The sequence below is a fragment of the Balaenoptera musculus genome, chromosome X (genome assembly GCF_009873245.2).
Source record: "Balaenoptera musculus isolate JJ_BM4_2016_0621 chromosome X, mBalMus1.pri.v3, whole genome shotgun sequence".
NCBI lineage: Eukaryota > Metazoa > Chordata > Mammalia > Artiodactyla > Balaenopteridae > Balaenoptera > Balaenoptera musculus.
Window position 1 is genome coordinate 78,054,283 of NC_045806.1, and position 144,179 is coordinate 78,198,461.

At 36.8% G+C, this 144,179-nt stretch overlaps 3 protein-coding genes across 4 annotated transcripts; 1 reads left to right on the forward strand and 2 right to left on the reverse strand.

Moving 5' to 3' along the window:
- Nucleotides 1-36,455: 36,455 nt before the first annotated feature.
- Nucleotides 36,456-39,127, reverse strand: NAP1L3 (nucleosome assembly protein 1 like 3). The gene has a single exon (XM_036841145.1). The coding sequence runs from the start codon at nt 38,770-38,772 to the stop codon at nt 37,330-37,332; it is 1,443 nt and encodes a 480-aa protein (XP_036697040.1). The 5' UTR covers nt 38,773-39,127; the 3' UTR covers nt 36,456-37,329.
- Nucleotides 39,128-39,233: 106 nt separating this feature from the next.
- FAM133A (family with sequence similarity 133 member A) lies at nt 39,234-90,122 on the forward strand. 2 transcript variants are annotated; one of them, XM_036840058.1, is made up of 4 exons: nt 39,234-39,346; nt 40,136-40,205; nt 63,114-63,200; nt 89,246-90,122. In XM_036840058.1, the coding sequence occupies exon 4, from the start codon at nt 89,349-89,351 to the stop codon at nt 90,096-90,098; it is 750 nt and encodes a 249-aa protein (XP_036695953.1). In that variant the 5' UTR covers nt 39,234-39,346; nt 40,136-40,205; nt 63,114-63,200; nt 89,246-89,348; the 3' UTR covers nt 90,099-90,122. The 2 variants fall into 2 exon arrangements, with proteins under 2 accessions (XP_036695953.1, XP_036695954.1); XM_036840059.1 differs by lacking the exon at nt 39,234-39,346 and adding an exon at nt 39,916-40,051.
- LOC118888699 (transmembrane protein 256-like) lies at nt 55,147-55,488 on the reverse strand. The gene has a single exon (XM_036840060.1). It carries the CDS (start codon nt 55,486-55,488, stop codon nt 55,147-55,149), a length of 342 nt encoding a protein of 113 aa, XP_036695955.1.
- Nucleotides 90,123-144,179: the final 54,057 nt, after the last annotated feature.

Consider the following 144,179-nt stretch of genomic DNA (forward strand, 5'->3'; position numbering starts at 1 on the left):
CCTTGATTTTGGACTTCTGGTCTCCAGAACTGAGAGAATACATTTCTGTTTTGAAGCCACCCAGTTTGTGGGAATATGTTACAGTAACCACATGAAACTAATAAACCCTTCCAAAGATAAAAACATAATAAAGGTATTAGTAATTAAGGTACTATGATTCTGGCACAAAATAGACAAAAATAGTTCAATAGAAAATAGATCCATTTTTATATAGGAATTGAGTGGTTGATAAAAGTGGTTTATTCATATAAGCAGGGAAATTAGGGTATATTTGATAAACTGTTTCGGGACAGTTGGACAACTATTTTTTAAAAATCAACCCTGAACTTAAACCAAACACAAAATAATTTCCTGATGGGGTTAAAGGCTTAAACATAAAAAACAAAAAGTATTAGAAGAAAATGAAGGTATGTTTATAAACTTGATATAGGAAAGGACTTCTTATGAAGAAGTTGTAAAGGAAGAGAATGAGAGATTTTGTGGCACTTGACATGCTAAATCCAGAAAATATGTGGAAAAGCAAAGAATTAGGAAGAGTCAAGACAGTTCAGAAGAAGAATAAGTTGGAATGATGTACCCTACCAGATATCAACACTTATTTGAAAAAGCACAATTAGGCATTACATAGTAAGTTGGATCTATGCATACCTTATAACTCAGCATTTTCTCTTGGAGGTATACCTTAAAAAATCTTTTACATATACATCAAGAGGCATGTAAAAAATGTCTATAGCTTTGCTCAAATAGTAAATACATAAGACAACCTAAATGTTCATCAACAGTGAAATTTATAAATTGTGACATATTCAAAAAATTGAATTCAATAGGAAAATAAACTACCTCTACATGTGTTAATGTGGATGCATTGCAAATATATAATATTAGACAAAAAAGCAAGCCACATAGGAATAAATAGATGTGACAGTTAATTTTATGTGTCAATTTGGCTGGGCCAAAGGGTGGCAAAATATGTGGCAGTAGTAAAAAAATGTGAGGTACATCTGTTTATTTGTATTAACATGGAAAAAATTGTTAAACTGAAAAACTAAGTTGCAGAACACTTATGCATACAACGTTCCCATTTGTGGAAGAGACACACATACATACAGATATTTGTATGTGTTCATATGTGTGCGTGTGAGAGAGAAAGGGATAGAGGGTAGGTAGGTGGGTGAGTGGGTGGGTAGACAGACAGATGTTTGATTTGCACATATATGTTTATGTATGTATATAGGGAACGATTTGGAAGGATACACACCAAACTTAACAATGGCTACCTCTTAGAAGAAAGAGGTATTTGGGAAAGGGGGTCAGGTAGAGAAAGCAGTAAGGAAAGACCTTCCTACATTACTCTACAGACTTCTGAATATTTCACACTGAGGATAAGTTACATGAATAACTTGGTAATTTAGAAAAATTGCTCCAAAAATTATGTTTATGAAGATGTATTAAACTATGATATAATAGTAAAAGAAAGAAGCAAGACAGTAGTGTAACAAGTTGGAGGCTTTTTTTTTCCACAATATACAATTTATTATATTATTTGTGTTCACATTGTCATGAATATTCTTCACGTTTGACATATTTTACATGTTATATTATCATTTTTTAAACATTTCTTTACTACAAACTTTTGCTATGCTAATATGTGTTGTGAATGATCATAAGATACATTTAACACATAGCGTTTCCCATACTTAGTACTTTTCTAACAAATACTTAAATGAAAATAATAAAGAGGACATGGCTTTTTTAGAATTTGACATGGAATCAAAGTGCAACAAATGCCATGGGGCTTTAATAGTGTGAAATGGCTGTCAATGAAAGCACTTTAGATGTGATTTAAAATTAAATCCGCATGATCAATCATGCCTTCTCCTATAAGCAATGAAAGCAACAAGATTACATTTTTAAAAGTGAGTTCTACTTTCCTGTCATGATTCTCTAATTTGACAGTCATCTCCTTTTCAGCCAACACCATCATTAATGACCAGACCAATACTCTTATCAATGAAACCAATTCATCTTATCTCACACAGCATGACTGCCCTTAAAATATTCATCCTGCATTTGGAACAAAGATTCACTGCTTTCTTTGTCTCTTCAACATGAAATCAGCCTCTTATTAATTTCTTGTCTCAGCATCCAATTCAGTTTAATAACAGACAGATGAAGTCACATAAGATTAATTTTATTACCCCCAATTTTTATGTGAACCATAAATTCATAGCAAACCTTACTTAAGCAAATCTCAAAAGTAAATAAGTTTCTCTTCCTTTTTGATTTTCTGTTCCTACTCTCTGCCAGGACCTGAGTGAGTTGCTGCTAGAGGTACAAAGATGAGTAAGATATGGTCCTTAAATATTCTGCTGGGTGAGGGATATAAGGCTTTTTAAAATATATTTTCCCTATTAAAAAAGTAAAACATGATGATTGTCTAAATTTTGGAAATGGGTAAAAAATTATAAAGAAAAATAAAATTACTTAATATCAAAATTACTCAAAATTATTGAACTATCCAGACATAATCTCCTGTAACATTCTGATGTATTTTGGCTGGTCTTCTTTATACAGTTAGGATATTATTGATACAATTCTGTATACAGCTTTTGTTGTAGTTATTTAGCATTATAGTATAAGCAATTCTCATGTTATTATAATACTTAACAATCATAACTTTTAATAATTGCATAGTGTTCCACTATAAATATGGCAAGCAACCAGCAATAGGGGAAGGCTTTCTGGGGATGCTAGTATTTCTCCTGAATCCTAATGGAATATGTTCATGGGGTGGGACGGGTGATAGGATTCAAGAAAAGGGAAAGGCATCTGAAAAGTATTCCAGAACTATTGGAGGCAAGAGAAACACAGCAGTTTCTCAGAAATCCAAAGTAGTTCAGAATTACTGGAATACAGAGTTCAGGTGGGAGTGACAGAAAATAATACCAGAGTAATGGACAGGGGCCAGGTCATGAAGGGGAAAGGTAACCTGTACTATGCAACTATGTGCTAAGCACTACGCATAATTTTGTATTATGTTGAGAAGGGCTTTATACTCTATGCTGAAAGTTTGAAATTTACCATTGAGGCTATGAGAGGTGGGGATGGAGTGGAAATGAGAGATTTTAAGCTGAGAAGTTACATGAACAACTTTGTAATTTAGAAAAATTGCTCCAAAAATTGTTTATAAAAATGTATTGAACTATGATATAATAGTAAAAGAAAGAAGGATGACAGTATTGTAACAAGTTGGAGGGTTTTTTTTCACAATATACAATTTATTATATTATTTGTGTTTACATTATCATAAATATTCTTCATGTTTGACATATTTTACATGTTACATTATTACCATTTTTTCAAACATTTCTTTACTACAAACGTTTACTATGCTAATATGTGTTGAGAATGATCATAAGATACATTTAACATACAGCGTTTCCCATACTTAGTTTTCCCCAGGGCTCTTCCTTTGGGAAGCATCTCCTGGAAGTATGGTTGCTCACAACACACTTTTGGAAAAGCAAAATTAATCTCGCTGTCAGGGCAGGTGTTTCAATTGACTGTTTTTACCCAATAAAGGCTGTAGATTTTCCCCTCAGGAGGCTATTTGGTTAGCCTTTACCAGCCTGCCATAATGATTTTTTTTTATAAGTATATATGCCAAACCCAATCTCCCCATTCATCCCACCACAACCACCTGCCCCCACTTTCCCCCTTGGTGTCCATATGTTTGTTCTCTACATCTGTGTCTCTATTTCTGCCCTGCAAACCGGCTCATCTGTACCATTTTTCTAGATTCCACATATATGCATTAATGTATTTGTTTTTCTCCTTCTGACTTACTTCACTCTGTATGACATTTTCTAGGTCCATCAACATCTCTACAAATGACCCAATCTCGTTCCTTGTTATGGCTGAGTAACATTCCATTGTATATATGTACCACATCTTCTTTATCCATTCATCTGTCGATGGGCATTTAGGTTGCTTCCATAACCTGGCTATTGTAAATGGTGCTGCAATAAACATTGGGGTGCATGTGTCTTTTTGAATTATGGTTCTCTCTGGGTATATGCCCAGGAGTGGGACTGCTGCATATAGGGTAATTCTATTTTTAGTTCTTTAATGAACCTCTATACTGTTCTCCATAGTGGCTGTATCAATTTACATTCCCACCAACAGTGCAAGAGGGTTCCCTTTTCTCCACACCCTCTCCAGCATTTATTGTTTGTAGATTTTTTGATGATGGCCATTCTGACTGGTGTGAGATGATATCTCATTGTAGTTTTGATTTGCATTTCTCTAATGATTAATGATGTTGAGCACTCTGTCATGTGTTTGTTGGCAATCTGTATATCTTCTTTGGAGAAATGTCTATTTAGGTCTTCTGCCCATTTTTGGATTGGGTTGTTTGTTTTTTTGATATTGAGCTGCATGAGCTGCTTGTATGTTTTTGAGATTAATCCTTTGTCAGTTGCTTCATTTGCAAACATTTTCTCCCATTCTGAGGGTTGTATTTTCGTCTTGTTCATGTTTTCCTTTGCTGTGCAAAAGCTTTTACGTTTCATTAGGTCCCATTAGTTTATTTTTGTTTTTATTTCCATTTCTCTAGGAGGTGGGTCAAAAAGGATCTTGCTGTGATTTATGTCATAGAGTGTTCTGCCTATGTTTTCCTCTAAGAGTATTATAGTGCCTGGCCTCACATTTAGGTCTTTAATCCATTTTGAGTTTATTTTTGTGTATGGTGTTAGGGAGTGTTCTAATTTCATTCTTTTACATGTAGCTGTCCAGTTTTCCCAGCACCACTTATTGAAGAGGCTGTCTTTTCTCCATTGTATATCCTTGCCTCCTTTGTCATAGACTAGTTAACCATAGGTGCGTGGGTTTATCTCTGGGCTTTCTATCCTATTCCATTGATCTATATTTCTGTTTTTGTGCCAGTACCATATTGTCTTGATTACTGTAGCTTTGTAGTATAGTCTGAAGTCAGGGAGTCTGATTCCTCCAGCTCTGTTTTTTTTTTTTTTCCCTCAAGATTGCTTTGGTTATTCGGAGTCTTTTGTGTCTCCATACAAATTTTAAGAGTTTTTGTTCTACTTCTGTAAAAAATGCCATTGGTTATTTGATACGGATTGCATTGAATCTGTAGATTGCTTTGGATAGTATAGTCATTTTCACAATATTGATTCTTCCAATCCAAGAACATGGTATATCTCTCCATCTGTTTGTGTCATCTTTGATTTCTTTCATCAGTGTCTTATACTTTTCTGAGTACAGGTCTTTTACCTCCTTAGGTAGGTTTATTCCTAGATATTTTATTCTTTTTTTTGCAATGGTGAATGGGATTGTTTCCTTAATTTCTCTTTCTCATCTTTCTTTGTTAGTGTATAGGAGTGCAATAGGTTTCTATGCATTAATTTTGTATCCTGCAACTTTACCAAATTCATTCATTAGCTCTAGTAGTTTTCTGGTGGCATCTTTAGGATTTTCTATATATAGTATCATGTCATCTGCAAACAGTGACAGTTTTACTTCTTCTTTTACAATTTGTATTCCTTTTGTTTCTTTTTCTTCTCTGATTGCCGTGGCTAGGACTTCCAAAACTATGTTGAATAATAGTGGCGAGAGTGGACATCATTCTCTTGTTCCTGATCTTAGAGGAAATACTTTCAGTTTTTCACCACTGAGAATGATGTTTGCTGTGGATTTGTCGTATATGACCTTTATCATGTTGAGGTAGGTTCCCCCTATGCCCACGTTATGGGAACTTTTTATCATAAATGGTGTTGAATTTTGTCCAAAGCTTTTGCTGCATCTATTGAGATGATCACATGGTTTTTATTCTTCAATTTGTTAATATGGTGTATCACATTGATTGATTTGCGTATATTGAAGAATCCCTGCATCCCTGGGATAAATCCCATTTGATCATGGTGTATGACCCTTTTAACGTGTTGTTAGATTCTGTTTGCTAGTATTTTATTGAGGATTTTTGCATCTATATTCATCAGTGATATTGGTCTTTAATTTTCTTTTTTTGTAGTATCTTTGTCTGGTTTTGGTATCAGGGTGATGGTGGCCTCGTAGAATGTGTTTGGAGTGTTCCTTCCTCTGCAATTCTTTGGAAGAGTTTGAGAAGGATGGGTGTTAGCTCTTCTCTAAATGTTTGATAGAATTCACCTGTGAAGCCATGTGGTCCTGGACTTTTCTTTGTTGGAAGATTTTTAATCACAGTTTCAATTTCATTACTTGTGATTGGTCTGTTCATATTTTCTGTTTCTTCCTGGTTCAGTCTTGGAAGGTTATACCTTTCTAAGAATTTGTCCATTTCTTCCTGGTTGCCCATTTTATTGGCATAGAATTGGTTGTAGCAGTCTCTTAGGATGCTTTGTATTTCTGTGGTGTCCATTGTGACTTCTCCTTTTTCATTTCTAATTTTACGCATTTGAGTCCTCTCCCTCTTTTTCTTGATGAGTCTGGCTAAGGGTTATCAATTTTGTTTATCTTCTCAAAGTACCAACTTTTAGTTTTATTGATCTTTGATATTGTTTTCTTTGTTTCTATTTCATTTATTTTTGCTCTGATCTTTATGAGTTCTTTCCTTCTCCTAACTTTGGGGTTTTTTTTTCTTCTTTCTCTAGTTCCCTTAGGTGTAAGTTTAGATTGTTTTTCGAGATTTTTTTTGTTTCTTGAGGTAGGATTGTGTTGCTATATACTTCCCTCTTAGAACTGCTTTTGCTGCATCCCATAGGTTTTGGATTGCCATGTTTTCTCTGTCATTTGTCTCTAGGTATTTTTTGATTTCCTCTTTGATTTCTTCAGTGATCTCTTGGTTATTTAGTAACGTATTGTTTAGCCTCTATGTGTTTGGGTTTTTTTACATTTTTTTCCCTATAATTTATTTCTAATCTCATAGCATTGTTCTCAGAAAAAAATGCTTGATATGTTTTTCAATCTTCTTAAATTTACCAAGGCTTGACTTGTGACCCAAGATGTGATCTATCCTAGCGAATATTCTGTGTGCACTTGAGAAGAAAGTGCATTTTGCTGCTGTCAGATGGAATGTCCTATAAATATCAATTAAGTACATCTGGTCTAATGTGTCATTTAAAGCTTGTGTTTCCTTATTTATTTTCATTTTGGATGATCTCTCCATCGGTGAAAGTGGGGTGTTAAAGTACCCTACTATGACTGTGTTACTGTCGATTTCCCCTTATATGGCTGTTAGTATTTGCCTTATGTGTTGAGGTGCTCCTATGTTGGGTGCATAAATATTTACAATTGTTATATCTTCTTCTTGGATTGATCCCTTGATCACTATGTAGTGTCCTTTTTTGTCTCTTGTATGAGTCTTTATTTTAAAGTCTATTTTGTCTGATATGAGAATTGCTACTCCAGCTTTCTTTTGATTTCCATTTGCATGGAATACCTTTTTCCATTCCTTCACTTTCAGTCTGTATGTGCCCCTAGGTCTGAAGTGAGTCTCTTGTAGACAGCTTATGTATGGGTCTTGTTTTTGTATCCATTCAGTGAGCCTGTGTCTTTTGGTTGGAGCATTTAATCCATTCACATTCAAGGTGATTATCCATATGTATGATCCTATTACCATTTTCTTAATTGTTTTGGATTTGATTTTGTAGGTTCTTTTCTTTTCTTGTGTTTCCTGCCTAGAGAAGTTCCTTTAGCATTTGCTGTAAAGGTGGTTTGGTGGTGCTGAATTCTCTTAGCTTTTGCTTGGCTGTAAAGCTTTTGATTTCTCCATCTTATCTGAATGAGATCCTTGCTGGGTAGAGTAATCTTAGTTGTAGGTTCTTCCTTTTCATCATTTTAAATATATCGTGCCACTCCCTTCTGGCTTGTAGAGTTTCTGCTGAGAAATCAGCTGTTAATTTTATGAGAGTTTCCTTGTATGTTATTTGTCGTTTTTCCCTTGTTGCTTTTCATAATTTTTCTTTGTCTTTAATTTTTGTCAATTTGATTACTATGTGTCTCTGCTATGTTTCTCCTTGGGTTTATCCTGGCTGGGACTCTCTGTGCTTCCTGGACTTGGATGGTTATTTCCTTTCCCATGTTAGGGAAGTTTTCGACTGTATCTCTTCAAATATTTTCTAGGGTCCTTTGTCTCTTTCTTCTCCTTCTGGGACCCCTATAATGTGAATGTTGTTGCGTTTAATGTTGTCCCAGAAGTCTCTTAAGCTGTCTTCATTTCTTTTCATTCTTTTTTCTTTATTCTGTTCTGTGGTAGTGAATTCTACCACTCTGTCTTCCAGGTCACTTATCCGTTCTTCTACCTCAGTTATTCTGCTATTGATTCCTTCTAGTGTATTTTTGATTTCAGTTATCATATTGTTCATCTCTGTTTGTTTGTTCTTTAATTCTTCTAAATGCTTGTTCTTTAATTCTTCTAGGTCTTTGTTAAACATTTCTTGCATCTTCTCAATCTTTGCCTCCATTAATTTCCCAAGGTCCTGGATCCTCTTCACTATCATTATTATGAATTGCTTTTCTGGAAGGTTGCCTATCTCCACTTCGTTTAATTGTTTTTCTGGGGTTTTATCTTGTTCTTTCATCTGGTACATAGTCCTCTGCCTTTTCATTTTGTCTGTCTTTCTGTGAATGTGGTTTTTGTTCCACAGGCTGCAGAATTGTAGTTCTTCTTGCTTTTGCCGTCCTCCCTCTAGTGCATGAGGCTATCTAAAGGCTTGTGGAAGCTTCTTGATGGGAGGGACTGGTGGTGGGTAGAGCTAGGTGTTGCTCTGGTGAGCAGAGCTCAGTAAAACTTTAATCCCCTTGTCTGCTGATGGGTGGGGCTGGGTTCCCTCCCTGTTGGTTGTTTGGCTTGAGGCAACTCAGCACTGGAGCCTACCTGGCTCTTTGGTGGGGCTAATGATGGACTCTGGGAGGGCTCAAGCCAAGGAGTACTTCCCAGAACTTCTACTGCCACTGTCCTTGTCCCCACGGTGAGCCACAGCCACCCCCCACCTCTGCAGGATACCCTCTAACACTAGCAGCTAGGTCTGGTTCAGTCTCCTATGGGGTCACTGCTCCTTCCCCTGGTACCGATGCACACAGTACTTTGTGTGTGCTCTCCACAAATGGAGTCTCTGTTTCCCCCAGTCCTGTTGAAGTCCTGCAATCAAATCCCGCTAGCCTTCAAATTCTGATTCTCTGGGAATTCCTCCTCCCATTGCCAGACACCCAGGTTGGGAAGCCTGATGGGCAGCTCAGAACCTTCATTCCAGTGGGTGGCCTTCTGTGGTATAATTGTTCTCCAGTTTGTGAGTCACCCACCCAGTGGTTAGGTTATGGGATTTGATTCTATTGTGATTGCGCCCCTCCTACCATCTCATTGTGGCTTCTCCTTTGTCTTTGGATGTGGAGTATCTTTTTTGGTGAGTTCTAGTGTCTCCCTGTCAATGATTGCTCAGCAGGCAGTTGTGATTCCGGTGCTCTCACAAGAGGGAGTGAGCATACGTCCTTCTACTCCGCTATCTTGAACCAATCTCAAGTTGGAGGCTTTTATTTCCAAAACTTGGGTGGCATGGTGAGAGAATTACTTATTTCTCAAAAAACAGAAAAGCAGTTCAGGAGGGAATACTGTTTTGAGAGCCTTTGGACAAAGGACCATTTGTGAGCTGCTTGGTTCCAAAGAGGAAGAAGGGAAGGGAGAGCAGTGGAGGGCACTGAGAAGAGCTCTAAAGAGGAATTTCAGAAGTTGTGCTGTGGATTGGACTGTAACACTCTTGTGACACTCCTTGAAGAAAACCTACAAATAACTAATTTTAGAGTTGGATTATGTTCATGAATGTAACCCTGTACCAGAACTTCAAGGCAAACGCAAGCTAGCCAGCTTTATACTGATTAAAAAAATATGTAAACAGTATGATTTAAAACTATGTAAAAACATAATGACAAATAATTTTAAAAATAAAACACCAAAAAGTAACAGTGGTTATCTCTGATTGATGGGAGTTTTCTAATTTTTCTCCTTTCTCTATTTCTGTATTTTCCAGATTTTTACAATGAACAAATATTTTTATAACCCTCATGAATATATAAATCTTTGAAGAAGGGTCTAGACTTGGAGTCCTTAGCATTTAAGTTGCAGATTAAGGTAGATATATAGATGAGCTAGCCCAGAGAGTATATTAGATGCAAAGTGGCCTAATAACAATCTTGGGAAATAGTAATATTTAGGAGCAAAGGTGGAGAGAAAGCAAACCACAAAAAAATTCTGATAAAAAGCAGCCAGAGAGGTAGAATAAGTAGGAGTAATTCCTTTCATCTAAACAAGGGAAGACATTTCAAGAAAGGAAGGATTAAGGGTTTCAATTTCCACAGACCAGCAGTCAACTAAAATAAACACAGGAAATTGCCTAGGGGATTTGGTGCTTCTAGGGTTCTTGGGGACATTTCCAAGAGTAGCTTTAGTAGACTAATGTTGGAAAAGGCCAGGCTGTCATGGACTGAAGAATTAATAGGAAGTAAGGTTAAAATAGTAGAAGGTCCCTTTTTCAGGAAATGCGGCTGTGTTTCCACTAGAGAGAAGTTGTCACTTAACAGCTACCTCCATGGAAAACTATCAGTATAAATTTCCTTCCTTCTACTTGAAATATACAATTAATTTTTAGAATGAAATAAATTTTTGTTCAGCATGGAGATTATTAAAAGGATTACAACAATGAATCAAATAAAATATGAAAGGGCCTCACACAGGGCCTGGTACATAGGAGAGACCTAACCAGTATTAGTTTTCAGAAAGAACTAAATAAAAAAAATAAGTGGTCATGGTAGAGAAATGATAGGAAGGTGTGATTCTTTTCTGTAGCATCTAATTTTTCTAAAATATAATTTGTTAATTTTATATTTTCATGTTTCCATTCCTAAGAAGCATTGCCATGAAAAATCACCACAGTGTGAAATCTCAGTTTCCAGTGTGAAATCAGTGTCTGTGAAATCCAAACACAATATAACTCAGTAAGCATTGGAAACAGATAACCTATATTCAAGGTACAGACACTAATACAACAGATTTCTGCATTGGAATAAATACAAAAATAAATCTAGTATATAATACCATGCCAGATACATAAAAAGTGATTAATACCTAAATGAACAAGTGAAGGGACTTCCCTGGTGGCGCAGTGGTTAAGAATCTGCCTGCCAATGCAGGGGACACAGGTTCGAGTCCTGGTCCAGGAAGATCCCACATGCCACGGAGCAGCTAAGCCCACGGACCACAACTACTGAAGCCCATGCAACTAGAGCCCATGCTCCACAACAACAGAAGCCACCCCAATGAGAAGCCTGCAAACCGCAACGAAGAGCAGCCCCCACTCACCACAACTAGAGAAAGCCCATGTGCAGCAACGAAGACCCAATGCAGCCAAAATAAATAAACAAATAAATAAATAAATTTATTTTTTTTTAAAAGTGAAAATCTGTGGTGAATGAGTGAGTGAGACAGTGGGACACTGAAGGAATGACATAATTCATGAATTTGCATAAAAATATTACCCAGGATTCTGTTCCAACCCTGCCACTCAAAACATCATTCAATCTCTTTCACCTTCCAATAACTCATTTGTGAAATGGAAAAAATAATAAATATCTTACATACCTCTCAGAGTGGTTTTAAGAATAAACTATTTAAGAAGCACCGACTCCATGCCTGGGGTAGACCCTGTGACTTGAACCCTGCCACTGATCTGGAGTGGAGGAGTCCACAATTAAGTCAAGACCCATCAGAAAGAGCTGGAAAGTAACCCTTATTCCCAATGCCTCGTGGGTCCATAGGTGGCAGGAGGGAAACATATAGAAAGCAAACTCTTCACTCCCTTACTAACTCAGCCCAGAAGATGTGCAGCAACTCCCCTGATTGGTGAGTTAAAGATAAGGAACTGAGCATGCTTGGTGGTTTCCTGTGAAGGTGAGTATTGGTAAACATTGTGAATACCCTCAACTGTCCCTCTGTGCTAGTGCATGGGTCAGTAAGTTTATCTTCCTCAAGAGTAAAATATTAAGAATTCCATTATGACTGCATATTTAAGCCATGGCTTGTCTTTCAGTGTTTGTCCTTAATAGACACTTAGCTCTCCATCTCTCTCACTTGTTCCTGAACTCAGGTGCGGAAGACAGGAAGACATTTCTTCCCTCTAAAATCCCCAAAAGATTCATTCCCAGTCATCCCACACAAAGACAGTCATTTGGGGAAATGTAGCAGTGTAATAGGAACTTCTTTCACTTTTTTACCTATCAGAGAATGCACTCAAACCACCTCGCAAGACTCAGAGGAATAAAAGGGAGCCAGGCTCAACTACATAAGAGAGCTAGTCTTTTATTTTTTTAAATTTCTCCACTTGTAGCTCATCTCCTGTGCTCATTAAGTTCTGGTCACCAAATGTCCTACCTCAGTTTAATATTAACTTCATTTTTCCTTATTACCATCTCATGGATAACTAGTAGGGTCTCCAAGATATGGTGGGTCAAGTGTTGGTAATAAATCTTCTTAAAACATTCAGTTGAACCCTCTTTTATTGGATATTACTATCTATGTCTACTATTGATAGATCTATTTATTCTAGGTTTACCCCCAGTTCCCTGTATCCTCCCTTCACTACTTATACATTTTGCAGGTAGACATAAATACTTATTTTTACTTTATAGTTAGATATACACTTAATAGAATAATAGAATACCAGGCCAGTACTAAGTGATTTATTTAATTAGATCCTTGATCTCATTATCATTATTTTATAAATAAGGAAGTGGAGGTTCAAGGAAATCAACTCACTTCCTCAGTCATTCAGCTTGAAAGTGACAGACCAAGAATTGAATTCAGGTCTGGCTGACTCTTGAGCTCATGTATTTAACCACTGCTTATGGTTTTCAGTTGTGAAATGGCTTTGGAGAATTTTATTTTGTTTTTAAGTTCTATGTTAGAAGCATTTTTCTTCGATGTTTTAACAGAAATTATCAAACATAAAGAAAAGTTTAATTTTCTAGTGAATACCAACACAGCCATCACCTAGGTTCTACAATTAACATTTTACCATACTTAATTTAACTTATATCTGTCCACCAACCTATCCTTCTATCCATCCATCATTCCATCTTATTGTTACGTATTTTTTTTATAAATTTATTTATTTATTTTTGGCTGTGTTGGGTCTTCGTTTCTGTGCAAGGGCTTTCTCTGGTTGTGGCGAGCAGGGGCCACCCTTCATCGTGGTGCGCGGGCCTCTCACTGTCGCGGCCTCTCTTGTTGTGGAGCACAGGCTCCAGACGCGCAGACCCAGTAGTTGTGGCTCACGGGCCCAGTTGCTCCGCGGCATGTGGGATCTTCCCAGACCAGGGCTCGAACCCATGTCCCCTGCATTGGCAGGCAGATTCTCAACCACTGTGCCACGAGGGAAGCCCATTGTTATGTATTTTAAAGTTGCAGATATCAGTACACTTTCCCCAAATACTCCAACATGTAGATCATTAACTAGAGTTCAATATTTGTTTATAGTTTTTTTCTTTTGAGTTAAAATTTACATACAGTGAAATGCACAAATCCTACGTGTACTATTCCATAATTCCCTCTGCTAAAAAATACACAAGAGAGAGAAAAAATCCTTGAGGGGTAAGAAAGCTGGGACAGTGGTCTTCAAACCCAGGTTAAGCTGTCATATGAAGAAAAGCGAATCAGGTTGATGTGCTGATTCAGTGCTCAGTCTCTGCTGTCCTACAATCTAATTATAAGAACTTACCGTCTCTAAATCTCAATTTTCTCATCTGTCAAATTGAGGTAATATTACTTTCCTTCCAGGATTGTTGTGAGCATCAAATGAGATAATGCATGTAATGTGCTTCACCATTATTGTTATCATTTTCATTAAATTAGTCATTTTTACTTTAAAGGATACAGGAGAGGGACTTCCATAATGCTATGTTAGTGAACTAGCTTGATCTGGGATTGGTTATAAACTCCAAATTCCAGAGAACTTATATACAGTTATTAAGGAACTGCTTCGTGATTAACCTCTGAGCTTTCTTAGTTTATCTAAAGTTCACTTTCATTTGTGACCACCACCTATATTCCAGGCTCTATTGTAGGATCTGGGAATGTTACAATGAGTAAGAAAAGACACCACCTCAGCCCTTATGAACTTATAGGAATGATAGGGAACAAATACTTATAAATGGGCGGAGGTAATAAAAGTTGTACAGAGGGTACTTTAGAAAGCATGTATCTGGGTGACCTAATGCTCAAGTCTCTCATAAGCATATTTTTGTTTAGAATAGCACCCCAAGGAGAACAAAAGGCTTTAATTATCTATAAAATATATTTATCATTTCTTCCCATCTTCATTCCATCCCTCTTCTCTTAGCCATCCTTTCCCCATAATAATCTATTAGAGAAGTGTTAATATTTTGAATGGTTAGTAAAAGCATCTGAAAGCATGTGAATGACAAAGGATAGGACTCCTCATCATCTAACAATGCATTTATTAACAGCAGTTTACTCTTCTTTCTCTCTCTTCTCTCAGTTTCAACAGCCAAAACTCAAGATATATGTTAGAATGGGAAATAATAATAAATATGATTATATCTCAATTCACCTCGATGTTTAACAGTTCTTTGTCAAAGTAAATTGACTTTAACAACTAACAGCAACTTTTTTTTTTTACCATTTAAGCCATCAATCAGCACATTAACATACTTAACATTAGTGTTTCTAATGACAAGATTACTATCTTTGAAATAAACTGCCAACAAGGTACTTAGTAGTAACTGACCTCACCACTCTGGTATTCTCTTCATATGGGAATATTGCTTTAGTGAGATTTGGTTTAGATTTAGAAGGTGCAGGTGAGCTAACATGTCTTACTGACATGCCTCTAAGCATATGGCTTCTTTGAATATGCATTAAGAAACATGTATATTCAAAGAAGGGATGAAACATAATCTTACATATAACTCTCAGAAAAGAAAATAATCCCTGGCCTGTTTTTTTGTTTTCAGTACTCAGAGAGGCAAGCGCCACCCCTGCCTCCACCCCATCTCTAACCCCTTAGCCTTTTTACACAATTGCACAAGTACATCTTTCTTTAATGATTTAATATTTATAGCCTCTTTCTAGCCTTTGTAAAAACATACCAGAAAGATGTACATTATATCCATTCCCCTCTTATTGATTTTATTACAGATATTCATAATCTAGTCATATTACCCTGTTAACAAGCACATATTTTGTTTCAAGCATGTTAATGGAGGATAATTTCTAGCAACCTGGTCAATCTATTAGAATTCTTCTTAAAGACCAGAGGAGTTTTGGAGACTTCCCTGGTGGTCCAGTGGTTAAGACTTCGCCTTCCAATGCAGGGGGTGTGGGTTCGATCCCTGGTCGGGGAGCTAAGATCCCACATGCCTCACAGGCAAAAAACCAGAACATAAAACAGAAGCAATATTGTAACAAATTCAATAAAGACTTTAAAAATGGTCCATATCAAAAACAAAAAAAGGCCAGAGGAGTTTCAAACTTGAAAATTTTATCATCAACCACGTGGGCCTGGATCAATCAGAAGGCAAATCAAACACTGAGGTAAGAAGATCAAGTAATTTGTACCATCTTAAAAGCACTAATTTAAAGTAGTGTAAAAAAGGATCAGGGCTTTTAACTTATTTTCAATAGTACTTCCAGCTTGTTAGAGTCCTTCAAAGTCTTTGGTAAAATTAGACATGGTCTATTTTGTGGTCTCCAATCTTTTGAGGTGAGGTTACTTTATATTTCTTGGAATAGCTACCATTCCCTGAATACCACCTTTAACAGGCCTTTCATGTGTGTGCATTATCTCATATCCTTACAACATCCCTATGAGAGAGGCATTTTTTAAAAATACAATTTAAAGATGAGGATTCAGAGAGGTAAGATAACTTGCCCCAAGTCATACATCCAGTAAATGGTGGAGATGGGAATTTGAACTTGAACCTTATCTGATTCTGGGGCCTGAGCATCTGGCTACTATATTGTACTGAACAAATGAGATTCCTGGGTTCCTCTGAAGTTTGGCCATATACACACAAACCTAGGGGGAAAAAACCTCAGTGTCTGGAGGAGGAGAGAGAAAGATGCCTGAGGTACCCTGAGTTCTGCTTCCTATCAGCACTGTCAAAGAGGTAACACATCCTAGAGAGGAATGGTAACAAGTCCTGGAGAGGAATGGCTGTGGGGTGTGTGAGACCCTTGGCACAGAAAAATCAAACTTCAGCAAAGATTCTTGTCTCCAAACAAAATCAGCTGTTTGCCTCCATACCTGACAGTCACTCTGGCTAGGATAATGGGCATCTCAGTGGTATCTGTATGATCAAATATCTGAAGACCAGAGTCTCTCAGCTAAAATACTGGTACAGTTTAAGACTCTAAAAGCATGACATAAACTCTACAGGATACAGAACCTTAAACATAAGAGTTTATATTTCCACTATCTCTATGGAATGGGGACTAAGAAGCAGAGATCATGTTATCATAGAAAATGAAGTCATACTTCTGGCACCGAGTCCATCCATGCCTTGTATACTTATTTCCGCCTGTAGTGTCACAATATATCCCATTTAACTAACACAGCATGTGAAGTACTAAGCGGTGAAGTGCTAAGCACTTAGCACAGAACTTGGCACATAGGAAGTGCTCCATTATTGTTGGATGAGCACATATTAGATAATAATAAATACCTTTTGAGTAGAACCAAATGTATGGGTCATACTAGGTATTCATTACATCTCTCATATAATTCAGTTGAGTTATTTCAGTATAATATTAAAATCTTATATACATTTTTTAAGACAAAACTTTAAAGCAATGAATCTTTAAATCTGATTTCAAAGTAGGTTTTTCTTTCTAAATTCACAAACTGATGTCACATCTAGTCTAAATATATTACTTCCTATTATAAATAAGTTTATTAATATCTTACTCTCTTAGCAGTGGAATTTGGGCATGTGCGTGTGTAGTTTAAACATGCTAAATTCAACTTGGTCAACCTAAAATGCATATATATCTCAGGAAAATGTAAAGAAATCAAACAGTTTAATGTCATATAGTATTTATCAGACGTGTTCTAGCAATATAAAAAGAATTATGGGCAACGATGTTTGTGTGTGCTGTTAAGATGAGTCCAAATTATTTCAGCCCCATTCATGGTATTGGAGAAGTGCTCTGCAAATGTTTTCCATATAAATAGCGAATGAAGCTCACTCCCTCCTTGGAAATGTACTTATACTCTGTGCTAAAAATGGAATTTAACTATAAACTATATTTTATATGCCATATTTTAGTACTAAATTTGATGATTTTTACATGAATTTCATTAAATATCAATAATAACAAACAGTACAGAAACAGTAATAACAATGTACGACAAAGCGTATCAACAGTAAACTCCTCCTTTCCTCACCTAAGTAATTACCACTAACAGTTTCTTGTGTATCCTTCAGACATTTTTGTATTGCTATTTAACTTTTCATGCATATAGGATTTGTTTCCTGCCTCCCTAATTAGAGGCTGAGCTCATTAAGTACAGGGACTGCAGCATACATTTCTTCCATATTTTCCACATAATGTCTAACTGTACTGGATACCTTGTAAGTATGCAATAAAAATAACTGCAGCTGTGATGGTTCTGTTGACTCTGTTAAAAAAGGGAAAAAATGCAAGCCACGTAGAATATTATACCAAATCAGGGTAACATTTAAGGCCAAGTAGTAAAAACTCCTTGTTCAGTAATCCCCGGGTCACGGTACTAAATTAAGATGGTTCATTTTTTAAAATTTGGATAGAGAGGCACTCATTCATTGAATAAATTTGTGCAGAGTCAACACCTATACAGAAGCACGAGCATCTCATGAAGCAAGCATCATTATTAACTCCATTTTATAGACAAAGAAACTGAGATATAGAAAGGTTAATTATTTACCCAAGGTTATGCAATTAGTAAATGCCCAAGCTGGAATTCAAATTCAGGCAGTCAGCTTCTAAAGTCTATGTGCCTTGAAGGAAAGGAATAGACTTGAGAGTTGGTATAAAGGAAATATTAGAACATGTTTAGCAATTCATTCATTGGTTTGGGGGGGGTGGTTGTGAAAGAGAAGCAGGCAAAATGATTGTGAGGTTTCAAGCCTGGATTTCTCAGGAAATAATTTGAGACAACTTCCAGATGAGTATTCAGAAACACACATCAGTATTATATGTCCTCCCATGCAAATATGAAATCAAGTGTTGTTAGTGATGACTTAAAGTTATAAAATATAATTATCACTCACTAAATAATATCACTTTATTTTCCCTGTATCATTCTACTACTCATACAAATATACTGGGATTTTCACATCAATAATAATGTAGATAACTAGGATATTCTAGACTAAATTTCACCTTCTTAGCAGACTCATGTGAAGCAGATTAATAAAGGATGATTCTCTGTGCTCAGAGGTTAAAATCTTGCCAAGCTAACATAATCATGGCAGGATCAAGTGTCTGCCAGTCAAGTATTCTTTCCTGTAGATTCTAGGCATTCAATTCCATGTTAACTGCTAGAGTAGATAAAAACAGCAGAAAACCTCAGCAGGAGTATGGAGAACAATTTTCTTGTACCAATATACATTCTGGATCAGAATAGGTACTCTCTATTTCCTCTTGATACTTAGGAAACCTTTATGTCTTATTAAACATTATCCAGTGGTTCTTAAAAAAATTGCATATGCATATACAAGGGTCAACAAGATTGAAAGAAATGTTACAACAGAGAAATTATAAGAATACTATGACTTCCAGAGACATTGACAGATATGGAACACCATGCCAGAATGAATGTGTATGTTCTCATAAATATACTTGGTGACCCCTGCCATGTGAAAGAAGCCAGAACTCACTCAACTGGATAATAATTACTGCCTTGAAAACCCTTTCCCTCCACACTAGGTATCTCCATGAATGTTTCTCTCTAAATATCAAACTTTTCCCTTTACAAAATGCTTGTCACTTGCAGAGAGCTGGTTAAAGGGGGAAAAAAAGGCAGTGATATTTGATGGGACTTGTTTTTCTGACATGCTTCTAACCTGGAAATCTGCAAATTGAACACAAATTTCTGTGCAGATTTGTACTTCAGAGACTTTGAAAAAGATCCTAAGTCCCAGCTTCTAGGAAAAGATTCGTTTCCTGCCAGTATATTCCATAAAATGGAATGCTTCCGTGAAATATACTCATCATGGAAGTATTAAAGGATTTAGAGAAGACATGTTGTTGTTAATATTATTAAGCTACATCTGCACAGTGATGCACACTGGATAGTAAGACAGTAATAATATATTCAGCTATCTTGATTTGCAATGGTAGAGCCCAAACCTGAGGATGGCAAGAATCCACAGATAAAAACCACAGTGCCACCACCCTACCCGGTCATCTTAGTGAGTCACAGAAAATAAGACCTGCTGGCCACATTCTTTAGTCAGAGTTGATAGTAGATGGTAGAAAATATATTTTGACACAGAACATATCACTCATGAAATATTCATGAAAATGTTTTGTTCAACAGGTATGTTACTTGCCTGCAGAAGACCTCCTATAACAACATTTCCGTATTTTCACGTAGGTGGCCAAAATCATTGTTTGGGGCAGTTGTGGTCAAGCTGATTTTTTTTCAAATAACCATTGGAAATACATTTGAACCCAAAAGTCTAGAAATATTTGAGCTACTAATTCCTCATGAATACTCTAGTCTTTTTGCCAAAATGTAAATTCTCTGCCTCCAAACAAGTGCCCCACAATAGTTTCAATTTAATGATCTAAATTATTTTCCTCTATGTATACATGTACAGTTTCACTGCAAAAGTGAATAAATAGTATAAAGAATATGGACAGAGACATGATCCATAATTCTATATATCCCCTAATTTTAAAAGTGATTCCCTTGCCCAAGGTAAAATAACTAATAACTGGAGAAGGAGTACATAATTGAATCCCAGGTCTGGGTCACTCTGGAGTGAAGAATGTCAAAAAGGTATTAACATTTTGCAAAGAGTATACATCTGTGTATGCAAAGAAAAAAATTTAAAGTTTATCCATCATGAATTTTGACTTTTGTAAAAATACAAGCAATGATCTACTTGAGCAACTGGAATGTAAATATCATTAATAAGTTTCTCTTTGCTTAGAAACTCCTCAAGGACAGGGGGCTGTTTTATGACAGGTAATGATAAAGCTGTCTACTTTGGAAAAGTGCATTCACAATTCCCTCATTATTTGATCAGAATGTTCATGTAGAAAGTCTTTTAGGCATTTACGTTGGAATAATCAATATCATTGCTTCTTCTAACACCATAAATAATTCCTTTTTTTTTAACCTAGATTCACCACAGGTTTTAAAAGATTAACTTCATTTACTGAAACCATCCCAAACCTTGCCAATCTGTGTGTGTATTCTCTGTAGAGGGAAACAAAATGAGCTAGATTTTCCGAAGAATCACTTCATATACAGGACTAAGAAAATATATCTTAGAGACTAGGCAGCAGCTGGAAAGAATAGGGGTAGAGTTTCATTGATCTCCTTATCCTACTGGATAGTAATACCATTAGTACTAATTATAGTTACAATTATAGTTACAATCCCCACACACATTGCCTCACACATCTTGGCCTTGAATTTAGGTCTATCGAACTCCAAAACCAGTCTTCTCACATATATGTGTAGCAGAGGCACTACCAGAGAAGAAAACATGGCAATGATGAAACTTGTGGTTTATTTATCCTTTTTCAGCAAGAAAAACTGCCAGCTAAATTAGAGTTGACTTTCATCTATGGTGCCAGGAGATACAAGAGGGGGCCAGATATTGTTAAAGAGATTGGAATTGTCTGGAAAATACAAAATAAACAGTAAGTGGAGGGCTACTCCCTATGTGGTGGTACAAAGACTGGAGCCTTAACATATATATATATATATTTAGTAAAGCCTTCCTTAGAAGGGTGTGGAATGTGGGACCTCCAAGACTCACTGAGATTAGCCTCTATCAGAAGGGTGGTTAAAAGTTGCATAAGAGTTATAAGAGAGGGGGAAAAAAGTCTTCCCAAGGTGGAGGTAAGGAGAGTTACTGTGACGAAAAGTGAGGATACACTACTTGTACTGGTCAGGGTTCTCCAGAGAAACAGAACCAATAGGAAGTTGTGTGTGTGTATGTGTGTGTGTGTTTACAGTTGACCCTTGAACAATGTGGGGGTTCAGGGTGCCAACCCCCCACGCCGTCAAAAATCTGCATATAACTTGTAGTTGGCCCTCTGTATCGGCGATTTTGCATCTGCAGATTCAGCCAACATCGGATCATGTAGTACTGTAGTATTTACTACTGAAAAAAATCCACATATAAGTAGACTCACACACAGTTCAAACCTGTATTGTTCAAGGTCAACTATATATATATATACACACACACAAACAGAGAGAGAGAGAGAGAGATTGAGTATAAGAAATTGACTTAATTTAGAGGCTGACAAGTCTCAAGATCTGTAGTCAGCAAGCTAGAGACCCAGAAAAGCCAGTGGTGTAGTTTCCGTCCAAGTCCAAAGGCCTGAGAACTGGAGAGCTGATGGTGCATTTCCAGCCCAAAGGCTAGCAGGCTTGAGATCCAGGTAGAGCCAATGTTTTAGTTCTAGTTCAAAGGCAGGTAAAAACTGATGTCCCAGCTCTAAGGCAGTGAGGCAGGAGTTCCCGCTTACTTGCAGGATGGTCAGCCTTTTTGTTCTATTCAGGCCTTCAACTGATTGGATGAGGCCCACACACATTAGAGAGGATAGTCTACTCTACTCAGTCTACAGATTCAAATGTGAATCTCATCCCCAAACATCTTTACTGACACAGCCAGAATAATCTTTGACCAAATATCTGGGCATCTCTTGACCCAGTCAAGTTGACATACAAAATTAATTAAGTTACCCCAGTCAACCCAGTCAAGTTGACATACAAAATTAATTTTGTATGTCAACTTGACTGGGTTGACTGGGGTAACTTAATGGTTATAAGTCATTAGAGTAGTGATTGCTAGAACTAATCCTCCTAACACAACACTTCTAGGGCAGTCAGGAAATGGTTGCCTAGAAAACTTGAGGGACTTCCCTGGCGGTCCAGTGGTTAAGACTCCACGCTTCCACTGCAGGGGGCACAGGTTCGATCCCTGGTTGGGGAGCTAAGATCCCATGTGCCATGCAGTGCAGCCAAAAAATAAAATTTTTTTTTTAAAAATAGAAAAATTGAAACAGTGGACTGATAGAACAGTAACATAATGGCTCAGGTCTGCCAGGACATTAAGGCCCTGACATTAAATATTTACCCACAAAGAATTGCTGCAACAGAGCTCCTTATAATAATCACCTGAGCAGCAGACCCAGTAGCATTGCATGGGTAAATACTCCTTAAATATTGCTTCCAAGAATGAGTCTTCCCAATCCCACTCCTGGGCACATACCCAGAGAAAAACATGGTCCGAAAAAATACATGCACCGCAATGTTCATTGCAGTGCTGTTTACAATAGCCAAGACATGGAAGTAATCTATATGTCCAATGACAGAAGAATGGATAAAGAAGATGCGGTACATATATACAATGGAATATTACTCAGCCATTAAAAAGAATGAAATAATGCCATTTGCAGCAACAGGGATGGCCCTAGAGATTGTCACACTGACTGAAGTAACTCAGACAGAGAAAGAGAAATATCGTATGCGGAATCTATAAAAAAAAATGATACAAATGAACTTATTTACAAAACAGAAACAGACTCATAGACTTAGAGAACGAACTTATGGTTACCAGGATGGGTGGGGTAGAGGGACAGTTAGGGAGTTTGGGACTGACATGTACACACTGCTATATTTAAAATGGATAACCAACAAGGACCTACTGTATAGCACAGGGAGGGAACTCTGCTCAATATTCTGTAACAACCTAATTGGGGAAAGAATTTGAAAAAGAATGGAAATGATTCTCCCCTAGAGCCTCTAGAAAGGAACCCAGCACTACTGACACGCTGATTTTAGCCTAATGCAACCCATATTGGACTTCTGACCTACAGAACTATAAGATAATAATTTTGTGTTATTTTAAGCTGCTATATTTGTAGTAATTTGTTATGGCAGCAAGAAAAATCTGATGCACACAATTGGAGTATAGAAAGTAGAGGAAAAAAGGATGGACATGTCATTCAGCTCCCTTCTGTCTAAGGAGATTTCCAAGCAGTAGATCCTTCAACTTAAGGAAAAATGCAAATGGTGTTCAGGAAAAGAAAATGAACGTTATTTGATTTGTCCTGAGTGAAGACTCTTATTTATGCCCAACTTTTAATTAGCTACATAAATAGTACTGAGGCAGGGTTTTTAAAAATGCAGTGCAGATATATACAAGCCATCTAGATTTGGCTTTGGAATCGATGTTTATTATTATTAAAAGGAAGCAGATCTTTTACTCTTTCCTTTTACTCTTTCCTCACTCTTAAAAGTCAATTAATAATCAAGAATTATATGCCTTCTTTTAGCTCTGGCTCAACATCGTTAGTCATCAAGGATATTCAACTCAAAACCATATTAGAGTCACAGATGTAGAAAACAAATTTATGGTTACCGGGGGGGAAAGGGAGGGGGAATAAATTAGGAGATTGGGATTGACATATACACACTACTATATATAAAATTGATAACTAATAAGGACCTACTGTATAGCACAGGGAACTCTACTCAATACTCTGTGATGGCCTATATGGGAAAAGAAACTAAAAAAGAGTGGATATATGTATAACTGATTCACTTGGCTGTACACTTGAAACTAACACAACATTGTAAATAAACTATACTCCAATAAAAATTTTTTAAAAAACATATTGAGAAACCACTTTACACTCTCTAGAATGGCTGGAATCAAGAAGAGAGATAATAACAATTGTTGGTAAAGATATAGAGAAATGGATCCCTCATATATTGCTGGTAGGAATGTAAAATGATGCATTCATTTTTGAAAACAGTCTGGCAACTCCTCAAAAGGTTAAACAGAGTTATCACATGACTCAGCAGTTCCACTTCTAGATATATACCCAAGAGAAATGAAAACATATGTCCACATAAATGTTAATAATAGCATTATTCATAATAGCCAAAAGTGGAAACACCCAAATGTCATCTCATTATACAACAAAATGTGATATACCTATACAATGGAATATTATTTGGCCATTAAAAGGAGTGAAGTATTGACACATGATACAATATGGATGAACCTTGAAAACATTATGGTAAGTGAAAGAAGCCAGTCACAAAAGGCCACATTTTACATGAATCCATTTATATGAAATATTCAGAACAGGTAAATTCATAAAAACAGAAAAAAGAACAGAATAGGAAAACCTATAGAGACAGGTAGTAGATTAGTGGTTGCCTAGGGCTGGAGGAAGGGAGAACTGGGGGAAATAAGAAGTGACCACTGGTAGGTACAGGATTTCTTTATGTGGTGATGAAAAATGTTGATTATGGTGACAGTTGCACAACTCTGTAAATATAGCAAAAACCACTGAATTGTATATCGTAAAAGTAAATTGTAATGTTTGTGAATTATCTCTCAATAAAGTTATTATTTTCAAAAGAATAGAAGAGAAAACAGTAACTTCTGAGGATTAGAGGAGGGAAAGACTTTCTTGATTTTTCCTCTGTGATCTTGTAGAGTGGAATAAGGGAGAGTGGAGAGGAAAAAAAGCTGGGTTCCTTTTACTTTAGTATAATTTAAAATAAAAGTCATAGACTTGTTTCACTTATTTAGCAACTATAGACAACATACCCTATCAATTACTAACAAGAGAACTTGAAGTCTTAAAGTAAAGAATGTAAAAGAAGGTATGAACTATGTTCAAAATCAAAATATACTCTATTTTGATTTCTATACTGGGGATGTTTGAATATTTTCGGGCACTGTCTGCCACTGAGGGTTCTGCTGTTAGTTTATTTTGTATCTTTATGAGGACAGTGATATCTGTTGGATAGTCATCTCCTCATCCGAGATTTTTAGAACCAGGTTAATTAGTAAATTTATCATACCCAATTTAGAAGTAAAAAGAATCCCCCATCTGAGACTTCCAGTTCATCTTTACAGATTATAGTATTCCATACATTAACCATCAAAAAATGGGATAGAAAAGGAGCAGCCAAGCCAAAATGGACTTAATCATCTGTCTAGGAAGCCAAAAGCAAGAGAACATGTGAAAAGAGAAGAGAAGGAGGAGTGAAGATAGACAAAGTTATGGAGAAAGTAGAACACTAGAAAAAGTGAGAGACAAACTGAAATAAAGAGACAGAGAGAAAAAGAAGCAGCTGAAAAGATGGTTTAGGCCCGGCAATTAAAACTCCTTTGTTGGGTCACAGAAGGAAATTCACATACTCCACATACATATAAAGAATCCAGACTGAGAAATGTGCTATTAAAATTATTTTATCTGGAACATGGTGGCTAGACCAGTTGTGGCAAGGATGGAGTTTCTGCGGAAGGAAATGAGTTTTTCAACTTTCCCATTGGGAAAACAATGGTCCTTTGACTGGGAGAGAGGAAGATACTCCTTTTTTCTCAAATCTCCAAGAACAGTGGGAACACTAGTCACCTGTAAAGAAGGAGGGGGTCAAGAGGCCCCAGTGTGGGAAAAAAGTTGGCGCTTGCAACATGTATGGTGTCAGGGAGGACTGCAATTCAGGGACCTTTGTGCAAAGGCACGGACAATGGATCTCTGATGGCTGGTTTTAAAATTTCCTTTTTCTGTCTGATAATTTTCTTCTGCTAGTCCCAAGCCGTCACTAAAGTTTTGTTAAGCATAAGAGTCAGATATGAACTGTGTTTTAGGGATTTACTTTTTACTGTGATGTCTTAATTCTTAGTGTAATGTGGATTGGGGTAAGAGGCAGCAGCATGGAGAAGCGGTTGTAAGACAGCACAATCTGACCAGCGGAAAAGTCTGAAGCACTTGCCCTAAGACAGAACTGATAAGTGACCAGCAGACATACTTTTGGAACATACAACCAAGCATTCTCTAGAGTTTCTTGGAAATACTTGGGAAAGGAAACTGGGCAGAGACTAGGTTACTTGGTTAGGTTAGTTAGGTGACATGAAGAGAAGGAAGGCTGAGGCTAGGTTATTTGGGTATTTAAAGGGAAAAGCAGCCATTGAAGGTCACAGGGTTTAGAAAAACTTGGTTTTATAATAATAGTTAATTATCCAAAAAATGGAAAGGGAAAGCATCATGGTTTTGTGAACCTCCCATTACCTAGCTGTTGTGTGACCTTAGATAGTATTTAGATGCAATGAGCCCAAGATTTCTCACCTATGAAATGAGGAAGTATATCATCTTTAACATTCTGTTAGTGTCAGCATAATTGGAATAAGTGTTTGCTTTTAAGGTGACCACTGTGAAGGAAACAACCCTTGTGCATATGCTTTTAATACATTGTTTTAAAAGTTAGTTTCCAGTATTGCATAGCACAAATATGTGCCTATATAGCACCTTCACAATTCCTTATTTGTTTTCTGACTCTACAGCTCCACATAATTGTCTATAATTCTAAAATGTTCCTGTTTTTCCTGCTCTATCTTTTCTGATCACAACAGTAAGTTCTGATCATTACATAAAATTTAGAATACTAAAAATCATGAATATAAATTACCTAAAACTCCATTACATATAGATAGCCAGTATCAATATTTTTGTGTACTACATATAATTTACATATATATGCATACATTTCCATAGTTTTGAGACATTTTTCATTAAACAATTTATCTTAGCTATGTTTCAATGTCAGCATAGATCTACATTATTACTTTAAATGCCTTTATATTATTCAGCTGTATGAATAAACAATAGTTTATAAATTGAATCCCCTCTTTTTGGACATTTAAATTGTTTCAGACATTTCAGTAGTATTGTAAGCAACACCAAAATGAACACTCTTATAACTGTTTTTGTTCACTATTATTTCCTTAAGATAAATTCCTTGAAGATTTGCTAGGTCAAAGAGTATGCACATTTTAAAGGCTTTTATTAAGTACTGCCAAATCACACTCCTGAAAAATGTGTACCATTATACCTTTCCACTTGCAGCACATGGTTGGGCCTTTTCTTCACATTATGAGAACAATGATGGGAAGTTTTAAATTTTACTTTTGCCAACAAAACAGGTAAATAGCAATATCTTGTTATTTTAATTTTCATCTTTTTTATTAGTAGCGTAGGTGAGCATTTTTCATATATATTAGCCAAAAGACTAATATACATATAAAAGTATTTTTCTGAATTGCTTATTCATTTCCTTTACAAATAGTTTTCTCCTAAGCTTGTCACTCCTCTTATACGTTGTCTTATAAATGGTGTTAGTATGGTTTTAAATAGGAACTATCAAGGCAGATCCTAAAATTGGATGACAAATGTCACCTAGTATTCTCTCTCTTACCTTTCCTTAGGTACAAGGTACCCTTAGGAAAATTATCACAAATCAAGTTGCTGGATAGAGAAGAGAGGCCAAAAACAGGATCTTAAACATCAACAAATTCTGGTATTTCTTTAAATCACTTAATACTTTTTTGGTGGGTGAAAATTTGCTAATCTGCCCTGAGTAACAAAACTTTGACTCAACTGCACTTTACTATACACAAACGCTGTGTTTACTAAAGAAGATGATAATATTAGGATAATACAGAGATTTAAGCCATATTTAATACGAAATCAGTGTTTCTACATGAAATAAAACAATATTCTTTTCACATATAAATATTATGGTAGTTGAGGTATGCCAATACCATTTGTGAGCTCTTGCTTCCTCATGAAATCACTAATAATTATACTAGTGGGAATATTTAATAACACAAGCTAAACAAACCTAAATACAACATCTGAAAAGACCTAACTTATTTCCAAAACAGTTGTTCAGAAAATCAACCAGGGATATCCCTAAGCTAGAGAAATGTCCTGATACCCTCCCATGTGCTGCTTAGAGATTGTTCATTTAGTATAGATTCAATTGGAAAAAGTCAGGATTCATTTCCGTAAAGCCTCATCATCTATACAAATTTTTTAAAATAACTACATTCTTTCTCTAGCCCTTCAGCATAATTAAATGCAGATGTAGTCTTCGTGCAAAAGAATTTCCAACAATTAATTGGCAACCTGCTGACAGTAATTATGTTGTGAAAATCCAACTTTTCCAATATTTAAAAGTATATTACACTTGTTAAAATGTTTTCCTAGCACCCTGAACCTACCCAAATATAATGAAAATAATGAAAAAATTTTAAGTTATATATTTGTTCTGGTGCATTATATTTTACTTGTCTTTCAATCCAGAGACTGACAAACTCTGTTAAAACTTGAATTACACCTAAATAATTGTAAGTAATGCATCTTATTCCCATAATCCTTATTTTTATTGTATTTAAAGGGACATTTTCCCTTAAAGCAAGACAAGCTGGTGCGAGTTAATACCAATTTCAGCAGCTCTAACATTGGGATATTTTACCTGAAGTTGTAAATAGTGGTGACAGTTTAAGGTAAATATTACAAGAAAGATTTTCACTTTCCTCAAATTTCATTTCCTATGGGGTGCAGTGCAAATGTTTTAAGTAGATGCCATCTGCTATGCCATTCATTGCCTTTCACCTCTTGTGTTCTCTTAAACTTCTGCAAGCAATTCTTATAAATGAATTTCCTGACCAAAAGAACATTTTTAAAAACCATGGCAAAAAACCCCCCACTGATCTGACTTGTATGTCCCCAGTTAATACCCTGGCCAAAACTAGAGGAGGTTGTGAGGAAAGCATTCCACACTGGAAATAGTTTGTAAATCACTATCTTACAAACTATGTATGTCTGGGGTCTGGAAATGGTCCAGTTGTATTCAACATTACTAAAGAAAAGAGTTTATGTCATAGACTTTTGGTCAGGCAACAAACTGGTAGAGTACTGACTCCTTGAAGGAATGGATAAAAATTCAAATTGACCTTCAAAGACTGAAGATATAGGGAGGATGCAGGCAGGTAGGTGTTTACCAGGAATCAGTTCAGAGCTATTGATTTAGGGAGGGAAAATCCAAGAAAGAACAGGAGCAGTTACATGAAATCCATGAAGGAAAGAGGATTTTCTTCCTTGAAGACAGACAAACCTGGATGAGTTAATACCAACTTCAACATCTTTAGTATCATGATACTTTACCTGGAATTACCAAGTAAAACTCAGTTATCCTAATTATAGCAATAAATTATTATTTGAATTATCATTGCATGCCAAACACTCTGCTAAGTGCTTGATAAATAATATCTCATTTAAGCCTTACAATAATTCTATCAAGTAGCCAGGTAACAGCCCCATTTTAGAGATAGGAAAAATGAGGATTAGAGGGGCAAAGCAACATGCGTAAGGTCACACAGCCAATAAGTGACAGAAGTGGGAGTCAATACCAAGACTATTACACTTCAAATCCATGCTTTCATCCTCTATATTGCCCAATTCCTGTAAATGTTCCTCTGGGTTCTGCTCAAGGATGCTTAGGAGTAAACCACTTTTTCATCTTCTTTTCCCTTGTTACACCTATTGATTTAAAGGCTCTTTATTGCTGCTAACTACAGGAAAACAGGGAATGATAAAAATATAAGAAGTTGGAAAGGTAAAAGAAATCTTTAATAGTAATGGATCGCCCTATATTTAATTGAAATAGAAATTTACTAAGCCAGTTCTCATGATACTTCTGTGTATGATGGATATGACCTAGGGGCTCAACCTTACCCAGTGGTCTCAGTAAGCTATAAAGTTTGATAAGGTTTCTCAGACATGAGCTACAAAGTGGATTCGGGGGCACCACTGCTAGGTAAGTGGAGATTCTTAGTTTTCCTCTATAGATAGGCATCTGCTTTTCTTCCAGGTTGTACTTATTTCTTCTCTGCTGCTTCTCTTGGGCCCTATCTAGTCCTGAGTATGGACAAAGACAGTGCTTCTCTAGGTGGTATAGCATGGTAGAGAGGTGGAATAATAGAGCAGTTAAGCACATGGACTAGAGCCAGATTGCCAACTTTAAAGCCTGGCTTTGTCACTTACTGGTTGTGTGAGCTTGGACAAGTTACTTAACCTCTCTGTACCTCAGTCTCACCATTTGTTAAATAGAGATAATAATTGTACCTAATTAATAATACGGTAATAAGGATTACATGAATAATAATTTGTATAGTCCTAGTGCATAGTAAGCATTGCAAAAGCATTTTCTATTGATACTATTTCACTTTCAGATTTTAGGAAGAAGGACTTTGTAATTCCTTCTTCTGTCCCTATGGGAGATTCTGGCCACTGGCAGTCCTGTTTCCTTTCCACCTGTTTTTACTCTTCTATAGAAGAGTCATAGATCAGTGACTAATACACTGGAATACTACTCGGCAATAAAAAGAACAACCTACTGATACAGGTACAACTTGGATGGATCGTTAAGGTTATTTTGCTGAGTGAAAACAGGTCATTCTCAAAAGGTTATATGCTATATAAATCCATTTATATAGCAATCTGTATAATTTTTTCATTTCAAGTTTGAGAACAAATTAACAGTTGCCAGAATTTAGGGACAGAAGAAACAGTTTTGAATCTTGATTTTAGTGGTAGTTCCATGAATCTATATATGTGATAAAACGACATAGAACTACACACACACACACACACACAGAGGAATGCATGTAAAATCTAGCAAAATCTGAATGACGTCTGTAGATTATACCAATGTTAATTTCCTGGCTTGGATATTGTACTATAGTCATGTAAGGTGTTACCATTAGGGGCAGCTGGATGGAGGGTACACAGGACCTTTCTGTACTATTTTTGCAATTTTCTGTACTATTTTTGCAACTTTATCTCAAAATAAAATTTTTTTACGTGTTGATTAAGGATGTTTTTACCAATAGACAAAGCCAGGCTAATTTCCCTATTTGACCAAGGCCAAATTCACCAAACTGGTATTTCAGGAACACTATAAATTAGGAGAATTGTTAATAGCTGTGCTGCAGAAAGAGTTTTTCTGAGGTCAATACATTCAGAGCACACAACATACCCCCTCCCCTCTTGGAGATTCCTCTCTACATTGCTCTGTGGTTTTCAATCCTGCCCATGTACCAGAATTATCAGAATAAAAATTAAAGGCAGAAATAATCTTCAAGTCAAAGAAATAGCCACAATCCCAAGCCACACATTGGAAAGAATTTCTTCCACTTACAATGAAATTTGAACAACAACAACAAAAAAGCAGGACTCTGAGCTAATGCTTGCTGTTCCCTTAAGTGTTCAAGCTCTGAACATCTGACTTAGGACTGTAGCAGACATCGAAAGCAGCAAGAAATGACCCCTTAGGGAAACAGCTCCATAACACAGAACAAAAGGCGAGCTGGAGTTAAGGAGAAATTATACCAGCACGTCATCTTCATTTTCTGAGAACCTTTAGAAACTGCTTCAATATGAGGAGAGAGACAAGCAACAAGTAACTCTACAGATGCTGGCCAGTCCATTGAGCAGAAATTAACTACAAGATTGCCACAGAACACCTCTAACTCAAGGCATTTCACTGAGTCATGCTGACCTGCTCATTCGAAAGCTGGTGCTGGTGAGGGCTGAGAAAGGAGAGAATAGCATAAACTGAAGACCAAAATGGCCTCCAGCAGAAAATATAGCAATTCGGAAACAATGATATGAGACAAACCTGAACTGAAGCTTCTGAGATGCTCAAGCTCATTTCCTCCTACCTCTTCACAAATCACACTTCAGCAAACAGTTGCTCCCATTCAAAGCTGGAAAAAAAGGGACAACGCCTAAGCACAGATAATTTAAAAATAAGCAGCAGAACAGCATAAGCAAAAGGTAGACAAAGGAAGAAGAAACTGAAGAACAGGTTCTGAACATTTTTAAAAAGCCTATTTTATATTTTAATAGGTAAACTTTACAATTCTACTGAAAAATATTAAAAATACTTGATTAAGTGGAAAGACACAGCTTGTCCTTGGATAAGAAGACTGAATAATATGAAATTCCTGATTCTCTGTAAATGAATCTATAAAATCAAACAAACCCTAATCAAAATATCCATAGGCTTTAGGGAGGGAGACTGAAAAAAAGCGATACTGCAGTTCATCTGGGAAAATGAAAGGTGAAAATATCCCCCCAAAAAATCTTAAAAACAAGTTTTATAAGGAACTTTTCTTATCAGATAATAAAATATATATGAGAAATTTCTGTTTTAGAAGATTTATACTGGCACAAGAATAACACTTCTGAACAGAACAGTCCAGAAATAGGCCCAAACACATAGGGAATGGATTATATAATAAAGGCAGCAATTAATTACATTGGATATTCAATATTCAATAAATGGTGTCAAAACAATTGATTAGCTGTATTGAGAGAAAAAAAAGTGGTATAGCTACCTCAATCCTTACATAAAACTTATTCCAGAAAGATTAAAACTTTAAATGAAACTATAAGAGTACTCTAAGAAAATATGAGCAATTACAAAAAATAAAAAAAAGATCTTGGTGTGGAAAGGTCTTTCTAAACTAAATACCCAATATCTGTAATGGGGGAAAAAAAAAGATAAATGTGACTTTATTAACATTAAAACACTTCTGCAGGAAAAAAAGAAAAAAACAACTGAACAAAATCCAAAGGTAAAATATTTCACTATACGCAACATTTTTCCTTAATTTATAGACAGTGCTTACAATTACCAATCAGTTAGAGAAAGATGCTCCTAACCTAAATGCCCATAAGAAACTGATGAAATACATTATGGTACATTATGTTAAACAGAATGAAGTTTACATGCACTGATACAGAAAGGGTTCCAAAATATATTAAGTGAAAAGTGAAAGGAACAGAATAGTAGTTACGTTAATAAAGATAGATATAGATATTTTCTTTTCATATGAAATGTGGTTATCTTTGAAGGTAGAATTGTTTAAAATAATTTTTATACTTTTCAGTATATTTTCCAAATTTTCTATAATGAACATTTTATAATCAAAAGATGTAATAAAATAATAATAAAGTGATAACTTTCAGTGACGCATACTGCAAAGAAAATATACTTAATCCCCTTAGTTTACATAACTTATGAGTAAAAGATGAGAAAACCACTTGCAAACACTAATGTCTATTAGCAACACAGAAGGAAATAACAGCTCCATTATGTTTTTATAAATCCCTCTGTCACGCAAAATTCAAAAACATAAGTAATCTAGGAGACTTGATATGAATGTGTTATTAAAAATTCTTAACTCTATGCTACTTTATGCAAATGATAAAAATTTTGTAATGTACCATAACATAATAAATAATTTATAGCACAGCAATAAGGTACACCTGGTCCAGGTTGGTTTAAACCCTTCCTACCTCTGAGGTGAGGCAAAACGCACACGTGAATTGGTTCTTTAAAGTAATTTTTTCCCAAGTAAATATTAGCTTCAGTGAAGAGTTCTGATAATTTTACCAGTTACTCTCTAAAAGCTATATGATAAAAGGACATCATAAGGACTAAACTACACAGAGGCTTTAGAGAATGTGTTGTGTTCCAGATCTCTTCAAAAGAAGTATTTTTCTAAATGCCATGTGTTTTAATACTTAAATATTTCATTTTTAAATTTAAAAGATATACTCCACAAAAAACACAAAACATAAAATTTGAAGTAATGCATAAGTGTGTTGAAGTTATTATACTGCAGGTTGTCCTAATCCTTACGCTGGTGGGCACGAACATCTAATCAAGTGAGGATTTATCCTTTTTACAAGAGCGTGCAATTCCTTTTCAAATTCAGCTTCTATCTTATCACTTGACCCCTGAAGCCTTTTGAGGGCAAGGACACCTGTATCGTTAGACCCCGTCAGAATGGGGGCATTGGCATCATTTGACTATCCGTGTGGTCCCTTTCTTCACTTAGCTCGTTTCTTTCCTGACCTCTTCAGCAGTCTCTGCTGCTGCTTAGGAAACCCCCTTATCTGAGTTTGCCACCTTACAGGAAAAGAACAAACTTTTAGAGTGAAGACCCTGGACGCTCAGTGCCCAATTCAGGATGGCAAAAACTCACAAAGGAGAAGGCGGGGACGACTGCAGCGCGGAGGAGGTGACGACCTCTTCGGTCGGGCTCGGGTCAGAGAAGGGAACGGCTGACCTCAGCCTTGAATCACAGCCGAAGGAAATAGCACGCAGATAAGAAGGCACCGAGGAAGACGCCGTAAAACTCTTCTCACGCCCACGCACCCAACCCAGGAGCTTCGTTCCCACCCAGCTCTTCTTTCTGGCATCATTCATTGGCTGAGCGAGTGTGATGGACAAACCTGCAGCCCAACGAACGTGCAAGCCCTTCGGGTTTCCCGGCTCTTTTCACCTTTGACATAGCCTAGGTGGCTGAATCACCCACCACCCACCGTTTGCATTTCCGGAATCCTAGCTTTTACTGATTCAAAAATCCATGACACCTGCCCGTTCCCCACCCCCACCCCCACCAGACTTAACCTGAAAAGGCAAAGATACCAATACAGGGAGGGGGAAGGGTAAACTGGGACGAAGTGAGAGAGTGGCACTGACATATACACACTACCAAATGTAAAATAGCTAGTGGGAAGCAGCTGCATAGCACAGGGAGATCAGCTCGGTGCTTTGTGACCACCTAGAGGGGTGGGATACGGAGGGTGGGAGGGAGACGCAAGAGGGAGGAGATACGGGGATATATGTATATGTATAGCTGATTCACTTTGTTATACAGCAGAAACTAACTCACAATTGTAAAGCAATTATACTCCAATAAAGATGTTAAAAAAATAAGTTGTCTTTCGAATTAGCTTCTTACACCCACCCAACTTGATTTGAGACAAGAACTTGTGATAAAACCTAATCAAAGTGATGGACTGGGAGAAGATACACCAATCTATTATACATACAGGGCATATCTTCCTGTAGTATGCTTCTGAATAATTGTTATTATCTGCACTTCTCCTTCTATTTTGCAAATATTCTATAATGACATGCGTTCCTTTAACACTGGAAAATACAGAGCAGGAAGGGGCTAACTACCTCGGTAAATGTTCTAAGATGCAATAAGGATGTTGCATTCCATGTAGAAGTTTTAAGGGCTCTACTGTCTATGATGTCTGGCAAGCACAGTATATATCCCATTTGAGAACCTCTGCAGCAGTGAGCCAGGTACATGCTATTTATTATAGTCTTCGATTCGGCACAGGCTTATAAGTAAATCTGCTGCCACACCCCTCCTTGATGGTTGCAAAAATCTCAGAACTACAAAAGTCACTCTCAGAGTATCACTGCTATTGCTAAAAGCAATAATTTACTTCCTGATTTTGTATAAATTGTAACCTAAATATCCAAACATGCATGTTTGGTTAAATATCTATCTCATAGGTTGGAATATTTTTACATTTATAGAAATGGGGGGGACTATTGTTAAGCAGGGTTAAATGCAAGATACTAAACTATATATATGGTGGGATCTGGGAAGACTAGTAGGTAATTTTATACCTAGAGACCCAGAAATTCCCAAATCCTGTCTTCCTCTTGCCACAGCTCTTTCCTGTAAGGTCTTGGAGGAAAGTATATGCAGTTGGGGAAATGGCAGATGTGAAATAAGATATTATTTGTTGTGCTTGTGACTTTGTGCCCAGTACAAAGCTCTTTGGTAAACTGAGTTTAAGGGGCTTCCTCCTCACAATAAATTCAAACCAAAATCTCAGGATCAAATTATTCTGTAACCAACCACATGGTGCAGAATCGGTGAAAGCATAATGTCACCTATAAGGAAAAATAAACCACACATGGGAATGAGACCTCTTCCCAAGTCACGGTAGAAGGTGGGCCTGGGTCATTTACCCATCCTACTCCTGGAAGTGAAGACAACAACTTATATGGATGTCCTTTCTGGGTGAGGCACTCCTGCCTATCTCCCCTCTTCTCCATCCCTACCTCCTCCCATCCTTTCCACTCCCCTCCCTCCTCCCTTCCCTCCTCCCCTCTCCCTTCCTTCTCTCCCCTCCTTTCCTTTCCTCCTCCCTCCCACCCTCTTCTCCTTCCACCCCCCTCCTCACTCTGGTACCCTCCCTCTCCCTTCTCCCTCCCCACTTTCTCTACTTCAACCCTCCTCCCCATTCCTTCCTCCCCTTCTCTTCCTCTCTCCCCTATCTTAGTCCTTCTCCCCAGTCCCATTTCTCTCCAATCACTGGAATGTGTATCCACCAAAAAAAGAGCTAAGATCTGTGAAATGCATCAGAATGTTAATTATATTGATAATTATATATTTTTAAATGTCCCTTTTCCTAAGGATTCTCTGCTTTTTCTATAATAAGCACCACACTTATTATAATGAGGCAAAAATGGTAGATTTTTATAGCACGATACACTTTGACATTTATTTATTTTAGGTTGTAATAGAAGAACATGAAAAAAATACCAATGATGTAAAGTGATCATTTCCAGTGAAAGGCAAAGTAGAACATATTACAAAGAAAATGTGGTTAGTACCTTTAGTTTACAGTTACACAGGATAAGATGAGCAAACTTTTTTTAAATACTATGTTATATTAACACCTCAGTGGTAAACAATAACTTCATTATGCTTAAATTTATAAACCACTATGGCACATTAACAAGTTCACAGTCATATCATATATGGTCTTGATGGACATTATTAAATGTATGCTAATTTTTTTCAAGCGGTCAAATTTCACAATGCACTGTTCTAGTTAGTATAATATTGTATTTCTATAGCAAAGTAATGAAGGCACAGCTAGTACAAGCAGATTTAAACCCTTAGTCTTCTGGGCTGGAAAAAGAAAAAAAAATATTTGCATTGATGCTTCAGGAACTTTTTTTTTTCAAGCAAATATTTGTCTCAGTTAACAATTCTGACAGTTTTCACAGCTACATTCTAATAGGAACATGACAAAAGGACTTCACAAAAATCAAAACTTTGTAGCACCAAACTAACATGCTTTAGATAATTGACAACAGTTTACATATTTTGAAGAATATTACACTACAACAGGCTAGATAGAATAAACTGATACTTAGACACTTTAAGACAATATTTTAGGCTACCAAGAAAGTACGAAAACTCAAGACTGTGAGGAATACTAGTGCTGAGGTTACAGGGCAGGTTGGTTTTTTTTTTTTTTTTCCAAGACTATACAAACCTACTTCACTTCTGCTTGAAATTTGAGATTCTTGAAAATTCTTTCATGCGGCCTCTTTTTTATTTTCGATATTTCCTGTTTCCATAATCTTTACCAACATGATAGGTACCGTTGACTTCTCCTGTATAGTAATAGATTGATTTCAGGATGACATTATCATGTAAAATTTGACCAATTTCAAAGTCCTCATCAAGGATAGCATCTTCTCGTGGTTCAAGCTTTCCAATTGTAGGAATCTCAGGAGGGCTAAAGAAATTGAAGAATGATGCATTAGGAACCACTCTTGGCTGGGTTTCAACTTCTCCAGTAGCAGTTGTGCGACTCCGGGTGGTTGTCACTGTAACATCCTTTGCTCTTCTCCAATCTATCTTACAGCCTTTGCAATCTTGGATTTCCCAGCCCCAAGAGAAGAAGGGATCATTGTGATCTGGCTTTGACTTTATTATATATGTCTTGGTCAGCACCTCATTTTTGAAGTATGGATTGGGTAGAAAGCAAAATTCAAATGTGTAACTTATAGGCCGGCCAGGTTTTGAGAACTTCAGGCTGACATCGGACAGGAACTTCAGAATGGGCTCATCATACTTCTGAATCATGGGCCCCAGCTTGTCAACATTCTTTAAGACAGTCAGCCAATAGTCGGGAATGCCTTTAGGATCTTCTCTTTTAGGCTTTCCCTTGCGAGCTCTTTTAAGAGCTCTTTCTTTAGGCCTGACCTCAGGAACTCTTTTAGGAGCCTCTTTTCCTGGAGCCCTTGCCTTAGCCTCTGTTACTTTAGGCTGCTCTTTACCTTCTGCCTTTGCCTGGGGGGATTCTTTCGGATCTTCTTTTGCTTCAGTCTTGGCCTCCAGAGCATCTTTAGACTCTGCTTTTTCTTCAGCCTTTGCCTCGGGATTTTCTTTCGGAGCTGCATTTTCTTCAGCCTTGACCTCAGGTTTTGCTTTCGGGGCATCCTCTTCTTCCTCACCCTCTAAGGCAGGCATCTCACTAGGGCCTTCTTCCTGCACCTCCTCATCACTGCTGAACACCTCATCCTCCGAATTCCATTCACATTCTTCTTCCGTAGGCTCATATTCTGCATTGATGATTCGAAATCGCCGATCGTACAGAGGCCTATTGAGTTCGGCATATTTTCGTTCGAGATCGTGAATTGCCTTTAAGAACAGGGCGTCTACCTTGTCACATTCATCTTGAATATTTCTGAGCGCCTGCACACGATTTCTAACTGCCCGAGGCAGCTGATCCACGAAACTTCTACCCGACGGAGCCCGCCGCGCACTTCTGGAAGGCCCAGGTACCCTCTTCTTTCTATAGAAGCGGCTGCAGCTACTGCTGCTGCTGCTGCTGCCACTACTACTGCTGCTGCTGCTGCAACTAGTGCTGCTGCTAGAGCTGCTGCTGTCAGATTCTTCCCCAGAATCGCTAGACGAGCTAGCCACCATCTCTTCATCCACCCCCTGGGCGGCAGGTTCCAAGACCCTGCTAGGATCCGCTTCTGCCATTTTGCAAGCCTGCACACCTCTTAGGGTGGTGACTACCGCGCGCCCACAGATGGGCAGAAAATGACTCACGGATGCTTGGGTGGCGGCAGCGGAGGCTCGGGCTGAGGAGTTGGCAGCGGTGAAGGCAGCAGGAGCGCGGGGCGGGGCGCGGCTGGGCCGAGGAGATCGCAACGGAGGTGGTAGCGGCAGCGGAGACCTGGGCGAGAGCGGCGAAGGCAAGGCCTCTCCCAGCTGCAGCTGCGGCGGACTGAGGCGTGCCGTAGCCGAATGGCGCAGTGCAAGACCCCGAAATCTCTTCACTGCTTACATCTCGAGCCCCCTCCCCTCGCAGTCAGACCTCCAGTTCATTTAGTTCCCAGTGTGCCCTCAGCTCGCACCTCATTTGCTGGGCAAGCTTGATTGACAATCCCTCAGCCCAATGAGTGACCAAACGCACCGCCCCCTCCAGGCTCCGCCCTCCTTCCCAGACGCTCCTTGGTTGCTGAGGCAGACACCCCTGGAAGACGTTTTTTCCCCCCTCAAAATTCTATCTTTATAGTTTTATAATTACAAAAAAAAAAAGCTTAGATATGAGGTAAAAATACTAGTCATGATTCCTAAAAAGGGAAGAGGAATATCCTTCTCCCATCCGCTCATCCTTAATTCCCGCTTGGTTTGTCAGGGGCCTCGTAAAAACTCTGTTTTAAAAAAATTGGGTGAAAATGCTCCAAATGGCATCATTGGGTAGTGTGATTATGGATGATTTTTAAAATTCTTTTTCTTTTATCTAATTGTTCTATGAGCATGTATTTTTACACTGGGGGAAAAAGGGGGAGTCGTTTATTGGCGAAGGGGGGAGGGGCTAGAAAGCAGGCATATTGCATTCCACGTAGCAGTTTTAATAAGTGCTGTCTGTGATGTTTGGCAAGCCTGGTTTATATCCATCTACAAGGTTTGCGAACCCATGTTGCCGTGAGTCAGTTACACCATTTTTACTATATTTCTCTTTTTAAGCTGGCATATAATAGACCCCATCCTTGCTGCTGATTTGCCACGTAGTCCTTCTCAATGATTGTAACAACCTTATAGATAAAATAAAAGGGCATTCAAATGTTAAGTAGTGTTATTTAAAAGCAGACGGTTTGTTCTATACTTTCGTGCAGCAGTTTTCAATTCCACGAATAGCAAGACGGGAGGGGGAATCTGTGCTGATGAAACTGCATCCTCTGTCAGGGTGTTCTTTACATTGTCATCTTCCACCAGTTTCCTTCTAACACTGTAAAATTCTAGCCATACTAAGGTATGATTTACAAGTCCAGTAATATATGAATAAACTTTTGCAAAATGAAGTTTAAAAACAGGTATCTGTTATTTTTATTTACAGGATTCTTTTCTGCAACAGAACAACTCCCTTGGTACAACCAAAAAGACCAGTGTTTACTTTTCATTAAAAGGTAAGGAACATATTTAGCCCATTTTTATGAATGACAAGAATTACCTATCTGTATTTGAATAAAAATTCACAAGATATAGTCTTTTAAAGACTTAATTGGAAGATATCTTAGTAGTTCTATGGAAGCGGAAAAATCCACAGAGGTGATTTGGAATGCTAATGTAAAAAATAACCTAATTAATCACATTCACTTTCTAAACCTGCTCATAGAATACAAGTAGCAAATTAAAATATAAAATATGATGAATTATTCATTTCAAGTGAGGAAAATATTAAAGTTAGATTAACCCTTATGTTACCTTTTTATTATAGGATTTGTGCTTAGTCATTTAGTCATATTTTTTAAAAGTTAGGAAACTCTTTCATTTTCTATTTTGTAAATGAATTTACTTTTATTGTTTATTCCTGGTTGTCAAAGTATGTAAGCATTGTAAGGAAAAATACAGTATAGAAAATTCCAATGATAATAAAAACACAATCTTAATCATTTGATAACCATTGTTAGCATTTTGATGCATTTGCTTCCAGAGTTTTCTTTGTACATATTCACACCTGCCTGTTTATATATACTGTTTTATCTATGTGACATCATATTATGTCCTGTAATCTGCTCATTTATCAATTAATTGTGACTATACTTTCATAGTAAATGATCAACATCTTATTTTAAAATAGATGCATATTCCATGGAAATATTTGCCTTAATTTATTTAACCAGATTCCTATTGTAGGGCAGCTACTTCCCAAACCATCTCTCCACTAACATTCATATTTTCTCCTGTTAGAAAAAAGTTACCCCTGTATACCTACTGTATGCACTTGTAAAAATTAGTCATATGATGAATTCCTAGAAATGGGAGTGCTGGAATAAGTTGCATGCTCATTTTACTCTTTGATACATATTGCCAAACTTCTCTCCAGAAAAATTATCACAATTTACAGTCCCACCAACAATGCATGAGTTCATTTATTTAGTCATTCAACTAATATATTTTTGTGCCTGCCATGTGCCAGGCACATGTGGTAGAGGATGATGATATAATGCTGAATATAACTTACTGGGTGCATATCCTTTCATTTTATAATTTTAATTCAAACATATACTATGGAAACAATGATTTAAATCAATGAAGTTATGCTGTAAATATTGTTCTACAGATTATTATTTTCCTTTAAAATGATGGGCATATTTTGGTAATGAATGCACTTATATTTTATAGTACCTTAATGGTTTCATATACATGTTAAACTTTGTACCAACAAGAATTAGTATTTTGGAGTTAGCAATGAGTTAGGGATTCAGACTTTTTTAATGTATTTTTATTAGCTAGTTAATTTTCTTAGTACCACTTATTTGATAATCTTTCTGTCTCACACTTATTTGAAATACCACCTTTACTGTATTAACTAAATTGTTTGGTTCTGTTTCTGAGTTCTGATTTCTGATGCATTGTCCATAATTTATCTGCAAATAACTGAAGCAGTTTTTTAATAACTTTATCTTTTCTGAAAATAATATAGGTTGAAAAAAGTCAGTACATTGAAATCCAAATAAGAAATTTAAAATAACTCAAAATACGCTGAGATAATCACTATTCACATTTTAATAAACATCTCCAAATTAATTTCTTATTATTATGCATTTCTATTTCTTAGATTAGTATTAAGATTGAATGTCTTCATATGTTTATTGTCCACTTGGAAATTGCTTATTCATATCCTTTGCTTGTTTTTCTACTGAATTGAGAAAGAAACTAATCAGTGGTGAAATCCTAAGGGTAAAATAATTTTGACCTTGATTTAAGACAACTGTGATTCCTTTAGAAAATACCTCTCTTCTGATTTATGATATTGGACAAATGTGACTCAACTACAACTTTCATTCTAAAATTATCTACTTAGAGGCTTGTTTAGATGCTTTTCAAGAATTAATACTTAATCATTCACACCGATACAGAAAAGTTTGGAATGGAACAGGGAGAATAAAAAGAGAAAAAAAGCTTGTAAAAAAACCTCATACAAAGATAATATATTAATGAGCTATTCTGATTTTTGATTGGAAGTCTGTTGTCCCAAGCCATAGATTTTAGGTGCCTTTTTCTAACAATGGTCTACTTTTGATGTGTATGTGATACTTTAGGTATCTCAAAACACACTTTTATTTTTGTAACTTTTTTGGTCTATTAGTTAACTTAATTTTATAATGGCAGGTCCCTAAAAGAAAATAAATTTTATATTCATATAATTTATGTATAATACCATATTTTTTCTATTTTTATAAGTATTCATGCTAGCGTATAATATGCTATTTTTCTTCATAAGGCTATCTATAAATTACTTGCATAGTAATATGATCTCTGTTCCATTATTTTATAATATTCTTTTTAGAGGGTTAAATGTTCATAGTTCTACGTGAGATGATGCTTAACACAGAATCTATTGGTATATTCCAAGCTGAACATGGCTCTTGGACATCTGTTTACACCTTCCCTGTTATGAACATATACACAGTCCCACCCACCACCCCTGCCACACAAACACACATACATAATACACAATGAAAACTGCTGTAGCATTATCTTTTGTTGTAGATGTTTAAGAAGCCAAGCATTGCAAATTCATTTATTTTTGAATTTACTGTTTGTTGTTCTTTTTTTTTTTTGGTTCATCTAGACAGATTTTATCTGAATAAACAAGTTAATTCTTTTTTAAAACAATTTTATTGAAGTACAGTTGACCCTTGAACAACACAGGTTTGAAGTGCATGGACCCACTTATACACGAAATTTTTTCAGTAAATACTACAGTACTACACAAGCTGCAGTTACTTAAATCTCTGAATGCAAAACCGTGTATACTGTGGCAGGCTATAAAGTTATACACAAGATTTTCGACTGTGCAGAGAATGGGTTCCCCTAACCCCCGAGTTGTTCAAGGGTCAACTGTGCAGTAGATATAATCGTACATAAAGTGTACAATTTGCTAAGTTTTGATAAATCTATACACCTGTGAAGTCATCACTACAGTCAATATAATGAACATTTTCATCACCCCCAAAAGTTTCATCATGCCCTACCTCATCCCTAGGCAGCCACTGATCATCTCTGTTTCTATAGATTGGCTTGCATTTTCTAGAATGTTATATAAATGGAATCATGCAATATATCCCTCTTTTTGCTTATCTTCTTTCACTTAGCATAATTATTTTTAGATTTTTCCGTACTGTTATGTGCATAAGGAGTCATTTTCCTATTTTGTTACTGAGTAGTTACCCACTGCTTGGATATATCACAATTTGTTGATGGGCATTTGTGTTTTGAGTTTTGGGCTATTATGAATAAAGCTGCTATGTTCATTTGTGTATAAGTCTTTGTATGGACATATAGTTTCATTTCTTTTAGAAAAATACCTAGATGTGGAATGACTGGATCACATGGTATGCATATGTTTAACTTTTAAGAAATTAGCTATTTTCCAAAGTGATTGTACAATTTTGCATTCCCACTAGGAGTGCCAACACTTGGTATGGCCAGTCTTTTTAAATTTAACCATTCTAATAGATATGTAAGAGTATCTCATTGTGGTTTTACTTTGCATTTCCCTAATGACTAATGATGTTGAACATCTTTTTGTGTACTGATTTACCATCTACTTATCTTCTTTGTTGAAGTATCTATTCATATTTAACCCATTTTTCTATTAGGTTGTTGTCTTACTATTGAGTTTTGAGAATTCATTTTCTACTCTGGATACAAGTCCTTTATCAGGTATAAGCTCTGCAAATATTTTCTCCCAATCCATGAATTTTTTTTCATCCTCTTAAAAAAAAAAGGAAAAACTGAAAAAGTGCCTTTCACAGTTTTTCAAAGAGCAAAAATTTGTAATTTTGATGAAGTCCAATATATCATCTTTTTTTTTTCATTTTATGAGCCATGCTTTTTTTTTTAACATCTTTATCGGAGTATAATTGCTTTATAATGTTGTGTTACTTTCTGCTGTATAACAAAGTGAATCAGCTATATGTATACATATATCCCCATATCCCCTCCCTCTTGCGTCTCCCTCCCACCCTCCCTATCCCACCCCTCTAGGTGGTCACAAAGCACCGAGCTGATCTCCCTATGCTATGCAGCTGCTTCCCACTAGCTATCTATTTTACGTTTGGTAGTGTATATATGTCAATGCTACTCTCTCACTTCATCCCAGTTTACCCTTCCCCCTCCCCGTGTCCTCAAGTCCATTCTCTACGTCTGCGTCTTTATTCCTGTCCTGCCCCTAGGTTCCCATGCTTTTGGTATCATCTTTGCCTGGCCCAAGGACACAAGGATATTCTTCTATCTTTCTTTAAAGTTTTATACTTTTAGGTTTTATATTTCAATCTGATCTATTTTTGTATGTGGTAGAAGATGTGGATTGAAATTCTTTTTTTTTCTTTTTTGCAAATGCATAACCAACTGTTCCAGCATCATTTGTTATAAAAACTCCTTCTTATCTGAACTACTTTTGCACCTTCATCAAAAATTTGTTGTCCATATATGTGTGGGTGTATGTTGTACTCTCTATTCTGTTCCCTTGTGTACTGATTTTAATCACCTATTTGGTAAATATTTGTTAGGTCTATTTGAGAGGAAAATAGAACCAAATTGTAGGATAACAGAATTTCATTGCAGTGGAGACAGTTACAGAAGGTGGATCTTCATCCTTGGTCTTTCATTTCTGCTCTCAAATATCTGAGAGAAAGAGGCAAATAACAACAGTAATAACCTAGAAAACCAGTCAACACAAGAAACATCAAATGCTCTTCTAGTTTCTGGAGTTGCCAGTGTGTAGCTGTCTATAGTCCAGCCACAGGAATGGTAGCTAGAATTATTCAGGAGCACAAATAATGCCTCTGTTTTTCTCACCTTGGTTAAAAGAGACCTCTTTGGTAAAATTAAATAGACAGCTTTTTCAAGCTGTTAATAAATTGTGGTTTAAAAAGGAATAGTAATAAAAATTGGTTAGTATTTCACACTACTGTTTTTCAAATCAAAATTATATCATTCCATACTCATTCCTAAAATAAGGGTACACACAAATGAATAGAATATGGTATGTAGCTATAACATTTTATTTTTTTTATTTTTAAGAAACTTGACTTAATAAACATATGAAACTTTGTACCAATGAACATACATAATCTTTTTTGACAAAAATGGAATATTCCCCCATAACATTTGATTTTTAAAAGGAAATATTTGTGAATTACATTTCTGGCATTATAACCTTAACTGTATGGAATTTAAGAGAACAGTTACAATTAATGCAATAGCAGAAAAGGTAAATTAGTTACTAATTTGGATATTTGTTCTAATGCTAGTTTTCAACTTAAAAATAGCATACATTGTTCAAAAATGTAAATCCACATCACAGAGAAACACTTTTACAAGGACACTCAAGAATCTTTTGCCCACAGTACTCATTTGAAGAATTCTCACATAAAAACTCAAATAAAGCAAACCTTTTTAATTGCAAGTTTGGAAGCATTTTATTTCATTCGACTAAAAAGGGAGGAAAAATTCAAAGGATTTGAATGGTGAGCAATGTCCATTGCTATACAATCCACCCATACATATGACTATGTATGACTAGCAATGTCCATGCATGTATGTATGGCTACAATTTCTAAATTTTGTATTATATTTGGACAATGTAGTACAAGCCCAAATGATATTTTCTGCCATTTTTCATCCAGAATACCCAAATATATTTAATTAATTTGATAAGTGTGTCCTCTGAGAAAAAGTAAGTCTTAACGGAATTGCAAATATTCCTGCTGGTGGGAACAAATACCTATTCCACAGCTCTTCAGAGGTGATGGTCATTTTTGTATCAAACAACATACACATAATTTTAAAAACCCTTTCTTAGAGTTTAAAAGAGTAGAATCTCAATAATAATCAAGTTTCAGCATTTGATTTCCTTAGTGAGACTTTATGACCTAAGTGATTTTAGTACAGGTTCTGGAGTCAGAATTGCTGGGCTTGAATCCTGATTTTTCCTCTTACTAGTTGTATTAGATATTGGGCAAGCTAACTCACTTTTATTACCTCTATTCTTCCTCTCTAAAATGGGGCTATGGACTTTCCTGGTAGCACAGTGGTTAAGAATCCACCTGCCAATTCAGGGGACACGGGTTTGATCCCTGGTCCGAGGAGATCCCACATGCCGTGGAGCATCTAAGCCCGTGCGCCACAACTACTGAGCCTGCGCCCTAGAGCCCGTGAGCCACAACTACTGAGCCCGTGCGCCACAACTACTGAGGCCCGCGCGCCCTAGAGCCCATGCTCTGCAACAACTGAATCCATGGGCCGCAACTACTGAAGCCATGCACTCTATGGCCCACATGCTGCAACTACTGAGCAACTGCTGAAGCCCAAACACCTAGAGCCCGTGCTCCACAACAAGGAGAAGCCACCACAATGAAGAGCCTGTGCACCACAACGAAGAGTAGGCCCCACTCGCCACAACTAGGGGAAGCCCGCACACAGCAGTGAAGACCCAATGCAGCCAAAAATAAATTAATTAAAATTTAATTAATTAAAAATTAATTTAAAATAAATAAATAAAATGGGGCTAAAAATGGCACATAGGCCTCAAATTCAACATTGTTTACTATTTTTCATAATATTATTGATCAAGATTATGTGTAAAGGAACCTTTCTTATTATATGGTCTCAAGCCACTCATAGCATTTCTTTGTGACTATACTGTGAATTCTATTTTGGAAGCAGCATGGGACTCTACAAATAGAGATTTTCCAACTCAAATATGCATGAGGGTGGAAATTTCATGGATGTTGGCAACTCCTTGATATTAATAATAATATTAGGTCCTGATAGTTCTAAAGTCAAATAGCCACTCATCCTGCTTGGCATTGTCTGCCTACAGAATGTCTCCTGTTATTTCAAAGAAAAAAAAATCAACACAATTTTAAATAAAATTCAAACCAAGTATTGTTTTAGTGTTTTACAGCACACACAGCCTCCTTTCTTTCTTGAGAGCTTTCAAACTTCCTGATAGTCCTAAATTATACATCTTCATTATCTAAACCTCAAACTCATATCTCATGTTTATTTTTGATACCTTTTATTTTTTATTCCATTATAAAGGTTAAGAGTATAAAATTTGCATACAATTAATTACATACATCTTAAAATATAATAAAATAACTCCCAATGTGTTAAATAATGATTTCTGTTCTTGATATTAATAACATTTTTTTAACTTTTTATGTGTTGGTTAACTGTAGAGTACTGTGCACTGTGACTTAATTTTAAATACCCACCTAATACCTTAGATTTTCCTGTCTCGTTTCTATTGCTTAGAGTATTGGTGTCAAGCCTAACTAACAACTGGTGAAAATATTGTCCTTGTTGGAGGTGGAAGGGATTTTAGAAATGATCTAGTCCAATCTCCTTATACAGACTGGGAAAACTGAGGCCTTCCTTATTAGATGGACATTCTAGGACTTTCCATGTATTCGTCACTACAAACAATTCTGCAGTTAACACACTTTTACATATATTATTATGTATGCAAAAAGTCATTTTCACAAATGTTAATGTTTTTGGTTTAGGGGCAAATTAAGGAGTAAATAAAGATTGTTCAGGTCATCTAATAATGGATGATTACCCTAAGCATAAGCATTGTGTAGTAAGTATACATAGTTGTCACTGAATAATAATAACTAACTTTATTTATCACTTTCATGTATCAGACACTGGACTAAGTGCTTTATTTTTAGTATTTTAATGAACCCATTGAGGGGTTCATTATCATCCTTATACTATCCTTTTATGACATCTTCATCTCATCCTTAGTATTATATCCTCAATGAGGATACTGAGACTAAGTGAATAACTTGTCCAAGGTCACACAGTTTATAGTCAAAAGAGCCCAGATGTGAAACCAGATGGTTTGATTCCAGAAGTTGAGTTCTTAACCACTCTACTATACCATCTTTAATGAACAGAAGTGAGTGAACTCTTGGACAGAGGTACTAGAACTGGAGTTAAGTGACAGCCCTGGCCAGTTTTCCATTCCTCTGGTAATAGTTATGTCCTCATGGTATTAGCACCTATAGGGGCATCAGTACTCAAGTTCCTCTGACTTACAAGAGACTTAGCTTGAACTGACAAGGTATACTAGAACAAGCTAGTTTAATGAAAAAGATGGTTTTCATTAAATTCAACATGCCTAATGACTTCATTTGGTTAACAGCCAAACACTGGGAGGTCAGAGCTTAAAGTAAATGCCAATGTATTCAATCCACAGTTAAATGAAAAATATCCTAGGAATTTTTCCATTTAGTATCCCCAGCAGCAAAGGAACCTGTACTTCGAGGAGCCTGAAGATATGACCTGAAGCTACCCATTGAAAGCAGGAAACTCCCTTGAAATCTATATTTTATCTATGTTTCCTTTCAATATTTGACTTGTGTTCCATAATTTATTGACATAGTTTTTATATAAGATTCCTGGTCCCTGAGTAAAACTGACACCCAGGATGATCCGCTCCATTTTCCTGTGTTTCAGGCAACAGCACAGGCTCTGGGGTCAGACTGCCTGGATTTAAATCCTTCCGCTTACTGTCTGTATAACCCTAGACAAGTCACACATCTCCAACTCTCAGTTTTCTTTTAAAAAGAGGATGATGATAGGAATAGCCCTATTGGGTTGTTACATAAGCATTAAGGGGCTAATCTGTGTAAATTATTTATTCATACGCATAAAGGTTCTATAAGTGCTGTCTGTTATTATACCATTCACAGGGCTGCATAGGGATTCCTATCCCAGTTAAGTAAGTATGATCCAGGGCCAAGGCTAATAAGTTTAATCAGCTTGAGTTGCTGTGTTTTATATGCGCACCATACCTTTCAACTTAGAAGATAAGTTAAATTTGCCTTGTGACCCAAAGTCACATTTTGTTGTTAAAGTGAGAACTAATATCCTTGGTTTATTGTCCACTGTGGCAGGCTTTTCAGTTAAATTACATGCTTATCATGTAGTAAAGACTAATGCTTCAGCAAATCTAGTTAGTATTAATACTTTCAAGGTGAAGATAGCTAACTCTTCACTCTTCTGTAACTCATCAATGAAAGAGAAGAGGCAAGGAAATGACATCATGACTGACTACAAGAGAGTAAATGAACAGAATGGCTAATGAACTCATTGTTTTAGTTATCAAAAAATCTATTTAATACAGAGAAAGAAACAAGAAATGCAACCATAAACTCTTCAGATTCATAACTGTGTTTTAGTGACTCTTTTAAAACAGTTGTAACCAAAATTTCAAAATTATGATATTGACCAGTTTTGTCTGTCTTGTTTTATAACCAATGTTTGTCTGTCTAAAAGACTAACTAAGCATTGTTTGTTTAGAGGTAACAAAATGCTCTAATTAACACAATTTCATTATCTGGCATCATGAGAATGTGTCTAGCCTTCTTTGGAAGAAAGGTTAAAAATGGCACAAAGACAGAATTACATGAATTATTAGACTACATGACCAATCTGCTTACAGTGCTCTCCATGCTGCTCCTTAGCTTCTAATATATGCTATACATAGTGTTTTGAAAAATCTTCCTGAAAATACTTATCCTATCCCTGTTCTAATCCCAAAGTTTTGGTGATACTCCACTGTCTGGAATCAGATCTGTGCATATAAGCATAAGCTGTATCTGGTGACCTTGGGCAAATTTTTCAACTCCCTTTGCCCCAGTATCCTCGTCTGTGAAATGAGGGTACTAATAGTACCTTCCTCATAGAACCATGGTGAGCTTTAAATAACATAATACATGTAAAATGCTTTGAACATGGTGAGTGCTCTATCAGTGAATTCTAACTTCCTTACTAAACTTATCTTTTTCAGGAATGCTTGCCCAGTGGGATGTAGTTCTTCAACTCTTCATTTATTTCAGGGCTTATTTACTGAAGCTACATTAAAGTTTTGTATACTTTTTGATAAACATTATAACAGAACCACATAGCCACATTTCTTTTACAAACACACGTTCTTTCCCCAAGTATATTTTAAATTTCCCTAGGATGGGGACTGAGATATTTTCTTGTATGTAACTCTCCATCCTCACACAGAGTATTGCTCTGCACAAGAACAAACTTAGTACTAAAAAACCAACTTCTTAAACTAATGAACTGGATTCCTGAGAGCAGGAGTGTTTTTACTTGCTGTTGAAGTAAAAAACATTTTTAGCTTTTAATTACATCCTACTTTCATTTAACAATTGTCCCATCTCCTAAATATGCCAAATTTACTGGTGTATACCTACCATGCAGCAAATCACATTAGTTAGTACATTTTCAGTATTTAAAGAATCAGTTTTTAGCAACCAACTTCTAAATAAGATCACCTCACATACTTTATTAATAGCTAGGAGACTATGCAGAGTCTTTAGAAGAAAAATTCTGGAATTTAATGAGGATCTATAATATTAAATTAATATGTCTCTTTACTTGACCCTCTGTTTCATTAGTATTTTCTTTCATAAGACAAGATTTCTAGAAAATAATTATCTGAAAATTTCTTTACAAATAATTGACATTTAAAGGAAAATATATATCAAAATATCAAGGCATCTCATTTTAATAAATTGTACTCTGGATATCATAAAAATAGCCACAAATTAAGTTTCAGCTAAGTAAGATGAATAAGCTCTAGAGATCTGTTGTACAATATCGTACATATAGTCAACAATAATGTATTGTACACTTAAAATTTGTTAAGAGGATAGATCTCATGTTAAGAGTTCTTATCACAATAAAATAATTTTTTGAAAAGGCTACTCTGAGAACCAGATTTTGTTTGTTGCCAGAGCCTTGCTGTTTGAATTAAGCATCTACATGTCACATTGAATTTTCCTTTCTTGTAGCATATTAAGAAACAAATTCCCCAATTTCTTTATTATTTAAAGTGTACTTTTCCTTGGGAAGTCAAGTTTTTCTTAACACAAAAAGCAGTTATTGAAGCATTTAAATGATTGGGAAAATGCCAGAAACTAGGGCTTGAGAACACATCTGCCTTGGTAACAGAACAAAAGAACTGGTTCTCAATATGTGCAAAAGATGCCCACAGTAGAGTGTCAATGAAAAAGCCAAGTTGCAAAGCAATATCTGCAGTATGATCTCATCTATGTAAAAAATACATATAAAAAGGTACATATACGGAGTGTGCATGTGTGTGTTTCATTACTCATAGAAAAATGTCTGAAAATATACACACCAAACTGATGTAATTAGGTAGAAGAAAAAGCTTTAAACTTTTATTTTCTATTCTGAAGTACTTTTTGAATTTTAAAATTATGAGCATATATTATTTTTGTAACTAAAAAGGAAAAAGTTAAGGCAACAATGAATAACGCTGTTTGCGCAAAGTTTGGGTTGTTGTTTAGTCAAGCAAGGTTTATATGGAGAACTTGAGTACTGTCCCAATTATTGCTTTTGCAAAGTAGGAAGTATCTTTTGCTTGAGCAGCACTTATATAGCCTGATCTGTATACATTTCTTTCATTCAAATTGTTTCCTTTCCTCTTATTTCAAAACTCATATCATTTTTCCTATTGACTTGTACAGCCATTTTTTAATGGAGAAAATGACTCTTGCTTCTAGAGGCTCAGGTTACCTGGAAAATGAAGGTCATGAGTAGATTAACCATTCTTCTGAGAAGTTTATTTTTAGCTTTGTGAGGAAAACTTAGGCCAATTCTTACAAATAACTATTTGGATTTTGTGATATCCTTTCTTTCCTGTGGTTTTGTGATGATTTGAAGAAATTTAAAGCCATAAAATATTGCTTGATCATAAAATCACTAGGCAAATTGCATTTTTCTGCAAATGATGTACATATAATTTAGCTGCAAATGATGTACATTTATAATACGCTTACTAAGAGATTCTGTTTAACTCAGTAAAAGACATATGCTTACTGGACTGAAATTTGAAATCACTGAACCGAAGTTATTATAAAATAGTAAAAATTAATGGGATGCACATTTCAGAGAGATAGCTATGACAACTGATAAAGTATTCTAGTTACTGTTCCCCGTCTATACTCTCTTGCATTCTAACTGTCATTTCACTATTTCAGACCACTGTCATTTTCCACCTGGATTATTTACCTCATCCTCGTCATCTATCTCCCTACCTCAAGCTCTCTTGCTTCCCTTCCAGCCTATATTCTATTGTGAAATTAACCTTTCTAAAATGCCGTTTTCATCATATCATACCCTTCTTGAAAATCTACAGTGAATTCTCATTGAAAGGCAGAGTGGTGTAGGGAAAAAAAATACCAGTTTCGAAGTCAGACAAACTAGAGTTTGAGTCTTGGTCATGCCATGCAGCCTCTGGTAAATAATTTTATAGAAATTAGATTCCAGAATCAAACATACCCACATTTGCCACTTGCTAGCTGTCTGGCATTGAGAAGTTACTTAATCTCACTAACCCACAGTCTCTTTATCAGTGGAATGTGGAAAATAATATATAACTATATCAATTAGGACTTTTCAGTTGCAAGCACCATAAATCAACTCTGGCTATTTTATTCACAGTTTAATTCATTGGAAAATAAGAAGGTATCACAGAATCTGTGGAAAGCTGGTGAGTCAGGTCTGGAAACACGCAGGAACTGAAGTAGCTCTGAATACCTAGGAAGCAGAAAACACAAGGGCCTCATAACCAGAATAGTCTAATCATGATGTTGAGGATGAGATAAACTGAAACTTCAGCCACTTTCAATTTAATTGCTTGACCCTTAACTACAATAGGGTAAGGCCTCTAGTTACAGTCCCACTGGATTCTTCTCAAAAGAAAATCAGTGCTATGAGACTGAGGGAATGGATACCCAATATCCAACATACAACAAATGACCACTATGCATATAAACCACAAATCACATAGTAAATGCTCAGTAAATGACTATTTTAACAGAATAAAGTCTGGACAACTTAATCAGGCCTTCATGGCCATTCAATTTCTGACCTCAATCCACTTTTCTAACTTAATTTTCTCCCAAATCCTCTACATAAACCCTGAATTCTCATCTCTGCCCTTCTCAGTCCATTTTCCCTGCCTGAAATCTTCTCAACCTCTCTCACTTTTTAATATCCAACTTATCTCTTCTAAGGCTCAGTTTAGCTCTTTTTCTGATCCTGGAATCACTGGTTTTGTTTCCCCCTTTTTTCTTAATCATGGATTGCTTCTTGACATCCTTTTTGAATGGTAGTCTTGTATTTGCTAACTCTTTATGTGCCCAGCTTGATTATAAACTCCTTCAGAAGAGAGATCATGTATCATATATTTCTTTGCTTCCTTGATGGCACTGAATCCAGTGTTTTACACATAGTAGGCACTCATAAACTTATGATAAACAAATGCAAGAATTGCAAATTATTAATTTAAATCAACATTCATTTAATGATCACCTTCTGTATCAAAGTTGCCTTTGATGTAGCTCACAGTCTAATTTGGGAGAGAAAAAAATAAAAGCATGCAGTATCCCAGGAGCAGTTATATTAATAAGTAAAACATATCATGTGAAAATGTTTTATATCGGTACTAAGGGTATGAGAAGATGTAAAAAGCAGGAATAACTAATAGTTATGGGAAAATTGAGAAGGAAAGTTTATTGAGGTGGAGAAGTTAGTTAGCAGGGAGTAGTCTGAAACGTAACTGGATATATGAAGTTAGAACTGGGAAAAAGCTTCGCGGTCAGGGCTGGAAATATAGGCTTGTGACTCATTGTTATGTAAGAAGTGTTAGTGTAAATGAAGAAATTATGAAAATATGGTAAGCCTGAGGAAAGCCATGTAGGTGCTGTAAAGGAAGTCCACCAAATTTTTCCATTTAAAATATCTCTGTGTTTTTTAAAACAGATCTATTGAAATGTAGTATACATACTATAAAATTCACTCTTATTAGTGTATAATTCAATGATTTTGGTAAATTAATAGAATCGTGCAACAATCACCGCAATTCAATTTAAAAATTTTTCCATCATCTAAAAATTCTGTGATACTCATTAGCAGTTAATCTCTTCTCCCATGCCCAGGCTTAAGCAAATACTCTTCTGTTTTCTTTCTCTGTAAATTTGCCTTTTCTATACATTTCATATAAATGGAATCATATAATATGTGGTCCATTGTGTGTAGCTTCTTTCACTGAGCATGTTTTTAAGGTGTATTCATGTTGTAGCATGTATCAATAGCTTGTTCCTTTTAAGTGATTAATAGTATTCCATTGTGTAAATATATCACATTTTGTTCATCCATTTACTAGGTGATGGACATTTGGATTTTTTCCAGTTTTTTCTTATTATGGATAATGCTACTATGAATAGTTACAACATGCCTCTGTGTGGACATATTTTTTTGGACATATATTTTTATCTCTTACGGTTAGATTCCTAAAAGTAAAATGGCTATTATATGATAAATTTATGTTTAACTTGTTAAGAAACTGCAAAATATTTTCCAAAGTGTCTGTACCATATTATGTTCCCACCAACAATGCACAGGTGGTCTGCTTTCTCTGCATCCCCAACACTTAGTACCATTTGTATTTTTTATTATAGCCATTCTAGTGGATATGTAGTAGTTTCTAATTGGGATTTTGATTTACATTTCCCTAATGACTAATGATGTTGCATATCTTTTCATATGCTTTTCAGCTATTCATAACTTTGATGAAATGTCTAATCAAATCATTTGCCTATTTTTAATTAGGTTTTTGGCTTCCTAATAATTATTGAGTTGTAAGAGTTATTCAAATATTCTGTATACAAGCTTCTTATTTTATTATTATTATTATTTTTTAATTTGCCTTTCTCTTTTAATCCCATCCCTGCTCCAATTCTAAAAAAAGTCCCCAGAAATTAAACACAAGGAAGCTCAAAGAGCCAAGGCAAGCCAGCCCAAAAGTAGCAGACTCCTTCCCACAGGGGCCAAAGTATGGGCACTGGGGTGTCCACTCAGAGCCTGGTAGTTAAAGCTGGTGCAGAAAAAAGTAGTTCCAGAAGCTAGCAGTAACCCTGCCCAGAGGGACTTTCTGCACAGGAGCACCCCTAGCAGGGCCAGGCTGTGTAAAAAGTGGTGTTTGTTGCTCTTGTGAAAGAGCTCCTTCCTGTAGGCATCCAGGAACTGGGCTAAGTGTGCCCCATAGGAGACCAAGCCTAAGGCCCCCACTCCGGACAAGGCACCCAGGCAGCAGAAAGCAGCCCCTGGACTGGCCATGGCTGTGGATCTACAAGCTTTTTATTAGATCTGTCATTTGCAAATGCTTTCTTTTAGTCTGTGGCTTGTACTTTTATTTTCTTATTGGTGACTTTTGAGGAGCGAAAGTTGATACATTCAAATTGATCAATTTTTTCTTCTATGTATCATGCTTTCAATATTGTATCTAAGAACTCTCTGCCCTACTCAAGGTCACAAATATTTTCTCCTATATTTTCTACTAGAAGTTATATATTTTAGCTCTTAAATTTGGGTCTGTGATCCATTTTGAGTTAATTTTTTGTATATGGTACGAATTAAGGGTCTAATTTCTTTCTCTAAATTTTTTTTTTTTTTTGGCCACACCATGCAGCTTGCGGGATCTTAGTTCTCCAACCAGGGATTGAACCTGTGCCCTCAGCAGTGAAAGCACCGAGTCCTAACCACTGGATCGCCAAGGAATTCCCTCTCTTTTTTTTTAAATGTGGGTATCCAGTTGTCCCAACTCCTTTGTTGAAAAAACTATCCTTTCCCCCATTGAATTGTCTTGGTACCTTTGTTGGAAATCTACTGACCATAAATGTTAGAATTTATTTCTGAACTTTGAGTTCTGTTCCACTTATCTATATGCCTATCTTTGGGCCAATACTACACTGTCTGATTAACTGTGGCTTTATCTTAAGTTTTGAAATTGGGAAATGTGAGTCCTCCAATTTTGTTCCACATTTTCAAGTTTGTTTTGGCTATTCTGGTCCCTTGTATTTCCATCTGAAATTTAAGATCAGCTCATCAATATCAGTTTCTGCAAAGAAGCCAGCTGGGACTTTGATAGGGATTGCATTTAGTCTATCCATCAATTTAGGATGAATTACTATCTTGATAACATTGAGTCTTCCTATCTAAGAGCATGAAATATCTATTTATTTAGATATTCTTTAATTTCTCTCAGCAATGTTTTGTGGGTTTTAGTGTATAAGTCCTGACAGAACCTCTGTGCTGAATGAACTGGAGGGTGGAGGGTATGGGAGCAGCTTCAGGTCCTAATGCCACAGATTCCCACTCTTTGTACTCCAAGGTCAGCAATGTTTCAGGAATAAACACTCCTCAGATGGATATATAGTTTTGGTCAATTTCCAGAGTGCTGAAATGGTTGCTTTTTTAATTTTGTCCAGGTTTATAGTGCTTTTGGGAAAGATTTCCTAACCTCCTCACCTAGCCATAGCCAGAAGTTCTAACATGTGTGTATTTTTATGAGAATTTGTGTTCCAAGCACTTCTAATTCCAAAAGCCCAGTGATAGAATATCTATTGAGTTATGCCAATTCATTCAAAAAACATGTTAAACTACCACTTGTCATGTAAAGACAAAACATATGGGTTACTGAATAATTTTTTTATAGCATTGATTATGTGTTTAGAGTTGTGATGAAACAGTGACTGAAATTGACTACATAATTTAATTCAAATAAACAGATATATCGAGCATTTCGTATGTGTTTGATACCACAAGAAACAATAGATGAATTAATCATTATTGCTGCCCTAAAGAAATTCTCCATGTAGTGTCAGAGTCTGCAAGTATGCTTCAAGTGTACAAGTCTTAAGAGTCTGAAGTATCAATATCAGATAGACAGCCAAGTGTGCATCCTTGGAGCCCCAGACTCATAATCAACTGCCTATTCAAAATCTCTATTTGGATGTCTAGCAGACATCTCAAAATTAACATGTACAGAAATGAATTTGCTCACCCACCTTTTACTACTAATCTTCTTTAGTGACCCCATCTCAATAAATGGCACCTCTGTCTAACGAGTTCCAGATACTTGGTAGTTATCCTTGATTTCTTTTTCTCCCTTACCCCATATCCAATCAGTCACCAAGTCCTCTTGCTTCTAGCTCCAAAATAGTATCTCATATCTGCTCATTTGTCTCCTACTCTAGTGCCAACATCCTAGTCTAGACCATCTTCATCGACTGCCACCACCCCATCCAAATTATCATACCTGGACTACTGTTCTGCATTCCTTCTTAAACCAAAATATCATTTCTTCATACGTGGGTCAAAGTGAGCTTTTAAAAATGAATATATGATAACGTCACTTCCCTGCTTAAACTTTTCAGTGCTTCCACATTTGATGTACAATATGTTGCCCAGTTAAGTATGTTATTCAAGAGCCATAGCATTCTAGCCCCAACCTAGTCCAACGAACCGTCATATCTCACCTAGACTAACGTTTCTTCTGTATCCAATCTTATCTCCTATCTCTTTTCCACATAGTAGAGAGAATGATTTTTCTAAAATACAAATATGAGCATGTCTCTATTTCTCCTCTATTCAGAACTTTTCCCATGAGTTTTTGGACAAAGTTCAAAATTTTTAATATTGTCAATAAGGTCCTTCATGATCATGCTCCTGCCCATTTCCTCAGCATTATCCCATGCCACCATCACCATTAATCATTACCCTCCAGTCATATTAGCCTATTGTTTCTTGATGGAGCCAAGCTCATTCCTGTCTCAGTACCTTCATATATGTTTTTCCTTCTGCTTTGAATTGGCCCTCATCCTCTTTACCTGGCTCATGACTATTCATCTTTCAGGTCTTATTTTAAATCCCTCTTTCAAAGAGAGGTCTTCCCTGATCCCATTTACTAAGTACTAGCTATGTGCTGTTATCAAACCCTATGCATTTTCTTTATAGCACTATCACAGTTTTAATTATATAGTTATTTGTAGGTTATTTATTTAATATGAGTGGTCCTAAAATCTATGAGTTTAGGGACTGTGATTGTATTGTAATGTCACCAACATTTTCTAGCACAGTGCTGGGCACATAGTAAGCACTCAATAAATATTGGCTGAATGAATTAGTGAACATGCCATGGCAACATAAAGGAGAAAGAAATTGTTTCCTGCTAGGAGGATCTGGAAAGTTGGGGATTAAAAGAAAGGTATTTTAGGCAAAAGAAACAACATGTTTGTACAAAGTCAAAGAGTTAGGAAAGATACTGGAATATTTGAGGAATAGTGAGGTATTTTCTGTGACTAAAGCATAGGGATTTCAGTGATACATGGAGGAAGAAGAGAGAATAAGAGGAAGAAAGTTAAGGAGAGATGAGTTTGGAGAAGCTCAAGATCAGGGTCATTCTGCCAAACTAAGGAATTCAAATTTAATTAAATAAACATTAGGGAGTGACCAACTTTAAAGAAAGGTGACTAGAGTTAGCAGTGTGGAAGATGGACTGGACACAAAAAAGAGTAAAGAATAATATGTATGCAAGTGGGGTATACGTGATGCACAACATTTGCATAGCAATCTGTATTTTTTATAGCACCCTCCTAAAACCTTACCATTGTATGTGTGTGTGTGTGTGTGTGTGTGTGTGTGTGTGTGTGTGTGTAATGTCACTCAGATATACTTTAATTTCAAAGTTTGTCATAGGTCCTCCCTTTATGCCCTCATGATATCATGATAATTCTTAATACTAACAATTATAAGAATATGAAATTACATCAGCCTGTAACATTTACCTTTTTGAAGTATGTTAACATATATTACCTTATTTGATTTTCACCCAAACCCATAAAATAGACAGAGACAACTTTTCTTATTTTATCAATGTGAAGACTGGGCTCACAGAGGCTAAAAGAACAGCCTAAGGTTATATAACTAGTATAGCTAAGATGCAGCATTAGAACCCTTTTCTAAATCCAAGGTCCTTCTCAATTTACCACATATCCATGCATTTTAGTACTAATTTTACTGTTTTTGCTTTTTATAACAAATGCTTTTGAAAAAAATTTCATAATGAGCTTCCATAACTTTGAAGTAACAATAAGGTTAGCTTTCCTCAAGTTGCTTTTTTGAAATACTTCCACAATCTATAAGGCCTAAACAAAGACTGAAAAAAGAATTTCTTAGATAAATGAATTATAAATACAGTCTTCATTAAAAAATAAATTTTGATTATCAGCCAGTGAAAAACACATATTTTAGACCTTTTAAAAAATCTTCGGATAAGAATGAGTGCCCACATAGAAGAATTGCATTGGGTTGGCAGGAAAGGAATCATCTCATTTGTTTAGAAGGTTAAGATAAGACCAAAAAAGCAAAAACAAAACCAGACAAAGTGGAGTAGAAATGTAAAAAGATGGAAATGCCAATATGGCTGAACATCTTTTGGGAAAGATGGTATGGCATGCTTATCATTTATAGTAATTTCATTTGGAATGTCTTTTTTTAAGACTTTATTTTTTAGAGCAGTTTTAGGTTTACAGCAAAATTGAGAGAAAGGTACAGAGATTTCCCATATACTCTCTGCCCTCCACACACGCATAGCTTCCCCCGTTATCAACATCACTCACCAGAATGGTATTTTTTTTAACCAAAGATGAACCTACACTGACACATCATAATCACCCAAAGTCTACCTTAGGGTTCACTCTTGGTGTTGTATATTCTCTGGATTTGGATAAATGTATAATGACATGCATACACCGTTATAGTTTCATACAGAGTATTTTCAGTGCCCTAAAAATCCTCTGTGCTCTGCCTATTCATCTCCCTCCCCCACAGCCCCATCCCTGGCAACCACTGATTTTTTTTTATTGTCTCCATAGTTTTGCCTTTTTTCTGTGCAATGGGGTCAAAAATTCAAGGTGAAGTTGAGAAAAATTAAAAGCCATAAAAGATAAGCCACCTGCAAAATTAACCCAAGAGCCTGCTTGTGAGTAGATAATTCAATTTGGAAACATTCAAAGTTTTGGTTGAGTTTCAGGGAGGCATGAATAGAATGTGATCATAAATTGAAAAGGTAAAATCTAATCAGTTAATGGCTGATCAGTTAAGACTGAATTATCAGAAAGAAAATTACTACATTAGGGAAAATCATAGAACTAGCTGTGAGTTTACAGAAATGGCTAGGAAAGAGAGTGCCCTGATTATCAGATTGGAATACTCTAGTCCCCAGCCCAATGGTGGAGATTGGTAGGTAGATCAAATTAAATCTTGAGGCAGTAATCATTAAGAATATCTACTGACCCATTTTTTAATGATTCCAGGCTCACCATGGTAATTTATGATTATAATTTTGTTTTGTACATGTATTATCTAATAGATTCAGGATATGCTGGTTATCAAACTGAACATTCCTGTACTTACAATATTTCCAATTATAAACTAATGGATGGACATCTGATTTATACATTGATATAGTGTGACTTTAGTTAGTGTGAATTAGCCTCCCTCATCCTGGTACTACTGGCACACTGATAGAATAGTATAAAGTCTTACATAGATTGAAGCAAATATTATGTCTATATGGAAAAGCATGTGGGTGACATCATTTATCCATTTGCTATCAATTAAAGAACTAGGTGGTGATACAGAATATGCTTATGTTTCCTCTTATTTTTATTGTTTCTTGTTGAAATTTCCTCATGGCAATGGTTTTTGGACTTTCTACCATAAGAACCTGAGGAAATTATTAAAATTACAAATTTGGAGGTCTTACTCCCAGAGACTGTGATAATACTTGGTCTGGGATGAAGCATAGTACTCTGCATTTTTTAAAAAATGACCTATATGATTCTGAACTTGTTCATTAGTGGACTATACCTTGAATAGCACTGTTCTGCAGAAAATTTTGCTATATTTAAATAAGCCTGTGGTTCTTAAAACAATTATTCACTGCTGGGCAAAATTTCACAGATTTCTGTTAGGTTTCTGTTAACTGGATAAACCAGTGACATCTGAAACCAGTTTCAGACCTCTGATTGGTCAGAACTGTGTATGCAAATCACAGCGAGCATTGAGGAAGTGGACGACAGCTTTGTAAGGATAACCGACTTGAGACAGGGCTAAGGAAAGACCAAATGGCTGCCATCATCACTGTGCTATGTGCTCCAAGGTGAAGAATAGAAAATAAAATCCTCTGAGGTCTTCCCTGTTCAACAGCAGAAGCAAATAGGTAAGTGGTAATGCCAAGGTGTAGCCTAGGTGATAGTACCCCCTCCAAAATCTTATCGTCTCCACATAGCTGCCCCAAATGAAACAATCTAAGTAAAAGCAATGTGCTTCCTATGGAAGTGCAACTTTTGAGTCCCTAACTTTCTCTAAGAACCAGATTACTGCCCCTAAACACCTCTTACATAGAAATTTTCCAGCTTACTCTGGAAATCAGGAACTATTTAACAGAGGATATGCAGTTGGAAGAGGATTCAGGAGATAGGGTGAGGGGAAAGTAAGAGCAGGAAATCAGTTGGTAGAGAGTGGTATAGGCTAGGGTGACAAACAGGAAGTGGCAGAATTAGAGTTTGAATCCATCAGACTCCAAAGCCTATATACTTCTTTATTAGATTTTTCTAACATTAGTGTGCATAAGAATCACCTGAAGGCTGTGGTAAAAATGTAAGTTCATGACCCCAGAAGTTATGATTTAGTAGGTCTTATATGGAGTCAAGAAATCTATATTTTTATCAAATATCCCAGATAGCTCTGATGCAGATGGTCAGTGGACATACATCAAGAAACATTTTCTCAGAGGAGTAGTTGTCAAACCATTTGGTTTAAGGATTCCTTTACACTATTAGAAATTACTGAAGACCCCAAGGAGTGTTTGTTTATGTGGTCAAGAATATCTGATAAATAATAGTTATTTATATTTATGGTATTAAAAACTAAAACTGAGAAATTTTAAAAATATTTATTAATCCATTTTAAAATACCAATAATAAGACCATTAAATTTTAACTAGATAACGTTTTTTGAAAAGTAATTATATTTTCAAAATTAAAAATATTTAATGAACAGACATGTATTAGTTTACATTTTTAAATCTCTTTAATGCTGACTTAATTATTCTCATATCTGTTTCTTCAATTTGTTGTGATATGATGCTTTGTTTGAAGTATATGAAAAAAAATTAGGCCTCACACAAATAACATAGTTGGAAAAAAGAGAACCCTGCAGACAACTTGAAAGGTTGTTGGAGACTCCCATGGGTCCTGGGACCACACTTTGAGTTAGTGTCTTAGAGTAATATTATTGCTCTCAGAAAGGGTTATGTTGGTCAGTCTGTGTTGGTCATCAAAGTTTAGGGACACCAAAGAAAGTAGAAAATTAATTTATTCCTTAGACTGTTTTGAGTTGTTAAATTATTTCATAAAATTTACCCCAATATTGCTCTTTTATTAACTTACTTTGTAAATTTGAAAGCACTATAGAAATATAAAATAGGAGCCCAGGTGTTGGGGAAGAATTTTGTTTAAAGAAATTGGGTTTCAGAACAAAGATTCCTTTGAGGTTAGAGGAGTGTCAATTGGTAATGAGGAAGGAATACATTAGGTGACCAATTATAGGCAGGAAAAGGAAAAGTATAAAAGCAGGGAATAATCTGTAGTTACTTATAGTAGATATTTACAATTGAATAAATAACTGTAATGGTGAGAAAGTGCTAATCATAACCTTTTAAGGAGGGTTATTACTTTGCCTGAATAAAAGAACCTTTTCTTCTGGTCAGCATACCTCTTCAAATTTGGTTACATTTTTTTTTGTACTTTAAGTTTTAGTTCTATAACCTAAAACATACTGCAAATTTATGCAAGGACTTTAATAAATATTATCTCATTTCTTATCTTTGGTCAAAGTGGAAGAACCTAGAAAGCAGATTGGAAAGAAGCAGCTGGAAAAGTGAGAGGAAAACTGAATGTTTGTAATCTTAGAAGCCATTTGAGGTAAGTGTTTCCAGGAGGAGGGAGTGAGTGATCCAGTCTGTCAATTGATGCTGATTGATGAAGTTAAGATAAAAATGAGAATTGATCATTAGACTTAGTGGCATGGAGGTGATTAATGACCTGGACAACAAAAGTTCTGATGGAGTGGTTGAGGTGAAAGTCCCATGGGTGTGGGTTCAAGAGAGAATGGGAAGAGAAGAGTTGAAAACTGTATACAATAAGTCCCCTACATATGAAACTTCAATTTGCAAACTTTCAAAGATGCGAAAGTGCATTCACATGTACAATCACATAAGTTCACGTGTCTGGCGTACAATTGTCACATGTGTGCACCCTCTCCAAGTGGTTGTGCTTTTGTGTACTTTACTGTATAGTACTGTATAGAGTATAGTAGTACAGTATTTTTATTTCAAGCCACTATACTTTTCAAGGTACTATACTATAAGATTAAAAATGTTTTCTTTATTTTTTGTGTTTGTCTTTTATGTACTATTTATGTGAAAAGTATCATAAACCTATTACAGTACGGTACTGTATAGCCGATTGTGTTAGTTGGGTACCTAGGACTGACTTTGTTGGACTTACGAACGCGCTCTCAGAATGGAACTCGTTCATAGGTAGGGGACTTACTGTAAACAGCTCTTTCCAGGAGTTGTAATAAAAAAGAACAACAGAGAAATGGAGCAGTAGATAAAAGGGGAAATAGGGTTAAGACAGGTGGTTTTTATTGGTTCAAATGAAACAGTAGCAGGTTTCTATGCTAATGTTTTTTTTAAGAGCTTCAGTAGTGAACACAATACACATAGATCTTTTCCTTATAGAACCCATAATCTAGTGAGCAGAAATGGTATTAAACAAATGATTACACAAATAATTAGATAATATTCATTGCAATGAATATTAAAAGAAAAAGCACAAAGTTCTATAAGAGCATAATCGTCAGACTGAACTTTTTCAAGGACATCAGAAAAGACTTCGCTAAATAAATGTTATTCAAGTTGCACTTAGGGAGGGAGAATAGTACTTGCAGAGGCCCTGGGTAGAGTGAATATGGCACATCAGAGATACTGAAAGAAGGCCATTGAGTTTGAAGCTCAGAGAGGGAGGAGGATGAGTGGGGCAGAAGATAAGGTTGAGGAAATAAGCAGTGACCAGGATTATTTAGGTTGGAGCCCATAGACTCATTTAGGATCTTTGGTTTTTATGCCAAGAGTATAGGGATCCTTGACTTTATGTGTTGGCCACAACAAAAGTAAACCAGCCAAAATTGAAATGTAAAAGGTGGAACAGATAGGAAGTAGAATGGAAAGGTGAGTTGCATAACCATTGTTTATACTGCTACAGACAGGACATTAGGCCAAGTCTATTTGTGATTTCATAATCAGTTATTTTCCAATGCAGTCAATTTATTCAGCCTTCAGCAATTGAGAGATTTCTGTCTAACTGATCAAATCATACAGTAAGCAGGTCCAATTTGTTTGTTAAGATGGCCAAAAACAACAGATCATTATCATTCCTTACTTCATATCTTCCAATGGCTCTCTTTTTCTCTCTCTTAAAAATTAATGTATTTTCCAACTTTTATTATGAAATTTTCAGGCACATAGAAAACTTGAAAGACTTTTGCAGTGAACACCTATACACTCGTAACCTAGAGCCAAAAACTTTTATCATTTTGCTGTATTTGCTTTCTTTGTTTTGCTGTACAATTTGAAAGTAAGTTACAGAACTCATGATGCTTCATATGCAATTTCTTCAGCTTGCATCTCCTAAAAATAAGGGAATTCTCTTCCATACTCTTAATATTATAATATTTAAGGTAATTAAAAATAATTCCCTGATGTCATCTAATACCTATCAATATTAGATATCTCTAGGTGTCCCCTCAAAATCATTTTTAACAGCTTTATTTATGTATAGTTTTCACACTGTGAAAATTATTCATTTTAAATGTAATATTCAATGACTTACTGCAAATTTACAAAAGTTGTGCAGCCATCACCACCATGTAATTTTGGAACATTTCCATCACTCCAAAAAGAAACCTCATATACCTGTTTTTTACTGAACTGGGATAAAATCAAGGTTCATTCATGGCATTTAATTATGTCTCTTTAAATCTTCTTTTTTTCTAGAGCAGTCTTCATTTTTTCTCATGTAATTTTTAGAAAAGACCAGATGTTTGTTTTATAGAATGTCCCATATTCTGAATTTATCTGTGTTTACTTATTACATCATTTAACTTGTTCCTCTGTTTCCCCCATCCCCCAACCACCACCCAGTATTTTCTGTTAAAGTCTTGATTAGTTTCATTCTGAAATATTTGGAATAAAGCCCAAATTTGTTAATTGTCTCTCTCCTCTAATATGTAAACCCCATGAAGTCATGGACTTTATCTGTCTTGTTTAACACTAGTGCCTGGCTCATAGTAGGTTCTCAGTAAACATATTTTGAGTGAATAAGTGAAACACCTACATTCAGATTATATGTTTTCACCATACAGATTCAATCTTATTTTAAGATATTTTTCCATTTTAAATTGTATTATGGTCAAAATTAAGTTATGATTTATTTTCTAAGCCAGTAGTAATTCAGGCTGATGAAAAGCAAGTTTTCTTCCATTTCAGCATGCCATAAACATTTTAGGTGTTTCTCTAATTTTTAGGATATCAAATTTATTTTCAAGATGAGGAATTTCATGCGCAAACATTTTGGAATAGATAAGCCAAATAGATTACGAAGTTTTGATATGGCTGCCTATCAGAAGATTTAATGGATTGCATAAGTAATCTGTATGCTCACATTCAGGGCTGTTGAGGGATTTGGGGTTAGAATTGCCTTCTTCCATAGAGAAAAACAGTTATCTAGAGTTATACTGAGTTGGGAGTAAATCAAGAAAATGTACTGGGATCTTCAGGTTCCTTATTCAGGCAATAATACAGGCAGATTATTTCAGTGTCATTCAAAGGGTGAAAAAGATTCAGGGGAATCTGGGTAAAAATAGCTGACTTCCTAGTGTGGAATTTTCCTGTATTCCTGACTACTGCATGACAACTGCTGCTGGCAATGATATAACAAATAGGTAAAAATAACTGCTGTGACATGTTAAGTGTCAGGTTAGCAAATTCTGTGACTCGGAATATCTGCCAAAGCGGTGGATAGAGAGCATGGTAGTCTGGGCAATGCTATAGTCTTTACCCTTTAGGGATTTGCAATCCAGTGAGGGAAAAGGAAATTACAAGTGACACTCTACATATATAAATGGCAGGAACATATACAGCCATGTGAAGGAACAGAGATAGGTAGTAAGTAGTCTGGAATATAAAGGGAAGAAACTCTTAGTAGTTTATAGATTATCCAGGCTGATTTGAATGGTTTCCATTTGCTTTTCGCTGATTCTAGTTAACACTGTTCCTTAAGCATCCCCATATTTGCAGATGTGAAGAGAGAAGGGAAAACTTGAATCAGTCCATTTTATCAGCTCTGGTAATCAGGTTGGGTAATGAAAGAAACTGAAAATAATAAGTTAAATGGTGTTTTTGGGTTTTCTGTACGTTTCCATTTTCCCAAGTTATCTTCATTATCATAAAAGTTAGTTGTATCCAGCCACATGGTTATGCAGAAAAATATATTGACTAGTTTAAGCTAGACTCCCTTCTCCACTCCCACACCCAAGAGAGATTTATGCTTCATGTGTCTGAAAATTCTAGATTGACGTGATAAATTAATAGAATACCTGCTTCAGGTTGTCCCAATTTGTAGAAACTGATATTATCAACCAATTTAAATTTTGTTAACTTTAGACACTTTTCTGCCCTTTCAGGGGAGCATTTGTCCTGTGACCTTATGAACTTAAGGGATAGATGTAGAGCTACAAATAACCATCATATTTTCATTAGAGTCCTCTGCTAGAATTTGCAGCCACTTGTCATGCTATAACTTTCTTTAATAATGCAGGCTTTAAATCAGGCTGCTAGGGGTCCAATCTTGGCTCTACTACTATGAGACCTTGGAAAAATTACTTAAGCGTCCTGAGACTGTTTGCTCATCTGTCAAATGGGGAAAATAATAATACCTACTTCATGAAGTAGTGAGAATTAAATGAGATTATCCATGTAAACCACTTGGAACAGTACCTATTCATGGTGAATACTGAATAATTGTAATCATTATTACATGATTGGTGAAAATAATCATAGGAATATCAAGTCTTTACATTTATATAGACTTAAACAGTTTTCAGACTATGGCCAAAGAATATTTCATTTGAACCTGAGGGCAGGGGATGGGATTGAAAACTGAGACAAAGAGAGGTTATATGATTTGTCTGAGAGCACTCAGCAAATAAAAAGGGGAAGTGGTCCTTCACGTCTATAATGATAATGAATTCTAATGATGATTGCTGCATTGGTGGGTGAAGTTAAACAGTCTGCCTAGTGAATTTACCTAAGATACTTTATCTGCCTTCATCAAGCCAACTCTTCCTCAGTGCCCTTCCTGGAATTTAAAACTAATTTTTCTCCCCCTGAGGATGAATACTGAGTTATCTCTTCCATATGGTTTTTCAAAACAGGCAAGTTATGGAAAGGTAGTCCCCTTTGATTCCAGCATACTAAAGTAATATTAATACAAATTTTCACACTTTCTGATGCTTCTCAGTATACCTTATTATTGTTTCCAATAAGCATCTATATGTTAGTTATTATAACAAATAAGTCTATATGATCTGGCCTTTGAATTTTTAGGAAATTTTTATACGTAGTCATTGTGAGAAGAGAGGTGACTCATGTAAGTGTACCTAGCTTCAATAAATAGCTGTGATGCTTTCAGTTATTTCATAGCCAGTATATTCGTATATACACATTACATCAAATTCTCTGTTCTGTTTTTAGAAATACACTTTAAAAAATTCATGTCAGGGTGGCAGGTTACAGAAGGTAGTCATTGAAGTGTTGATACATGAGAAACCAAGTAAGGCTGTTTAAAGCCATGCATAAATAGATGTGCTTTGAACTGTGTTCCCTGGCAAAATAATAAAGAGTTCCCCTGGTTTGCTTCCTATGCTTAGGGCCTTATCTTTTATAAGTTTCTGGAAGAGGTGACAAGTATATCCTGGCACAACTAGATCCAGGGAAAAGTTGACAGATTTTAGTCTACAAATCAGTTTGGATTCACAGTGCATTGCCTCAAGAAGCATCTCGTGATTCTCTTATATAAAATATATCACTTTTTACCACAAAATGTAGATAAAATTATAAAGAATAAATGGAAGGTACAGTTCTGTCTCCCTTTGAAAGTCTAATGTATGACTGATATTACATTTGCACCCTGGTCAAATGTGAATGAAATTGATTTTAGATGTTCAGTGCTAAAAAACACAAACAAGCTTTGTGACTTGAGGGATCTTGTCAGGGATTTATACAAAATTCATTTGTGAAATAGAAGTTGGGACAATGGGGAGAAGAGACATGGCAAACCTTATTTGGGGGGTGTATTTTCATAGAAGTCATGTCACACAGATGGAAAGAAACTAGTATTCAGTTAGCATTGGTTCGTGTAAGGTGACCCCTTGAATAGAGGAACTGGAATTTTCAGTGCTCCTAGAACATTTTAATTACATCCTATATAGCCATGACTTACCACATCTAAACACACATAGTAGGGCAAAATCTGTTGTCAAGGAAGACTCAAGAAAGTTGCTAGTGAGTATCTAAAACTTATCAAATGAACTGACAAAATAAGTACCTCCTTGGCAACTGCTTAGTTGAATTTGGTACTCATGTATATAATGGTTTTCTACAGAGTGTTTCTTAAAACATTGACACTGACACTATAAACAATACTGTTTTGTTCATGGCTTCTTGACCTGGGCAAAGTGCTAAAGGGGAAAAGCTAGTTCTTCTGAGGACCTTTGCTCTTTTCTTTAGACTATACTCTTAGACTTTTCAAACAGTTTCAGAAATGTATGCAGGAGGGAAGATTGGTTCAAGATGGCGGAGTAGAAGGACATGCTCTCACTCCCTCTCCCTCTTTCGAGAACACCGGAATCACAACTAACTGCTGAACAATCACTGACAGGAAGACACTGGAACTCACCAGAAAAGATACCCCACATGCAAAGACAAAGGAGAAGCCACAATGAGATGGTAGGAGAGGCGCTATCACAATAAAATCAAATCCCATAACCGCTGGGTGGGTGACTCACAAACTGGAGAACAATTATACCACAGAAGTCCACCCACTAGAGTGAAGGTTCTGAGCCACACGTCAGGCTTCCCAACCTGGGGGTCTGGCAACAGGAGGAGGAATTTCTAGAAAATCAGACTTTGAAGGCTAGCAGGATTTGATTGCAGGACTTTGGCAGGACTGCGGGAAACAGAGACTCCACTCTTGGAGGGCAAACACAAAGTAGTGTGCACATCAGGACCCAGGGGAAGGAGCAGTGACCCCATAGGAGACTGAACCACACCTACCTGCTAGTGTTGGAGGGTCTCCTGCAGAGGCGAGGGACAGCTGTGGCTCACCAAGGGACAAGGACACTGGCAGCAGAAGTTCTGGGAAGTACTCCTTGGCGTGAGCCCTCCCAGAGTCTGCCATTAGCCCCACCAAAGAGCCCGAGTAGGCTCCAGTGTTGGGTCGCCTCAGGCCAAACAACCAACAGGGAGGGAACCCAGCCCCACCCAACAGCAGACAAGCAGATTAAAATTTTACTGAACTCTGCCCACCAGAGAAATAGCCAGCTCTACCCACCACCAGTCCCTCCCATCAGGAAACTTACACAAGCCTCTTAGCTAGCCTCATCCACCAGAGGGGGAAGACAGCAGAAGCAAGAAGAACCACAATCCTGCAGACTATGGAACAAAAACCACATTCACAGAAAGACAGACAAGATGAAAAGGCAGAGGGCTATGTACCAGATGAAGGAACAGATAAAACCCCAGAAAAACAACTAAATGAAATGGAGATAGGTGATCTTCCAGAAAAAGAATTCAGAATAATGATAGTGAAGATGATCCAGGACCTCGGAAAAAGAATGGAGGCAAAGATTGAGAAGATGCAAGAAATGTTTAACAAAGACCTAGAAAAATTAAAGAACAAACAAACAGAGATGAACAATACAATAACTGAAATGAAAAATACACTAGAAGGATTCAATAGCAGAATAACTGGGGCATAAGAACGGATAAGTGACCTGGAAGACAAAATGGTGGAATTCACTGCTGTGGAACAGACTAAAGAAAAAAAAATGAAAAGAAATGAAGACAGCCTAACAGACCCCTGGGATAACATTAAAAGTAACAACATTGCATTATAGGGGTCCCAGAAGGAGAAGAGAGAGAGAAAGGACCCGAGAAAATATTTGAAGAGATTATAGTCGAAAACTTCCCTAACATGGGAAAGGAAATAGCCACCCAAGTCCAGGAAGCACAGAGAGTCCCATACAGGATAAACCCAAGGAGAAACACGCTGAGAAACATAGTAATCAAACTGGTAAAAATTAAAGACAAAGAAAAATTATTTAAAGCAGCAAGGGAAAAACGACAAATAACATACAAGGGAACTCCTATAAGGTTAACAGCTGATTTCTCTGCAGAAACTCTACAAGCCAGAAGGGAGTGGCATGAAATACTTAAAGTGATGAAAGGGAAGAGCCTACAACCAAGACTACTCTACCCAGCAAGGATCTCATTAAGATTTGATGGAGAAATCAAAAGCTTTACAGACAAGCAAAAGCTAAGAGAATTCAGCACCACCAAACCAGCTCTACAACAAATGCTAACAGAACTTCTCTAAGTGGGAAACACAAGAGAAGAAAAGGAGCTACAAAAACAAACCCAAAACAATTAAGAAAATGGTCATAGGAACATACATATCGATAATTACCTTAAACGTGAATGGATTAAATGCTCCAACCAAAAGACACAGGCTTGCTGAATGGATACAAACACAAGACCCATCTATATGCTGTCTACAAGAGACCCACTTCAGACCTAGGGACACATACAGACTGAAAGTGAGGGGATGGAAAAAGATATTCCATGCAAATGGAAATCAAAAGAAAGCTGGAGTAGCTATACTCATATCAGATAAAATAGACTTTAAAATAAAGAATGTTACAGGAGACAAGGAAGGACACTACATAATGATCAAGGGATCAATCCAAGAAGAAGATATAACAATTGTAAATATATATGCACCCAACATAGGAACACCTCAATACATAAGGCAACTGCTAACAGCTCTAAAAGAGGAAATCGACAGTAACACAGTAAGAGTGGGGGACTTTAACAACTCACTTACACCAAAGGACAAATCATCCAAACAGAAAATTAGAAAGGAAACACAAGCTTTAAATGACACAATAGACCAGATAGATTTAATTGATACTTATAGGGCATTCCATCCAAAAACAGCAGATTACACTTTCTTCTCAAGTGCGCATGGAACATTCTCCAGGATAGATCAAATTGGAAAAGAAGAAGTAAAACTGTCACTGTTTGCAGATGACATGATACTATACATAGAGAATCCTAAGGATGCCACCAGAAAACTACTAGAGCTAATGAATGAATTTGGTAAAGTTGCAGGATACAAAATTAATGCACAGAAATCTCTTGCATTCCTATACACTAATGATGAAAAATCTGAAAGAGAAATTAAGGAAATACTCCCATTTACCATTGCAACACAAAGAATAAAATACCTAGGAATAAACCTACCTAAGGAGACAAATGACCTGTATGCAGAAAACTATAAGACACTGATGAAAGAAATTAAAGATGATACCAACATATGGAGAGATATACCATGTTTTTGGATTGGAAGAATCAATATCGTGAAAGCGACTATACTACCCAAAGCAATCTACAGATTCAATGCAATCCCTATTAAATTACCAATGGCATTTTTTATGGAACTAGAACAAAAAAATCTTAAAATTTGTATGGAGACATAAAAGACCCCAAATAGCCAAAGCAGTCTTGAGGACAAAAAACAGAGCTGGAGGAATCAGACTACCTGACTTCAGACTATACTACAAAGCTACAGTAATCAAGACAATATGGTACTGGCACAAAAACAGAAATATAGATCAATGGAACAGGATAGAAAGCCCAGAGATAAACCCACGCATCTATGGTCAACTAATCTATGACAAAGGAGGCAAGGATATACAATGGAGAAAAGTCAGTCTCTTCAATAAGTGGTGCTGGGAAAACTGGACAGCTACATGTAAAAGAATGAAATTAGAACACTCCCTAACACCATACACCAAAATAAACTCAAAATGGATTAGAGACCTAAATGTAAGACCAGACACTTTAAAACTCTTAGAGGAGAACATAGGAAGAACACTCTTTGACATAAATCACAGCAAGATATGTTTTGATCCACCTCCTAGAGAAATGGAAATAAAAACAAAAATAAACAAATGGGACTTAATGAAACTTCAAAGCTTTTGCACAGCAAAGCAAACCATAAACAAGACTAAAAGACAACCCCCAGAATGGGAGAAAATATTTGCAAATGAATCATCAGACAAAGCATTAATCTCCAAAATATATAAACAGCTCATGCAGCTCAATATTAAGAAAGCAAACAACCCAATCCAAAAATGGGCAGAAGACCTAAATAGACATTTCTCCAAAGAAGACATACAGATGGCCAAGAAACACATGGAAAGCTGCTCAACATCACTAATTATTAGAGAAATGCAAATCAAAACTACAATGAGGTATCTCTCACACCTGTTAGAATGGGCATCATCAGAAAATATACAAACAACACATTCTGGAGAGGATGTAGAGGAAAGGGAACCCTCTTGCACTTTTGGTGGGAATGTAAATTGATACAGCCACTGTGGAGAACAGTATGGAGGTTCCTTAAAGAACTAAAAATAGAATTACTGCATGACCCAGCAATCCCACTACTGGGCATATACCCAGAAAAAAACCTAGTTCCAAAAGACACATGCACCCCAATGTTCATTGCAGCACTATTTACAATAGCCTGGTCATGGAAGCAACCTAAATGCCCATCTAGAGACGAATGGATAAAGAAGATGTGGTACATATATACAATGGAATATTACTCAGCCATAAAAACGAACGAAATTGGGTCATTTGTAGAGATGTGGATGCATCCAGAGACTGTCATACAGAGTGAAGTAAGTCAGAAAGAGAAAAACAAATATTGTATATTAACGCATATATGTGGAACCTAGAAAATGGTACAGATGAACCGGTTTGCAGAGCAGAAATTGAAACACAGAAGTGGAGAAAAAAACATATGGACACCAAGGGGGGAAAGCGGCGGGGGTGGGGGTGGTGGTGTGATGAATTGGGAGATTGGGATTGACATGTATACACTGATGTGTATAAAATGGATGACTAATAAGAAAATAAATAAATAAATAAACATTAAAAAAAAAAAGAAATGTATGCAGGAGAGATCCATTCCCACTAATTGAGAAATAACCATAACATGAACTCTATTGATGATGAGTCAGTCATGTCACCTAGATGCCACATTATAGTCAACACAGTGTTCTGCATTCCATCTCTAAATAATTTATATTTGTCATCCAAGTGCCAGGTACTTAGTTCAAAATTAATATGTGATTGAATGAATTAAAATCATTTCATATACAGTAAGTCTCCTACATTCAAAAGAGTTCCGTTCTGAGAGTGTGTTCATTAAGTCCAGTGTGTTCGTACGTCCAACAAAGTTAGCCTAGGTACCCAATTAACACAATCGGCTATATAGTACTGTACTGTAATAAGTTTATAATACTTTTCACACAAATAATACATAAAAAAGCAAACACAAAAAATAAAGAAAACATTTTTAATCTTACAGTACAGTACCTTGAAAAGTATAGTAGTACCAGCTACATCACTGCTGCTTATACACTTGCTTCCAGACATCCTGGGCTTGAAATTAAGAATCTGTACTACTGTACTCTATACAGTAATGTACAGTAAAGTATGCAAAAGCACAACCACTTGGAGAGGGTGCACGCATGTGGCAATGTATGCCAGACACGTGAACACATTTTCACATCTTTGAAAGTTCACAACTTGAAGGTTCGTATGTAGGGGACTTACTGTATTTCCTAGCTGTCTGCTGAGAGGGTCTAGAAGCAGCAATACCCCAATATGATTCTAGGGCTAATGCAGAGGATATACAAGATGATGCTAGAGTGTCTTATAGAACCAGAAAGTAAGGAAGTACTTAAGAAACAAAATGATAAGGTTATGTCAAAAGGATACAGGAGCCAACTAAAAGAGCTCCTGAAGGCCAACTCTGGAACAATTTCAACAACAAAATAAGTAGTATTGAAATATTGCCCAAAGTATAAAATTAATACTCATGATCCATACTGATGCAAAGGACAAATCTCCCATACACAGGAATTTCAAATATTTTATGTAGATATTCCACCATCAAGAAGATAGAGCATAAATCTCCAAGTGTGGATTGCACATAGTGACATCCTTCCAAAGAATACAGAATGGAAACGGAGGGTACTCTTGCAGTGGATACAGCTGGCAAATACTAACTACCTCAGTCATGTGATCAGGGTTAACATCAATGATAAGTCACCTTAGTATGTACCTTGGATGTAATGTAATGAAAATGGTACTTTACTTGTGTTCTTCCTTCCAAGAACTTGTAGTCTAACTCTAACCATGAGAAAAACATGAGACAAACCCAAATTGAAGAGCATTCTAAGAAATCAATATCTGATCAGTACTCCTCAAAACCAAGGAGATTCTGAGAAACTGCCAGTCTAGAGGATCCTGGGAGACATGATGACTAAATGTAATGTGGTATCCTGGATGGATTCCTGGAATAGAAAAAGGACATTAGGTTAAAAACTAAGGAAATCTGAATAAAGAATGGACTTTAGTTAATATGAATGTGTCAGTATTGGCTCATTAGTTGTGGCAAATGTATGTGTTAATTTAAGACATTATCAATAAGAAAACTGAATGCAGAAAATACTCTACTATACTTGCAACTTTTCTGTAAATCTAAAGATATCCTAGAACAGAAAGTTTGTTTTTAAAAAAATTTCACTTCGTCATCATAAAAGCTAAACAATAACAATGATTTGTTTTTCTGAATATAAAATCCAAAATGTATTACTATATTAAGAGAAATAAGAGGGTGAAGTACTCATTTCTTTAAAATAAACACTTAGCTAAAATTTATACTTAGAGCTTCTACCCTCTCATAACTATTCTTTTCTGTTTTATCTCTTGCATCTGCAATATTTTATTGCTGCTATAAACTTTCTGGTATCATCCTTAAGATGCTAGAGACTGATCCCTTGTCATCTGACAATTCTGTAGATGGAAGAAGAGGCAGTATTTCAAATTCTACACCTTTTCCCTAGAATGAGAAATGCTCCATGACACAACTATGCCAGAGGGAATTCACCAGCGGTGAATGCTTTTAACATGGCACAGCTTTCTATCATGTTGATCAAAATAAGAGGGATAATTTCTCCCTCAAAACAGTCATGTTAACAACTAGAATAGAATGTGTTATTGCTTGAGTTTTATTTAGAAGAAATGATATCATTTTATATACACTTGCTAGAGCTAGATATTTTCAGGAAATTGTCAAGTATCATTAAATGTCTTCATAAACCATCTTTGTCTCTTATTCAGCCTGTGAATTAGCTGATTCTGTGGCTGCCCTCTATATTATCAATCAATGTGAAATGGCAGAACATAGTGTGATAATTAAAGGTATTAGTAGTATATATGTACAGATTATTATTATATTATAATTTAGCAGACTCATTACTATCTTAAAGCCTTTAAGTAGCTTTATAAGAGGCATTTATTTCAGTAGCATGGTACTTAAACTTACATTAGCTAGTGGGAACAAAGAACATTAAGGTTTTTTTTTTAATAGGGGTCTCATCCAAATGTCCAGGCCTTTGCAGAAGAGTTGGGTGTTTCAGATTAAGTCGCAGAGCTATTGCCAGTTATTTGGAAAGAATTTTCAGCTGAAGTGCATATGTCTATGAGATAGTATGATGCCTACAGTTAGACATATCACTAAAAATTGAATGAAATGATTTGTAAAATAGAGTAGGTCCTTAAAAATAACTAGACTTGGTGATACTTACAATTGAAATTAGACTGTGAAACGTTAAAATATGCTTTTAATTACTTTAAATTCATATTGACTTTTACCTGAGCATGTTCAATGAAAAATGGTATAGATACAATCACTTTTAAGAATGAGAAGCTGATATGATGACCGGTTTACAACAGTGTAATAATGTGAATATTTGCATTGTATTTGGCTTTTCCTTTTCACCTCAGGGCCTTACCATCTGGTATTCCTTGTACCTGGAACATGCAATCAACTTTGGCTCTTTGATTACTCCTTTCCTGTTTAATCACTTCATCTGGCTAGCTCTGATTTATCCATCAGGTCTCAGATTACATGTTAATTATATGTTAGTATCTCAGAGCTGACCTTCCATTCTAAATTAGATTACTCATTATACTTTTCATAGCATCCTGTGCTTTTCCTTCATCATTTTAATCACTATTATAATTATATACTCATTTGTTTGATATTTGTGTAATGACTTTTACCTTTACTAGACAATAATCTCCATGGCATATAACATAGTGTCTGGTGCATAATAGATGATCAAAAGGGAGCTGTAAGAATGAATGAAAAAATAACTGTTATAACACTCAGATTACCAGCAGGGTTGTTACAATTTGTATCTAATCTTTATACAAAATTAGCATACTTCATAAAAATAAATAGAGATAAAAAGAATAAAGTTTCTCTTCTAAAATAGAAACAGAAGGTAAGCCACAGCACTTTTAAAACAGAGTATTTGAGCAAGAGACTTTGTTGGTGTTACTTTTTTCTTTTTTCTCAGTGTGCTTTATCTTCTGCAAAAAGAGCACACAGATTCTGCAGTTCTGAAGGCCTCCCACACGCTTGTCTGGTGTCAGCATTCTCTCGCATTCCCCTCTGCAGTTATTCCAAATTTTAATCATTTGTCTAAAACTCCTGTGCTACCTCAACCTGCCTTAATCTTAGCAGATGACCTTGGCTCCGACCACTGAGTGAAAATGAAGGCTATTATGTGAGAACTATTTCAACTTTCTCCCTTTCACCACCACCCCCCCCACAACACACACACAAAACCCTACACCCATACCCTTTATTCTTTGCCTCTGCTCTTTCAAGAGAGATCTTCTACTTATAACTCTGATTCCTCTCTGTTTCTTCTATGGTTTTGCCACAAAGAATTATTCCCTCTCTTTCCTGTCTTCTTTTTCTTTTTTTTTTTTAACATCTTTATTGGAGTATAATTGCTTTACAATGGTGTGTTAGTTTCTGCTTTATAACAAAGTGAATCAGTTATGCATATACATATGTCCACATATCTCTTCCCTCTTGCGTCTCCCTCCCTCCCACCCTCCCTATCCCACCCCTATAGGTGGTCACAAAGCACCGAGCTGATCTCCCTGTGCTATGCGGCTGCTTCCCACTAGCTATCTATTTTACGTTTGGTAGTGTATATATGTCCATGCCACTCTCTCACTTCGTCCCAGCTTACCCTTCCCCCTCCCCGTATCCTCAAGTCCATTCTGCAGTAGGTATGCATCTTTATTCCCATCTTGCCCCTAGGTTCTTCTGACCATTTTTTTTTTACATTCCATATATATATGTGTTAGCATACTGTATTTGTTTTTCTCTTTCTGACTTACTTCACTCTGTATGACAGTCTCTAGGTCCATCCACCTCACTACAAATAACTCAGTTTCGTTCCTTTTTATGGCTAACTAATATTCCATTCTATATATGTGGCACATCTTCTTTATCCATTCATCTGTTGATGGACACTTCATTGCTTCCATGTCCTGGCTATTGTACATAGAGCTGCAGTAAACATTTTAGTACATGAGTCTTTTTGAATTATGGTTTTCTCAGGGTATATGCCCAGTAGTGGGATTGCTGGGTCATATGGTAGTTCTATTTTTAGTTTTTTAAGGAACCTCCATACTGTTCTCCATAGTGGCTGTATCAATTTACATTCCCACCAACAGTGCAAGAGGGTTCCCTTTTCTGCACACCCTCTCCAGCATTTATTGTTTCTAGATTTTTTGATGATGGCCATTCTGACTGGTGTGATGATATCTCATTGTAGTTTTCACTTGCATTTCTCTAATGGTTAATGATGTTGAGCATTCTTTCATGTGTTTGTTGGAAATCTGTATATCTTCTTTGGAGAAATGTCTATTTAGGTCTTCTGCCCATTTTTGCATTGGGTTGCTTGTTGTTTTGATATTGAGCTGCATGAGTTGCTTGTATGTTTTGGAGATTAATCCTTTGTCAGTTGCTTTATTTGCAAATATTTTCTCCCATTCTGAGGGTTGTCTTTTGGTCTTATTTATGGTTTCCTTTGCTGTGCAAAAGCTTTTAGGTTTCATTAGGTCCCATTTGTTTATTTTTGTTTTTATTTCCATTTCTCTAGGAGCTGGGTCAAAAAGGATCTTGCTGTGATTTGTGTCATAGAGTGTTCTGCCTATGTTTTCCTCTAAGAGTTTGATAGTGTCTGGCCTTACATTTAGGTCTTTAATCCATTTTGAGTTTATTTTTGTGTATGGTGTCAGGGAGTGTTCTAATTTCATTCTTTTACATGTACCTGTCCAGTTTTCCCAGCTCCACTTATTGAAGAGGCTGTCCTTTCTCCACTGTATATTCTTGCCTCCTTCATCAAAGATAAGGTGACCGGCACATATATACAATGGAATATTACTCAGCCATAAAAAGAAATGAAATGGAGGTATTTGTAATGAGGTGGATGGAGTTAGAGTCTGTCATACAGAGTGAAGTAAGTCAGAAAGAGAAAAACAAATACAGTATGCTAACACATATATATGGAATCTAAGGGGAAAAAAAAGGTCATGAAGAACCTAGTGGCAAGACGGGAATAAAGACACAGACCTACTAGAGAATGGACTTGAGTGTATGGGGAGGGGGAGGGGTGAGATGTGACAGGGTGAGAGAGTGTCATGGAAATATATACACTACCAAATGTAAAATAGATAGCTAGTGGGAAGCAGCCGCATAGCACAGGGAGATCAGCTCGGTGCTTTGTGACCACCTATAGGGGTGGGATAGGGAGGGAGGGAGGGAGGGAGATGCAAGAGGGAAGAGATATGGGAACATATGTATATGTATAACTGATTCACTTTGTTATAAAGCAGAAACTAACACACCATTGTAAAGCAATTATACTTCAATAAAGATGTTTAAAAAAAAATAAAAAAAGATAAGGTGACCATAGGTGTGTGGGTTTATCTCTGGGCATTCTATCCTGTTCCATTGATCTATATTTCTGTTTTTGTGTCAGTACCATACTGTGTTGATTACTGTAGCTTTGTAGTGTAGTCTGAAGTCAGGGAGCCTGATTCCTCCAGCTCTGTTTTTCTTTCTCAAGATTGCTTTGGCTATTTGGGGTCTTTTGTGTTTCCATACAAATTGTGAAATTTTTTGTTCTAGTTCTGTGAAAAATGCCAGTGGTAGTTTGATAGGGATTGCATTGAATCTGTAGATTGCTTTGGGTAGTAGAGTCATTTTCAAAATGCTGATTCTCCCAATCCAAGAACATGGTATATCTCTCCATCTATTTGTATCATCTTTAATTTCTTTCATCAGTGTCTTATAATTTTCTGCATACAGGGCGTTTGGCTCCTAAGGAAGGTTTATTCCTAGATATTTTATTCTTTTTGTTGCAATGGTAAATGGGAGTGTTTTCTTAATTTCACTTTCAGATTTTTCATCATTAGTGTATAGGAATGCAAGAGATTTCTGTGCATTAATTTTGTAGCCTGCTACTTTACCAAATTCATTGATTAGCTCTAGTAGTTTTCTGGTAGCATCTTTAGGATTGTCTATGTGTAGAATCATGTCATCTGCAAACAGTAACAGCTTTACTTCTTCTTTTCCAATTTGGATTCCTTTTATTTCTTCTTCTTCTCTGATTGCTGTGGCTAAAACTGCCAAAACTATTTTGAAAAATAGTGGTGAGAGTGGGCAACCTTGTCTTGTTCCTGATCTTAGTGGAAATGGTTTCAGTTTTTCACCATTGAGGATGATGTTGGCTGTGGGCTTGTCATATATGACCTTTTATGTTGAGGAAAGTTCCCTCTATGCCTACTTTCTGGAGGGTTTTTATCATAAATGGGTGTTGAGTTTTGTCGAAAACTTTCTCTGCATCTATTGAGATGATCATATGGTTTTTCTCCTTGAATTTGTTAATGTGGTGTATCACATTGATTGATTTGCGTATATTGAAGAATCCTTGCATTCCTGGGATAAACCCCACTTACTCATAGTGTATGAACCTTTTAATGTGCTGTTGGATACTGATTGCTAGTATTTTGTTGAGGATTTTTGCATCTATGTTCATCAGTGATATTGGCCTGCAGTTTTCTTTCTTTGTGACATCTTTGTCTGGTTTTGGTATCAGAGTGATGGTGGCCTTGTAGAATGAGTTTGGGAGTGTTCCTCCCTCTGCTATATTTTGGAAGAGTTTGAGAAGGATAGGTGTTAGCTCTTCTCTATGTTTGATAGAATTCGCCTGTAAAGCCCTCTGGTCCTGAGCTTTTGTTTGTTGGAAGATTTTTAATCACAGTTTCAATTTCAGTGCTTGTGATTGGTCTGTTCATATTTTCTATTTCTTCCTGGTTCAGTCTCGGAAGGTCGTGCATTTCTAAGAATTTGTCCATTTCTTCCAGGTTGTCCATTTTATTGGCATAGAGATGCTTATAGTAATTTCTCATGATCCTTTGTATTTCTGCAGTGTCAGTTGTTACTTTTCCTTTTTCATTTTTAGTTCTATTGATTTGAGTCTTCTCCCTTTTGTTCTTGATGAGTCTGGCTAATTTTTTATCAATTTTGTTTATCTTCTCAAAGAACCAGCTTTTAGTTTTATTGATTTTTTCTATTGTTTCCCTCATTTCTTTTTCATTTACTTCTGATCTGATCTTTATGATTTCTTTCCTTCTGCTAACTTTGGGTTTTTTTGTTCTTCTTTCTCTAATTGCTTTAGGTGTAAGGTTAGGTTGTTTATTTGAGATGTTTCTTGGTTCTTAAGGTAGGATTTTATTGCTATAAACTTCCCTCTTATAACTGCTTTTGCTGCATCCCATAGGTTTTGGGTCATTGTGTTTTCATTGTCATTTGTTTCTAGGTATTTTTTGATTTCCTCTTTGATTTCTTCAGTGATCTCTTGGTTATCAAGTAGTGTGTTGTTTAGCCTCCATGTGTTTGTATTTCTTACAGATTTTTTCATGTAATTGATATCTAATCTCATAGCATTGTGGTCAGAAAAGATACTTGATATGATTTCAATTTTCTTAAATTTACCAAGGCTTGATTTGTGACCCAAGATATGATCTATCCTGGAGAATGGTCCATGAGCACTTGAGAAGAATGTGTATTCTGTTGTTTTTGGATGGAATGTCCTATAAATATCAATTAAGTCCACCTTGTTTAATGTATCATTTAAAGATTGTGTTCCTTATTTATTTTCATTTTGGATGAGTTGTCCATTGGTGAAAGTGGGGTGTTAAAGTCCCCTACTATGATTGTGTTACTGTCAATTTCCCCTTTTATGACTGTTAGCATTTGCCTTATGTATTGAAGTGCTCCTATGTTGGGTGCATAAATATTTACAATTGTTATATCTTCTTCTTGGATTGATCTCTTGATCTTTATGTAGTGTCCTTCTTTGTCTCTTGTAATAGTCTTTGTTTTAAAGTCTATTTTGTCTGATATGAGAATTGCTACTCCAGCTTTCTTTTGATTTCCATTTGCATGGAATATGTTTTTTTCCATCCCCTCACTTTCAGTCTGTATGTGTCCCTAGGTCTGAAGTGGGTCTGTTGTAGACAGCATATATACGGGTCTTGTTTTTGTATCCATTCAGCCAATCTATGTCTTTTGGTTGGAGCATTTAATCCATTTACATTTAAGGTAATTATCGATATGTATGTTCCTATTACCATTTTCTTAATTGTTTTGGGTTTATTATTGTAGGTCTTTTCCTTCTCTTGTGTTTCCTGCCTAGAAAAGTTCCTTTAGCATTTGTTGTAAAGCTGGTTTGGTGGTGCTGAATTCTCTTAGCTTTTGCTTGTCTGTAAAGGTTTTAATTTCTGCGTCAAATCTGAATGAGATCCTTGCTGGGTAGAGTAATCTTGGTTGTACGTTTTTCTCCTTCATCACTTTAAGTATGTCCGGTCACTCCCTTCTGGCTTGCAGAGTTTCTGCTGAAAGATCAGCTCTTAACCTTATGGGGATTCCCTTATGTGTTATTTGTTGTTTTTCCCTTGCTTCTTTTAATATTTGTTCTTTGTATTTAATTTTTGATAGTTTGATTAATATGTGTCTTGGCGTGTCTCTCCTTGGATTTGTCCTGTATGGGACTCTCTACACTTCCTGGACTTGATTAACTATTTCCTTTCCCATATTAGGGAAGTTTTCAACTATAATCTCTTCAAATATTTTCTCAGTCCCTTTCTTTTTCTCTTCTTCTTCTGGGACCCCTATAATTCGAATGTTGGTGCATTTAATGTTGTCCCAGAGGTCTCTGAGACTGTCCTCAATTCTTTTCATTTCTTTTTCTTTATTCTGCTCTGCAGTAGTTATTTCCACTATTTTATCTTCCAGGTCACTTATCCCTTCTTCTGCCTCAGTTATTCTGCTATTGATCCCTTCTAGAGAATTTTTAATTTAATTTATTGTGTTCTTCATCACTGTTTGTTTGCTCTTTTGTTCTTCTAGGTCCTTGTTAAACGTTTCTTGTATTCTCTCCATTCTACTTCCAAGATTTTGGATCATCTTTACTATCATTATTCTGAATTCTTTTTCAGGCACACTGCCTATTTCCTCTTCATTTGTTAGGTCTGGTGGGTTTTTGCCTTTCTACTTCATCTGCTGTGTGTTTCTCTGTCTTCTCATTTTGCTTAACTTACTGTGTTCGGGGTCTCCTTTTTGCAGGCTGCATGTTCGTAGTTCCCGTTGTTTTTGGTATCTGTCCCCAGTGGCTAAGTTTGGTTCAGTGGGTTGTGTAGGCTTCCTGGTGGAGCGGACTAGTGCCTGTGTCTGTTGGATGAGGCTGGGTCTTGTCTTTCTGGTGGGCAGGTCCACGTCTGGTGGTGTGTTTTGGGGTGTCTGTGGCCTTATTATGATTTCAGGCAGCCTCTCTGCTAATGTATGGGGTTGTGTTCCTATCTTGGTAGTTGTTTGGCATAGGGTGTCCAGCACTGTATCTTGCTGGTCGTTGAGTGGAGCTGGGTCTTGCCATTGAGATGGAGATCTCTGGGAGATTTTTGCCTTTTGATATTACGTGGAGCTGGGAGGTCTCCTGTGGACCAGTGTCCAGAACTTGGCTCTCCCACCTCAGTGGCACAGCCCTGATGCCTGGCTGGAGCCCCAAGAGCCTGTCCTCCACATGGGTCAGAATAAAAGGGAGAAAAAAAAGAAAGAAAGAAAGAAGAAGATAAAATAAAATAAAATAAAATAAAAAAGTTATTAAAATAAAAGATAAAACATAATTATTAAGAAAAAATTTTTTTAAGTAATAAAAAAAAAAAACACGGACAGACAGAACCCTAGGACAAATGGTAAAAGCAAAGCTATACAGACAAAATCACACACAGCAGCATACACATACACACTCACAAATAGAGAAAAAGGGGAAAAAAATATTTATATCATTGCTCCCAAAATCCACCTCCTCATTTTGGGATGATATGTTGTCTATTCAGGTATTTCACAGATGCAGGGTACATCAAGTTGATTGTAGACATTTAATCCGCTGCTCCTGATTCTGGTGGGAGAGATTTCCCTTTCTTTTCTTTGTTCGCCCAGCTCCCAGGGTTCACCTTTGGATTTGGCCCCGCCTCTGCGTGTAGGTCGCCTGAGGGCGTCTGTTCTTCACTCAGACAGGACGGGGTTAAAGGAGCAGCTGATTCGGGGGCTCTGGCTCACTCAGGCCGGGGGTGGGAGGGGTACAGATGTGAGACGAGCCTGCGGTGGCAGAGGCCAGCATGACGTTGCAACAGCCTGAGGCGAAACATGCATTCTCCCGGGGAAGTTGTCCCTGGATCACGGGACCATGGTAGTGGCGGGCTGCACAGGCTCCCGGGAGGGGAGGTGTAGAGAGTGACCTGTGCTCGCACACAGGCTTCTTGGTGGCTCAGCAGCAGCCTTAGCATCTCATGCCCGTCTCTGGTGTCCGCGCTGATAGCCGCGCCTCGCGCCCATCTCTGGAGCTCCTTTAAGCGGTGCTCTTAATCCCCCCTCCTCGCGCACCAGGAAACCAAGAGGCAAGAAAAAGTCTCTTGCCTCTTCGGCAGCTCCAGACTTTTTCCTGGACTCCCTCCCAGCTAGCTGTGGAGCACTAGCCCCCTTCAGGCTGTGTTCACGCCGCCAACCCCAGTCTTCTCCCTGGGATCTGACCTCCGAAGCCCGAGCCTCAGCTCCCAGCCCCCGCCCGCCCCGGCGGGTGAGCAGACAAGCCTCTCGGGCTGGTGAGTGCTGGTCGGCACTGATCCTCTGTGCGGGAATCTCTCTGCTTTGCCCTCTGCACCTCTGTTGCTGTCGTCTCTTCCATGGCTCCAAAGCTTCTCCCCCCACCCACCCCCGTCTCCACAAGTGAAGGGGCTTCCTAGTGTGTGGAAACCTTTCCTCCTACACAGCTTCCTCCCACTTGTGCAGGTCCCGTCCCTATTCTTTTGTCTCCGTTTTTTCTTTTTTCTTTTGCCCTACCCAGGTACATGGGGAGTTTCTTGCCTTTTGGGAGGTCTGAGGTCTTCTGCCAGCGTTCAGTAGGTGTTCTGTAGGAGTTGTTCCACATGTAGATATATTTCTGATGTATTTGTGGGGAGTAAGGTGATCTCCGTGTCTTACTCTTCTGCCATCTTGAAGCTCCTCCCTCTTTCCTGTCTTCTTAAAAGTCTTTCTGTTTAACCTTGTCACCCTCTGAACATGTTCAGGTTTCTTCCTTGATAAAAACAAACAACAGTAAAAAATCATTTTCTTTAATTCTTCATCCCTCATTATAGTTACCCTCTTATCACTTTACTTTCCTTCTCAAATGAGTCTATGTACCCTATGTCCCTACTTTCTCACCTCCCATTTAGTCTTTAACCCACTGTCATCTGGCTTCTGCCCTAATTAATTGAAATTGCATTAGCAAAGGTTACTAATGATTTCTTCATAGCCAAATATAATAGACATTTTCAGATTTTATCTTACTTGACCTATCTGCTGCATTTAATATTGTTGTCCATAACACCTTTTTTTCTGGATTTTTTTAAAGTTAAAGATAATACCTGCTCATTGTAAAAAATATAAATAGTATAGGAAAACTTACAAAAGGAAATAATGCCTCTCCACATGCAGAGATAACCAGTGTTTACATCTGGTGAACTTTTCACTCAACAGTATGTTGTGGATGTAGTATTCCATTGTATATGTATACTATAGTTGCTATAACCTGTTTGTTATTGATGGACATTTAGGTTTTTTCCTCAAATTTTAATGTTTAAAAATTGCTCAAATGAAATTCATGAACATAGACCTTTGAGGATTATTGCCCTCACCTTGAAACTTTACTCTCTCCACTGTGTTTCTGTGACTCTTACTTAATTTTCTGATACTGGTCTAGCTCTTACCACTCTGGCTAATTTTCTGAAGCTTTACTTTCTCTGCCAGCCCCTTGTGTGTTGTTGTTAAATTGGATCCAGTGCTCAAACCTTTTTTCATTTGAAATCTTCCCCAAGGTAATTTAATTTTTTCTCATGACTTTAGCCATCACTCAGTGACTGCCAATCCTATATCTCTAACTCAGGTCACATTCCAGAGTGCTAACACCGATACATCCAATTTCCTACATGTGGATTCACTCACATGTTTCAAACTTTATGTATCCAATACTGAACCCAGACCTTTTCTCAAAGTCTATGCCGTTTCCTATATTACCCAGTCATTGGCATTGCCTTGTATCTAGTCTCACAAACCAGAACTTTACCCTAGATTCCTTTCTCTTCCTCACCCTTTGTATCTCACTGATCATTAATTTCAGTAGCATCTCCTAAACATGTCTCATGTATTTCCCCCTCTTTTCATTCATTATACCACTATTTTTAGTTCAGACTCATTTTATATCTATGAATACTTGAATGAATCTCATTGTCTTCAGCTGGTAAGAAATTGTCTCTTAAGCACTCAAATGTGACTATATCACTCTCTGGCTTAAAATAGTCCACACCTCCCCATTAGATTCACTGTAAGTCCCATAGAATAAATCCCAACCTCAGCATTGCATCCAAATCCTTTGTGAATTGGTCTTTGCCTGTTTTTCTAGATGATGTCAGGACTAGGTCTCAAGGAACTGTAATTAGAATGGATTATGCTATTCTAAGTGTACAGTAGCAGAAAAAACCAGCAAGTTGAATATGAAATAAAGTCATTAAGGGCTTTTGATGATCGAGTCTGGGAAACAATGATATTTGACAGACCTTTAGGGTAGCAGTAAGAATGAAAATGACACAAATACCTAAGAGGAACTGGGCAGAACTGAAGAGGAAGGAGAATAAGATAACACAACAAATCAAACCCAAGAAACTATTACCAAGAGTCACTGTAAAATCTGTGGCATTGAGCTTATGATGGGTAGGTATGTTAGGGTGACTTAAAGGGTCAAAGTCAAGATGGAGACTGACAGAAAAATCTGTGATATGTCTGATCATCTTTCTCTTCAGACTTTGCTAGCTTCCTAACAAGTATAGGACAAAATCCAAGATGTTAAAATGACCTAAGAAAGCCTCTATGATCAGGCTATTTAATTCCTATGCAGCCTTACCTCCTGCTGCTACCCTCTTTCACTTTAGGCTCCATCAACACTAAATACATGGTGCTCTTTCAGATTTCTCTGTTTTTTCACATATTGTTTCTTCTGCCTGGAATGTCTGTCATTTCCTCATTTCCCGGGTGAACTCCTATTTATCCTTCAAAATCCTGTACTGACATCACCAACTCCAGGAGGCTTCTGTGAATGCCCCTTTTTCACAGAGTTACCCCTGCATCAATCCATTCATTCGTTTGTTTATTACTGAGCAAATACTTACTGAGTACTTAGTGTGGGCCAGATGCCATGTTAGGTACTGGGAACACCATGGTGATAAGACAGATCAAACATGACCTTTAACCCTTCTTAGCCTTATATTTAGCAATGAATACACACACACACACACACATGCATGCACACACACAAACACACACATCCAAATAGTCAAATAAAAAAAAATACTCCTCAATTTTCTAGGTGCTACGAATAAAAGAAACAAGGAACTGTGATACAGAATAATGACTATAAGGGATAGATACAGAGGCAACATAATATAAGGTTGAGCCATGTGAATTTGCTGGTATTTGACTTTTTTTCTGTATAATTGGTGATTTTATATAGTTCCACCTAATAATTTCCTTTCTGAGGAATTGACCTCTAAACTGAGGCATGAAGATGAGGTAGAACTGGCCATGGTGGCTAAGCTTGGAGCTTAACATGTTCCAGAAACCAAGAGAAGATTGGAAAAGATAGAATTGAGAAAAGGAATGAATAACACTCAATGAAATGTAAGAGCAATAAGCAGGACAGATCATACAGGATCTTTATAGGAGTGTGGATCTAATTCTCATTAAAATGTAAAGCCATTGGAGTATTTTAAGATCCTTCTGATTTCAGTGTGGGATTGGAATGGAAGAGAGTAAGAGTAAATATAGGGCTGTCAATTAAGAGTTTGAGGGACTTCCTTGGTGGCTCAGTGGTTAAGAATCCGCCTGCCAATGCAGGGGACACAGGTTTGATCCCTGGTCCGGGAAGATCCCACATGCCGCAGAGCAACTAAGCCCATGCACCACAACTACTGAGCCTGCGCTCTAGAGCCCGCGAGCAACAACTACTGAAGCCCACACACGTAGAGCCTGTGCTGTGCAAGAAGAGAAGCCACCGTAATGAGAAGCCCGCACGCTGCAACGAAGAGTAGCCCTCGCTCGCCGCAACTAGAGAAAGCCCGCACACAGCAACAAAGACCCAACACAGCCATAAATAAATAAATAAATAAATAAGAGGTTGATATAAGGAGGCAATATAATGTTGTGTTAGGTGTGCAGGGTTTGGCGTCAGGCTGCCTTGATTTAAATCCTGGTTTTGCAATTTGCCATTTTTTATGTTACTTTATGCAAGTACTCTTTACTCAAATTCTCTAAGCCTCAGTTTCTTCATCTGTATAACAGGGATAATAATAGGATCAACTTCGTAGGGTTAGTCTGGAGACTGAATGAGATAACCCACTGCACAACACTAAGCAGTCCCTGGCAGATAATAAACAATAGATACTAGAGATTAATAGTCCAAATGAAAAATGGCAGTACCTGGACTATGTCGATGACAGTATATTTGGAGAGAAGTGAATGGACATGAGACCTATTGTTGTGGGGGTTTAAACAGCAGGATTTAGTATGAACTGGATGTGAGAATTGAGGGAGAAGGATTTTTCAGGTATGACTCCTAGGTTTCTGTCAAAGAGTGGAGTGGATTGTGCTGCACTCTACTAAAATGGAGAAGGTCTGCCTGGTATAGAATTTAGCTATAGAAATTCCTCTCTCTCTTTATACCATATAAGGCAGAAAGAAAGAAAGAAAAAAGGTAATTATCATACAATATAAAAGGAAATAGTTATTTAAAAAATTTAGATAACAGAACCTTACATGAGATATAAAAAACACTTTATATTATATTCATACCACAACGTCTAAAACATGCAAAAATCTTGTGTGTATTTTTTTTTTCTCAAGGTCTAAGATTTTGGAAATCTTTCTACTGTACTATGTGATAGACAGTGACCAATTAAACTTATGTGCTTACTTTGTCTTATATTAAAGGTGTTTTGTAATCATTCCATCTGCTTCTCTCACAGAATGGAGCCCACTTGGTATACTAGCAGATGAAGAATTTAAGGAGGATGTCTATCTTTATTCTCTTTAGCAACTGAGAGTCGGCTCTGGGAACCATCAGGCACCATGGGGAAGCGGGACAATCGGGTGGCCTATATGAATCCTATAGCAATGGCCAGATGGAGGGGCCCATCTCAATCTGCAGGCCCAACAATACAAGATTATCTGAATCGACCAAGGCCCACCTGGGAAGAAGTGAAGAAACAATTAGAAAATAAAAAGAAAGGCTCCAAGGCATTAGCTGAATTTGAAGAAAAAATGAATGAGAATTGGAAGAAGGAACTAGAAAAAAGCAGAGAGAAATTATTAAGTGGAAATGAGAGCTCATCCAAAAAAAGAGAAAGAAAGAAAAAGAAAAAGAAGAAATCTTGTCAGTCTTCATCTTCTTCTACATCAAGCTCTGATTCTTCAAGCAGTTCTTCAGATTCTGAGGATGAGGAAAAGAAACAAGGAAAAAAGAGAAAGAAAAAGAAGAACCGTTCATACAAATCATCAGAAAGCTCTACATGTGAATCTGAATCAGAGAGCAAAGAATCTGTAAAAAAGAAAAAGAAGTCAAAGGATGAAACAGAGAAAGAAAAGTATATTAGAAGTCTCAGCAAAAAAAGAAAGAAGACTTGTCCTGAGGATAAACCTTTATCATTGGAGTCCTCATCAGAATCAGATTATGAAGAGGAGGTGCAAGCAAAAAAGAAGAGAAGACGTGAAGAGCGAGAAAAAGCAACGGAAAAAGCAAAGAAGAAGAAGAAGAAACAGCACAAAAAACATAGTAAGAAGAAGAAAAAGAAGTCAGGTTCAAACCACAAGTCCGGATAATATCAAGAAAAAAAGCAAGATTCCCCTATTGAAAAAAGAAAGGTGTAAAGGAAACTTCAACTGTGAATGTTAGGGCATATTTACCAAAATGCATGAGTTTCCCTGTGTTAGTAGAATTATTCCTGGACTTTGAGTTGCCAGTCAAATGCTACTGTGCCAGAAAGGGCCATAATTGTTGCCTGCAGCTTAAATGTAGGATTTTGGGGTTTTTTGTGTGTTTTTCCCTCCACTGGCTAATTCTTCTGAGAGCTAAAACCGTGTTGTCATACTAGTGGTTAAAATGTTTGGAATTAAAGTAAAATGTTTCAGATGATAAATAATTTTGACCAAGCAGTGGATCTAATGTTAAAAGTATCTAATTTGGTTACATCTTTAAAATATAATCAGAAATATCCAGGCAACAATAGCTGACATTTTTGAAGCATGGACTTAACATTGTCTCAAAATACTTACTTTTGAAGATTAAAAGTTTATTTTATTTTTCTTTTCTCCTTAATGAACTTTTGTTTACATGGGGAAAGGGTTTGTGGGGGAAAAAGAATTTGCTCTCACTTTGGCGAGCTGAATAGTGTGCCTTTGATCCTTATACATCCTATTTTTGCCAGTGCAGCAGCCATTCTTTTCTTACTTAGTAATGTATGCTGTTTCACGTGAACAAGAAAGACAGCAATTTACAGTATATGTAAGGCCCCAGTTTTATGAAATTTACCTCCATTTCGACAGTACTGAATAATATTTAGTGTTAGAGTGTTACATGATTTGAATTAACTTTGATACCCTTTGGAGGGGAATAATTTTAAATAGACCCTGGTATTTTTTGATTAATAAAGATTCTGACATATTTTGCATGCTATATACTATTAAGTTTTGATTATCCAGAGATATTCTATATAACCAGTAATCCTTTTTTATATGATTTATGCTTAGGATACAAGTTTCAAGTTTGTAATTTCTTAATCTTACTATATTAATGTCATGACTGTGTTTAATTGCACACTTGCCAAAATATTTAGCATGTAAAAAGAAGGTTTTTAAAAAATATTTAATGCCTTCATATTGAAGCTGGTTTACTGTAAGCAAGTTGAGTGCCAGACCTCTAGTACGCTGTATGTCTTGTTACATAAAACTACTGCCAAAACCTTAGCAAGTATGCTGTTTAAAAATTTCTTGTCTTAAGCATTAATATTGAATTAAAATAGGAGTTAAATTTAGGAGATTATAATCCTTCTGTTTCACATTTTACTAACATTTGGAGTTTGTTGCCTCGTGTTTGTTGCTGAATCACGTTTACCACTATGCTGAAATAAGTTGAAATTTATTTTTACTCTACATTTTTTATATCAGAGTAATATGAATTATAAATTGGTGTCTAACAAAAACACCTGTTACAGAGGATGTGCTAATTGTAATGTCATATGTACAAAGTATTTTAGCATGAGGAGAGAATAAATAGCTATTTTTTTAAATAGCTGATTTCATGTCAGCTCCCTTGAATCACAAGTAAAATTATTATAAAGATAGAAAACATCTGGTAGATAAATAACATATTGGGTCCCCAAATTTTTGCAGTGCATACCCCGGAATCTCTCAGTAACATTCTTGGACCATTATAAATGTAATGCCTTGTTAGGTCACATTGAAGCTTCATAACTTTAGCTGTTTCCTAAAATATATGTCTATATGCTGATAAAAACTATTGTATTTAAGAGATATTTTCTATCCATATAGAGTTTTTCAAAAATTGTTTTTCATTAAAATATGAAAAAAAGCTTATATTATTTGTAGAATGTGGCAAAGACATTAACAGCTATCAAATATCTATGTGCCCCCATTCACTTCCCAGCCCCTTGTAGTTAGGCAATGCCATTTATTACTTCTAGCAGAGGGATTACAGAGAGATTATAAACGGAAGTGATGTGTCGTTTCAATACCAGAGCAGTAAAAAGTCCTGCGTGACCCTCCAGCTCTCTTTACCTGCCATGAGGACCTGAAAGCAGTGTCCTCCAAGTAGTGTACCTACAAGATGGATGCAACCTGTATCTCTAAGTTGCTATTTGTAAGGGGCCTGCCCTGGAGAGCTGATGGACTTACAGTGAATGTTCTGAGTGTGAGAAATAAATTGCTATGTGTTAAGCTACTGAGATTTGGGGTCTTTTTTATTACCACAGCAATCATCTATCCTACTCTAAGTAGTAACATAGAACTCTAGAATGTCTGTTTCATTATTTACATAAAATAATTCACGTATTTTCTATCACATCTTTGTGTAATCAGCAGAATGATTCAGAGGTGATCATTTATGTCATAGCAGAAGTAAATGTTATTCAATAAAATAACATTGGTTTTTATGTAATGACTGAAGAAGAGGGTGGTCTAGCATATTTCATACTTATCAGCAATGCTGACTGTCTAGGAAGTAAAATTACTTCATTATTCCTCTGATTATGGCCAAAACAATCTTCCAGTAAAGGTTTTAGGAAGGCAATTTTAAAAGCACTCATGGGAACTCAATAAAGAACAGGGATGCTATTTTTTAGATGTGAGTATAGACGATAGTAGAGAAAAGTGATATGGAAATATGTAAAGGACAATAGACTAAGTAGATATAGGTGAACATTTAATATGTAGCCTCCAGACTGAAAGCAAAATAACTTATCCTTTATGTGAAAAGCACTAAAGTTCTTATTAGTGATGTGCTTTATGCGATTCATAAGAAAAGCTTTAGCCATAATATTCAACTAACTGTGGGAAGGGAAGCAGTGGGAAAGTCAATAAGAAAGTAGACAGGAGAGGGGGAAGATCAGTACAATCTAGATTAGGAATGTAATTGCAAGCACAAAAAGAAGAGTTTGAAAGATCTCAGGCTGAAAATAAAGGATTAGATTGGAGATAAGGAGAATGAATAGAATTGGGTGTTCTGGTTTTATATCGTGATAGTTTTTGTCTATTATAAATTTATTTTGAGAAAGTTTCACCTTTGACATTGTGATTCTGTAGTCATTTTCTGTTTGACCATATTTATTTTACCAAAAAAAGAAGTATTTAATTTGTGATGTAGATTTGAAGCTACTTCATGACTCATGAAAATTGTAGTCAAATATTCAAACATACCCATGTACTTTAGAGCTGCAAATAAGATGTGTTATTTCTAGTCCTTCCTGAGCCACAAATAAGATGTGTTCTTTCTTCAGGTGACTCTATCACTTTTATTTGACTCTTTCATTACACACCTCAATCTACCTTGTATTATGTATTTTGTGTATCTATGGACTCAAGTTGTTAAGAGCGCTGGCTCTTGGCTAAGCACTACGTTAAAATTCTCACCCTGCCATTTCTTGATGTGTGACCCTATGTAAGTTAATTCACCTTTTATGTGTCTGTTTCCTCAGATAAAAATCAGAAAAATAACAGTACCTGTCTCTATGGTTGCTATGAGAATAAAACAAAATAACATTTAAAGCATTTAACACAGTTCTTGGAACATAGCAAATACTCAGTGAATGCTATCTCTTCTTTTCCCTCCTCTTCCTATCATCATCATCATAATCATCACCATTATTATTATATCATCATTTCCCTTTCTGCACTGTAACCTCCTGAAAGGTAAAGGCGGTTTCATCTTTTATCTCTTGCAATGATGGTACACAGCATTTTGCACATGATAGGTGCCTTGTGATTTTCATTAAATTGAATTAGTTGGTCAGGCCCTGGGAAAAAGGAGAATCTGAATAAATCCAATGTACCAATGCTATGTATAAGCTCCCTGACTCACTTTTTAAACAGTTTATTGAGATATAATTCACATGCCATACAATTCACATTTTAAAAATATGTGGTTCGGTTTTTTTAGTATACTCACAGATATATGCAAGTGTAACCACAATCAATGTTAGGACATTTTAATCACCTCAAAAAAGAAACTCCATATCTTATCCTCCCCACCACCCCCCAGCCTCCACATACTTTCCGTCTCTATAGATTTTATATAAACGGAATTATACAATATGTGGTCTTTTGTGGCCGACTTCTTTAACTTAGCATAATACTTTCAAGGTTCATGTGTTTTGTAATATGTATCAAGGACATTTATACCAAGATAAAATGAAAGAAAATCTAGTGCATCTTACCAAATTTCTGCTAGAACCAGAAGAAATGCCACTTTCCATACATAGATATGCTGGGCATCATTAATCTGACTTGCACTTCTTTATTTTTTGCTATTTTTATTATTTTCCATTATGGCTTATCATAGGATATTGAATATAGTTCTCTGTGCTATCAAGTAGGACCTTGTTGTTTATCCATTCTTTATATAAAAGCTTACATCTGCTAACCCCAACCTCCCACTCCATCTCTCCCCCAGCCCCCTCCCCCTTGGCAACCACAAGTCTGTTCTCTATGTCTGTGATTCTGTTTCTGTTTCATAGATGGGTTCGTTTGTATCATATTTTAGATTCCACATATAAGTGATATCATATGATATGTGCCTTTCTCTTTCTGACTTACTTCACTTGGTGTGATAATCTCCAGGTCCATCCGTGTCACTGCAAATGGCATTATTTCATTCTTTTTTTATGGCTGAGTAATATTCCATGTATATATGTACCACATCTTTATCCATTCTTCTGTCGATGGACATTTAGGTTGTTTCCATGTCTTGGCTATTGTGAATAGTGCTGATTTGCACTTCTTTAAAATCCTGATTATACAGCAAGCTACTTGAGGGATTGTATTTTCCAGATGTAAAAATGTTCAAATAAGTATTCATAAGAAGAAATTGGATCAATTTTTATGATGGAGGCTGATAATATTAACACAACACAAGTATGATTCTGTGCTCAGAAACTTGCCAAGAGCAGAACTGTTTTAAGGATAGCTTGGATATGCTAATATTCCCTCCAATAAGCTACTATGACTGGTATAATTCAGAACTCTATATATGGTATTTTCAGATGTCTTTTCTCAGAAGCTGTTTACAAAAATTAATAATATTGCCATGATAAATCATCTTATTGCTAGTTATTTTTAACATCTTGTTTCCCACGTGGAGAAAGTAAACCTTTTATTTTTTCCTTGAATTTAAGCTGAAATAAAGTTTATAGAATTATTTTATATGCTGAAAAATGATCACCCATTTTGCTATCTTATTGAGAACTCAAAATGCTATAGCTCTATGGAAACTAATGAAATATAAATAGAAACTAACTTATTAACCATTAAAATAACCATTTGTATCACTTTAAATGGTTATATTATCATCAAATATTTGTATGAACTTTATTTTTCAAAAAAATCTTGATCAAATGTTTTTAGCAATAATACTATCTAAGAATGAATGGTTAAAATATGATCTTGTAAAATCCAGGTTATTCTCCACACAAGAAGAAAAACCTGGGTGGTTTGAGAGTCTCTGCATTTGGTTTGTACATCCTGCTCTGTGACAGGCCTGCCGACTATGAGGTTAGTATTCCCACCATTCAGGCTATTCCCTGATGTTTTTAGACTCTGGAATTACATCAAAGAGCTTCAGATAATAATGCTGACAACTCAGGAAAGCATTCATTCATTCATTCATTCATTCATTATTTTACTTATGGAGTCTGACTATACGTAGTACTTTCATGAAAAGCCTGTTTCACAGAAATAATTAAAGGATATCTTCAAAAACTTTTAGTTGATAATAAAAATTAAAGATTTTGAATAAATAAATAAAAAAATAAAAGTTTTGAACCCTGTTCCCCATCTTATTTCCTTTGATAGCATTGTATCAACCTCTTACAGGATTCAAGTACATAGTGCGGCCAAAGGACCCACCCACCCCACATTCTTTGAAGGACTACTGTAGGCAGTAAAGTCTCCCACCAAGGGAACTTTGCATTAACTCCTCCCCAACCTCATGGCAGGATTGTTGTTGCATATGTTTAAAATAAGTACTTATGTACTTCTTTGTTTCTGGACTTGAAAACCCCTTTTCATATTAGTATTTCTAAGTCTTTTCTATACACAGACAATTGCAGCTGTCTGTTGATAGCCATGAGACTACCTTCCTCCCATCCCAGTTCAGAACCTAGGCCAGACCTCAACTGCCAATCATTTTACCTATGCATAGTTATTATATAGTTGACATTAAATGCTATGAAACAGGGGCTTGGTATAAGTTATTTGGTTTGGATTAGTCCATGTTGCAGCTTTTACCATAAACTTTATTTGCAAATTTAGGTGCAAAAACTTAATGCCAAATTTAGAGGCAGTACAGTGTGGAGATTAAGTGTGCAGGCCTTGGAGACAGACTGCCTCACAGAAGCCCTACAATTAAATAAGTTAATCCATGGAAATATTTAGGCTTTAAAACTCTCCAGCTTTTCAACCACTCCTATCATTTCCATTTCAAAAGCAACAGATATCCCTTTGCATCCCAATATAGCACCTCACTGCACCCCAAGTCTTAATACTACCTTGCCTCACATGTGTGTGTATATATCTACATCAATACATCACCAAAGTGCAAATAGTAAAATAAATTCCCTGTATTTTTTAAGAACTCATTTTCTCCTGTCTTCTCTTCATGAAACAGATTGTCTTCTTTTACAGAGGTAATTGTCTTTCTGTCTTTAGTGCCCCAAAACAAAATAACTTATTTTGTTATCAGTATATCTCACTTTCAACCCATCCACCCCACATTCTAATATTTATTCAATTAGTTTACCTAAAACTCTTTTTAAAGATGTATCCTATTTATTTCTTATACCAAACTTCACAAGATTAATTTATCTAGATCTTCTTCAGATATAATCCACAGGAAGATGTTTTGCTTTGTTATAGCCTCTTTACTCAGATAAAGATTTTACCAGTATGACAAACAATAGAAAGTAAAGAACCATATGTTTTGTTTTTTTTTTAGTGTTATTTTGTTTGTTTGTTTGTTTATACTGTAGGTTCTTATTAGTCATCAATTTTATACAAATCATTGTATACATGTCAATCCCAATCGCCCAAGAACCATATGTTTTAATCCCATTACATCCATCACAAACGAACAGGAGGGAAACCAGTGAATAAAATCCATGACCTAGTATAACTCAAAACAATCTCAATAATATGTCAGTACATAAAACAAGATAAAATAGAAAAATAAATATCAACCCACCAAATTTGAAACTTTAAAAAGACATATTTTTGCCATTAAGCAGTCACTTAATGACTGCTCAAGCCTGGTGGCCATATATTTCTAGGTATAACGAAGAATCCCATATGAATAATTTCTATAAGCCCAATAGTCCTTTGTAATATTGCATAAGTCTTTAACAAGCAAATTCTAAAAGACAATTGCAATTAAGCAACAAGACAAAAAATGATTACCTCCAAAATATATATCCATGTATATACACAAAAATTTTAGAAACTGCCTATAGATATCTGGCACATGCCCACCCAGCCATAGATTGTAGGTGGTACCAAGAGCACTGCCTAGGGGATTGTATCAATCAGAGATCCAATCATTTAACAGAATGCACACAAAAATTAGGATAATTTAAAAGGGTTTATTTATAAAAGGGTTTTTTACAAAGGTGTTGGCAGAATGTAGGAGAACCATATGAGATAGTGCAGTAACCTGGGGCTAATAATAATGAGCTGTTACAACTTATACACCTGAAGAGGTAAAAGTTGTGTATAGAAGACTGCCTTGAGTTGAGCATGGTCACAGTCAGCTTGAGCTGACATTTCAGAGAACAAATACCGTGATCTCACTTCTCTCTTTCTTTCTGATCTCCTGTCTTTGTTCCCCATTAGCTGTACTCAACTGGAAATCAGAAGTCATGGGATCTCGTCAATATAGTCCAACATAAATCAGCCTCCTGGGGCACCAAGCCAGTTGAAAAAGGGTGGAGAGAACAGCTGCGGGGGCAAATGAAAGATAACCAGCACTGTACACTCCTTTTGCACCTCAGCATCCGTTCTTGTCCTTCATCTGAGTAAAAATTTCATGTCTCCACTAATGGGTTGCATGAAGTCACACAAGCTACCATATCATTGCAGGGTGATGTCATTTTGATCATACTCCATGTAAAATATTAGCCACTACTGAGATTATTCATTAAAACAGTGGTGGAGTGTAGGGGAGAAGATAAAAGAACAAAAAACATAGTGCTGTATTTTTCTCCTCTGTGACTATTCATGAGGCTATATTGGTAACCACAGCTGCCTTTCCTCTCCCATTCTCTGCTCCCCTTACCCTCTGTCAGCACCTGGATGGATGAGGTTCTTCACCTGGTTGGGTGTAACAAACCTTCATTCCTGAATGATCTGAGTCCTGTGGTCCTGACTTTGTTGGGTTGTTGCAGTTTTCAGTTGATGAGGACAGTTGGGCAAGGGAGTAACAAGAGGCACAAGAGAGGGTGCCTCTTGTTACTCCCTTGCCCAGCTGTCAAGCCTCTAGATTCCAAGCATAATCCTCTTTGTCCCATTGTGTAGCAACAACTCAATTTCCCTCTAAAATTATAATCAATTACCTAATTCAATACAGTGAGTCCCTTCTTTGCATATTGGTTTAGGGGCATGAAGAGCTAAAAAAGAACCCATGAAGTAGTGCCAGCTTCCCACCCATCAGACCCATGACCTTGTTTCTTGGTGGAAATATTCCTCCCTTATACACTAGGATTTCCAAAACCACCAAGCCCAAGATTGTGGGAATGGAAGCAAAAATTCTTCAAGTATATTATGAGCTGTAATTGTAGGAAGGACCACACCAACCCACCATTTAGTTCCTGGTTATGGGAGAAATTGCACTATTTACTGGCCACTGGTTTGAGGCATACACTGCATCCTTTAGGACAGCATCTTAAACTTGCATGTTGTTTTCTCCTATTTGTCATAAAAAAATTAATCTTCAGCAGATCACATAAGGCACATAATAAAACCAGTGAATTCTGTCAGTGTGAGTCCATAGCTCTAAAATGTATCCCTCAGCTAGAGATAATATTGTATGGGATACCATGGTAATTGATAAAGGCATTCTATAAGTCCATGAACAGTGATGCTGGCACAGTCTTTCCAGGCAGAGAAGGGAAATCCATATCCAGAATATGTGTCTATCCCATTGAGGACAAAGTGTTGCCTCCTTCATAAGAAGAGGTGTCTACTGTAATCAATCAGACACCAGATAGCCTGCTGGTCCATTGGAAATGATACCATATTTGGGGCTCAACGTTAGCCTCCGCTGTGAGCAGGTTGGTCATTCAAAAGTGGTGGTAGCCAAGTCAGCTCTGGCAATGGAAAGAACATATTGTTGAATCCATGCATAGCTTCTATCCCTGCCACCATGTATACTTTTACATGGGCCTATTGAATTAGCATCAAGGTGACTGCAGAAAGAGGTTGACTAACCAAAAGAGCCAGTCATCTTGTCCATTTGATTATTGAGAGCTTCCTCTGATATGGATGCCCTTTGGTCGGTATTTGCATAGGCTACAAATATCTTCACACTCTTAGCTCATTTGAAGAAGTCTATTCAAATACCTTTCTACCTACTGTGACTTCCTTGTCACTGACTTCCCAGTTCTGATCTTTCCAAATCCCTAACCAACCTATTAGCCTTTGCTTATGAATTGATATAGATCCATATTTCAGGTCATCTCTCCTCCCACTGATGTGCAAAGTTATATATACTGCTGAATATTCTGACCACTGGAAGGATTTCCCTTCACCAGTGACTTTCACAGCCATTCCTTCTAGGTAGTATTGGCATACCATGCAGTTCCATCTGTAAATCAGGCCCAATGCTTTTTCCTCCTCATTAACTACTCATAAAGAACTCCTCAGAAAGTAATAGATGTGTTTGAGGGAGAGGTGGTAAAGCGGTATAACCGGATGTCGTGAGAATCTGAGATATCTGCTCATAAATTTTAATAAACTTTATCTGTAGAGCACTTTTAGGTTCATAGCAAAATTGACTAGAAAGAACAAAGAGTTCACATACACCCCCTTTCTCCACACACACATAGCCTCCCCCACTATCAACATTCAGCACCAGAGAGATACATTTGTTACAACTGATGAACCTACATTGATACATTATTATTACCCATACCCATTAGAGTACGCTCTTGGTGTTGTACAGTCTTTGGGTTTGGAAAAATGTATAATAACATGTATCCAACATTATAACATTATACAGAATAATTTTACTGCCTTAAAAATTATCTGTGCTCTGCCTATTTATTCCTTCTTCCCCCCAATTCCTGGCAACCACTGATCCTTTTACTGTCTCCATAGTTTTACCTTTTCCAGAATGTCATATTGTTGGAATCAGACAGTATGTAGACTTTTCAGAGTGGCTTCTTTCACTTAGTAATATGCATTTTAACTTTCCTCCCTGCCTTTTTATGGTTTGACAGCTCATTTCTTTATAGTGCTGAATAATATTCCATTATCTGGATATACCACAGTTTATCCATTCACCTACTGAAGGACATCTTGATTGCTTTCAAGTTGTGGCAATTATGAATAAAGCTGCTATAAACATTCATATGTAATTTTTTGTGTGGACATAAGTTTTCAATTCATTTGGTTAAATACCAAGGAGCACAATTACTGGATCATCTGCTCGTAGTCTTTACGTTTCCTTCCAGATCTGTTTAGGCCAGGTATATACTACTTCCATTTTATAATGAAATGAGGCTGTGACATCCAAATTCATTGTTGTGTGAATCAGATAACACCAGTTCATGATGAACAATAGTCTATTTTAGGGCCCATTCTTAACCCAGGATCTGTTTTGTTTGGTTTGGTTTTTAAATGGAAAGTTGAGTAGAGTAAGACATTTCTCCTAAACCAAAGTGTACTGTGCTATTATCTTTCCATTGGGGTTTGCCAGAGGCTCCATATAACATCTTTCTGCCACAGAAACTCCCCTTATCTTTGGGACCTCTGGTTCATAAAGCCTTAGTAGTAAAACATGTTACTCTACAGCCTGGAACTGATGGACAGCCCATTCTTTTCTAGAACCCAGTTAAAATTAGATTTACAGACTACCAATGGATCTGTCAGAGAAGCACAAATGTGTTTTATGTTACCTCCCAAATCCAAAGAGGACCACTAAGCGTTATGCCTATTTTTGTGTGTGAGTGTTAAAAGGTGAGGTAACTTGTCTCTCATTATGGAAGGAAATATCCCAATATACTCAAGACCACTGGACTCAGAAGCTTCACTAATATGGAAGGCCTTGAATTTTTGCATGGTTTATCTCCTACTCTCTGGCATTCATATGTCTTACTAATATATCTATGGCAGTGCTACTGAAATTGTTCCATGGACTCGTGTCAGTTCCTCAACTGTTTGTCATTTGTCTGCAACAAGATGAATATAGAAATTGATAGAAATATTTAAAAACTTATATAGCAAGTTGACATATTGCAATATCCAATCACATAAAGTTTTCTAATAATTTGTATTTATTATATTTTGCAAAAGTATCAGTCTTTGATGAAATGAAAAAATTAAATTAATATGAACTTTTTTAAAAATTGGAAATTAAAAAAGAAATAATCCTTTACCAATGAAGTTTGATTAAAACTGATCTAGGGTGCTTGCTACTCCCTACTTGGTAGGTCCAATTAGCATAATGTCATCAATCTAATAGGCCAAAGTGATATTCTTCAGGTTGTCAAGATGATCAAAGCTCCTCTGGACTATATTATGATTGAGAGCAGGAGAGTTCACAGCCCTGAAGCAATATAGTAAATACTATATCACTGTCCATTCCATGCAAATGTAAACTGTTTCTGATATTCCTTACTGATTAGAAGGTAAACGAAAGCATTTTACAGGTCAGTAGCTGCATACTAGATTCCAGGGGCTGTGTTGATTTGCTCCAGTAAATATACCACATTTGAAACCACAGCTGCAATTGGCATCACTCCCTGATTATTTGCAATAATCTACTGTCATTTTCCATGATCCATCTGGCTTTTTCATCAGCCAAAGTAGTGTGATAAATGGGAGTGTTATAGGAATCATTTCCCCTGCATCTCTAAAGTCTTTGATGGTGGCACTAATCTCTGCAAATTCTCCAAGGGCTTTTGGTTTGTTATCTTGGAAGAGGCCCCCACTTCACTTTTTCTAACATAATAGTCCTCCATGAAACTATTTTTCTACCATAATAGCCCTCCCACTTGACATATCACTTTACAACTCGATCAATTCTATAAAGTATTTCAACTTAACTCCAAGAGACAAGGAGATATTGTGAAATTCTGCTAGTTACTTAATATATCTATTCCCACTATATACTCTGCAACAAGAGAAATAACAGAAAAGGTCTACATTCCAAATGGATGTATTGTGAAATGGATGTGAGCCAAGATTCCATCTCACCTGATTTCACTTTGACCAGTGGACTATGGTGGCATTTTTGTCTCTAGTAGTCATCAACCTAAATTCCAGGTAAGTCGCTATTAATCCCCAGAAGGTCGGGATATTTTCCTTCCTCCAGTGCACAGTTACTTGGGTTCAGGTCTCACTAGAGAAGGATTGAGGGAGGGTTCATGGTGTAAGCTTGTGGCTACACTGCAGGGTCCCTCCTCAAAGGTTCAGAATTTGCACCTCAGTTGAAAGACTTTGACTCAATTATATTTGAGGATTTGGAGAAGACGCCATGGAGTCCCATGATGGTGACTCAAGTTAGGCTTCTAACTTGCTTTGGAATTTTTCTAACCTTTATCATCAACTAGCAACTTAGTAGCCTGCCAATAAATTTAATTGTAGGGACTCTGTGATCAATTGGTCATTGCCACAGTTTGCTTTAGGTGAAAATACTCTATCATTACATTCCTTGGTTTATTGAGAAATTGCACACGCCTTGTCTCTGATAGTTAAATATTGTCATATAACCTCTAACACACCAGGATCCCATTGTTCCCATTGATATCAGGGAACCTAAATCCACCACAACACCCCCTATTGTTATCTCTGACTTACAGAGTTCAGCTGTGACAAAGAACAAACCTGACTCCATATTGTGTCTATTCCTTTATCTGTATGTAACCTTTGTGCTCTGTAGCCTGTGCCTGGTCATGCTGACTCTGCACCTTTGTGAAGGAATGTTGCCTGTAGCCTGAAATATACATAATATCCCTTTCTCAAGGCTCTGCCTTCCAGGCTTGACCTTTAAGAGTGTAACACTTTTAATTCATATAGAGATAAAAAGTTGCAGAACAGAGAATAACATTTGTCTTGTTGGAGGTTTACAGGAACTTTGTGACCAGACCTACATGGACAGCTGCAAGAAGAAAGGATTATCACATCTCCTCCAGGGTCTGACCGGCACCAAAAAGTTTACAACAACCAGCCACACCCCCTCCCCTTTTAGTATAAATGAAGCCTGAATTCTAACTCTGGTAAGATGGTTCTTTTGGACACTACTTCACCACCTTCTCCATCTGCTGGCTTTTTGAATAAAGTCACTATTCCTTGCCCCAACACCTCATTTCTTGATTTATTGGCCTGTTGTGTGGTGAGCAGTACAAGATTGGACTTGGTAACACAGCCACCACAGAGTTGAGAAGATTCATATAATGATCCATTCCAACATTCCTATTTCCCTGGGCCTTTGGCCTCTTTCCTCTAGTGCAGTGGTTCTCAAACATCAGTGTGCATCAGAGTCACCTGGAGGGTTTGTTAAATCACACATTACTGGGTCCCATGCCAAGAGTTCCTGATTAAGTAATTCTGGGGTGGTCCCCAAGAATTTGCAATAAAGCAAGTTCCCAGTTTAGGCTGATGATGCTGGTCTAGGGACTACTTTTTGAGAACCACTGCTCCAGTGTATGCCAAGAAAATACTAGCATTTCAACCTCATTAACTGTAGGCCATTGTTTAGTCCAGAATTCAATTAGCCAATCTAGCAGACTGGTAGTGCTATTCCCAGGTTCTCGAGCGAGCATACTGAATGCTGAATCCTAAGTGAATATACCCATGTCAATGCATTCAGTCTTTTATGTCATAAATCTCATCTTCCTTGGTTTAACATCCTTATGATCCACTCCCATACATGCCCTCTACACTCTTTTATGACCTTAAAGAAAGACACTGATAGGTGGTGATTCATAAGGAAGAATAATTTCAGTTTGTGAGGCAACCATTCCTGGTGCTACTCCTGGAAGGGTTTATTCAGAGATATTACGTCCGCTGGAAAGAGAGATTAAGGGATACAGGAACCTGAACTGACCTCACAGGGTGAGAGCCAGGGGAATAAACACTAGGGACTCAGCTCCCTCTCTGCTATCTCCTTCCAGGGCTCTCTTTAGGCCAAACCCACTGGGAGCCAGAGAGCATGGGAGCTTATTGATGTAATCTGTAATGGTTAGACTCCCAGGACATAAGCAAAGGGTAGAGAAGTATGGAGAGCGGAGCTGGTGGGCAAATAGATATTGAGCACAGGAATCCATCTGTTTATGATTAGTCTGCTCCCATGGAAATTTGAACACTAATTGGCCTTCTCTCCTGTCTGCTCTCAAATCTTTTCTTGTCTTGTTGCCTAGGTCCTGAATCCTACTTGATATATCATCACTTCACAACTTGACTGATTCTATAAAGTATTTCAACCTACTAGTCATCTAATGGACTTTTCTTGGTGTGGTAGTCATTAGTGCTATTCAACAGATATTTATGGTTCTCCTCCCAAGCACATGATAATATTTCACTTGTTTACCTCCTTGAAGTGCAGAGTCACTATGTCTACATACCAACACAGATGCTCCTTTATGCTAAGAGTATTCAAAAATTTTCCATAAACAAAAATTAAAAATAATCTCAACTTTTACATATAGAAAAATCATTTACATGTCTACTTTGAACACTCAATGGTCAAAAAGGCTTCATCTAAATTAGGATTAGAAAGAGCTAATAAAAATTGATGGTGACAATAGAGAGTTGGAAGAATTTACAGTTCTACACAATCAACAAACTTGAGCCTCTCAAGTTTGTCAAAAGGAAACTAGACAAGTTAGGTGCATTAAAAAGACATTGGAGCTGGGAGGTTGAAACTGGAGAACTAAAAACTTTAAACTGAAATAAGAAACTGCAATATTAACAGGAAAAAGGTAAAATAAATTTTAGTATAGGCATACAATAAAATAGTATAAACAATTCCATGTTTTGTTTATGGGTAAATGGTGCTTATCCAAGTAATAAGCAAAGTAAAGCTTTTTCCAAGAGCTTTACTTGGAAAAAGCTCTTTAAAAAATTAAAATCCGGTCATGTTGGACTTTTGTTATGAATTATGGCTACAACTATCTTTTCATCTCGTGTATGACACACTGTACTATCAACCACTCAACTCATATGTATAGGTTTTTATAAAATATTCTTGTAAAACTAACTTGACATGACTGGATGATGGTTCATTTTGACAAAATCCATGTTAGAAATAAAAATTGCTAAAATAGTCACACCAAATATGTCTTTCAGGACATTCTTTATATACATCATTAACCTATCCTTATCTCAAGCATTTCATTTAAGGAAATTTTTTTCAAAATGTTATGCTCAGATTACATGTGTCAGAATCACATGGGGTACTTGTTAAAAATAGATTCCTGAGCCTCACGCTAGACCATCTGAATCAAACTTTCTAGGTGTTGACCTGAGATTCTTCATTTTTTTCTTAACATCTTTATTGGAGTATAATTGCTGTACAATGGTGTGTTAGTTTCTGCTTTATAACAATGTGAGTCAGCTATGCATATACATATATCCCCATATCTCCTCCCTCTTGCATCTCCCTCCCACCCTCCCTAACCCACCCCTCCAGGTGGTCACAAAGCACCGAGCTGATCTCCCTGTGCGACGCGGCTGCTTCCCACTAGCTATCTATTTTACATTTGGTAGTGTATATATGTCCATGCCACTCTCTCACTTCGTCCCAGCTTACCCTTCCCCGTCCCCGTGTCCTCAAGTCCATTCTCTACGTCTGCGTCTTTATTCCTGTCCTGCCCCTAGGTTCTTCAGAACCATTTTTTTTTTAATTCCATATATATGTGTTAGCATACGGTATTTGTTTTTCTCTTTCTGACTTACTTCACTCTGTATGACAGACTCTAGGTCCATCCACCTAAGTGTCCATCAACAGATGAATGGATAAAGAAGATGTGGCACAGATTCTTCATTTTTAACAAAGGTCTAAGCCAAAACTTCAACACTAACTTCTGAGAAGTAGTTTATGAAATAAAAAGGAAATTAGTGGTAATGTTTGCTATATATGGGGTTTTTACATGAGAATTAGTGAAGTGAAAACTTAATAAATTTGAACTTGACTAGGTAGAATATTAATTCAACACATATTTAAAGAGTACTGACTTTGTGTCAGATACTGCTAGGAACTAGGGATAGAACATTTGTTATGACATGGTCTTAGTGGAGGAGATAGACATACAGGTAGATCATTGTAATTAATTGTAATTAGTGAATTTATAGTGATAGGCACAGAAGAAGGATACCTAACCCAGACTGAGGAAGTCAACAGGGTCTTTTTGGAGGTGGTGACACCTGAGCTGACTCTTAAAGAATAGGTAGAAGATGACTCAGTGAAGGGAGAGATGTTTGAGGTACAATAACCCTTTGGTTATTCCAAACCAAAGGGATGGATGGAACATATTGGGAGGTATTTGACTTGTAGAAGAGTGAACCTGAAAGCCTTATAAGTTAGGTAATTTTCCTACCACTTTTGCTCTCTAATCTCTCCTTCTTTGAAGCTGCCACTTTTTGCCCACCCTTTTCCTAGACTCAGTTTTTAAAAGCTAATATCTTAGGCATTCCCCATCTCTGGGGAGGGATTTGGCACTTCACTCACAGTTTCCCATTCATTTATTCTCTTGTCATCCTGAGTAAATATGTTCTCAGCAAATTCAAAATCATAATAATGACCCATCTAACAACCTAGCTTCACAATGCTGATATCTATCTTTTAGTCCATTAAAGATTCTCACCAACATGCCTGTAATTCCCTCTCATGGCCACACCCAAGGACTTGTAAACATCTGCAAAAGTACAAGCTCTGAATTCTTGAATTCTGAAACTCTTCTCTCATCACATTCTCATATCATCTTTCCACTTCTTCCACTTTCTCATTTCCCACTTTTCAAACTTCTATACAAGCCTTTGATACCTCCCAATTCTCCCAGTCTGTCAGGCTCCTCCAGGTTTCACTACCTGCCCATTCTAACCTAGATATCTTGTCAACTACACCTTTAGGCATACAGCTCTTCAATTTCCATTTTTATTCACCTTCGAACTTATCTATTTTCAAAGAGTCTTGATTTTGTCCCTTCTCATTCTTTACTCTCTATCTGAGGAATCATATCTATTTATGAATATGATACAGTCTTGACGCTGAAGGAGCTCAGAGTCTAGTTTTAATAGACATATATAGAAAGAGATTGATTTAACATAGCAAGGTAAGTTACTTCAACTGTTAACTAGAGGCTGATGTTCCCCAGCTTTACAACTTCAGCCATAACCTCTTGCTCCTAAGCCTCAGACTATATATCCAAACCTCTGCTAGATAACTTTATTTTTATATTCACAGGCACTTCTAACTTGAGATGCCCCAGCTGAACTTGTTATATCCCTATACAATTTTTTGGAGGTCTCAACTTGATGATTTTATCTGGACAGTCAATAGTTGCCTTATCCTCACTATGAAAGAAGCCTCTAACGTTAATTAATTTACTTCTGAGTATTTTTTGCCTGTATAATTCCCTATAAAATGAGAATTGTTATAATAATAATAATTATACACACATATATCGCATAGAGTCATGGAGAGGAACAAAAAGGTTAGTATAGATGTAAAGATCTCGGAACAATGTCTTATATATAGTAAGGGCTACATACATATTTTCTAAATATTATTAAGATAATCAGATATTTTTAATATAGTATGTGACCAAATCATTATTTAGGAGTACACCGTATTTGTTTCTAAGCATTTGGTCTCTTTTGATATTACTAATTTTAAGTTTTGTTATCAAAGGTTAGCCTGTGATGTTTCTGCACAATTGACTTTAAATTTTCTTGGTAGCTTAATATATTATAAATTTTTATATACAAAGAGAAACATTTTGAAAAGAATGTATAATCTCAGTGAGTTATAGACTTCCTCCATGCTATTTAATTTCTGTTTTGTGTTGCCTGTTGTAGATTGATGAATTGAACATATCACACTACAATTTTGTTTCCCTCAATTTCTCTTTGTTTCTAGTACTTTCTAACTTTTGCTTCATATATTTTAGCTTTTCTTTATCTTTGTGTTCAAAGCAGGTCTCTTGTAAGCAACATATTATTGAGTTTTATTTTTAATTCAGTCCGAGGTGTTATATGATTGGATGGGTGAATCTAGGCCACTTACATTCCTTGTGATAATTAATATACTTTGCTGCCAGGTTAGATCACAGTTTGTTTGCTTATTTATTTGCATACAGACATCCAGTTGCTGTTGTAGTACTGAGGTCCTCGTTTCCTTGCTGAGTGACAGCTGAGGCAGGTCTTTGCTCCTAAAGGATACATGTGTTACTTCTCATGCTTTCCATGTGTTCCCCTTCTGCAACAGTGAGTTGAGTCCCTCTCATGCTTTAAATCTTTCTGACATTCCCTTATGCCACATTTCTGACTTCAGACGAAAAAAATTTGGTGCATTTAAGAGCCCATGTAATTACACTGGGTCTACTTAGGTAATCAAGGATAATCTCTGTATCTTAATGTTGGTGACATTAATTACATCTGCAAATTCCTTTTTGCCATATAATGGAACATATTAATAAATTCCTGGCATTAGGATTGTGGACAATTTGGAGGATATTCTATCTACCACAATACCTCTGGCCCACTAAGATTCATGTCCATCCCAAATGAAAAATATATTCACTTCATCTAAAGGTCCTCAAAGTTCTCATCCCATTGCAACATCAACTGCAAATCCAAAACCCTCACGTAAATCTCAGCAGTTCAATAATCCCAAGTCTCATCATCTAAACCAGTTGTGGATGAGGCTCTGGCTATAATCCATTAAGTTCAACTCTTAGAGCACAGTTTCATTCCATCTGGGGACCTGTGAAACTAAAGAAACAAGTTATCTGCTTCCAACATACACTTCTGGCACAGGCGTATGATAGCAGATTATAGATATTCCATTTCCAAAAGGGGATATTGTATAGTAAAAAAGAATCACCAATCCAAATGAGTTTTGAAGTCCAGCCATTCAAGTTCCCTTATCGTTTGATACCTGGAAATAATTTTCTGTAGCTCTCAGCTTGGCCCTCTATGCTCTAAGCTCTTCTCTCTAGTCTCTTGGCTCTGCCCTCTGAGTCATCTTTCATTTTTCATGAGAGGCAGCACATGTTTGCAGCTGAGTAGTTTTATCAGCCTGCTTACTGCCAGTAGCATTTTAGAGGTTCAGCAGCCTTCATTCATTCTGTACTCTCTCTGTCCTTTTCAATCCAAGCTGGCAGTGTTTGTGCTGATATAAAATTTTAAGAACGTTGTTGGTCTCCTGTGGATGTCACAAAGATTCAGCTCATTAGACAGAAGTTAGGTCTACAAATCTTTCTGAGACGATCCCTCTTCTATTTTTGGCTTCTGCTGAGATGTCTGAGAAAATACCCTTAAAATTTCTAGAGGTTCCCTGATTTGTTTGAGGGGATCTGAATCACACTTATTCTTTTCAAAGAGCATTTTGTCTGACTGAATACTCTGACCTTTTAGCACCTGAATACTGTAAGAATTTCTCAAATCATTAAGTCCTGATTCCTTTTTGTTTCACAGTACGTCCCTTAATTTAAGTCTCTCTTCTTGCATTCTACTATAAACATCAAGAAAAAACCATCTTCAACAGTTTGCTTGGAAATCTCATCTAAATGACCAGACTTATTTACAAATTCTGCTGTCTGTATAACTGCAGGACACAATTCCACTGAACTGTCGCCAATCATGACAAGGGTCCGTTGTCTTTCAGTTTCTAAAAACGTGTTCCTTATTTCTTTCTGAGCCTTCACCAATAGTATCCTCCAAGTCCAGATTTCATGGTGATGTAGGCTTTCTCTAAAGTGTTTAGGATTTCTTTTAAATTTCCTCTCTTCCTCTGAGCCCTTACAAGCAGCATCCATATTTCTACAACAGGGTATTCAAGGCAATATAGACTTTTTCTATCATGTTCTTCAAAATTCTTCAAACCACCACTTACTATACAATTCCAAACCCACTTGCATATTTTTTTGGTATTTGTTGTATAACTGCTCCACTTCTGATACCAAGATATGCATTCTTTTTCCACTGCTGCCTTAACAAATTACCACAAATGTAACATCTTAAAACAACACTTATTTATTATCTCACAGTTCTGTAGGTCAGAAACCCAGGCACAACATGGCTCAGCTGGGTCCTCTGTGCAAGGCCTCACAAAACCCAAGTCAAGGTGTCAGCAGAACTGCATTGCTTACTGAAGGATCTGGGAAAGAATCTGCTTCCAAGCTTATGCAGGTGTTGGCCAAATACATTTCCTTGCTGGACCACTAAAAAGTCCCCATTTCCTTGCTGACTGTGAGCTGGAGCCAATCTTTGCTTCTAGAAGCGGCCCTCATTCCTTCTCATGCTTTCCATGTGTCTTCCTCCAGCAATGACACGTTGAGTCCTTGCATACTTTAAATCTCTCTGACTTCTCTTTCCTCTGATTCCGACTTCAGCCATGACTTTAATTGCATACGCACTGTCCCTTTTGCTATGTAACATACCGTATTCACAGGTTCCAAGGATTAGTGCAGGGACATCTTTGGTGGCCATTCTACCTACCTCAATATTTTAAAGAAGTTAACAGGAGGAAAAATAGGCTATTATATTTGCCTTCTGGTAGTTGCTTTTTACAGTTTTCCCAGAGGTTTTAGTTGTAATCAGTGGAAGAGAGAGGCTATAGTTGACTTACTCAATCTTGGCTGGCACCAGAAGTCCTAATCTTTGATTTTTAATTGATTAATTAAAAAACAAGTGTTTATTGAGTAACTTCTATGCACTTAGCACTGTGAGATACCAGGCATAAAAGATAGGATGTTGTTCCTGACCTTAAAGAACTGGTAGTCTTTGTAGTGAAGAATAAAAGCTCATTACATTCTGAGATTCAGGAAATCTAAGCTCTATTCCGTTTTTAAAGAACAATTTTTTGGCAAGTTATTTGACTCTGTCCTCATATAGTTGTAATTCATTAACAGACTTTCATCAGAATAAGAACAAGGCGGCTCTTGAAATATCAGCATATTCATGAATAGCTAATTTAATTTTCTGATTGACCTTAAAAGGCTGTACCAGTTGCAAAAAGAAAAAAAAAATCAGTTATTTGAAAACTGCTGCTATAGAAACAGCCTTATTTCAGCACTTCCAAAAGGTTATTTGTGTGAGTTTGAGGGTGAAGTTTAGGGAGAGAATGAGAGCTAAAAAGAAAGCATGCACACATACAAAAGGGATTTTACAAATATATATTACAGAAAAGAAATATGAAAGAAAGAATGAGATGGAAAGAAAAGAATGAGAAATTGAATGAACATGTGAGGAATTCTTCCAAGGCTGAGGTAGTGGCTTTAGTTGCAGAGTCAGTGCCATAAAGGAGACAGTGCTAGTTATTTGGTTAACAGTTCACAGAAGGAATTAGCCATTCTATTCTCAACATTGTAAGAAGAAACTGCTACTGTTCATAATGAGTGCTTCAGGAAGATTTCTCTGGTACTGGGTTCTTAGGAAATGATCTCCTTGACATAACAAAGTAGCACCAGTGAATTGATTAAGAGCCCAGTTTCTGAAGATAGATGGTCTAGATTTGAATCCTGGTTCCAAACCATCTGTGAATACTTGGGCAAGTTATTTAACCTCCCTGTGCCTCTGTGTCCTGATCTGTGGGATGGGAACATTAATAATAGCACCTGTCTTATTATGTTATTGTGAGGATTAGATGAGTTTTACATGTAAAAACTTAGAATAGTACTTGGCAGAAAGTGAATACTGTGCTAGTTATTATTATTACTGCAGCCAGCAACAATAGCAAGCAGGAAGTTAGGTCTGATTTCCTCTCTTTAGGCTGTTGCAAAAGCAGACTTATCTGGTACTTAGGAGACAATGTACAGCCAGCAGGACGTATTCTCCACCTCAGTCATGACCTTTTGGAGCTTTGCAGGTAACTTAAAGGAAGACAAAGACACTTGACAAACAGAACATTAAAATATTTTCTTGATTTCATAGTGTCTTCAATGCCATAGGCTATGAGACAAAGTCCTAGTTCAAGTCTGACTGATAGTGAAAGAGGAGACAAAAAGAAAGACATATGTTTTCACCAAGCTCCACTAGAAAGTAAACTTTATGAAGGTAGGGATTTTCTTTTGTTTTGTTTTGGTCATTGATGTATCACAAGCTCCTAGAACAGTGCCTGGTACACAGTAGTTACCCAGTAAATATCTGTTGAATGAGTGAATGTTATAAGCAGTTCCAAGTACCCTCTGAGTTTCACACCCTCCTACAACATAATGCTAATCATCCATATGATGTTGGGATAGAGAGCCAGTAGGGGGAACTTACTTCCAAGAGTGAAGATAATCAATGAGTAAATTTCTCCCATCATCCTAAAAGTTGTAAAATCCTATTTTAACCAAAAGCTTCCTCTTGTCCTTTGATACTCCAGATAGGCCATGACCAGACATCTAGGGGTCCCAAGCTAGCTGTTGAAAATCCTACATTTATCCACTTTTCCTAATATGTAGACTTTTTTTTTTAAAAGGTGGAGGTCAATAGTGTTCTAACTTAATTAATTGTGAATTAAGGGAAAAAATAACAGTCATTATGCAGATGTCTGTCCATTCAAAGCAATCAAGCCTTAAATTCATTAGCTCCTTCATTTTTCTAATGCAGTGCTTTTCAAATTTTAGCATGGGTCAGAATCTTCTGGAAGGAATGTTAAAACACAGATTGCTGGCCTTCAATCACAGCATTTCTGATCAGTTGTTCTGGGATGGGGGCCCAATAATTTACATTAAAATATTTTTAATTGAAAAATAGTTGATTTACAATGTTTCAAGTGTACAGCAAAGTGATTCAGTTTTATATATATATCTATATATCTATATATCTATATATATATATCTATATATATATATATATAGATATATATATATTCTTTTTCAGATTCTTTCCCACTCTAGGTTATTATAAGATATTGAATATAGTTCTCTGTGCTATACAGTAGGTCCTTGTTTATTTTATATATAGTAGTGTGTATATGTTAACCCCAAACTCCTAATTTATCCCTCCCCACCGCCTTTCCCCTTTGGTAACCATAAGTTTGTTTTTGCAGTCTGTGAGTCTGTTTCTGTTTTGTAAATAAGTTCATTTGTATCGTTTTTTTAGATTCCTGACATAAGTGATATCATATGATATTTGCCTTTCTCTGTCTGACTTACTTCACTTAGTATGATCATCTCTAGGTCCATCCATGTTGCTGCAAATGGCATTATTTCATTCTTTTTTATGGCTGAGTAATAGTCCATTGTATATATGTACCACATCTTCTTTATCCATTACTCTGTTGATGGACATTTAGGTTGCTTCCATGTCTTGGCTACTGTAAGCAGCGCTGCAATGAACACTGGGTTACATGTATCCTTTCGAATTAGAGTTTTCTTTGGATATATGCCCTGGAGTGGGATTGCTGGATCATATGGTGGCTCTATTTTTAGTTTTTTAAGGATCCTGCACACTCTTCTCCATAGTGGCTGCACCAATTTACATTCCCACCAACAGTGTAGTAGGGTTCTCTTTTCTCCACACCCTCTCCAGCATTTATTGTTTGTAGACTATTTGATGATGAGTGCCAGCTATATTTCAGGCAATATCCTGGATGTTGGGGATATGGTATGTATCCTCATGAAGCTTAAAATATAATGTGGGAAATAGACAAAAAATATAATATCAGGTATGAAAAGTGTCATGAAGAAAATAAAAGCCAGCATGCTAATGGGATAGAAAGTGATGGGATGCTTTTATAGACAGAGTAGTCAGGAAAGATCTCTGTGCTGAGTGGTATTTCAGCAGACATCTTAATGAATCCGAGCCAATGCGGGAGGAATGAAATTCCTTAAACCACTCTAGAATTAACATCAGTTCTTCTTTTGATTTTTAATATTGTATTTCATAAATTCTATTTTCAAGATAGAGTTTTGGTGACAATCCTTTAGAATCTTCTGAGATATTTAGCAGTTGGATAAAATACTTAATATTTTATCTGTTCAGAACAAAGAAAAACACATTTCCCCCCTGTCTTTAAGATCTAGGTTGTTCCCTGCCTCTCTAGGAGGCAGTGATAACGGTCCTCATTGTGTACAAAGGAATGGACTCTAAAAGGGTCAGACATGACCTTCATTATAAAAGAAAACCAGGCTATTTAGGCAAATCTTTAATATTTTGAAGGACTCAGAAACGGCAGCCTTCTTCACGGGGTTCCTCAGCATCCTTAACAAAGACAGATTCCCAGATTTCTCCTCAGGCAAAAATGGACTCTGGTCTGGTATGTTATGTTGAAATGTAGTTTTCCTCTTGTCTCAGTGTGGATCTCTATCCCTCAGTTTTTCTTTTTGTGCTTCGGTTTGTAACAAGGAAGAGCTAAATTTGACTCCATGTTGGATCTGTTTCTTTGACTTTAACCTTTGCTTTTCGTTGCTTTTGTTATTATAATCATACATAAAGGCCTGCCTCAGGGAGCCCTGCCCCTCTGCTGTTCAGCTCACAGGGAGACAATCTGACCCTACCCTCCTGTGAATGGCTGCAAGAAAAAAGAAACTAACACATCCCCTCACCGAGGCTGGTCATTCCAGGAGATGTTTTGCAAGACTGATGACCCTTTTACTTTACTTCCTCACTGCCTCTCCCTCTCTGATTCTATAAAAGAAAGTGGCATCCAGACCCCAGTAAGACGGTTTTTCAGAGACACTAGTCTGCCATCTTCTCGGTCTGCTGGCTTTCTGAATAAAGTCATACTCTTTGCCTCAACACCTCGTCTCTGATTCATTTTGCCTGTTGTGTGGTGAGCAGAGCGAGCTTGGCCTCGGTAACAGGTTTTATCCCTTCTTTGAGTCAACCCTCAGTTATGGTTTCTCTGTTGCATACTGTACAATCCACTGCCTCAATTCTTCTTTCTTAAAATAAACATAGGAAAAAACATGGAATTTATTAAGTATGCCATTGAAAAAACATTTCTGCACTTTCCAAGAGGCAATGATGTAAACTGGGCCAAGTATATCAACTTTGAGTCAGACCTGGTGGCATTCCTGTTGTTCTTTACAAATTATATTTTCCATCTGAGCTTATTTCTTGATTTCTGAAATGAGGATGAAGAACTATAAGACATTCTCTAAAAGTATACCTTTTCTTTTGGGTAAGAAATTCCATGTGTTTACTCATCCTCCTATTATATTGCGCTTTGCTTCTGGAGCTAACCTTCTGTATGCAAGAATAACTCACATCTACACCCAGAGCAGGTAAGAGGGGGGGCATTCTGAATGATTTTTTTCTCTCACATCCCTTACTCAGATATTACCTTCATCTTGATGAACAATAGGGGACTTAGTGGATTATCCAATCCAGGCTCTGTTTCCCATGTCTCCCCTCCTGGCATGCTTCTCCTTGGAGCGTTTCCTCTTAGCCTCAACCTATAGGCTTTTCTTTAGCTTTTCTTCTTTTCTTGATCTTGACACTGTTCACACACACACACACACACACACACACAAAATAAGCCTTTTGCTCTGTTGGACTCCAGGTTTTTCTAGATTCATTTTACATACCCAGTTGCTAAGACATTTATTCTTTTGCTCATTATGCCATACAAATATTTAAAAAATCACCATTTTAGTTATTTATCAGTTTTCTGCTTAGCTTACCTACTATTTTCATATTTTTCTGATTGATACTTTAGGATGCAACCATCTGGAGTGTTGAGACCCATAACAAGCAGAGTTTCTTAACTCTGTATCAACAGCAAATCGTGCTTCAAAATGTAATCATTCGAAAGAGGAAATCAGTTCTGCTGCTTATGCAGCTATGTGAGCATAAAGAAAAATGTGTTTTAAAAGCAACAAGTTATGAAAGGTACTTGTTAGAATCAATTACTAGCTGCAATTGAATGAGGTTTACAATCATAATTTTTCTTACTGGCCATTTATTATATCAGTTCCCTGAAAGAATGGAAGTGACACTATTTAACAATTTTCAAAGGAAAAAAAATGATGTTCTAAAATTTCTCCTTAATTATCTGAATTTCAGCGTTTTATTTGCTTGCCTGTCTTATTTGTTTTGCCTTTGTAGTAACACATTTATCTAAATTTACTCAGTGCCAAGATTCTGTGCAGTTCGACAATCATTTGGGCAAGGAGGACATTATGCAGGAAGATTCTGCTGAAATGAGAGGAGCAGTTGTCAAGGAAGTTCACATAATTAGACAGTGGCAAGGTGTGTGCCAAATATGCAGGCATAAGCAGATATAAGAGGAGCCAAAAACATTTGCATTCATGCTTCTTTCATGTTCCTCCATGTCAAGCTGCTAACTCTAAGTTGGGAAGACATCATACACACAGATTAAATCAATTTACAGACACAAAGTGGTTGACAAATGCATCTTAAAATAGCACCTGGGGAACAAATGAATATAGAAGAAAGAAAGACCTTAGTCAAGGAAGGTATTCTGCAACCTCTAATGGTGACTGATGCCAAGTTTACAGAACCCTTGGATCAAGCTCCTCTTTTTCTGAGACTGAATTAAGGACATTATTGAAGTATGCCCTGGATACTTAAAACACTGAGGCAGACATTAGAGGGAGTGGGGTAGGATGTGGATGCAGAACTACTCTTTGATAAGAAGGTAGCTGATATCTTACCCAAAGATGGCTCAACACGACTTGATTAAAATTTCAGTATTAGCCACATCTTTGCAAGACATTAAAGACTCTTGTTAAAATACTTGAGCTAGATAGGAGTAGAAATCATTAATTCATATTAATTAATATTTATTGAGAGCCCACTATGCACTAGATGCCGTGCCTGATGTGGTTGGTACAACAATGAACAGAACTGGGTCTCTGACTTCAAGGAATTTCTAGTCTGACAGGGGAAGTGGACAAGTAAACGTGCCATTAAATACAAGTTGAATGGTGTGGGTAGGGGTGATGGGTTAAGTATATGTGGCTAAAAGATCACAGAGGAGGGCCACCTTACTCAAATGGAGGTTGGGTCAGGAATGGCTTCCGAGAGGAAGTAATGTCTGAGCTGAGGCAAATAGCACAGATAAGGTTGAAATAGTGAGTAGGAGGTCACTTACATAAAGGGATTAGAGATAGAGGGGAATTTTCCTTTTCTTAACGGTATTCTTTTTAATTAAAAAATAATTTTAATTGAAGTATAGTTGATTTACAATGTTGCGTTAGTTTCAGGTGTACAGCAAAGTGATTCAGTTATACATACATATATATATACACATATATGTATGTACACATACATATATTCTTTTTCAGATTGTTTTCCATTATAGGTTATCACAAAATGTTGAGTATAGTTCCCTGTGCTATACAGTAGGTCCTTGTTGGTTATCTATTTTATATATAGTGTGTATATGTTAATCCCAAACTCTTAATTTGTCCCTCCCCCCGCCAACCTTTCCCCTTTGGTAACCATAAGTTTGTTTTCTATGTCTGTGGGTCTATTTCTGTGTTGTAACTAAGTTCATTTGTATCATTGTTTTTAGATTCTGCATACAACGATAGCATATGATGTCTTTCTCTGGCTGGCTTACTTCACTTAGTATGATCTCCAGGTCCATCCATGTTGCTGCAAATGGCATTATTTCATTCTTCTGTATGGCTGAGTAATTTTCTATTTTATATATATATATATATATATATATATATATATATATATATACACACATATATATACATATATACACACCATATCTTCTTTATTTTCAGTAGAAGATTTTACTAAATTAATATCTATTAGGTGGGTAAAGGAAGTAACAGACAAATAAATGGAGAGCAACGCATGAGGTGGTATGCATACACACACATGCAAACAAAAGTCATTCAATATTTTGGTTCCTTGGCATGCCATTTAAGATCAACACCATTTTGACCCTCAGCTTCCATTGCAATTTCATTTTTTATAATCCTGCCAATCCTAAACCTTCTCAATTTAGACAATATTTTCATCATAAAACAGAATTATTGGGTTCTAATTTTGCTTTTCTGTTTTGTTATTGTGGTTTTGTTTTAATTTCTTGAGATTAAGTTTGTGATCTATTCCCTCTTACATGCTTAAACTTGTCAGATATTTAAAAAACAACAAACCTCACATTCTGAAATAGCAGATTGGAGGCTTTAATTGTACTCCTGCAAGATATTTAAGATATAACATTGCAATGTTCAAAAAAGAGATGTACTGCGGGGCTTCCCTGGTGGTGCAGTGGTTGAGAATCTGCCTGACAATGCAGGGGACACGGGTTCGAGCCCTCGTCTGGGAAGATCCCACATGCCGCGGAGCAACTGGGCCCGTGAGCCACAACTACTGAGCCTGCGCGTCTGGAGCCTGTGCTCCGCAACAAGAGAGGCGGCGATAGTGAAAGGCCCGCGCACCGCGATGAAGAGTGGCCTCCGCTTGCCGCAACTAGAGAAAGCCCTCGCACAGAAACGAAGACCCAACACAGCCAAAAATAAATAAATAAATTAATTAATTAAAAAAAAAAGAGATGTACTGAAAATCAATGTATCTTTAGGGCTTCAGAGCCTTATATCATAAGGAGAGAGCAATTTGGAAGGATATTTTAGCAGTATGTTCTGTTGTCTGGCTATCTCCTGAACTGGAATGATTTACATATGACAATTGTAGTGTATATGCTTAATTAATTTTCTTTCTCAGATATTATTATGAAAGGAAGGCAAAAATCCCAATGAGATAGAACTATGCACAACTAGAATGGCTAAAATTAAAAAGACTGGAAATGCCAAGTTTTGGCAGGGATGTGTAGCAATTAGAACCCTCATTCTTTGCTAGTGGGAATGAAAAATGGTACATCCCCTGTGATAAACACTTTGACAGGTTCCTAAATTGTTAAACATCCACCTATCATATGATCCAGCCATTGCACTCCTAGGTAATTACACAAGAGAAAAAGAAACATATGTCTATACTGAGACCTTATATGAATGTTCATAGCAGCATTATTCATAAAAGCCACAAAATGGAAACAGTTCAGCTGTCCATCAATAAGTAATGGATAATGGATTAAAAGAATTGAGTTATCTACGTACAATGTACTACCTGTCAGCAATAACATGCAATGATATAAATGAATCTTGAAAGAATTATGCTAAGTAACAAAAGCCAGACATGAAAGACTGCATACTGTATGATTCCATATATATGAGTTTCTAGAAAAAGCAAAACTATAGGGACAAAAAAATAGATGAGTAGTTTCCAGAGCCTGGGGGTTTGTAGAGCAAATTTACTACAAAGGAACACAAGGAAACTTTCTGGGATGATGGAAATAGTCTATATCTTGAGTATGATGTTGATTACATGACTGTATACATTTGTCAAAACCCATTGAAATGTGCATTTTTAAGGGGAAAATTTTATTTTATATAAATTATACCTCAAGAATTAAAAAGATAGACAACAGTTTTGAATTGTGTATTTTCTTACTATCTAAGATAATCTGTAAAAAATTAACCATAGTCCCTAATAATGCTATAGAATGTGGGCTGGAGTAAACCTTATAATGAACAACCTGCCTTTTGTTCTTCTCATTCCCTAGTAATAAGTCAGGTAGTTAAGGAGGCACCTCCAATTTCCAGTTAGGATATTTGGTAGGCTGTGAGCAGTTCTAGATTTCATGACTCAGTAAGAAAGAGAGCAAGGATATTTGTATGAGTTGGAATTACCTTATATCAGTTGATAGTTGCTTATGAATCAGTTTAGTAGGTCATGACAATTTGTTTTTATTTTTTAAATAGAATAAAGGACAATTGAAGATATAAGATTACATCTCAAGTAATAAGTATTGCTTTGTTGAACTTTTGGTTTTTATGTGTGTGTATGTTTGTGTGTGTTTATACATGTGTGTATATATACACACACATATATAATACATGTATATATGTAACTGAGCAGGACCCTAGGAGGCCTTCCCAGAATAGACCCCCACCCACATCCTCCGCCTGCCTTCGTCTGTAGAAAAACTTTAGTCAAAGAATAAATTTAATCAGAGAAATGAGAAAGTGCAGAAAGAAATGAAAACAGTCAAGCAAGAAAAAATAATAATACTTTAGCCATTAAACGAAGTCAAGGACCTTTAGTTCTTCCTCAAGGGCAATAGATAATATTCTGAGCCATGTCCTTTGAGCTGTTTTGTAGATACTGAAACCCCCACCTAGTGGAAGAAGTTAACTGTCTGCTGCCCACAAGCATGTAGACCCCAGACCGGTTGGAACCGGAACGTTGGTGATGCTGAGTCCCAATTACCTCACCACCAACCAATCAGGAGAATGTCCACGAGCTGATCATACCCTACACCTTGAACACTATAAGACTCCTCACTACCCCCTCCAGGGTGGGACACACAGTCTTGAGGGCATTAGCCCACTATGGCCCCCTTTGCCTGGCAAAGCAATAAAGCTATTTCTTTCTACTTTACCCAAAACTCTGTCTTGGAGATTTAATCCGGCACCAGTGTATAGAGGCCAAAATTCAGCAACATATATATATTATATATTATATTATATATATTCCATGTATATACATACAATATACATTCCATATATAGTGGAAATGCATACTTATGTGTGTGCATGTGTGTGTGTAATGATTCAAGATATAAAATATATTTTTTATAATAGATTTCAATTAAAAAAAACTTGAAAGCTTGAATGCCAGTGCCTTATATAGCAATAGATATTTGAGTGTTGATATGGCTTCTCCTAAACCTAACGGGATAATAGGCAGAGAGTCTGTGTCTCAGACTCCTCTGACATGGCCAGGTCTGCATTCTGCATGACCATGAAATATATGGTGTGCCTCCATGTGGAACTAATAAGGCAAGGAGGACTTACATCCACCAACTCATTTGTATCCTAGTTGGGTCTAGCTAACTAGGGACCAGTATGCCTTTTGCAGCACTTCCTAAGTAGCCATTGGTCAAAACCCAGAGCTAATGTGCTTACAAGGACTAACCTGAGGACAAATGGCTGACTGCATTATGTGGTATGAAAGGTACAGGTTAAACATTGTTCCCCCTCAAAAGTCTTCTTTTGAAATGGAATTATTTCTGAGGAGGCTACCAAAGAGTATTTGATATAGAGAACTTTATTGGTAATTATTAATATATTTGATGCTTTCTTTTTCTGGAATGGAAGAGCAGTAAGTGTAGCAGGAAGGCACTTGATATCTAAGAGATAAGAGAAATAAAAAAATCTGGCAAATATTTTAAAAGATGGTAAGATGGGCTGTATCAAAGGTCACTATCACATAATTTATTTTTTTATACAGAGCCAGTTCTAGAGGCTGTTCAATTTATTTTCCTGATGACCTAGTGATCTTTGCTGTGACTCATAGTCATACCAACCAGCTATCTTTAAACAAAAATATCTGTTTTTGATTACAAGGGGAATTGGGCAAGAGTAGAGTATCCATGTACCTCTATGCAACCTCCATCCCATTCATCCAACTGGAAATACTCTGAACCATCTATAACATCTATCTCTATCTCTATATCTATCTATCTATCTATCTATCTATCTATCTATCTATCTATCTATCTATCTATCTACCTACCTACCTACCTGTGAAAAGGAACACATTTCCATTACAGGGGGAAAGGAAGCTTCCTAATGATTAAACAGTGAGTTGGGTCAAAATTTTCTGATGACACCCCAATATGTATTATAACATCATTCTCTTTCACTCTTTTATTTGAGATAAATGAAAATAACCATTACTGGCATGGAATAAGAATTCTTTGAAATTCTAGTCAAACAAAAACTTTGGCTGTTTCTGGCTTATCTTACTGTAACAATACTGATTCAATTTGTGAAAATTGTATGATATTATTGGATCGAGTTGGTGCTTATCTCCTGAATTAAAAGTAAAGCATTGTGATGTGTCCTTCTGGGTGTCCCTCTCTCTAAATGACTTCAAGATTACCAGTTTCACTGATGCCAGGGTATTAAGCTACCTAAGTAATGGCAACCTATTTTCCTGAAGTATAAGCTACTTCAGGGCAGGGAGTAGATCTGATCCCTCTCTGAATGCTCAGTGCTCAGTGCAGTGTCTGGCACAGTGGAAGGGAGCAAGAAATGTTTTTGAGTTAACTGCTTCAATTGCTTTATATGAGCTTACAGATGGAGAAAGGGATGAAAGGGAATGATCATATCTAATAAATAAGTTATGGCCAGGGAAGTAGTTTTTACTGAAAAACTGTCAGGGAAAAGAGGACTATTTTAATTCTTAAGTGTTCCCCGCCCCCACAAAAGAAAAACAAAAACAAAAAACCAAAACAGAGAAGGAGAAGTATGCATGGTTAATTTATTTCATCAGTACAAGCTGAAGTGCACTGTTTTCCAAGAGACTCTGGGACAAGATGTTGAAACGGAACATGCACTTATGGTAAAAAGCAAATGTCAGTGTCATTCAGCTGTGCTGCCTTCTCAGCAAGTGGCAGGCCAAGAGAGCACTTGGGTCCAGGGTTGCTGGCAGTGACGAAAGGGACACAGGCTCTACTGTTATTTATTGTGTAGACAGTCACAATGATGCTGGATGATTCACTCATGCTGTATGGACAGAGAGTGGGCTAGGAGGAGATTGTGTGTGTGTGTTTGCCATAAAACCAATACCACCCACACACACTGAGTTAACATGGATGTGTTTTACTTTTCCCCAAACATTCATAAAGGCAGTTTGGTTCCTCCTTTACCTTTCTCCCAAAAACAAATAGACAAACAAAAACTGCAACAATCTCCCTCCCCCATACCTACAAAATGAGTAACTATGTCTGGACTTGTGCCTTTCAAGTTGTCTTGCAAAGTGATTGCTCAAAAAGATGAGTTCTCACTGTGAGGCTGCAGGAGGATATGGTCTTGAATTCCTAATGAGAAAATACTGCAGTCCTTTTTCAGGCAAAACCTGCCTTGTATGCAGAATGAAGATCAGTACCACTTCTTGTTCAAGTTCCCTACAGAAAAGCAATTGAAGGTGAGGGAAGAAGAGCAATCAATGTTAAGGGGTTTAGAAAGCAATTAACCCTTTCAGGTCCCAGAAAGCCTTAAAGCCTAATGTTTGATAATAGTAGCTTTTGAAACTGAGCAGGACTCTGTGGGACTCCTGGGCACAAAAGCCCTTCTGTGTCCCCCATTTCTTGTTTGCAGGAAATAGGTTTCATTCAGCCTCCATGACCTCCCCTGAGTTCCAAAGGGCAGGTTCAAACAGTTGCTAATTAGGGAAGGGAGGGGATTCAGAGACAAGAGAGGAACAGTCAAGAAACCATAGTGCAGCCTTGGGATAGGGTCCTGGTTCCCCCTCAAGGGATATATATAACAATATCTTTGAGCTGTTTTGCAGATACTGAAACCCCCACCAGGTGGAAGAAGTTAACTGTATGCTGCCCACAAACACATACACCCCAGAGAGGTTGGAACCAGAAGGTTGATGATGCTGACTCCCACTTGCCTCACCACCAACCAATCAGAAGAAACGTCCATGAGCTGATCACTCCCTGCTCCTTGAACACTATAAGACTCCTCACTCCCTCTTCCCGGGTGGGACACAGTCCTGAGGGCATTAGCCCACTGTGGCCCCCTTTGCCTGGCAAAGCAATAAAGCTATTCTTTTCTACTTCACCCAAAACTCTGTCTCCAAGATTTGATTCAGTACCAGTGTACAGAGGCTGAATTCAGCTACACTTTTGGTGTACTTACCAAGTGTCAGGCACTTTTGTAAGTGTTCACCATAGATAGTTTCTCTTAATCATCATAACTCTTAGTGAGTTTCTTAATGGAGAACCAAATTTAGGGAATCTGATTCCAGAGCTCCAGGGCTAAAGCCATGTGTGGACTGCCAGATACATAAGCTATGGGTTCAGACAGCTCTGGATTAAAATGCAGCTTCTGTCAGTCACCAGCCTTGTTACTTTAGGCAGATAACCTTATCGAGCTGCATTTCCTCATCTGGAAAACAGGGAAAACAATACCTGGATCACAGCATTGTCTAAGGCTTAAGTGAAATAAATCTCACACTTAAAACAGTTTGCACAGTGTCTAACACCAAGTAATTCCTCTATACATGGTAACAATTATTATAAGCAACTTAATGCAGTCCTTTATATATTTATTACATACATCTTTACTAACATCAGCATAGAAAATGGTGATAAGTTTATATAGATAGACAATGGCCAAATCAGAAAAGATCGTGTCCACTTTGTTCCCAAAAAGGAATCTTATGAATATATTTGCCTTTTTTTAAAAAATAAATTTATTTATTTATTTATTTTTAGCTGTGTTGGGTCTTCGTTTCTGTGCGAGGGCTTTCTCCAGTTGCGGAGAGCGGGGGCCACTCTTCATCGCGATGCGTGGGCCTCTCACTATCGAGGCCCCTCTTGTTGCGGAGCACAGGCTCCAGACGCGCAGACTCAGTGGTTGTGGCTCACGGGCCTAGTTGGTCCGCGGCATGTGGGATCTTCCCAGACCAGGGCTCGAACCCGTGTCCCCTGCATTGTCAGGCAGATTCTCAACCACTGCACCACCAGGGAAGCCCCTATATTTGCCTTTTAAAAAGATAATTTGACTTCCCTGGTGGTCCAGTGGTTAAGACTCTGTGCTTCCACTGCAGGGGGCACAGGTTTGATCCCTGGTCAGGGAACTAAGATCTTGTATGCCATGTGGCACAGCCAAAAAAAAAAAATTTTTTTTTAAAAGATAATTCTGCAGCACAGTAAATGGAGGCTGACCTTTGAGGCCAAGAAAATCAGTTAGGATACTACAACAATAGTCCAGGGGAGAAATAAAGACTTAAGGTAAGAGAGTAGCTATAGACAGAGATAAGAAAATAGATATGAATTATTTTAACACAGTCATGTTGAAATGTCCTAAGGATTGCTTGGATATGTGGGATAAGGGAGGTGGGACTAACAAAGATATGACCCAGATTTCTGGCTTGGACAGATAGTAGGATAATTGTTTTCATTGACTGAAATAGGAAACACAGGAAGAGGAGTAGGTTTGTAAAGGAATAGCTTTACTTGGATAAAGATGAGTTATATTTTAGATGTGTTGAAATGGAGTTATCTGTGGGACAATTGAAAATATATGGGTTGTTGCCTTGGAAAAAAATATGGCCAGAAGAAATAGATTTGGGGTTTGTCAGCACACAGGTTGAAATATTAAATGTGATTGGGATCAAACTAAGGACCACATTTTGAGACAGGTTGGCCGAGGGCAAAATCCTGGGACACACCCATATGTATGAGGTAGGTAGGGAGAGGAAGAGAATGTGACAAAAAATTCAAGAAAGAGCAATCAGGAAAGTCAGAGAAATATTAAAGGGCAAAAATGCATAAATCATTGGAGTGGGTATGATGGTCAGAGGGACCCAGAGTGTCAAATATTGCAGAGATCAAACAAGTTAAGAATTGCAAGGTGGTCATTGGCTCTGGGAAGATGGACATGCTGCCTATCTCCTGGAGGCCTCTCCAGATCCACTTTTCACCCTTCTCCACTATGCTCTGTGCCTAGGCAGTTGATGTGTATGAACTTCATCAATAGACTTTGATTCAGGCTCAAATGTTGGGGAGCCCTTGTAGATCTGTGTGAAGGAGAAAAGTGAGGTTTGGATATTTATTCACCTTACTCCTGTTACCAAACCAAACTTGGTCAGCTCTTCTATGCATGCAGTAAAGCCAATCTACAGACAGCAGGTTGTGGAGAAAGAAAGTGCAGCGTTTATTGCAGAGTGCCAAGCAAGGAGTCTATCTCTTTCCTGCTGGTGTCCCTACTGATACTTGGAGATGGTTGGAAGAGTTTCAGTGTAGTAGTGGGGACAAAGTGTAACCTAGCAGGACCCTATGGGGCCTTCCAGGGCAGGCCCTTTCCCCACATCCTCTGCTTTAGCTCCACCCTAAAGTACCTAGATAACAGAATCTGATGCACATTTCCTGAGTTGTTTTACAGATGTGAAATCTCCCACCCAATGGAAGACGTTAACTACTTGATGACAATGACTGCATAGCCCCCAGGCCTACTGGAGCCTGAGGATTGATAATGTTAGCCCCTGTGACACCACCCTGTTACCTCATCATCAACCAATCAGAGAATTGTGCACGAGCTGATCACATACCCAGCAACCCCCGCCCCACACTCCAACCCCCCACCCCCCCACCCCCCCCTCCCGCCCTCACCAGGCCTTTAAAAATGCTTTGCTGAAACCCTTCAGGGAGTTCAGGTTTTTTGAGTAGGAGCCACCCGTTCTCCTGGCATGGCCCTGCAATAAACACTTCTCTGCTCCAAACTCCAACTTTTCCGTTTGTTTGGCCTCACTGTGCATCGGGCACACAGACTTGTGGTCGCTAACAAAAGCTAGACTAGATGGAAATGTGGAGCAAATGGAAGATGAGGGAATGGAAATAGTCTAAGTACAGAAAACTCTTCTAAGGTTAATAGTTAAAGTGAAGAGAGGGACTAGTAGCTAGAAGGGGACATAGAGGGGTCAAGGGCTTACTATTTTTAATGTGTGGGGGATTTTAAAACATTTATAGACCAAAGTAAACCAGCCAGAAAATAGAGAAGGATAGATTGAAGATATAGTAAAGGGAAAAACTAGTGTTAGAGCAAGATTTCAGAGGAGACAGTAAAGGATGTAACCCAGAGCACAGGCAGAAACATTCATCTTGGAAAGAAAGAGACTGAACCAATAGAAATAAGGTTATATATAGATAGAGATAAGTTTGCAGGTTGGGAACAGGAAATTGCAGTAGTTTTTGCCTGAAAACATATATTCTCTGAGATGAGTAGAGAATTATGAAGAATAGATGATGTCGAAATGGAAGAAGGATCTTCCCAGGGACACTTGAACAAATTACCTTGCTTTTCTGAGAGCTCAGCTGTGGTTGGAATCCATATATTTGTGGTTTTACCAATATTCATAATTATGGGGAGATGGCCAATCTCAGTGACCTAAGTTGGGAGTGAGGGAGTTAGTTAGTAGGTTGGCTTGATCAAGGTTTTGGAATTTGCAGGTCAATAACAGTGCAAGGGAGTGAAGGATACTAACACGAGATTGGTCATAGGGTAAGAGTTGAATAAAGAGGAAAATGAGATTAGAAGGGGGCTGATGACTTGAGGAAAAAGGAAAAAGAATAAAGGAACTAAAGAGTGTGAATGAAAAATGTTGCCTGCCATATCAGCTAACAAAGGATGCTTCATCCATCAAGCCATCAGCCACTTCTGCCCCAACCGATGAGCCCTGAGGGAATTCAGGATGGTGACAAATGGGCTGCCTACTGCCAAGCCCTCAGCCACTGCAGCCACCCCCAAGGGTACAACCTGAGGGGACTCAGAATGGAAAAGAACAGGATACTGGCCTCAGAGAGCTGAGGTGCATATCAAAGGAATGATTTCAGTGAGCCCAGATTTTTGCATTTTCCCATACATAGAAAACCACTAAATTCATTAACTTGAGATTATCTGGTTTTCTTTAATTAACAGCAATCTTTTGATGTTCTGACTACCTGGTTTTTGTTGCAAAACTACATATCCTGGCTCCTCCCTTACCTCTTTAGAGCAGTCCCCCAGAGCTATCTGAAAGGCTGTCTTCCAGGATTAAGTCCTCAGAAATTCCACTAAATAAAATACAATTCTCAACTTTTAGATTGTGCATTTTTTTTCAGTCGACAAGAGCTAGATAAGCTCAAAGAACACGTATAGTGGAAATAAGGAAATAGGAACATGGAAAGTGACACTGGCAGGTTGGTTTCCAGTGAGGCAGCCCTGAACAATGATATGGTCTAAGGTATGGCAACCAATTGTTAAATAAACTTGACTTACAAAACATACAAGTTAGTGTTATGTTACCTTATACTTTCTTGGTTTCTTCATATTATTTAGAGACTCATATTTACCAACTCATGTATTTTTACTATTTTCTACCTGGATAAATATTTATATGATGCTATTAATATGAATTTTTTTCTCAAATTCATAGCTATTTATAAAAGCTTAAAAACTTGTTGTAGTAATGTTAATTAAAGATATTAAATGTCACTTTTAATAGTCCCCAAGTGTAAAAGACTTGACTAATAGATCTTCCTTTCTAAATTTTAAAATTGAGCAGATTATTTTATTATATATAACAGTAGACAAATTTCTTTTCTTGCTAGCATTTTGTACCCTGCCAGGGTCAGTTATATCTCTTGATTGTTTATGATTAATGGCTAATTGGTAGCAGAAAGGAGTGTGGCAGGTCCTTTTGGACATTCTCAAATATTTAATAAGATAGATGTATAATAAATGTTATTTATGTAATTTTTAGCTAGAGATTAAAAGCAGAATCTTATTTTGGGGGGAGAACATTTATTCTCTACCCCCTTTGCTTTCTTCCATGTGGAGAGAGCTCCATTAGTGACTTTTATGAATGATGAGTTTGGGAAAAAGAACTGAGCTTCTGTGGCTCAGTGATTAACCCATGCATCCTCTTTGGATTCTGTCTGCACCTGCTTTGCAGTAAAGGCCAAGTCCCTGTGTGCAAGGTCTAGCGTTCTGTGGCTGCCTGTTACCTAGGCAGATAAGCCTACCTAATTCAGGGATTGTGTTAAGAACCATACTTTTCCTCTCATGGAAGCCATACTCTCCAATATCAATTTTATAAGTTATAGACGGGATCTTTTTATGTCCATCTGCTGCACCTCTCTGCTTCTATTATTTCTTAATTAGTTCTGATGCTGACAGCAACCCTGCAAGGGCAACATGGCACAGTGGTTAAGAGTGGGCCATGGAATTAAACTGCTAGACTTTGAATGCCATGTATACCACATACTAGCATTGTGATTTTGAGCATTTTCTTCACTTCTCTGTCCTTAAATTTCTTAATTTATAAAATGGAGATTATAGTAGTACCTACCGCATACAGTTGTTTAGATGAAATGAGGTAATACATTTAAAACAGTTAGATATGTACCTGGAACCTAGAAGTACTCAGTTAGTTGCTATTATTATCTCCACTTTAGAGATAAAAACCAGAGGTTCAGAAAACATATGTGGCTTGCCCAAAGCCACCTGTCTAGTAACCAGAACCGGAATTATAAACCAGGTCCTCTGGGTTCCAAAACTCCCACACATTTTCCTATACCTGAATGTCCTCTTGGGAGGCCTTGGTTCATCCATCTTGTTTTAGATTGAATTTGAGTCTAAATTCAAATTCAATAGAATTTGAATTAAATTAAATTCAATTGAGATTGAATTTCATTAATCTCCTGGAAGAAAGGCATGAAACCAAAACATCCAATCCTCTTGGAAGCAAGCCCACCTCTGTGTTATCTATGATGCAAAATATAGTGAGTATATGGATCATTGGCTCACTTTTTGTCCAGATGTGTGATGGCCTATATTTGCCTTCACAACACTTGATGGTACCCATTAGTCCATTATCAAAGTGTAGTCGGGATGAGCATCATCTGCATCACTTCGGAACTTGTTAGAAATGCAGAATCCCAAGCCCCACCCCGGACTGAAACAGAGTCTGCAATTTAACAAGCTCCAGTTCATTCATATGTACATTCCTGTATGAGAAGTACTGCTATAGTTAGTAATTAATAGTGGAAATTAATTAAATGGGTATTTGACATATTACATTTTCTGTATGTTTACAGTCAAATTTTAATAAGTCTATCTATGCTATTTATATATTTAGAATTTAGGCAAGATTTCATATTACCCAAGCATTTGAACATCTAACTACTAAACTAGATATTTATTTTTAAGAGAACAGTAAAGAGTCAAAGGATTAGAATTTCTGCATGGCAATTCAACCCCAAATCACTACAGTTCTTAATTTTTCCTGAACATCTGTGAAGTATAATTATAATTAACCATGCTTTGCATATTAATTTTGTCTGTGTCATTAAAGTGTTAGGACAAAGTGAATCAATAATATGCAAACTCTTATTTAAGAGCTCTGCCAAATGTTTCAATCATTTATTTTAGATTTTTCAACTAAGGAAATCATTATTAATAATTGAGTGTCTCTTACTTTCTCCAGCAAACAAGCAAATAATTCCATGATAGATGCTGAAATATAAAAGTAGTGATTTTGAGTTGTGGGGAAGTGCTATGTGCCTGTTATTTTCTACAGTAAAATAATTCCATAGCTCCTCCATATATTTCTTAAAATCTCTCTGAAATCCAAATTATATTAATAGATCTTCATGGAATTACTTATCATGAGAATTTTATTCACTATATTAGAAAGATATGGCAACATTTGCATAATTATTTCGCTAAAAATGAAAGACTGAAAACCAGTATTTCAGATTCCAGGTTTGTTTTTTTTTTTAATTCAAAGACAGTGACAGTAATGCTCATTAATTTACAAATAAAGCTTAGCAATTTATAAAGTGACATTAAAAATGACTGAAATACACCCACAATTTAAATGAGGGGAATTGCCATAATAGATAAATATGGACTCATTAAACAAAGTGAAGTTGATTTTTGAACTCAACTTTTTGGAATTTTGCTTTTATCTGTTCTAATGACCTTTATTAAATTTTAAAATATTGGACAGAGAAATGAGAACTTATGTTCACAGAAAAAATTGTACAGAAATGTTTATAGCAGCTTTATTCTAATAGCCCAAACTGGAAACCACCCAGATGTACTTCAGTGGGGGAATGGTTAAACCAACTGTGGCACATCTATACCATTGAATAATACTCAGCAATAAAAAGGAAAAAAACACACAACTTGGATGTATCTCACAGACTTTATGCTGAGTGAAAAAAGTCACTCAAAATGTAACATAATGTATGATTCCAATTCTATAAACTTCTGGAAATGTTAAAATTACAGAGATGGAGAACACATTAATGGCTTCCAAGGGTTAGGGATAGTGGAGGGAATGGAGGTAAGTGTGACTATAAAGGGGTAGTACAGGGAAATCTTTGTGGTGACGGAATAGTTCTGTATCTTGATTGTTGTGGTGATTACTGTGAAAACCTCCACATGTGATAAAGTGACATAGAACTATACACACATGTGATACCAATGTCAGTTTCTTGGTTTTGATATTGTATTATACTTACATAGATGTGCCCACTGGGGGAAGCAGCTAAAGCATGCATAGGACCTCTCTGTACTATCTTTGCAATTTTCAGTGTATCTATAATTAATTAAAAATTAAAAAAAATTCTTAAGTATGTTAAAGTAGTAGAATTAATGAAATAATTTGCTAAAAGCAGCTGACCCAGCTGTATTTCAAAAATCATGCCATAAATATTAGCTGGTTGGATACTACTAGTGTCACCACTGAACACTGTATACTGGACGCTGCCCTTGGCCCTGCTACCAATGCTGCGCCTAGAAACTGGATTTTCTTGCGGTTCCTGCTCCCACCATCACAGATATGGCATTGAATTCCATCATTGAATCTTTGAGTCACTCCTTTCAGATCAAGTGTTAGGTTGGAATTATGACTGTGCAGTAGAAGACTTGACTCGGCAGGTCAGGGGTGTTCAAACCCTGTGCATTCCGAAAAATGTCTGCACATTCCAAAGAAAGGTCCATCTCTTGACAAGCTCCTGGGAGATAACCTCTAAGCCCTTGACATATCATGCTTGATTAGAGTCTCTTTGTTCACCAGGGGCTTTGCGTCAACAGATGGTTTATGTTAAGAGTATGGTTTATAGTGGGGCCTTGAGCCTTGTGGCATTAGTTTGACCTCTGCACAGGCTGGAGACTGAGTAACTAAGGTTAGCCACCCAGGTGTTCCATGCCTACATGACTGACCTCCAGTAAAATCCCAGGCGCCAAGGCTCAGGCGAGCTTCCCTGATTATCACACATCTTGCTGGGAGAATTAAGCACTGGCCATACAACTCCACTGAGAGAGGACAACTGGAAGCTCATCCTTGTTCTCTCCTGGACTTTGACTTATGCACCTTTTAGCTTTGTGGATTTAAATTGGTATCCTTTCATTGTAATAAACCATAGCCATGAATGTAAAAAAAAAAGAAAAGAAAAGAAACATTAGTAAGAGAAATATAGCATAAATTCACTGTTGAACAGGGATATATTCAAATTGTTAACAGCTTCCATCTATATGGCATGATAATGATTTCACATACATTATCTTGTGATCTCTCTTCTGAGAGCGGCTAGCTAGACACATTATATCATCTCCATTTTGCAGAGAGGTTAACAGATTTGTCCTGTCATATGGCCAGTAAATGGCAGGCTAAAGTCAAATTAAGATTATTTAAATCCCAGTGTAGTACTTATTTTCACTATACTATACCACATTTCTAAAGGCTATTTGATTGTGGAGATGAAAAGGATAATATCATCAAGGCTTTATTTTATTTGTTGTAGACCTGAAACCAGTATTTTTATGGCTCCAAAGGAGGGAGTAAGCATGTATTTTATCCTCCTCCTCTAAATTTGCATAAAAATAAAAAGGTTTATTTCTATGGATAATGACAGTTTGATGGGTTAGAAATGGGCCACAAACCTTGCTGGGTTATTGCAAATTTTAATTAAAAATCAACATATTTATAATGTTGCACTGAAAACTAATATTATTTTACATAGGAAGGAAAGGTGGAGAAGGATGGGAGATAATTTTTTTAAAAAAATTTTATTGAAGTATAGTTGATTTACAATGTTGTGTTAATTTCTGTTGTACGGTAAAGTGATTCAGTTATACATATATATTCTTTTTCTTTCTTTTTTTTCATTTCTTTAGCTTTTTAATGACAAACAATATAGAACAGAGAAGTTAGCATAGGTGTACAACTCACTGCAAATTCATAAAATGAACAGTGTATATTCTTTTTCATATTCTTTTCCATTATGGTTTATCACAGGATATTGAATATATTTCCCTGTGCTATAAGGTAGGACCTTGTTGTTTATCCATCCTATATATGAGGAAGGAAGAGATTTTTAAGTGCCTATTGTGTGTCAGATACAATGCTGCCACATACGGATGCTAATGACTTGCCTAAGGTCATGTAGTGAGTGGAATCAGAACTGAAATCACAATCTGGGAACTCCCAATCCTGTATTCTTTCCAATATCTTTAAGATGAGACTTTTACCAGATCTTCTCATACAAAACGGGCAATGGCAAGTCACAAAGGAAAATCTAAGATGCCCAAGAAAAAAGAGCAACTAACCAGACATCACTGGGTCGTTGTTTCAAGAGGGTAGATAGAATTGAATTCAGCAAAGAACCAGAACCTGTGCCATCAACGTCAGGCATGAGTGAAATTGCAGCTTGCCCTCCATCTCCTGTTGCTGGCCACTCTACCATCTCCCCCCTCCCCTCCCTCCTCCAGTCAGTAACTCTTCTTGCCTGTTCACTTGGTGCCAACCCCTGTATGCCAGCTGTTGTACTGTACTACTGTACTTTTCAAGGTACTGTACTGTAAGATTAAAAATGTTTTCTTTATTTTTCGTGTTTGTTTTTTATGTATTGTTTGTGTGAAAAGTATTATAAACTTATTACGATACAGTACTATGTAGCTGATTGTGTTAGTTGGGTACCTAGGGTAACTTTGTTGGACTTACGAGCAAATTGGACTTACGAATGTGCCCTCGGAACGGAACTCGTTTGTATGTAGGGGGTTTACTGTACATTAGTGAACACAAGAAAGACTCTGCTTTCAAGGAGGCTAGTCTGGAACATGGAGGGTGTTTGCAAACAGTAATCAAGCAAACAAAAAATAAACTAGATAATTAGCTTTTCACTTGTAGAGGGTGATAAAACTATTTAAAACTAGATAACTAAGAGATTTCTGAACAGTCAAGTCAATTTCATATAGGGCAATTTTCAGAAGATGAAATTTTTAAAAACAGTTTACAATTTATAGAATTGTAAAGGAATAAAATTGTACCATAAACAATATATTTTGATGCTCCTCTAATAGATGTTTCTTAAAATTGATCAAAAGGGAGCACTGAAATCAGATTCTGGGATAGTGAATATTCAAGACTTGCCTAGGTACCACTTTTTTATTACTCACAGGTGACTGGATTTCTAATTCTGTATGTTGAACTCACTCTTTTTGCATCTTATTATAGATTTATTTGTTGTTTATGAACTGTTGGCATCAAACCAATCGTGTGACTTCTTCCCTTACCACTTTATTAATAAATGTTTTTAATTAAAATTCAAGTACATGCCAGGAGATTTCTCATGCATATAAGATATATTCTCCTAAGCCACTTCATGCAGCAAGCAGAGAAAACACAATGAAGCTAATTACAGATTATTTCTTTTATGGGAAAACATTTAAAAACAATCTCAGTTTTCCATATGAAAATTTTATGTAGTTAGATGAACACTTCCTTAGAAGACAGATTCTGAAATGTTTCAGATAAATGAATAAAATGATTGCTACCAAGTGGAATTGAAAACATAGGAATTTTGAGTTTCTGTGCTATTTAGACACATGATCATGTGAATAGGGTGAAATTTCATGTAGGTTCAATAAGTTACTGGTATACAGTAATCATCAGGTTATATAAATTATATCTAGCCCCACTTCTTTTCATTTCTATATTTTGTCAACGGCATATATTAAAGTGCCTAGAACAATATTGGTACAAAGAAAATGCTCAATTCATACTTATTAAACAAAATAGTTACAAACCACCCCACTTCTGTAGCACTGACAAATATCTGAAAAAAACAAATGGACTTCATTCTCCCAACATGTTTTCGGTAGCAATAAATATAATAATAATAGCAATCATGTACTGAACATTAATTAAGTCCCAGGCACTTATTACATGGATCAGATCACCCCAGCCTCAAAAAAACCCTTTGGGGTAAGGTATAGTATACCTTAAGGTATAGTACTCTTATCTTCCTTCCAAAGGTGAGGAAGCTGAGACGCTTAAGTGACATATCCAACCCTACGAAGCTAGCATGTGAAAAGACCAAGCCTCTGTAGAAAAAGCATGGGTTTATTCTAAGAGCTAGGTTTGAATCTTGCCTCTACTACTTATTAGTGATGAGACCTTGGGTAACACTTAATTTCTCTTAGCTTTAAATTTCTCATTTATAAAATGGAGCTGTTATCAATTTTATAGGATTGGTGTCAAGATTAATGTAGGTAAAGTACATAAATTTCCTGAGTGTGCCTAGTATATACATAGTAGAAGTCCAACAAATATTAATCTCATTTTCTCTCTCCTCCTTCTACAATACACCTCCTTCCCAAAGGTTAAAGAAAAGGAAGAAATCGGAAGAATAAAATAAAAATTTTAAAAAGCATTACTGTGTTTATTAGGACCAGATACCAAATTGTATAAGAGTTAAATTGGTGGTGAGACTCCCCAAAGCACAGTAGAGATATTTAACCAATCATATTTTGGAAACAATTGATATTTTATAATTTCAAAATTTCCATTCAGTAACATGGCATTTTTCCCCATTAATGACGTTCAATTAATTATGTTGTGTCTTCATATAAGACCTATATATTTGTTGTTTAAATTCTAGTATTTTATGAATGGAATCCTGCCTCACCATTATAATTTTTAAATGCCTATTCATGGCAAATAAGAAAGCTACTTTTTTGTTTGCTTATTTTGCATTTCATATGCAGCCACCTTGTTAAACTCTCTTATTAGGTCTGATTGTTTTTCATTTGATGTTTGTGGATTTTCTAGGCATACATGACAATATCTGCAAACAATTTTGTCTCTTCATTTTCAACAGCGCTACTTCTCCATTTCAGTAGTTATGCAGAATTTAATTGCATTTGTTAGAACTTGGCAAAACAGACTCCACTGTATGTATATAAATGCATGTCTCTGGGTGCTATGATTGCCTGTGATTTTAATATTTATAGGCATACTTTACAATATTTTCTACCGTGAGTAATCATTTCCTTTAAAACCAGAAAAACCAGTACAATTACTTTTAAAAATTCTGCCTAGTTTTAAATCTGGTGATGTCAGGTGCCATTCACAGTGCTTAGCCGAATTGCTAGGTTTTACCGATATTTACTCAACATTTTTTCCTGCTGTGCCTGGTTCTCTCTTAAGAGGTCGGCTTTTTTTTTTTCCCCCTCCTGCAGATTTGAAAGGGTATGTAGTTCTTTCCCAGCTAGAATGAGTGCACGGAAAACTACAACTCCCAGAGAGCAAAGCTCCCAGATCGGTTCTCCCTTTCCTGTTATTGAATTTATGACTTCACAGTCCAGAATGCAATGTGAGAAATGTAAACTTCCACCAGGAGCCAGGTTGCGTTGCTGGGAAGTGTAGTCCTGGAATGAAGGTGGACAGTGAGCTACCGACTGCTGGAGAGGCCCAGGTTAGAGGTGGAGGTGGGGGCAGCTTTGGAGGTAGGAGTAAAACTACATAGAGCTGCACCTGCACAGCGGAGGAGGTGGCTACAGCTCTTCTGGTCAGGAAGGCCAGTTCAATGGTCCTCACACTTTTTGCTCATATGCTTCCTAAAAGAACTGTGAAAAACTCTACACCCCTTTGCACGTTTTCAAGATGACCTATTGATTGTTTTTTTCATCATGAGTTTAAATAATTGGGAAGGATAAGATTTCTAGGTTTGTGTAAATACACTATTGTCTTTTAATTCATTTGTTGAGGTGTAAGTAAATGCAATAAAGTCCAGAGACCTTGAATGGACAGCTGGGTGAACATGCATACTGCTGTTCAGTCCTGCAGATCCACTTATTCAGGATATTTCCATACTCTTTGAAGGCTCTCTCATGTGCCTCTCAGTCAGAGCACTCCAGAGGTAACCACTATTTTGACTTTTATCACAAAGGATTAGTTTTGGCTATTCTTGAACTATGTGTACAACAGTGTATAAACAAACAATGTATCAGCATTATATTGTAGATATACCAAATGGAAGCTAAATACTGGAATGAAACCCATTATTATGCATTTAAAATTCATGAAAAAGTTATTTTTTTTAAAAAAAATTTATTTAATTTATTTACTTTTGGCTGCGTTGGGTGTTCGTTGCTCCGTGCGGGCTTTCTCTAGTTGTGGCGAGCTGGGGCTACTCTTTGTTGCGGTGCGCGGGCTTCTCGTTGTGGTAGCTTCTCTTGTTGCGGGAGCACGGGCTCTAGGCGTGCGGGCTTCAGTAGTTGTGGCACGCAGGCTCAGTAGTTGTGGCTCACAGGCTCTAGAGCGCAGGCTCAGTAGTTGTGGTGCACGGGCTTAGTTGCTCCGCGGCATGTGGGATCTTCCCGGACCAGGGATCGAACCCGTGTGCCCTGCATTGGCAGGCGGATTCGTAACCACTGCGCCACCAGGGAAGCCCCAAAAGTTCTTTTTTAATTGTTGAAAATTCTACATAATTTCTTTTTCTCCTTGAACCTCTACTTCCATACTCTTACCCCTACAGAATTTTATTCACATGTTATTACATTGTACGTTGAATACCCTATCATACGTCTGTGCAACAAAAATATGTTAATTTGTTACCATTTAATTTTTTATATATCCTCTCATAAGGCTCTGGGTTAAAACAGTTTTTCTACATTGGGTTATTATCATCATTATTGGTCACAGAACATTGATCAAAGCAACCTAAAATATATAATTAAAAATTTTTTCCTGTTTTTATTTTTACTTTTCTTTTCTACTTTTTTTTACTATTTATTTTATATATTTATTTTCTTTATTTTTTTGGCTGCATTGGGTCTTAATTGCGGCATGCGGGATCTTCGAGGCATGTGGGATCTTTAGTTGCGGTGTGTGGGCTTCTCTCTAGTTGTGGCGTGCAAGTTTTCTCTCTCTAGTTGTGGCGTGTGGGCTCCAGAGCACATGGGCTCTGTAGTTTTGTGACACGCAGGCTCTCTCACTGAGGTGCGCGAGCTCAGTAGCTGTGGCACGTGGTCTTAGTTGCCCTGCAGCATGTGGGATCTTAGTTCCCAGACCAGGGATCGAAACCACGTCCCCTCCATTGGAAGGCAGATTCTTTACCACTTTACCACCAAGGAAGTCCCTAAAATATATAATTTTTGCTTAATAATTGTTAACCATTAAACTGAATATGCAATTTGAAATGCATTTTTAAATGTAATGGATTTTTTCATTAATTTATATATATGCATTAATATTACTTATTGGTATAGTGAGACACTTTGTCATCAAACCTATATCTCTTTTGTTGTCTTTGTAAATGTAAGTAATGAAGAAATTTACTCAGTAGATGTGAATACAAGATATATTACAGCAATATCACTCTCTTCTTTGACTTCCTTCATCATTTTATGCCAAAAATAACAGTGATCTATCATCAAGAATAATTTTTTAATGACCTACCAGCTGATAATTGGATTGAATACACTTACTCTCTCAATTTTGTTGAAAACAAAGAATTGGAAACCACCTGGATTGCAAATGGATTTGTTCCCAAACATCACAGTCCAACTAGACACCAATATTTCTTAATTGTCCCTTTGTTTGTTTCCTTGGAGGTTTTTTACCCCAACAGCTTTACTGAGGCATAATTTACATATCAAAAATTCAGCCATTGTCAGTATACAATACAATGATTTTAGTAAGTTTATAGAGTTGTGCAACCAACATCACAATATAGTTTTAGAACATTTCCATCATGCCTCAAATTTTCACTCATATCTGTGTGCCATCAATCATTGCTCCTAACCCCAGGCCCAAGCAACCACTGTTTTGCTTTCTGGCTATATAGATTTACCTTTTCTGGAACTTTTATATAAACATAATCATACAATAAGTAGTACTTTGTGTCAGACTTCTTTGAGCAAAATGCTTTTGGAGTTTCCTCCATATTGTAGCATACCATCTGAGACAATCATCAATAAATCAGGTTTTGGATGGGTATGAGGTATGCTTTTCTTCTCTCAAATAAGAGAAGGGTAATGGTGAAAGGGAATTAAGGAAATGATCAATATCAAGACAGAAAAAATACATACGGAAGCTGAGATTTTGAAAAAGATTTTAAAAAAATAACCTATGCCTCTGCACTCCTTGGAAAGTTTTCATGTATTATCACGAGTGTACATACTCCATTTTGAAAGAAACTGGGCTGAATTTTGTGGAGTACCTAACACAGTGGATTAGAAAAGAAGTTTCAAAAGGTGTTTTGTTCACTTGGTCTTTGTGTTTTAATTTCCTGATCTGCAAAATGAGCACAATAATATCTACCTTACGCTTTTGTTGTGGGGATTGGATAGCCCAAGGATTGTGAGGAGAGGATTGAAAATACTTCCAGTATCTGCCCTTTTAGAAACCAGTCAGCAACTGATAATACAGAACTTCTGGACAAGAGATTTCATTTAGCTTCAATATGACTTTTCCACATTGTAAAAGATCTGCCTGGGATCTTGCCTGGGATCAGAGTTAGGATCCACAGATCTCTTTCTGCAATAATTGATCTCAGTCTTTAGCTAAATTCTGATAATAAAGATCTACTTGGAACTTGAAGAACCTATAGGCTGAGCCCAAAGAATAGGACCTATCATGTTAAGAGATAAAGGGATTTCACATTCAAAAGACTTCAAAACAAATTTTATTAATTTGATTTCAAAAATGAATGCATGTATGCAGAAAACTATAAGACACTGGTGAAATAAATCAAAGATGACACAAATAGATGGAGAGAAATACCATGTTCTTGGATTGGAAGAATCAATATTGTGAAAATGACTATACTACCCAAAGCAATCTATAGATTCAATGCAATGCCTATCAAATTACCAATGGCATTTTTCACAGAACTAAAACAAAAAATTTCACAATTTGTGTGGAAACACAAAAGACCCCGAATAGCCAAAGCAATCTTGAGAACGAAAAATGGAGATGGAGGAATCAGGCTCCCTGACTTCAGACTGTACTACAAAGCTACAGTAATCAAGACAGTATGGTACTGGCACAAAAACAGAAACATAGATCAATGGAACAGGATAGAAAGTCCAGATATAAACCCACACACATATGGTCACCTTATCTTTGATAAAGGAGGAAAGAATATACAATGGAGAAAAGACAGCCTCTTCAATAAGTGGTGCTGGGAAAACTGGACAGCTACATGTAAAAGAATGAAATTAGAACACTTCCTAACACCATACACAAAAATAAACTCAAAATGGATTAAAGACCTACATGTAAGGCCAGACACTATAGAACTCTTAGAGGAAAACATATGCAGAACACTCTTTGACATAAATTGCAGCAAGATCGTTTTTGACCCACCTCCTAGAGTAATGAGAATAAAAACAAAAATAAACAAATGGGACCTAATGAAACTTAGAAGCTTTTGCACACCAAAAGAAACCAAAACAAGATGAAAAGACAACCCTCAGAATGGGAGAAGATATTTGCAAACAAAGCAACTGACAAAGGATTAATCTCCAAAATATACAAACAGCTTATGCAGCTCAATATAAAAACAAACAAACAAACAAACAAACAAGCCAATCAAAAAATGGGCAGAGACCTAAATAGACATTTCTCCCAAGAAGGCATACAGATGGCCAATAGGCATATGAAAAGATGCTCAATGTCACTAATTATTAGAGAAATGCAAATCAAAACTACAATGAGGTATCACCTCACACCAGTCAGAATGGACATCATCAAAAAATCTACAAAAAATAGGGCTTCCCTGGTGGTGCAGTGGTTAAGAATCCACCTGCCAATGCAGGGGACATGGGTTTGAGCCCTGGTCTGGGAAGATCCCACATACTGTGGAGCAACTAAGCCTGTGCACCACAACTACTGAGCCTGCACTCTAGAGCCCGAGAGCCACAACTACTGAAGCCCGCACACCTAGAGCCTGTGCTCTGCAACAAGAGAAGCCACCACAACGAGAAGCCCGTGCATCACAACAGAGTAGTCCCCACTCGCTGCCACTAGAGAAAGCCCACGCACAGTGACAAAGACCCAACTCAGTCAAAAATAAATAAATTAATTAATTAATTTAAAAAAATCTACAAACAATAAATGCTAGAGAGGGTGTGGAGAAAAGGGAACCCTCTTGCACTGTTGGTGAGAATGTAAATTGGTACAGCCACTATGGAGAACAGTATGGAGGTTCCTTAAAAACCTAAAAATAGAGCTACCATATGACCCAGCAATCCCACTACTGGGCATATACCCTGAGAAAACTATAATTCAAAAAGACACATGAACCCCAGTGTTCATTGCAGCACTATTTACAATAGCCAAGACATGGAACAACTTAAATGTCCATCAACAGAGGAGTGGAAAAAGAAGATGTGGTACATATATACAATGGAATACTACTCAGCCATTAAAAGAAATGAAATTGGGTCATTTGTAGAGATGTGGATGGACATAGAGACTGTCATACAGAGTGGAGGAAGTCAGAAAGAGAAAAACAAATATCATATACTAACGCATAAATGTGGAATATAAAAAAATTGTAGAGGTGATCTTATTTGCAAAGCAGAAATAGAGACTCAGACATAGAAAACAAATGTGTGGATACCAATGGGGAACGGGAGGTGGGATGAATTGGGAGATTGGGATTGACATATATACACTATTGATACCATGTATAAAATAGATAACTAATGAGAACCTACTGTATAGCACAGGAAACTCTACTCAGTGCTCTACGGTGACCTAAATGGGAAGGAAATCTAAAAATGAGGGGATATATGTATACATATAGCTGATTAACTTTGCTGTGCAGTAGAAACTAACACATTGTAAAGCAACTATAGTCCAATAAAAAATTTTTTTTAAAACAAAAATGAATGCAATTTAATTGAAAGATGTACATGGTATACTTACATTGGTATAGAAACCCCCAAGTTCCTCACTCCCTAACGCCCCCACAACTCCTAAGCTCCTAAAGCAGTTGGATGGAGGTAAATCTGTCACAGTGATGTTGTTCAATCCAATTTATCAGTCAGCTCTTTTAGACTTCCAATTTGGATGTGACCTGATTATTTATCAAGAATAGGGAGTCCTGAGCAGACAGAAGAACTGAGCATCCTTCTTAAAGAATGGTAATATTTACAACCTTCTCCATAAGTCTGAGGGATTCAAGAAAATGAGGTGGGGAAAGGGATAAAATCTTCTGGTTTTCTGTAGGCAAACTGTTTTAATTTAATTAATTTTCCAATTATAACTGGAAAGATGAATTGAAGCTTCAGTAATGATGACAGTATTGTTGCCTAGCAAAAAGGAGGCTTAACATGTTGCTGCAGCTGGATAGAAATTCAGCACACCCGGCGACCAATCACTGCAGGACTTGCTGTGGCTGCTTCTTTCCCAAAGCAGCAACAGAGGCACATGAGTAAAAGAGATGAATAGTAATCACTGTTGAAAATCCCCAAAGAGCAGAATGGAGCTAAATAAGATACTTGACGCACATTTTCAGACTCCTACATGTGAGGAGGTAGACGTACAATATTTATCACTAAAACAAATACTTTCGCTGTGATAATGCTAAGCCGATGCCAGCAAAATGGATCCCTTTTGCTATTACTTAGCTTGATTCCACGCTCACTGTCCTTAAAGAGACACCAGAAAATCCCTTCCTTGTCCTTCCACCATTACATCCATTCCTTAAAGTTTGTCCAGCTAGAGTTCTCACTCCCTAATCAAGCATTCTTGTTGTATACAGTGTCTGGATACTGTCTGCTCAGATTATGTGTTTTGGGCATTGAAAAGGCTCTGTACCCAGGCCTGGAAAGGCCACATAATTCTCCAGAATCCTATATGAGCACATTCTCCAAGGTCATTTGTATCTTCCCCTGTTCCCAAACTCTCCATCCCAGATAATAGGCTACAGTAGGAGTAGAGAGAAATATGAGATCACTACAGTATATTTTTTTTTCTGAATCAATTGTATCTAAATTATAGTTCAGTTATTGGGTAGTTTCTATTAGGAAATGATGCTAGTGAATAGACACAAGATCTATGAGGGAGAAAATTACTCACCCTACACCTAAACATTCTATTATGGAATATTTCAGACATATCCAAAAGTAGAGGGAATACTATAATATAATATAATGAACCTCCATGTATATATCACTCAGCCTCAATAATTATCACTTTTTAAAAAAGTATTTATTTAAGTATAGTTGATTTATAATGTTGTATTAGTTTCTGGTGTACAGCAAAGTGATTCATATATATATATATTTATATGTATACATATATATATTCTTTTCCATTATAGGCTATTACAAGGTATTGAATATAGTTCCCTGTACTATACAGTAGGGTCTTAGGGTCTTGTTTACCTAGTTTATGTATAGTAGTGTGTATCCATTAATTCCAACCTCCTAATTTATCCCTCTCCCCTTCCCCTTTGGTAATGACAAATCTGTTTTCTATGTCTGTGAGTCTGTTTCTGTTTTGTAAATAAGTTCATTTGTATCATTTTTTAAGATTCCACATATAAGTGATAACATATGATATGTGCCTTTCTCTTTCTGATTTGCTTCACTCAGTATGACAATCTCTAGTTCCATCCATGTCTCTATAAATGACCAGTTTCATTCCTTTGAACGGCTGAGTAGTATTCCATTGTATACATATTACCACATCTTCTTTATCCATTCATCTGTCAATGGACATTTAGGTTGCTTCTATGTCCTGGCTATTGTAAATAGAGCTGCAATGAATATTGGGGTGTATGTATCTTTTCGAATTATGGTTTTCTCTGGATACATGCCCAGGAGTGGGATTGCAGGATTATACGGTAGCTCTATTTTTAGTTTTTTAAGGAACCTCCATACTGTTCTCCATAATGGC

Coding starts and splice junctions, on each gene's coding strand:
- FAM133A (XM_036840058.1), top strand. CDS start 89,349: ATGGGGAAGCGGGACAATCGGGTGGCCTATATGAATCCTATAGCAATG.
- NAP1L3 (XM_036841145.1), bottom strand. CDS start 38,772: ATGGCAGAAGCGGATCCTAGCAGGGTCTTGGAACCTGCCGCCCAGGGG.
- LOC118888699 (XM_036840060.1), bottom strand. CDS start 55,488: ATGGCCAGTCCAGGGGCTGCTTTCTGCTGCCTGGGTGCCTTGTCCGGA.